This window comes from Neolamprologus multifasciatus, chromosome 14 (assembly GCF_963576455.1).
Source record: "Neolamprologus multifasciatus chromosome 14, fNeoMul1.2, whole genome shotgun sequence".
Lineage (NCBI taxonomy): Eukaryota > Metazoa > Chordata > Actinopteri > Cichliformes > Cichlidae > Neolamprologus > Neolamprologus multifasciatus.
Window position 1 is genome coordinate 37860340 of NC_140452.1, and position 143480 is coordinate 38003819.

The 143480-nt window shown below is 41.8% G+C and overlaps 6 protein-coding genes, 4 long non-coding RNA genes and 2 pseudogenes across 23 annotated transcripts in view; 7 read left to right on the forward strand and 5 right to left on the reverse strand.

The window, feature by feature from the left end:
* Positions 1 to 19359, reverse strand: part of bcas3 (BCAS3 microtubule associated cell migration factor) — a 367208-nt gene extending 347849 nt beyond the window's left edge. For 7 of the 9 annotated variants that reach the window (XR_014868693.1, XR_014868695.1, XR_014868694.1 and 4 more), the window contains exons 1-7: positions 19231 to 19358; positions 15374 to 15466; positions 14432 to 14486; positions 14047 to 14122; positions 13753 to 13859; positions 5163 to 5244; positions 1397 to 1469 (exon numbers count right to left, since the gene is read on the reverse strand). Coding sequence is in view for 6 of the 9 variants with exons in the window: in XM_085130747.1 (XP_084986873.1) it covers positions 1397 to 1469; positions 5163 to 5244; positions 13753 to 13859; positions 14047 to 14122; positions 14432 to 14486; positions 15374 to 15466; positions 19231 to 19346 (602 nt within the window). In the remaining 3 variants the exon portion in view is untranslated. Of the gene's footprint in view, positions 1 to 1396; positions 1470 to 5162; positions 5245 to 13752; positions 13860 to 14046; positions 14123 to 14431; positions 14487 to 15373; positions 15467 to 17281; positions 19181 to 19230 lie in introns of those variants that run through there. The other 2 variants (XM_085130745.1, XM_085130748.1) reach the window with 2 other exon arrangements.
* A 6209-nt stretch (positions 19360 to 25568) lies between these two features.
* On the forward strand, positions 25569 to 27598 carry LOC146504607 (uncharacterized). Its single transcript, XM_085130821.1, has 2 exons — positions 25569 to 25800; positions 26981 to 27598. The coding sequence occupies exons 1-2, from the start codon at positions 25725 to 25727 to the stop codon at positions 27589 to 27591; spliced, it is 687 nt and encodes a 228-aa protein (XP_084986947.1). The 5' UTR covers positions 25569 to 25724; the 3' UTR covers positions 27592 to 27598.
* Positions 27599 to 28149: 551 nt separating this feature from the next.
* On the forward strand, positions 28150 to 35077 carry LOC146504608 (PHD finger protein 12-like; annotated as a pseudogene). Its single transcript, XR_014868717.1, has 6 exons — positions 28150 to 28730; positions 30152 to 30524; positions 30639 to 30734; positions 32429 to 32511; positions 32605 to 32743; positions 33871 to 35077. The product of XR_014868717.1 is annotated as a PHD finger protein 12-like (transcript).
* A 478-nt stretch (positions 35078 to 35555) lies between these two features.
* LOC146504609 (uncharacterized) lies at positions 35556 to 39251 on the reverse strand. 2 transcript variants are annotated; one of them, XR_014868719.1, is made up of 5 exons: positions 38918 to 39251; positions 38164 to 38248; positions 37384 to 37542; positions 36943 to 37028; positions 35556 to 36568 (listed from the first exon to the last, which is right to left on the reverse strand). It is a non-coding gene; the product is annotated as an uncharacterized LOC146504609 (long non-coding RNA). The 2 variants fall into 2 exon arrangements; XR_014868718.1 differs by lacking the exon at positions 38918 to 39251 and having other exon boundaries at positions 38164 to 38342.
* A 9734-nt stretch (positions 39252 to 48985) lies between these two features.
* LOC146504610 (uncharacterized) lies at positions 48986 to 52015 on the forward strand. The gene is made up of 2 exons (XM_085131324.1): positions 48986 to 49248; positions 50428 to 52015. The coding sequence occupies exons 1-2, from the start codon at positions 49173 to 49175 to the stop codon at positions 51036 to 51038; spliced, it is 687 nt and encodes a 228-aa protein (XP_084987450.1). The 5' UTR covers positions 48986 to 49172; the 3' UTR covers positions 51039 to 52015.
* A 14-nt stretch (positions 52016 to 52029) lies between these two features.
* LOC146504611 (PHD finger protein 12-like) lies at positions 52030 to 58985 on the forward strand. Of its 2 annotated transcripts, XM_085131322.1 has the most exons (6): positions 52030 to 52177; positions 54070 to 54441; positions 54556 to 54651; positions 56346 to 56428; positions 56522 to 56660; positions 57788 to 58985. In XM_085131322.1, the coding sequence occupies exons 2-6, from the start codon at positions 54294 to 54296 to the stop codon at positions 58258 to 58260; spliced, it is 939 nt and encodes a 312-aa protein (XP_084987448.1). In that variant the 5' UTR covers positions 52030 to 52177; positions 54070 to 54293; the 3' UTR covers positions 58261 to 58985. The 2 variants fall into 2 exon arrangements, with proteins under 2 accessions (XP_084987448.1, XP_084987449.1); XM_085131323.1 differs by lacking the exons at positions 52030 to 52177; positions 54070 to 54441; positions 54556 to 54651 and adding an exon at positions 54747 to 55483.
* A 269-nt stretch (positions 58986 to 59254) lies between these two features.
* On the reverse strand, positions 59255 to 63159 carry LOC146504612 (uncharacterized). The gene is made up of 5 exons (XR_014868833.1): positions 62823 to 63159; positions 62071 to 62155; positions 61291 to 61449; positions 60850 to 60935; positions 59255 to 60475 (listed from the first exon to the last, which is right to left on the reverse strand). It is a non-coding gene; the product is annotated as an uncharacterized LOC146504612 (long non-coding RNA).
* Positions 63160 to 72742: 9583 nt separating this feature from the next.
* On the forward strand, positions 72743 to 75149 carry LOC146504613 (uncharacterized). Its single transcript, XM_085130863.1, has 2 exons — positions 72743 to 72994; positions 74126 to 75149. The coding sequence occupies exons 1-2, from the start codon at positions 72919 to 72921 to the stop codon at positions 74734 to 74736; spliced, it is 687 nt and encodes a 228-aa protein (XP_084986989.1). The 5' UTR covers positions 72743 to 72918; the 3' UTR covers positions 74737 to 75149.
* On the forward strand, positions 74787 to 81897 carry LOC146504614 (PHD finger protein 12-like; annotated as a pseudogene). The gene is made up of 8 exons (XR_014868761.1): positions 74787 to 75068; positions 75144 to 75875; positions 77298 to 77410; positions 77532 to 77670; positions 77785 to 77880; positions 79575 to 79657; positions 79751 to 79889; positions 81015 to 81897. The product of XR_014868761.1 is annotated as a PHD finger protein 12-like (transcript).
* Positions 81898 to 82693: 796 nt separating this feature from the next.
* LOC146504615 (uncharacterized) lies at positions 82694 to 86389 on the reverse strand. Its single transcript, XR_014868730.1, has 5 exons — positions 86056 to 86389; positions 85304 to 85388; positions 84524 to 84682; positions 84088 to 84173; positions 82694 to 83713 (listed from the first exon to the last, which is right to left on the reverse strand). It is a non-coding gene; the product is annotated as an uncharacterized LOC146504615 (long non-coding RNA).
* A 2774-nt stretch (positions 86390 to 89163) lies between these two features.
* LOC146504616 (PHD finger protein 12-like) lies at positions 89164 to 92423 on the forward strand. The gene is made up of 4 exons (XM_085130865.1): positions 89164 to 89397; positions 89511 to 89606; positions 91293 to 91375; positions 91469 to 92423. The coding sequence occupies exons 1-4, from the start codon at positions 89280 to 89282 to the stop codon at positions 91724 to 91726; spliced, it is 555 nt and encodes a 184-aa protein (XP_084986991.1). The 5' UTR covers positions 89164 to 89279; the 3' UTR covers positions 91727 to 92423.
* Positions 92424 to 95417: 2994 nt separating this feature from the next.
* LOC146504617 (uncharacterized) lies at positions 95418 to 97897 on the reverse strand. Of its 2 annotated transcripts, XR_014877916.1 has the most exons (5): positions 97796 to 97897; positions 97044 to 97128; positions 96265 to 96423; positions 95822 to 95907; positions 95418 to 95448 (listed from the first exon to the last, which is right to left on the reverse strand). It is a non-coding gene; the product is annotated as an uncharacterized LOC146504617 (long non-coding RNA). The 2 variants fall into 2 exon arrangements; XR_014877915.1 differs by lacking the exon at positions 95418 to 95448 and having other exon boundaries at positions 95725 to 95907.
* Between the last annotated feature and the right edge of the window lie 45583 nt (positions 97898 to 143480).

Below are 143480 nucleotides of genomic sequence, written 5' to 3' on the forward strand. Positions count from 1 at the left end.
TGTGCCTGGCTGGAAATCCACAAGTACAGCGCTTTAGCACACATGCTTTTTCCCTTCTCTGGTTTTCCTTTAATTTGCAAATCTTGTAATCTAAGCCTAGAGCTGACTGAACCGACTTCTAAACCAGCACTGCTCTAGCAGCCAAGAGTCCAATCTGTTTTCCATTTAAGTGTCAGGACGGCATCCTTTTTGGTGGTTAACAAAAGCTGTTATTTCAAAATGATTATATGCTAAAAATTGTGCGAGGACCTTAGTAAGTTTATGAACAGGCCCGATGGAAAGTACAGCGCCGCACCCGGAAGCTTTTTTCCTTCTCGTCTTTGACCAAAGTGTTATTTACCGAGCACTTCTGCAGAGGGAAGGACCAGGCTGCGCCATTCAGCCAGAGGTCAGGGTTTCTGCTTTTCAACACAGTACATGTTTTCAGCATTAGTGTTGAACGACGCCTGGGTGATCTGCCAAACCGTCAAAACGCTGCCTGTCTCAGTGTCAGTGAGGACATAGGAAAAGCAGAAGCAATGGCAATGGCGTCAGAGAGACAGTGGCGGCAGTTCCTGGAAAACATCAAGAAGGTGGTCTCCATCAAGACCCAGCTGAAGACAGACTTCCTTATTTCATTTCCTGGGGAGGATATATTGAGTTAAATTTTGTGTTGCTCTGGAAGAGCAGCATAAGTAAGTGGAAGAGGGGGGGGAAGAAGGGAGGGCACGAACTGGGTATAGAGAAGGGAGTGCAACATGCCTCGGGGTCTGTCACTTTTGAAGTAAGTTTTCTTGCACTAAACAAAGACGTGACATTCCCAGGCCTAACCCTAACAATCCCAGGCTTCTGCACATCTGCTCCATCACCCTTCTCCCAGCCTGTGGGGCATTCAGGTACCGCTCGCATTCCAGCCACACTGCCACTAATAGTCACTAAGCCCACATGGGTGGCTCACCTCAAGTTGCATGTGAAGGGTTCGTAACAAAATGTTGGGTGTCCTTTGATGCCTCTTATTTTTAAAAATGACTTTCAGATGGAGCATTTGTTGTCCTTCATAACGTCACCGAAAGTAAAACACTATTGGCAGGTTTTAAAGAAAGGACGGCTAAATCCCACGAGACACAGGCTGCTTTAGTTTCTCACTTTCCAGTAAGTGCACTTTTTTTTAGAAAGTAGATGCCTGTCTTTACTAAGCAAAGACAGAGCTTAACGGGCATCTAGTCTTTAAGTTTAAGACGACATCATTTTTTGCCCCTCCACTAGTTAAGCTGTCAGCACAACATTATAGCAGAAAGATGTGAATCTATAATTCATCACTTATAAACAGAGGGGAAGCAAAGTCACTATTCTGCATTGCAGTTTATGGGTGACCGACAGGAAGTGATGTCAGTCTTATAACGAAGCCTGAACTCACCCAGAGGACCCCGTGCTCTTGCAGACCCCAAGGAGGGGCCTCTTGTCAGCAAAACTGTCCAGCTTTACAGGACCTGAGGAGGAAGAGGAGTCAGAGGAAGAGCCAGATGAGAAACAGCAGAATCTGCACACAACAAAGAGAGACATTCTTTACAAACATGTGAGGGCTCGAGCACTCCCCACCCTCATACAGCAGGCAGGCTATTACCATGGCAGGAAACGTGCTGATTACATTACTATGGTTGCCCCATAATCCAATTATGGTTGCAAAATATTTTTTGATAAATGGAGATTTTTTTTCTCCCATCCAAAACATGGAATCACTTAATTTAAAGACTTTGTTTGCTAGTTCCTACTGATTTTCTACTGTAAATTTCAGCTAAAAGAATAAATGAAGCTTGATGTAAAATTATTTAAAAAAAAAAAAAAGCCCAAACATTTTTGTTCCTCCAAAAAAAGTTAACAAAACTCAAAAATGATGGAGAAATCTTATTGAAAATGCAAGTCCAGTGGGCATGTGAAAAATGAAGAGAAATCCTGCTGCATTAAGTATTTCTGATCCCATATTTTCCCTAATTGTCTCATTTTTGAAGTTTGGCAAAGGATAAGGGGACCGAGTGGATGGGGGTGCTTAGACTGAAGAAGATGTTACCCTTTAGAGGACTGTAATTTGAGGGTTGACAGTAATCAGCCCAAGTTCCTGTGGTATGGCATGAGAGCAAATGTGCCTTCCGTACCAGCCTTTAACACTACCAACAGGATCCTTCTCTCCTTTCATGTTTCTGTCATCAGTCGAGATATTGAGCCGGAACATAAATATGCTCCTTGGAGACTTGGTGAATGGCACATTTAACCAAAAAAAATAAAAAATTCTGGGAAGATGCATAGAGCAACTTTAATTTGATTACTATTGCAATGAATAGTAACAGAAACAAGTAAGTGTATGTTTAAATAATACTACGACATCGCCCGAAACATCAGGCTACATATTAAACTGCATGGAATTTCCTCTAGCATGAAGACCAGAGAGCGTTCACAAAGTATCTCCTCAATGCTCATTTGTTATCAGACAGAGAAGTCATTGCTTCATTTTCCAAAACAACAAAAGATCAGAGCTCGTAAACGAGATGTGGATAAACGCGTTTACTTCCTTTGGAAAACCAGCTTTTCCTTCTCTATTCCAGGAAGGAGGAACCTTGCCTTATTATAATCAACACCTATTTTCAGGGCTTTACGAGTCCACCCACCCACAGCCTCATATCCCAGACAATTGGCCTTTTAATGGCTCGCCACAGTGCAACACTGTTTGCACCCTAACAGATTACAATCAGTGTCCTTCCCTGCAGTGGTACAATTCATATTTATTTTCTGCTGAGAGAATTACTCCCCTCATGTGTCGGGGCTATCTGCTGCTTCTTATTACTGTGGTTTGCTTTTATCCACTTCCAGCACTCCTCAAAAGCTGCCATTGTGTGTTGTTGAAATCTGCCAAAAGACTGCAACATAGACGGCGAACACAAAGACGATTTTCTCACCAAAAAAAAAAAGCCACAAACCATCTTTCACAGAACCGATCGACACCTGCAGGGATTAAATTTAAACGTCACGCCTGTAAAGAGTCTCATCAGTGGAACAAGTCGACCATTTGCGCCATGACTTTGAGAATATGTCCACCTTCCAGTGGAACCAGTGCCACATTTGTTTGTCATTACTGGGACTATTTCACTTACATTACAAATGAAATGAAATGCTTTAACGTTGTTTGTATTTCAGTTCATATAAAACAGCATTAGGTAAGCAGATCAAACGTGCATTCACAGAACATCATGGGAAATGTTTCCTTCCAAAAAGAAATGAATCTGAAAGTTCAATATACTGATTCACAAAGATTCTCATTTTCCTCCTGCATTGTAATTTTCATTTGGACCACGCTACATTACTCATAAAAGCAAATTGTGAGTAATGTAAATTACAAAATGCTGCTTTTGAAAGCCTCTATTACACTTTCCAAATCTGCGAGTTAACTTTAGGGTGAGTGATGGAAATCTCCCTATCAGATAGTAAGAGAGGGGGGGTCTATGCAGGAGGCTCCGCGTGCCAGTCTGTTTGTCCTTGAGGAATTTACACTACAACGCACTAATTATGCATGTGCATGCATCCAGGTGGTGGATATGGAAGCATTTCACACGTCACTTGGTGAAGCTACAGAGTGTTAGCTTCAGATGCCAGACTGCAGTTTCTATGTGGTTTCCTTGCTGTACTTAAAGTTCATCTCAGGTTGAAGCAGCCACTGTGGTCTGTGTGATCTCAGCTTTTACATTAAGCACTATGAGCTTTCTATTGTTGCCCTGCAACAAACTGGCAACCTGTTCAGGGCGCACCACGCCTGTGGCCCCATATCCAGCTCAAGACTCTGAATTGGATTAGTGGACGAAAATGTTTTTGTTTTTTTTTTTAAAATAATATTCACTCATTTTTCTGAAGGTATCCAAAAATCATCATTAATAATGAACAATGATTCTTTTGCAATGTTTGCTAAAAGAAGATTTTCTCTGGCATCATTTTGTAGCAATCATCCATGTCAGATTATAATACTGACGCAAATACAAAACTCACATTTGATCAAAATGCACTTGGGATACCCTTTGTTTGGCTAAACTCTTCATGACAAAAGGACACCAATGCCTGCATTACTAGTAATATGGACTACTGACTGAGAGCGGGCTAACAGTAATCGTAGATTTACGACAACATTAGGATGAGGAACCAAGGAGCACTCTTTAATTTTAATGATATAGCACCACTTAAAATGCCCACAACCCAAAACTGCATTACAATAGGCCATCCGAAATTTAATTTTAAGTGTTGACCTTGGATGCTGAAATCAAGTTAACCAGAGTTTTTTTTTCCAGGACAGACATTTCTGAATTATGCTGAAAAGACACTTCAGAAGACTTGCAAAGGAAAAATGTTTAAATGAACTTCCTCCACATCCCTGTGTGGTTTCAGAAGAGACATTTACTGTTAAAACAAATCTCAGACAGCATCTGAAGGTGGCACAACACGAGCTGAGGTTTTATCCAGTACAAGGTGTAAAAGTTTGTGTTTCACAGTTGAATGCAGCTTCTTCTGAAACAGATATGTAGATGTGGAACTTTAATACCACTGATACCATAAAAAAAGCTACATAATGATCAGCAGCATTAAAATCACTGATGGATGCAAAACATTGACCATCTCATCATTTCAATCATGCAGTGTGTTTATGAAACCTAAGGTCCTGATATCAATGCAGATGTTACTTTTGATGCACACAGCTTAACACTGTTGTAGCCTTTGAAAGCAAAGACGCTCCATGACAGTAGCAGCCTCCTCTACCAGCCAATGTGGGCTGCACACTGCAAAACACCATAAATAGACTGTGCACAGAATACCAATCCCACAGCACATTACCCAAAAGATCCTGCCAACAAGCTAAAACCTTATAAAAATAACTAAAGGAACCCATCTCTACCCTTATAGCAGAGATGTGAAAAATACTGACACCTACTGTGTTTGTTTTTCTGTGTTTCCTCAGCAGAAATGTTTCTCAGCAGCACCGATAAAAGAACTGACAACAAATGTTGTCAACTTCACCTGCCAATGGTTTTAATGCTGTATAATCATGTCATTACTACTGTATAATTACTCAAGCAAGAATATGCAATATGTGCTTAACTGCAGGTAGGTGCATATCATATTCAAGTAAAGGTACTGAAAATACTCACTGTTATGAGGAGCTGGCAGAATGCGAGCAGCTCGCACTGGACCATGTCGCACCGAGAAAAGCTCTTGAGCTTCTCCTGCCAGCTGAAAAAAAAACATATATTAGACTTGAAAGTAACAGAAGTTCACAAATCAGCACAATAAAAGAGGTATTTTTACTCAGTAGTACAGACCAGGATTAAAAAATCCAAAATAAAACATATTTAGGTATTAGGCCGTTCGGCCACGTAGGGAACTGTTTCAAAACACACGTTTCTTTTAAAGCGTACAATTTCTTGTCATTTTTTTTTTTAAACCAATGATCTGATCTGTTCACACTAAGAAAAACAACACGTTTTCTCGCCGTGTAAAACTACTTTTCATAGAAAATGGCAGTGTGAGGTAGGGAGGGAGGATGGGGAACATCCACATGGTGGTCTGGTTGTTAAGCTCCAGCCAAACCACGAAGTAAAATCCACCAAGCACAAAATAAAAGTCCCAGTGGCATCACAACACAAATGAGCTGACTCCACTTACAGAGCCAACAACAAACAGTTTTTGGATTTATGCTGTAAATTATGTTTCCATCATTTCATTTTTCATCCACTACTTCAGGTACTGGCTTTCTTAATTAACCACCCCATGACTTCTTTGTTGCCAAGATTTTACACACTATATTAAAAAAAATTAAATAAAAATTTAAAAAATAAATAAATCTGAATTTTCAGCTACTATATCATCTTTGGAGGGAACTGTGCATTTTGCATTAGGGGCAATGGGAACAATGGGGACGATGGGTTCAATGCAAAGTTCTGTATTTTATGTTAATTATGGCAAATGATTCTTTTTTCACTTACGTGTGCAACTCTTATCACATTTTTAACGAATCTGTCCACACTGAAAAATTTAATGGTCAAAACTGTAATTTGGTTTTAATCTAATGATGGCAGTGTCATTAGTGCAGCAACACCAGTAACCACAAAACAGGCTTCAGTCCGACTTTGAGAAGGTGGACAGTGGGAAGGATGAATAAAATATTTCACTCTACCACGAGTCATGCTCACAAATTAATAAAACACCCTTAAATGTGTGTAAATGACTGCAGTAATTCAATTTTCCCATTACAAATATGCAGTGTATTGTAGTTTTTCCTTAATAAAGTCCAGGCTAATATTTTCATTTAATTTGTTTCACGTGCATTTTATTTCTTTTAGTTGCATAAATATTTGATGATATCTTAGGTAATTTCCCACCCAGAAATATGAACCACGTGGAGTGAAATAGCAGACTTAATTTAATAAATTAAAAGGTAAACAAAACATTTGGAAATGCCAGTTTTAGTTTCAAGTCTAAATTTTCAGCAGGTTTATCAGCAGCTTCCCAGGCGTGGATTAAGCCTAGTCCTACTCTAAAAGAAAAATTCAATGAATATGAATAGAAGTTATGGTCTAGAAGTCAGCTTAATTCATGTCTGGGGAGACTGAGCCTAAGAGAGTTGTTGGGGAGACTCCCAACCTCAGTATTTGAAAATCCCTGCCCAGGTGTGTGACTGAGTTTCATTAGAAACTCAGTCGCATGTTGTGCCAATAAAATACCAAAATTGTAAATGCATAAAATTTACACCAATGCATTAAAAAATAAAAAAAATAAAAACCCTAAGACTCTGACATCATCCATTTATAAAAGGTTTTTTAATACTCAACGTTAGAGAGTCAGTCCAGCTTATATAGTGCAGCCAATTATTTACTGAAAAAACACACCACAATACATAAAAAATGAGTAGAGAAATAAAAACGACATTACCAGCAGCTGTTTGTTTATATGTTTGACTGTTGTACAGTTGATGTGTAAGGGGAGAGAGCATGTCTGTCTCTCACTGCCGTCATCATCTGCCTTCACTGAATAAACATGTTCATTCTACCACATTTGCACAGACTTGAAATTACATTTACAGATAAACAGTAAGAATAATAGAGTTGAACTTAGAGTCGATTTTTAAGTTTGCTGCATTTCTGGTCTTTATTACAGAGCAAATTTAACCACAGTGAAAAGCACTTTAATGTGTGTGTGTGTGTGTGTGTGTGTCCAGCTGGGTTTAGTCTTCATCCATTTATATGTGATGCCAGTATATTAGTTCCTGGCAGTGTCTGGTGTATGTAATGGCACATTGTTCTAAGCATACAATGCCCTACTTTTCTTTCTCTTTTATGCATTAAATTACAGTGAAGCCTGCATTATCACTTTACTAGTGCTTTAATCTGTTTGTTTTAAGTCTTTAAACCCATCTGAGGGGATGATCGCTCTTTTGCGCAATTAGTAGCCTTTTCAAAGTGGCGGATTTGGAGCTGTGTTTTTATTCAAAGTGCTTGAGGCCCAGCTGCGGTAGATTAACACTGAAGACACAGGCAGGTTATACAAGCACTGATAGCAGGAATAAAAGGAGGTTGGCAGCAGGGTACGATTCCTATGCAGGCAAATGGTCCTGCAAGCGGGAATAATGGAATTTGCTGGATTAAAATGAGAAGAGAGGATGGCTGGAGGTTAATGCGGCAGGTTATTGCGCATTACCCCACTGCTCATCCTCGCCTTACATGGCTCTATATGACATCCACTGCCTTCAACAACATACCCAATATTACATTAGTGGCCGGCGTATGCAATATGCCAAATTGCTTTTTCAAACTTTTCCTGCATATAGTTATTCATTATATTCATTTCATTTGTGGCACATAATGTTTTTGTGGAATCACAGTGTCTGCTCTTCTGTTTTAATCTCTCAAATGTAATGCCTTAAGCTGTGAACAGATATCTGGGCCATATTCACGAGTGGATACTCGCACAAATACAGCGCTGGACATATTGGGGGTTTGGAGCGAGGAGGTGCCTGACAGTAGCAGGTGCTTGCTCTCCCATAACACACACCACTGAAGTGATAAACGCACAGATTGGTGAACTGCTTATGAAAAAAAATTGAAATGTGCCACTCTGTTTTCTCTTCATAATGTAAGGACCAGATCTGAACCCTCAGTCATCTGCCTATCGACACCAACGACGCTGAGTAAGGATCACCAGTTTGGAGAGCACATCTGTGCAACTCCAAAAATACTTTCCAACATAGTAGAATATAAAGCACCTTTAGGAATGCTGTTGAAAATTTAAAAGTTTACATTAAGTGCTGGTCATTAAAATGTGTGCATCCTTAAACCCTAATGAATATGCTGAGTGTCTTTCCTTCTCAGGAAAATTCAGCAAAACCATATTTAAGCATTTGAAATATAGCATTATTCAGATTTATTATAAGCAATGGTCTTCCTCTTCACTGATTTAGCACCATATTGCTGCATATTGTAGCACAATACCATAATAATAGAAGAGAACTACATATAAGAGACCTCACAGAAGAAAGGTAGATGGATTGAATGCAGGTTCATAACTTCACACCGTGTCAGCTCGGCTGACGGTCGTGTGTAGGTTCAAACAAGATGACATGAGGCTGGAATAAAATCTATCCATCAACTGGTGGGCTGCAATAGACGTAGGCTGCCGGGGATTCCCATGATGCATTGAGTTTTTCCTTTCCAGTCACCTTTCTCACTCACTATGTATTAACAGACCTCTCTGCATTGAATCATATCTGTTATTAACCTCTGTCTCTCTTCCACAGCATGTCTTTATCCTGTCTTCCTTCTCTCACCCCAACCAATCACAGCAGATGGCCCCGCCCCTCCCTGAGCCTGGTTCTGCCGGAGGTTTCTTCCTGTTAAAAGGGAGTTTTTCCTTCCCACTGTCGCCAAAGTGCTGCTCATAGGGGGTCATATGATTGTTGGGTTTTTCTCTGTATCTATGAAGCGCCTTGAGGCGACTTTTGTTGTGATTTGGCGCTATATAAATAAAATTGAATTGAATTGAATTGAATTATTGGTTACACACCAACACAAACCAAAAACCAACCACTCTAAACTGGCTTCCTTTTATACTTTACCCATTCAGGTGAGCATCGGGAATTACCCAAGTCTTAGCAAACCAAACGAGAAAACAAACGTCCACATAAGCAAATATCAAACACAATACAACACACGGAAGACATATTTCTATTCATACAAAGTCCTATAAATAATTCAATAACATATACACGTCAATCAATTATATATCAATTAGAAACACCTTAACCAAAACTCCCCCCACCTGGCCCATTGGTTTACTCCAGGAGCTCATAAGCAGGTGACTGAGCTGCTTTTACTCTTTCACATCTTGCAAAGGAAGCAACCAGGAAAAGGTGCCTACAGCTAAGACACTTACTAACACACAAATACATGTGCAAGGAATTTAGGTTTACCAAAGCAAACGATAAATTGTGAACAGCTCCAACTCAGGTTGTTTTTCGTGACACTGGTCGGATGGCCAGTCCCCCTCTGTCCCTTCACTGTCCACAAACAGTCACTTAAACACTAACTGAAACGTCAAACCTGATAAAGAATCACCAAACTATACATATATTTATTTTTTATGTTGGTTTTAAAATACAAATCCTCAAGCAAATAAAAATACAGGTAAGGGTAATGGAACTCCTGGTCTCCATTACACACCACTTTTCCATTCGGAAGTCCTTGTGAATATTTCTGTATGTATGCTCGGTATGCTTTTAACATTTTCAGCTGTCAAAACTGATTTAAAATCGGGGTGGCTGTGCTCCAGATGGTGAGTGGGTGATCTCTAGTTGGAAGGTCAGTGGATTGCAACTGAACTTTAAGTTAAATAAATAAATAAAATTTTATTTATATAGCACCTTTCAAGATAAAATCACAAAGTGCTTTACAGAGGCAGAAAACAGACATTAAAATCTAAAACAAAACAAAATCGACCAAAAGCGAGTTTAAACAGATAGGTTTCTAACTGCTTTTTAAAAGACATGACTGAGTCCACAGATGTCAAACTCAAAGGGAGTGAGTTCCAGAGTCTGGGAGCCGTTGCATTTGATGCATGCATAGGGGTGTGAGGGTGTGTGTTTAAATGCGCTTAAGTATAGTTAAAAGCACTGCATGAACGTCTGTGTGATTGGGTGAATGAGACTTGTGGAGGAAAGCACTTTGCTTCAGTGCTCATGTGCAACAATCTGAGAGTCCCACCACGATGTGCTATGTATTTTAAAATAAAGTTGTTGGGTTTGTTTACTGTAGATTTACATATTATATAGTCACTGGGGGGGGGGGGGGAGACAGTTTAAAACAGGCCAATATTATCGGTTGCTTATCTATCAGTGTCAGCATTTACAATGCCTATAAAGGGAGAGATGAGTGCTGATGTTGCATAGTTTGTAAACTCTGCGACTTCCCTCGTGTGTGGAACACCACAAACACAATCATCAAAGCAGAGATAATTGAACAAATAAATAACTACACATAACAAATGTTTAGTTATTTATGAAATTAGTTCATGGTTTGAGTTTGTGGAGGGAAAAAAAATAAGCACACCTATATCAGACCCTAGAGTTTTCAAATGAAGATTAAAACTTGAATTTTAGTGTTAGAAATAAATGCTATTTTAGTAGGCTCTAATAAACAGGATTAGCGGACAATGATTAGCCTTGGGAAGGCACATAAATTCAAACTGATTAAACATAAATAACCCTGCACAGCTATGGCAGATTAAACAGATTGTATTAGCTCTCTCCTTCTGTGTAACTTGCATATCAGTGTCTGGATTACAAAAACTCCCCATGTCCATCCATGGATTAATATTTCTGAATTATAAAGGAGAGGTAAGATGGCTCCAACTCCTCGACACATCGACTCACACTCAGGCATTTTACTTTAGCATTTCATCAACACAATCGCAGACAATTAGTCTATGACAGTCTGCCTCTTATCACGCAGTGCTCGGTGACACCTCTCCAGTGAGAGGTGACGGTAATCTACATCACCTGAACACCTCTGTCAGTATCCATACAACCAGTCAGAGTCCCCGCCTCGTGAGTCTGTGAAAGCATGTGTGTAAATGTGTGTTCGTACTCTGGTGAGCCATTACAGAGGGTGTTGGCTTAGCAACTGTCACAAACACTTCACGGCCACTCAAAAGCCAGAGAGCAAGGCACCTTAGGTGCTTACTTAAAAAGCCTGTGAAAAAAACATAACCCATAAACATCCTGGAAACTCTGAAAACTTAAAAGGAAAACAATAGAAAAGGAAAGTGTGTAATAACAGGCCGGCCTTTGCTGCAGAATCGGTGTCAGTTGCAACAGAAAGGCGGAGAAGGCTATTTTACCGGGTGTGTGTAGCATTGCTAAAACAGCTGTAATCCTTTCCTCCACAATGCAACAGAAAGTCTGCTCACAACACGAGATTCGCCACATCATTCTGGTCAACGTGTGGGATCATGAATAAAGTAAGAGTGTGTCTTTTTAGCCGTGGCCTGTGGATGTTTATAAAGAGACTGATTAAGGACTTCGGTGTGTTTAGATCTCACAGGATGTATGTGAAGTTTGCATATTTCTGTGACAGCCTCCACATGAAAGGCGATACTCGGCGAGCGAAGCCTTCGCAGTGTTGTGGATAATTTGTTAAGTTACAAAGCTGACAAAATCTTCTAATGATTTTCCAAGTCGGACTTTGAAGAAGTCCTTTTTTATAAAGACTAAATTACTTGCCCACTCTGCTGGGTGAGGGCTCTACGAGGTTTAACACTGTCCAAGTTACAAAAACATATTTGAAGACAGGAACTACTTTTTCACCAACATTATGTAAAAAGAAATACGAGCCAAACAGAACACTTTTGCCTTAAACAACATTTTACTTTGACTCGTTTTTCCACAGATAATTATTACAGAGCCGTCCTACAGATAACAGAGGTCACATTAATCCATATCTTGTCAGTAGTATGTCATAACATGGCAGCCTATCAATAGGTCTCCACCTTGTGGCTACATTCAACATAACATTGCAGTGTGGCACAATACATTTATAAATTATCCTGGACACACAATAGAACCAACTACATTTTTCTTAAAACATCATTAATTAATATACTCATTAATTTTTAAATCATAATATTAATAATATTATTTGATAATTGTTAAGATGGTTAAAGTCATATTATTATGATTAGTACTTGCTTAATATTGCAATTATGTATCCTTCATTAACTGAACTGCACAATCACAATTTCCTCACTAGTCTTATATCATTTTTATATCATCTAGCTATGAAAGTAAATTTTGTTGCTTTAAAAAACACATAGGTTTGTACAGTCTTGATACATATCGTGATAATGTGATTACATGAATTTTGATGGACATGTAGGAGAGTTTCAGCAGTAGCTAACAGCTGTAATGGACTGATTCCCACACCGTTAAAAAGACTTGAGCCTGAAAGAAGGCACGGGTCAGTGCCAGGCTTTTTAAACCTGTGGTAAACACAGGCACTGAAAGAACAACATTAAAAGGAGCATTAGGTGTTGAATCTCTTTTGTACTGCAAAGAGAATTCTTGAAGTGGCCACACTTGCCCGTGAAGATGTGGGTCAATCACTGCCACTGCTGTGTGAGTTTCTACTCGTTTTTTCATTTTCTCCGTAGCCTTTACTCACAAAAAGGTGGACATGCCTAACGTCGTACTCAGACATGATACGAGCTGTAAGAAGTGCTGCTATCTGTATCAAAGAACCCATAACATGGTCAACATCGCCGGCTAGTGGACACGGACCTACACTGCAACACATTCTTGACTTTAAAGCATGAAGTGATGATTAGGTTAGATCCAGGTTAGCCACAGGGATTCATAAGAACATATTTAGTTGTTTAACTTTATTTTAGTAAGCTTCATTTGCAATATTACTTCTTAATATCTTCAAACCTACTTGAGTGATTTTATTTCATTCTTGCTTCTTGTGTGCATTTCAAAGTATGTGACTATAGTTGTGTACAGTTTCATTATTTTTTCAACCATAAAGATATAAAATATTCAAAACATTTTCTTGAGAATTTCAATTAGCAAGATAACTAATAACTAATTACTAGATAACTGCTAGCAAACACTGTGGGAAAAAAAGAAACGTTTTCCAACACAGCTATCATGACAGCACATTACAGTAGAATAAATGGACACCATTGGTACTTACATTTTAACAAGCTAGCATTTCATTCAATGAATTGCCAGCAAGTATTTTGGCTATAGCAAGTTACAAATTAATATACATTTTTTAGTCAGGTCCTGTCAGGTCCAAGAGGAGCAAATGTTCGTAGCCAACATTTGAGTTCTGAGCCCAGTAAGTGCACAGTTTATTTCCTCCAACTGCACAAGCTTAACAAATGCTGACTGCTGACATAGTAAAAGCTGTGTTTATTTTAATCTTTCAGATTGGCAATATTGGTTGATGACACTCTCAAAAAAGGAGTATCACTAATGAGTCACAGAAAATCACACAGACATATTTATAGATGAGTTATCGACACTTTGTAATTTGAAAAGCTTCACTTTCTTTAGAAAGGTTTAAAAAAAACTTGCTCACCAGTGAACTAACTGATGCTTACACTGAAAACAAACTGAAGTGATCACAGCTATGAAAATTTAAGGCAGAAAAGGATCAAGTAAAAAAAAAGGACCAATTAGATGCAACTTACAGATACGCTCCAGATCTGCATACCATCAGTATAGCCAATCATGAGGCAGAGTGGAGGGTCAGTAGTGCCACTGTGCATCTCCATAAACTCTGGGTTGCGTGCAGTGTCTTTGCAAACAGAAAATGTGCAATGAGCAATAGTAAATAACAGTAAAGTTAAAACTTGTAACACTGTTACAATACATTGTTGGAAAGGCATAATGTATTATAGACTTTTTAAAGTTTTAAATTAGTAGATCAGTGTATACACAGAGGATGACTACAGCTTTTCAATATTTGAGTCATGAGTTCATACCATTAATGTCAGCTTTCTCAAATCGAACCCAAATGATTTTCTCTTTCTCATCAGTGGGTGGAGCCCCAGTATATGCCTGTAGAAAGAAAGAAGGCAAAACAGACGCAGCAAAAACATGAACAACACTGAGGAATAATACTAAAGGATGCAAGACCTATCTGCAACACTGTATTTGCGTTTGCATTTCCAACCAGGCCCTCCCTGTTGCCTTTCCGGTTTCTAATCAATGTACATCGAGTATCAATAAAACTGATAAAATTAGGGACAGGCTGTGAAAATATTTAGCATTTGTTTTCAGTGTGGTTTTTCAATGTTGTATGCTAATTGCTAATAATGTTGTTGTCTATTCAGTAAAAAAAATGAATTAAAAAGAGAGGAAAGATACCTGAGGTACTACATCCTGCAGAAAGGTCACAACACTCTCCATGTAAGACTGCTCCCTGTAAAACAAAAAGCTCATAACAAATGTGCAGAATGCATTGGAATTACACCCTAACATTAATGCATAGGGTTTTACATGAGCAAAGCAAAAGTTAGTATCAAATGGATGCACAGTCAAGAATAGCCCCTCATTTCTTTACATTTTGCTTTCAAAGAGCTGGACTTTTTTGTAATTTTTGAAGTGTTCTTGAGCAGTAGTTCGCCCGTCTTTCAGTGTTTTTCCAAAGAGCTTTGAGCTGAAAACATGATCTCAGCATCATGTGGAGTGTGTCCTTCAAAAAATGGAAAAGGCTGAAGTATGCCAGATTACACAAAAACTGGACCAAAAACCAACAGCAACACAGATGTGTTAGTTAAATCAACTACTGAGTGAATAATCCAAATTTTAAATTCTTGATATGTTAAAGGCAAAGAACTGTGTATCACAGTCATCTGTAAAACACAATGGAGGCTCTTCCATAGTTTGGAACTGCATTTGACCAGTGGTGTAGCAAATCTTGTCTGGACCTCAAAATAATTGAAGTAATGTTGGATCATCAACAAAAGGAGTGAGTGAACAAACAAGAGCTTTGGAATATCCTTAAATAAAAGTGCTCATACCAAATATTGACTATCAAGCTTGTGAGAATTGTACAAAGTTTGTTTGCACCATGTTTGCACATGTTTCAATAAATAGCTGCATCCATTTTAATAGCAAAATATCAAGTAATGAGGGGTGGCTTAAGATTTTGTACACTACTGTGTAAAAACACTTAAAGGAGGCTCAATTCATGAGATCACATGAATCATCGAACATCCAATTTCATCAAGTACACTATTTCTTATCCTTGGTATTTAGAAATACAGTGCATGTGTTTCCTCATAGATGACAAATATGTGTCCTTACGTAGCAGCTTGCGCTCGCACCAAAACCCCTCCAGCACAACGACTCGGTCTGCGCGGAGAGTCCGAGGCCATTTTGTCCTTTTGCTTTGATATTCTGAAAAAGATAAAAAGAGACATTTAGCAAGCTGGACTAACTTGACCTGACAAACAAACTGAATGTTGAATGTATACACTGACATGAAATAAGCAGTTACAATGTCAGAAAAGAGGAAGTAGATTTAGGTTTTTAATCTAGATGGTAAAGTCCAGCAGAATGTTGATTGTAGAATATTGATTCCTAAATAAATATCCAAGGTTAGTTTTTTGCTTCTTTGCTTAGTTCAAAAAGCATTTTCAAATTACAAAGATCAGAACAACAAAGTCTAGTAACAACAACAATGAAACCATAGCCAAAAGGCACTGGGCTTATTTATCCTACCAAAACAATAAAAAGACAGTGAATCATGCCAATGTAATTTTAAATGTCTACAATATTTGGGTGAACAGTAGACTGATGGCTGCGACAGCCAATTGAAATTTCCCCAACCAGAAATGAGTGTTTTCTAAAACTATACTTTATTAGGATCAAAAACATCAACAGTGTTTTTCCTGTTTCCTGTTGTGTTTGGTTTGGAACTGAGCACAGCATTTTGTTGTATTATTTATGCATTACATTTCATGCAGGTGTTATAAATAGTTTAAAAGTTGATGATCATTGCACCACTCATTCAGTACCAAACCATTTTATTTTCAAGATTAAAGCTTTTTAATTATGATCATTATTTTTATACATGCGACACATTATGGTGGAGGGAAATTACATGGCTTAAACTATAAACATTCTTGTTGTTAGGCAACAACACCAACCAAGCTATTTTTCTGCTAAATTCAAACTTGAATTGTCATGGGCTGTAGCTCAGGTGGCAGAGCAGGTCAGCCACTAATCAGAAGGTCGGTGGTTCGATCCCAGGCTGCCTCCTGGCTGCATGCCAAATATCCTTGGGCAAGATACTAACTATAGGCAAACTATAGGCACCAGTAGGCAAACGATACTGTTTGCCTACTGGTGGTGGTCAGAGGGCCCGGTGGCACCAGTGTCCGGCAGCCTGCCTGGGGCGCCAGGGCAGCTGTGGCTACAATGTAGCTGCCATCACCAGTGGGTGAATGACTGAATGTAGTGTAAAGCGCTTTGGGGTCCTTAGTGACTGAGTAAAGCGCTATACAAATGCAGGCCAGGCCATATAGACAAGAACCACTTTTTACTGTCAGCTTATGATTCAAGGAGATAAAGGCATACCACACCCTCCAATATCTTTTCAAAGCAGTATTGACTGCAGAGAACCCCTATTGAGGAACAAATGACACTGCAAGAGTTTCTAAGACCACCCGGGCTAATGTAGACATGCATCCCTGGGACTTAACACAGAGAGGAAGTAGTATATGAATTGATATAGTAAGTATACCAGCTCATATACTACAACAAGTTAATGGTAAACTAGTACCTGGACATAGAGCGGGTAAAATAAGTATTGAACCCGTCACCAATTTCAAAGGTGCTATTGACATGAAATTCTTACAAGATGTTGTTAACAACCCATCCAAGCCATACATGCAAAGAAATCAAACTATAGTTGTTCATAAATTAGTGTGATAATGTGAAAACACATCGTTTTTCAAGTTTTGAACACATGAAAAAAGGGAGGTGCAGCTGTTTTTAAGCATACATCACTGGCACGATTCATACAACTGAAGTAAGGATGAATGGAAAAATGTGCCAAGACATTCTTGATTAAATTCTGCAGCCATTTACCAGGATGATAAAGATAAAATAAGGGTGAAAGTTTAAGAAAGACAAGGATCCCAAACACACAGTCAAGGAAACTCTCAAATGGTTTCAGACAAAGAAATAAAGCTGCTAGAATGCCCAGACCTGAATCTGAATCCAAATCTATGGAAAGAAGCTGAGAGTTCATAGACGGGGCCCAAGGAACCTTTGGAATGTCTGTATGGAAGAATGAGCCAAAATCACACTTGAGCAATGCAAGTTTCTCCAGACAGGAGGTGTCTTGAAACTGTCATCACCAACAAAGGCTAAGGCTGTCACCTTCTAGGTAAGGTGTTCCACATGTCCTACCAGGAGGTAGGGCTGTGCAATATGAGGAGAATCTAATATCGCAATATTTTTTGGCTACATCACCATACGCTATATATCGCAATATGTTTAAATAACCTCAGAAAACAAATGTTATTTGTGAGCATATAGTGCCTAAAATCGCACTGGTTTACTACTCAAATCGACCGTTCCATGTATATTACAAAAAATCTGAATGAATAGAAATGTTTTATTTTAGCCATTTTTTTTTAACCATCAGTTGCACAAAGAGGTTTCTCGCAAACAACAATACTGTCACAGTATGTCTCTCTGTGGTCAAGACTAGAAATTAAAAGGGTGCTCTTTTGTGCTTCCAACATATAAAAAATTGATGACCTCAAACTTTTTTCTTTTTTTTTTGGTGTGTGGAGAGACGCTGACATGCGGAGTTTAAAACAGTCTTAATTTTGCAGTGGAATAAATTCCTGGTACTGCTACGTTTAGTGGCAATAGTTTTATGGCATGTTTTGCAAAATTACCGCATTTTGTTCACACAGAAAACTAAAACAGGCTTCAGCTTATAACAATAAAAAACAAATTCTTTCAAAAGGGTAGTTGGAAAATTGAGCACTGAAAGCAGAAATTCAGTGCGACTAAAGTAAATACACCAAGCATCACAGACGTATTAGTTAAAAAATCTGTAATCAGTGAATCTAAGATAAAAACACCTATAAAATAAATGGGGTTGTTGCAAAATCTGAGCTTCTGGGAGAGCACAGACAGTAAGATCTGACAGTAAACTTACAGAACAGAAGTATGAAGGTTTTAAGGTGTTGTCTTATACCTTGTACACTTTGGCAAAAGGTATAACATGGTCTTTATAAGACAGCTAACATTTATAGATCCTACCATGAATTCTCATGGATAGTCCAAATCAGATGGTAAAACAATAGGACACACACTCTTATTCCACAGAATTATATTCTGTGATTATATAATTCCAGCTGTGGAATTATATTTCAAAGCTAACCTCTGAGCACCAACAGGATCTGAGGAGCTGGACATGGGGCCAATGGATACAGCTGCCACCATGAATTTGAACCAGAGAGCCGGGGGCAGCTATATGCCACGATAATACTGAAGCAGCTGTTTGCTATGCCCCTCTTAAGACAAATACATTCTAGGTCTGACAATTTATTTAGACTGCAAGCTATGTATACTACACATGGTAATACCAGTGCCTCGACACTAACAAAAACTGGCTTGGCGAAATGAAGCATCCCAATAAACTAATGACACAGGGTCTTTATGCATTTAGCCACTTAGTAAACCACATTCAGTTATCCTTGTTTTGTCTTTTGGAAGCATTCCCAAGCAACTACCGGGGCTAATAAGACCACTCGAAAACCGTTATAATCACACAGGGCAAAAGCTTGTGTGGCGGTAGAGACAAAGCTACATACAGTAAACAACATGCCTGAGAAGCTTGACATTCCTAGCCTCCGTTACATACACGAAACTCTTATTCTGCGAGCTAGTACCACTAGCAGCTAGCAGACCCATTCGGGTGACAATTGTAACAGCTGTCAAGGGAACACAACACAGCCATTGGCTAACGCGAAAGTTATCTCACTAGATAACATACGGCTAACATAGCTAGCTAGCATTAGCTGATAAAAGTCCCTTATAGTGTTAGAAGAATAGAGTTAAAACCCAACAGCTGGAGATACATTTGTCATGTTTCAATAAAGCATTATGTTTTATAGCTAGCAGCTATAGTTACGAACCGAGGAGCTGAACGCTGACAGTCTCCTTGTGTATACACTTCGTGGTGCTCTGAAGCTCTCTGCAAAAAACAGTCAAAACACAAACAGACTAGATTTGCGGAACTGTGTTGTGTCATTGAAAGCCAATCAGATCACGGATACGTTCTCGTCAAACCAATCAAACAACAGCAAAGGCGGACACAACGATTACGTCGAATTACAAATAAAGCTTTTACAACTTAATAGTCATTGTTAACCTCCAAGTGTCTTTAATTTACATCATAATAAGAGACTTGAAGTGTCTGTAGTTAAGCAACCCTTAGGACTAGTGATAGTCTAGTGAAAAGTAATGCTTCGTGAAACACTAAATAATTTGAAGCAGTTGTGCACGAATTGTATTGAGGTTTCAGAAACAAGCTTTGCACAATTTTAAACAAAGCTACAAATTAGACCAGACTATCAGTGATTATGATCAACACGCTTAGAGAAATCCCCGTTTGTTTATTGTGATAACAACATAGGTTTTGTGGCTTTAATTGTTACTTACTTTGTTATATCATGTCAATATGGAGATGTGATTTTATTTTTTATTGTTATATTTAATATACTTGTAAAAAAAATAATCTTTTTTTCCAAAGGTATGTGGTCCTGACATGCACAAATGATACATATGTATCATTTTGTAGAAATCTGATGGTGGACAGCTAACTGAATCTAAAGTATTTAAAATGCCCTCTGCCTTAAACAATATTGATCCATACAACACTGATGGGAAACATTTTCAGCCAAATATTTATTATTGAGTTTGATCATTTATGTACAACTTGCCAATAATTTCATTGTGTTTTATTTTGTTAATATTAATAAATTATTATTATTATTATTATTATTATTATTATTATTATTATTATTATTATTAACAGGACGAATAATAATATTAGGAAGAACATTTATTATATTTTTTAATAAATGGTTTGAAAAAGAATCCTTCCCTCTCACAATTAGCAACTAACAGTACATCACTGTTATATACAGTGGCTTGCAAAAGTATTGGGCCCCCTTGAACTTTCCAACATTTTGTCACATTACAGCCACAAACATGAATCAATTTTATTGGAATTCCAGGTGAAAGACCAACACAAAGTGGTGCACACGTGAGAAGTGGAACGAAAACCATACATGATTCCAAACATTTTTTACAAATAAATAACTGCAAAGTGGGGTGTGCGTAATTATTCAGCCCCCTGAGTCAATACTTTGTAGAAACACCTTTTGCTGCAATTCCAGCTGGCAGTCTTTTGGGGTCTGTCTCTACCAGCTTTGCACATCTACAGACTGAAATCTTTGCCCATTCTTCTTTGCAAAACAGCTCCAGCTCAGTCAGATTAGATGGACAGCGTTTGTGAACAGCAGTTTTCAGATCTTGCCACAGATTCTCGATTGGATTTAGACACCAGACAGGTCAGGGATAAAGTTATTGAGAAATTTAAAGCAGGCTTAGGCTACAAAAAGATTTTCCAAAGATTTCAGCTCAGTGGCAAGTTTTTAGCAGTAAGCCCAAAGGACGAGGTCTGGTTGCAGAGTAGTTGTTACGATCTCTGTGGAAAAGATTAGCCTCTGATCCAAGTCCACTCGCATCTGCCAATCCCTGGCGACCTTCAGCGGGCCCAGGTCCAGGGCGGAAGGGCTTGTCCTCGGCTTGTCCCCCTCCGGGACAAATGCTGATGAAAACTGACACTTCTCTTGGTTCACAAAAGGTTGAGCGTCAATGGATTTTCTCTTGCACTCAGCTTTCTCGGCTAGACACCTGAGGACCTGATTGTGTCTCTATGTGTATCTGCCCTGAGTAAGGCTAGTCCTACAACCAACCAAGATGTGCTGGAGTGTTGCTGGGACTGTACACAGTGTGCGTGGACTTCCCCTGTGCAGAAGGCGACTACAAATGTTGTGCATACTAAATAAACAGAAAAAAAGATCCCTGTTGTCTTTGCTTAATGACTGGTTTCAGTCTTGACAATCCACATTGCACCTTTCAACATGTTTGTGGGCAGGTTTGAATGCTCCAGGTGTAAGTGGAGCCCCTCAGCCTCTACTGCAGATGTGTCACAAGTTAATCTAGTAGTGGGTTATGGCACTTGGCCACAGGTGGCAGTAGTGGACTGAACTCCATTTGAGACTGCTCCAGCTGCTATGTGATAGTCAGTAGATCTGCTACAAATTGAAGATCATGTGCAAGTTTTGAAAATTAAATTAGCTTGAAAACAAGCAAACAAAAAAAATTCTAACTCATTTCAACAATAAAAAAACAAAAACAAACCAACTGACACACTTGAGTCTCCCACTTTCTTAAATCCACTCACTCTCTCGACTCAATCACACTGGCTCTGTTTATTACTAATCACTGTGTAACTGCTGCAGATGCTGCTGCAAGTGTTTGTTAAATTAACCATACTTAGACTGTATATAAGGTGGTGTGGGAAGCCAGACCGGGCGCCCCCCTTCCGGCTCTTCTCTCTCCTATCTTGTCCCCTTTTGTCTTACTTCTCTCCATCACCTTTTCTATCCCTTTGAAGAAGTTAGGCTTCGTAATTGCTAAAGAGGTAAGTATTATTTTTTCTCAGTTGCAGTGAACATATAGAAAGAAAATGTAGGAAACTAAACAGAAGAAAGAAGAAGAGAAACATTTTAACATAAACCGGTGACACACTCCAGGGCCTGATCAACCCTGGCAGGGCCTCCTTGGATGAGGGTGTCTAGTGATAACGGCTGAAACACTTGATGAACCCAAGGTCCACTACTAATGATGTGTCACAAATTTAAAATGGTAATCTAGATCGATCTCTAATCCTTAAACCTAACCAAGGAAGGAAAATGGCAGATTAGCCTGGGTAAAAGACCGAAAGTTGAGCCTCACAATGGTGCGTGCTGCTGACAAAGTTTCTGGGCTGCCTTTCCTCATAACAGCCATCACTCAAGAGTCTCTCCATCTAAAGCAATGCATTATCAGGGACTGTAATATTTAGTCCTTTAACTGAATCAACTCTCTCCAGCCATGTTGATGAATTACCTATTGGCTAAAATGATCATTTCCAGAGAAAAGCTAACAGGATGTGACGTTACAACACTAGTGAAATATTCATGTGTCATATATTTGTTCAAGACCTATTTCTTTGTTATGGAAAAAAGTTATTAAGATCATGATGAACAACGGGAGTGCTGATTTCTATAACTTTATGTATATAACTTGGCATTTCCCACTGATGCAGGCCAAAAATAAACACATAATATCATTTCATTAGGTTCACAGGTTTGTTTGCAAGATGCACAAACAGACAACATTGAAAGTTACAAATACACTGTGCATGAAACAGGAATTCAAACGTGGTGCAGATCTGTGTCACAAGTTAACCTGGCTGTAGACTATGGCACTTGGCCACAGGTGGCGCTAGTTGACTCGACTCCATTTGAGTGCACACAAAGAAAACTGCACGCTTTAGTTGTGAACAGCATGTGACTTGTCCAGTGAGAGGATGCCAAAGTGTGTTCTCTGTAAAATCATCATTTACCTCCCATATGTGTAGAAAACACAAACGTTTAGAAAACGTGATTTGTGGTTCAAACAAAGATACTCAGAGAGTCCAACCACAAGTGCCACCATACAGTAAGGTATCAGATACAGAAGACCCTGGTATGGATGGGTCTAATTTCAGTATGTTTTACATTAAAGCACAGGGGCAGCATCTTCTGCCAACATCTACCATTCAAACCGTTGTTGAAGAAATACGAAATATACATGAATTGGGACAGATGTATAGATTGAATAGACTAAGCTGATGAACAGAATCAATTTTTTGGGATTTACTTACCTGGATCATTGAGCATGCATCAAGGTGATACTCTTGGCTTGTTTAGTTTCATGTTCTGTTGCTTCCACACTAATACACTGACTAACACAACCATATAGGTTCAGCCAGTAAGACATTCAAACCCTTGTTATTAAAGGTTTTCATTAGTTTTTGTTGCTGTTGTTGATTTTTTTTAAATTCTCAGGTTCCTCCTGCTTTGCTTCTGAGACATTCATGTTGAGCATTGACAAGAAGATTGTCAACAACCGTATCACAACCTCTGCCATCTGCCTACCTTTAAGGTGTCGCAGATAAATACAACAAAATAAAACTAGTACCGGTAACGAAAAAAAGAAGATTTATTCATAACACACGTGAAAAGACCCAGGAAAACCGAGTTAACGATCAAAACGATAACAAAATAACGCTGAAAACCGATAAAAACCCTGAAAACTATACATTTCACACCTGAGCCTCAACTCTCACGGCCTGGTACCAAACGACTCACGGACCGGTACCGGCCCGGGGGTTGGGGACCGCTGACTTAGGCTACGTCCACACGTACACGGGTATTTTTGAAAACGGAGATTTTCCGTTTTCGTTTTAAAAAATAATCCCGTCCACACGTAAAGGCAGAAATGAAGGAAAACGCTGCTAGGAACATGACAAAGCAACAGGTGGCGCTATATTCCTAACCGTGTAGAAATGTTGGCCAATCAGAAGTCTAGAAGCCTCGGTGGGAAATAGTAAACAAAGCTGGGGCATAGAAGCAGAACCGAGTCGTATGTGTGGAGGGACAGTAACTGTGTGTGTATATGTAAGCATTTAAACACTGCAGAGAGAACAATTAACAGTAACAGTATTGTAGAAATTCATTTCACCGAAACAATAACGTGGCGCGCACTGTGACGTCAAAAAAGCGCACATCTTTGACGCTGCGTTTTCTCCTTTTTCTCATCCACACGTAAATGCAAAAACGGAGTTTTAGAAAATATCCACCCTGGCTGGAGTTTTTAAAAATCTCAGTTTTCAGTGACCGAAAACGCCGTTTACGTGTGGACGAAAGGTGCAAACGCATAGAAAAATCTGCTTGGTATCAAAAATACCCGGGTACATAGCCTTAGGCTACGTCCACATGTACCCGGGTATTTTTGAAAACGCAGATTTTTCTATGTGTTTGCGCCTTTCGTCCACACGTAAATGGCGTTTTCGGTCACTAAAAACTGAGATTTTTAAAAACTCCTGCCAGGGTGGATATTTTCAAAAACTCAGTTAAACGGAGAAAACGCAAGCTGTGTCCCAAAACGTCGGCTGCATCCTTCAGAGGACCCGGCCTTCGTGATCTACCTGGGCGACATGTATATATTGGGGGAAAAAAGGTACATGTGTGGTGAGGCAGTTAGATAATATAATTGTTCAAAGCAAGACAAGAAAGTATGTTCAATGTTAAAGAAAAAAAAAGACATTCAAACTTTAGTCTTAAAAAATTTAATCTAAGGAAAAGGGGGATGTCATGTACTGATATGTCTTAATGTGATGACTTTTGAACCGGATGTGGTGGTCTGAAGGAGGCCCCGTTATGTGGCTAGTTGTCAGATCGACAGCATTCAATAAAGCAAGAGAAAGACCGTGCTTTATGTCCTGATTTAATTCAGTGTGCTCTGCCTAATTCAGTAATAAGGTGGGCACACAACAGTTACTACTACTTTTACATGCATTACCATGTGGACCTACGATTAACACTGAAGCTCCTTCAACGGTAAAATTTATTTTATTATGGATTTATTTTTGTGCTTACGGAGATAAATTTCCAATAAAAATGTTAAATATGCAGCAGCTTATTGAGCTTAAATACTAACCTTCATAGGCTATTGTAAAAGCTCAAGGGATTGCTATTTATTCAAGTTTCAAATTCACGTTTGTAAAATAGTTTAAAGTCAGAGTCCCCAAAAATTGCGCATAAATCACTGTACACAAGAGTTTGTAACAAATTTCAGGTGAATTTCACTCTGCACAGCTACAACGGGGAAAAGGGGAAACCTTTTTATCAAAGGCACAGTTAAATAAAGTGACATATTTCACAGTACAACGACTTTATTATACATGTTTCGTTTGTTTATATATCCATCTTTTATTCTTTCATTTGAATATTTTTATTTATTTTTTCCGAATAAATGTGATTTCTTTTCTTTAAATATTTTTTTTAAACGGAGGAACTAACTCAGTTCATTTTAACAAAGGAAATAAGCAGACTTAATTAACGTGATGAATTTTCTTTATGGCTTTCAGATACTTGTTGTTTATAAAGAGACGAATTAATGATCAAAAAAAAAAAATTAAATATTACAATAATTCAATAATTAAAATACTTGTGATTAGAAACTGCGAAACTAAATAAGAATTATTATTTTTAAAAATCTGATAACTATACGAAACTTATTCTGAATAAATAAAGCATAAATGTTTATCACTCCGCGTCGCCTGCGTGACCCGGGAGTCAAGGTGATGAGGATGACGTGTAGCGCGGCAGGTATAAAAGCAGAAGCCAACATTCGAATTTGGTTTTCACATGAGAGTGCGAGCAGGAGGTTTGTTTAATAGCGCTGTGAAAACCTGTTTGTTTCCAAAGTTTTAAAGCTGTGAGGAAACGAGGATTCAAACACCCCAAAAATGAGCTCCGGTGGAGTACGGCGTGAGCGGTACCTGCTCTCCATTGGTGTCACCCGTATTCTCGATGAGCGCTATGGTAAAGCTTAGTAAGCTAATAAGTATAATAGAATATTTAAGCAAACAAAGACACCTTAGACTGGCCTTTTATTACTTTAAAGTGAGGAAGATTTCATGAGTGTGAACATTTCAGGTGAAATATGTCAAACTTTAGAAACTTTTAGTTTTGGGCAATTTTGGTTTGAAAAATGCTAAAAAACACTCCATTTAATGCACGCGCCATGGAAACGACGTCAGTCATTAGAACCTGCGGGAGGCTGACGTCAGTGCGGTCATCCTGGAGTCCTGTTTTTGTATGTGGAGGGTTTGAGTTTACATGTTTTAGCAACTGGCCCTGAATTAGACGATAAAGTTAATAAATTCCGAATCTGTATAGAAGCATGATGGAGCTGCGAGAGTTCACAGAGGCACTCGTTGCGTTTATAAAGCTGGGAAATTTTGAGGGAGGTTAGGGAGTCCTCGGAGATGTGGCCAAAATTTGATCTTGCACGCATTATGTGCAAAATCAGTTATGGCTACTGATGCTGAATCAAGTATATCATATTTATGTGCAGCATTGTGTATGCCGTGTCTGTACAGGTGTCCAGATGTATGTTATGTGCTCGGTGAGAAATTGAAACTGTGTGCATGCAATAAGCAGGTTGGAGGTTTCTCACCTGACTTTAGCTGTTTTATTTTCAACAGACTGATGCTTAAATAAAATAAGAATAAGTGCTGAACATGAATTCATTATTAAACATCACTGAAACTCTATGCAGCCTTACTGACAATGTGTCCATAATTCACAAATATTATGGACGACATTCATTTATCATGAAATGTTGTTCACAGTCACCAAGAACACACAAAGTTATTCTTTACTATGAGCTGTACATTTTTAATTTACATGCAGCTAAAATGTGAATTTTGCAAATGAATTCTATCATCAGGACATTTTTACTGTGTGAACATGCTAACAAGCAGAGTTTGGTGCTGTGATCTTTGGTTTAAAACATGAAATTTAGTCATTTACAGTGCAAAACCATTTTTCTCACCTTCTACCAATCTTAAGACTTTCATAAAGAGTGAGTTCTGCTGCGTGCCTCTCATTGTCTGTGTGTAGAAATAGCATATGATGATATAAAGTTTTGACATTTAAATCCGTAATTTGTCTGATTATGTCACGATTAACACAGATGATCTTTTTTGTTTTCTCGTAGCTGAGCTGGTGAGTCCTGTCAGCGTACGCCAGATGTTCATCTCTAACCTGAGGAACCGTCCTTTGAGCCCCAGCCATGTGGACTCTATGAAAGATCTGGTCCTCTCGTTAAACCATAACCTGGTTACGGGGACGAAGGCGTTTCCTTATATTGCCTTCAGGGGATTCTTTAACAAACTGCTGCTGACGACACCTTTCACCCATGTGCCAGAGAGTCAGTTGGAGAACACCACTCCATCTCCTCCTACCAACTCACCAGCTGGTTTAATGGTGCTGCCTGCAGGGTCCCACCTCCATTCACGGTTCCTCACACCTCTGCTTCCAGAGAAGGCAGATCTTTCTGCCCTGAAGGCAGATCAGAGGAACTGCGTCTGCACCCTGGATGTCGACGGCGACACCATCACCAGAGTCATTTCCACTGTGTATTGCACAGAGGAAAGGGAAATGACTAATCGATGGAGAGTTACGGACTACACCTCTGACGGCAGAGTAATCATGTCGGTGCTCTGCCAGTTTCTGAAGAGGTTTACACAGGGTGCAAAGAGGAAGCCTGCAGAGGAGGAGAGCAGCAGCAGGAGCCCCACTCCACCAAGGAAACGTCTCCGGCTGTGATCAGTAATGAAGCCTTTCCTGGACATGTGGAATATGGATGTTACATATGGATGTTTCCTCGTGCTTTGGAGAAATCCTCCTCCAAGCGCTCCACTTCTCCATCCGTGGAGCTGCAGCTCAACGCTGGCCGGCTGCAGCTTGACGGTCTTCCATCGGGGGCCGGAGCTGCAGGCCCTGGTCTACGAGTGGCCCAGGTACGACTATTGGACCGCAGAACCAGCAGCAGGCCAAGCAGCCGACCTGGGACTCCAAATTCCAACACTTCATCCACCCCAACCCCCTCAGAGGAGCAGAACGATGGAGAGGAGGAGGCAGCAGAGCCTGAGGATGAAGTTCAGGGTGCAGAGCTTCTACAGTTTCTGCTCCGACCCTGCGACTCCTCAAGAGACTCTTTCAGCTCCTAATAGCAGCTGCTATGGAGAGAAACTCCACTCAGTTTCAGCTGGATTCAGGATGTCATCGCTCTCCAGTGCAGTATCATGCGACACCTATCCATCAAACAGAAGGCCTCACCAACAGAGTGGCACTTTGAGAAGCAAATACATAATCAAGTGGAACATCAGAGGACATGAAAACTCAGGCCTCATTAGAAAGGACTTCTTCCCCTGACCCCTGCTCTAAAGCTTGCAGTACACCCAGTGACTCCCAGGGGGCCTCTCTTTCCAAGGACAGCCCATCAGGGCTAGCTCTTTGCAAATGCACCGCGACACCATGTCAGAACTGTAGGAAACCTAATGGACCTCTGGAATTGGTTCAGCCTCCCAGAGCCAATGGACCTGTAGACTGTAACAGTGCCTCAGATTCCTGCAGGCAGGCTGAGCTACAGAACAGACTGAAGCCTGGGAAAACGCCATCAGCTTCTGCCTCTGGACTGGTGAACCACATAGGAACAGAAACGGTTAAGAAGGAACCCGAGAGCACTGTAAATGCATGTGCCCAACAGAACTGCCCCACTGCCCCCACGATATTGCCCCACAGTGGCCAACAGAACCACAGGAGCCAGACAGAGCCCCAGGAGGAGTGTGTGAGCACCGATGAAAAGCCCTCCTTCTCAATCACCAGCAGTTCCTTCACAGATTCGCCATCTAGAGGCAGCCAGGAGCACGACACAGTAAAGTCTGGATCAGCACCTACTCCAGGTACACATCATCAGAAATGTCAAAGCTGCAGTCTTAATGTATCACTTTATACAGCTAATAATAAGAATAATTTATTTTAATAATACTTTAAAGTGTAAGAGATAATGTACAGTAGCTATAGTGATTACGAGGGCCCCACCCTGGAGCCAGGCCTGGGGAGGAGCTCAAGGGAGTCTAACCAGAGACTGTGTTTTAGCCCATGCAGTCTGGCTGTGTACAGGCTAAAGAGATGACATAGGCCCACCCCCCATGTGCTCACCACTTGGAGGTGTTGTGGAGGTTTTGTTTTGGTATTGAGAATTGCATAATTCTATTGTATTAGTACTGACTAGTAAATTTCTGGGATGGTGACAGATGACCGAAGTGTGAATCCATTGTCACTGCTATGGTACCAATAGTATTACAGTGCAATATTAGTGACACAGCACGAGTTAAATCTAAGCACAAAAACAGCCTTTAGTGTTTTCTCTGGAAATGTTAAGTACAAGTAAAAACATAACACTGTAGTTTAACAGTAATTAAAGTAAATTAAACTTGTAAGTCTAAAGTCATCATACAGGCTTGTTGTTTCCACCTATAGTACTAGCCAGGGCTGCAACTATTCATCGAGTAATTTGATTACAAGAAATACTCGTGCTGTTTCATTTAATGCATGACTCTTTAGTCACGTAGAGCTTGTTAACTTAACACTGATGTCAGATCAGTTTCTTTCACCAGCAGATGCAAAATGATCAGAGTGGATGGTGTTTGGTCAGTGAATTATTTATTTAGTTTACTAAGAGTAAGACAAAAAACAGCATTTTTATTTGCTGCTCAGGTGGGAAGCTGACTTGGTATCTGACGTCTCTTTACGTTTACTTGCCACAGACTGGACAGAGCAGTGTCAGGTGACAACATGCATGTTAGTATGTCTCAAAGGGGACAGTAAATCATGGGCGGACTATTGACAGATTTTACAAACCAAAATAACTGACACGGGCAAGACCGTATCGATCAGAGGTTCTGAGTTTTGATTCATTTTCAATGTGATAGGAGAGAGGTCCAGATAGACGACTGGCATTAACTGGGAAAAAAGTGGACATTGGTGTGGTCAGAAATTACTTCTGATGACAGTGCTTCTGTCAGTTCGCTGTAACTCTTCATGCAGTAGACACACCAGTAAGATGTCTGTTGATTTTTATTGGGATCCTTGACTCCCAAAAAACCAAACACACTCATGATAGTTAAAGGAGATGAAATAATGTTGCAACAAGTCCTCGTGACTCTTTGAAGTGTGTTAAATGAAGTCTTTTTGTAGAATTTTTGCAAGTGTATCAGTTTGTGCATCAACCAGTTGGACTTTTTAGACACTGGAGCACTTACACAGCTGGGCCGTCATATTCAATGTCAGTTTGTCTCTTTTTTCCTCTCCTGTCCCTCAGACATAAAGGCTGCTCCTGCACTGACGGACTCACTGCTGCCCAACACACTGCCCTCCATCACCAACCTGTCCAGCTGCATGAAGGATGGAAAAGAGGAGGATGGGGGTGAGTTTGTCACTCTGTGGCCACATGTGACAGTTTAAGAGCCTTCGTATTGCTGTGTTCTGCTATGAAGCACACGAAGATGTAATTAGCTTTTGGCGGTTGTGTGTTTGTGTTTGTGCATGGATCGAGCTGGACAAACTGGATACAGAGATGATCAAGCTCTTGGCCCATCAGAGGATCCAGCAACTCTTTGCTCCCAAAGTGCCCAGCACTCAACCTCCCCCCACCACCAGCACTACCCCAAAAACCTCAGCACCCCACCCAAACAGTAAGACACCTTTGCACTACAGTTTAGTCTGTTTACTTGTCAAGAAGTCGGTTTTTCTGCTGTTTGATTGCTGTTTTGTTCTAATTATTAAAACCTACACTCTCCTCCTTCCAGGTCAGAAAAAGGTGCAAGCCAGAGCGGTCTTTTACCCTCTGACAGGAAGAGGAGCAGCTGTCAGCATGTGCTATAGGACGTTACACATAGGATCAGGTAGGACATTCAGTCGCTGTGACTTTGACCCTGCTGCATTCTGTGCCCTGACCCTGAGCCACTCTTAGGTTTCACCTTTGATGGGGAAAGTTTCACGTACTGACGTACTTTTGAAAAATCATACCAGTTCACCAAACTCCAGTCAATCATGTTTGATTTAGGTTATATTCTTGCCTTGTGACTAAAGTTTAGTAAGACAGAAGTAGAACATAGGTAGGGCCCCATCATACCTGCTGTGTGGTGCCTGGCAAATGTCACCGTACAGCAAAGTTGATGTTACATGTTGTAAGCTGTCATCTCTGCTGGTCATGCACTTCTCAATTTTTATAATCTGGTGTGTTGTTGCATTGCTGCTGCAGCTGGGTTACAGTCTGTTTTTAATGGCATCCTAACATCATATCAGTACAGAAGTTTAGAGATTCACAGGTTTCACAGAGGGAGATGTTGAAACTTTGAAACTTGGCTTTAAAATTCCTCGGCTTCCAACTTTGACTTCTTCTCCTTCTATACCAGCGCTGATTTGGAGGACGGGCAACACCTATTGTTCAGAAGAATACTGCAGCACGTACATGCACCGTAACAGCTAGCATGAATGGATATAGCTGTGTGATGGTATTACTGGTGACACGCAAAGCTGCCAACACAGCAGGTGTACCAGGGCCCCTGGTTTGGTGGCTTTGCTCTGAGCTAATCACTCCTACAGATATAAAACTGGGAAGTGATGCAGAAGCAGTGTGTGGAAAAACTAACAACACCCCATCATTCATCAGCTTGCAGAACAACCAGACAGATTTGCTGATGTGCTTTGAGTCATTGCACTGCCTGATCCTAGGTGACTTTTTTTGGACTTTAACTCCTGGGAATATTTTGCAGCTGTCTTGCATGTTTTCCACTTGAATAGTGAATAATCTTTCTCATGCTAGAATTATGAGCGTGTTTGGGACTGGCTTCATGCAACTTCAGATACTGACATGCAGCACTCATTTATTCTTTAAGACATCTTTCCTCTTTGGCATCATGTCGACACACACCAGAATGCTTCTGAGTTCATAGAGGTGGTCACTCGTGCTCATAATCAGTTAATCAGTTGTGTTTGATTAGCAGTATGTACCTGCTACTTGTCATCTTTATTTCTATGGAAGCAACAAGGGTTTGCTTAGTGTTTCATACACTAATTCTGCATTTTGGCTTCTTTTTTGTCAAATACATGACAGTAATGTCATATTTTATAGTTCATCTGAGGTTATATATCAAGATTTAATTTCAAGACCTGCTAAAAACAAGATGATTTTTATTTTGTCCTAATATGTAAACCTTGACAGAAGGTATCCTTTTAACCATGACTGTACTTGTGCACGACAGGCAGCAGTACACGACAGAGTATAATACTGAGCCTGTACTAGCTCCCAATCTCTGCATCATTAGTCAGGTTGAGTGATAGTTGATACCGTCATCTTTAAATCGGAGTATTTTAAGCAAGTTGTCTGTGAAAGTGAGTTCTTAGACCTGTGAGGGTCACAACAGGACCATGTGGAATAAAAACTATTGGACAAAAACACAATATGTCACATTGGAGTGCAGGTCATTAAAATACATTTTGACACATCAATATTGCAGAAACAAAATCCATGTTGCAAATCTGTATTCTTTGTGTTGTGGGAAAGGGTGTTTAAGTCTTTAACTGTTTCTCTAAGGTGCTGACATGGACGTGTGCCTTACAAACTACGGTCACTGCAACTACGTATCGGGGAAACATGCCTGTATTTTCTATGATGAGGTGAGGCCTTTAAACTACATCACTCTGCAGAGCACTCCTGTGGTTGTTAGTGACCAAGATGTAAATTGTGTGTGTGTGTTTGTCGTCCTTCAGAATACCAAGCATTATGAGCTTCTGAACTACAGCGAGCATGGCACCACAGTGGATAATGTCCTGTACTCATGCGATTTCTCTGAGAAGACCTCACCATGTCCACCCGGTGGCCTGGTAGCCAAAGTCCAAGGAATCATTCGTAAGTACATCTCCGTCATCTGTTTGGATTGGCTTGAAGGAACCCAGGTCTGTGTGCCCAGTTTGATTTGGACTGCTGATGAGGTCGTCACTCATGGATTTTGTATAAACCTTTTATGAATATCCATCCATCTTCTTCCACTTAGCCACTCATCTGTATGTGTTCTGGTTAAAATGGTTAAAATTTTAATTGTGAAGAAATCATAACATCATTGCTTCTGTAACTTAAAGGAATACTTTAATTTATACTCTAATACTGAAAAGAATCATTTTTAGTTTGGCTAGAATTTCAGGAAGTGTAGCCCCCCATGTGCTTAATGTCAGTGTCCTGTTTGTTACACTGACACTGCTCCTGCAGTATTGGTCAGCTTTTAGTGTTCTTCATCCAAATTGTGGTCAAGGTCACATTTGTCATTCTTAATGGGTACATGTAATTAGTTTGTGTAGAGAACCGGTTCTCCGTCTGTTGTAGGTTCTGGTTAGAGTGCCAGCTTGAAGTGCAGGGAAAAAACAAACCATGAGTTTGGTGTTGGAGTTCATCTCCATCCATAATGGCGATCTAGCCAGCGAGCCTGCTGGTAGAGAAAACACCAAATGGGAAAGAACGGGCTGGCTTATTATTATCAGTTGCAATTTCAAAGTAAAAGTAAGGATGTAGTAAACGTACAGTACAGTGGTAAACTTGGTGCATGTGGCATTGTAGCAATGAGAAAGGTAAATAAATAAAGTGCTAAAATGAGCAGTCAGATATACTTGTTCTGTGGCAGACCACGTTATGTAAAATCTGAATGTTGCTGTATCACATAAAGCTTCCAGTCTTAATCTGTTATTAAAGATCATTTGGACAGATGTTTAATTAGTAAAGAGCTGCAGTGTGAAACAGCATTAAATCAAATTTCTCTGAAACTGTTTATAGATGATGAGTGTAAAACATGTTTGCCAGAGTTCAGCTTTCCACATCATTTTAGTCTCATTTTCAAAACAAAGTGTTCATTTTTTATTTTGTGGATAAAATGTAATCAGTGAAATCTTTTCATGGTTGCATTGTCTCCACATTAATGGAGTTTACTGTGACACTAGTCTGTACAGACGTCTTTCTCAGACCTGCTGCATTTCTTCTTTGCGTAGGTCGCAGTAAGAAACGGGAAGAGGACGAGGGAGCCAACTCCATGGTGGGGTTGTTGCCAGTAGGAGGAGTGATGAGTAGCCAATGTCAGGGTGGTGCTGAGCCGTCTTGTAGCTGCAAAGCGAGTAGCTCCAGTCTAATTGGAGGCAGCGGGGCGGGCTGGGAGGGCACGGCCCTGCTCCACCATGGCAGCTACATCAAACTGGGCTGCCTCCAATTTGTCTTTAGCATCACTGAGTTTGCCAGTAAGCAGCCCAAAGAGGAGCAGGCCACTACACCTGCTGCCAGTTGCACAAGCACCAACACCAGCAGCAGCAGTGTCATCAGCACCACCCTCACCACCACCGCTAACACCTCCACACCACCACCACCCAGCGCTGCCACAACAAGCGGCTTTTCCAACCAGGATGAGGCTGACTCTGAGACTGTACCTCCCCACCAAGTGCCCGTACTGCGTTCTAACTCTGTTCCATAATCCGCACAGGAAGCCCCGCCCTCCCTCTTATTTTGCACCTTCTGTGTCACGATGAAGGGAAAGCTGCACAGCTGGTTGGTCAACAGGGAAAAGTTGTCTTTTTTTTTAATGGTTTATATCTTTGCATGAACTTGAAGTATTATTGACAATCTCTTTTTTCTTTTTTCTTTTAAATGACTGACGTAACCGTTAGGACCGTTAGGACTTTGAGCAAACATTACTTCTTTGCGCTCAATCTTTGTTTTTGCCAGTATATTAGTTATGTATGGTGTAACCTTTTTGTCAGTCAGCCCATTTAGCACAAACATTTTTTGTTTTTTTTCCTTTGTAGTATTGAATTCCATACATTCTAATTTCTTTTGCTGCTTTTGCACCACAGGTAGCTATATATGTATGAAAACATACATGCTTATACACTATAACATGTATATATAATGTAAATACATTTTAATTCAGTGCCTCTCAATTGGAGAAACATTGGATTTCATGTAGATTTGCCATTTTTTGGTTTTTAACTGTACAGCTCATTGAATTTGTGATACTGTGTAGAGTACCAGACGTTTTGTGATAAAACTTGTTCTTAGTCTGTACTTTCCGCTGTAGTCCATCTGTAAATATTGTATAGTTTTAGCACTCATTTTAACATCTTGTGCTGCTGTGTATATAAGCGCTCTTTGTCTGTACCTGCTTGTCTGTTCAAACCTGTAAATACAGAAAGATTTTCTAAGAACAAACTCAGTGTTTATGCCTGTTATTTTCAGCCTTGTTTTCACTTTCTGAGACAGCAAGTTCAGTACTGACAGGGGTGGATCTACAGGGGTGGCATTGGGTGGGCATGTGCTACACCCTAGTTGTTTGCATATGACATGTTGTTTACTAAAATAAGTTAGCATTAACACTTTGAGCCTAGCTGCAATTAACGTTGAATATAAATTCTAAAAAATGAAGAAATTGCATAGCGTTACCCTCCCGCCCCTATTAGAAAATGGTTCAGCCCTGCTTTATTTCTTGTTGTCGGCAGCAACCAATGCCTACACTGTAAAAAAGAAAAAGTTGAGAAAATTTAAAATTTCAAGGCAACATGATGCAAGAGATTTTTGAGTTTTCTCAACTTTTGCAACTGTTGTTGACTTAACTAAGATTTACAAGTTCTGCCAACTTGGTTCTTCTTGTTCACCTAATTAGGATAATCCTGGAAGTCTAACGAAAGAAATTCTGGTTTCAATGCCATGTTTTTCTGCCTTCACCAAACAAGGATATTCTTGTTGAGTAATCATACAATTCTTACTCCAGTGAGTTGAAAATGTACCTATATAAACAAAGGAAAATGTATGCTGTGATTATACTTGAAAGAACACTCAATAAATAGATATAGAATAAAACAAAGCACAATTCAATTTTATCTAAAAGCTTATTTATTTTGTTCAACAGCACTTTCAGTACATTTCAGAATGTCATGGGCAGTAGGGTGAATTTCTGTTAAAAAAAAGAAAGAAAGAAAAAGAAATAACAAACAAACAAAAACGTGTTGCCAGTTTCTTTTGGGTGCTTTGAGCACCCCAGCAGAGACGTTAAAATTCCAGTCCAGAACCAAAAAAGAAAAGTGTCCAGCAACTTAATAATTCACGCACACACACCCTGTCCGTCTTGTAAAAGCTGAACATAACTATTGCACCTTAAATAGTAATTCCACAAACGATTGCCTATGTACCCAGATATTGACATTTTACATGGGCTTACTATGATGAACTATGGAAGTTAAAAGTTATTAGAAATGTTACCATCAATGAAGAGGAAACTAACAGGTAAAACACCAGTTCTATGCTTCATGTGAAGTGGAAAACACTGTAACAAATCTTTTAAAATACTACAAGACAAATTTTCACCATATATTCTCAACAATACAGATTCATCTGACTAAAACTTACATTTCGAATAATGATTTATCCACGTCACCTTCATATTGTCCGACCAGGTCAAAATAAGATGGCCTCAATTGCTTTAAAGGTGTAACTCATCTGCTTTGGATAATCAATGTTGAGGGCATACAGAAGGCCAAAGAGGTGTGCCAAGGCAGTAGAGAGATCTGGAATGTTATGTAGCACGATGTCCCCTTCCAACACAACTGCATGTTCTCGCACAGACGTATCGGTATCGTCATCTTGTAGGATGGTGAGGATGGCAACTGATACACCGTTCAACACTGGTTACAAAATGTCAGTGTCCTGAAGAAAAGTAAAATATGACTTATTGAAAGCTAAGAAAAACTAAAGACTTTAGATAAGATTTTAACTTTAACCTCTATACCATGCTGGTCATTTGACTCATAGAGGTTTTAAGAACAAAAAGCTTATTTTCCTTTAATTAATGCCACCTTGTGAGTTTTGTACAAAATTATTTTCTGCTATGGAACACCCACTAACAATGCCCAGCTGCTGCTCAGCAGAAAAAAAGGAGTGAGAGTTATGACAACTGCAATCCCCACTATAAAATTATCTGGACTGCACTGAGGAAGTGTACATTTCCATTTTGGATTAACTCATCCTTTAAAAACATCTCATAGCAATTATTTTTACTTGCATTACTTTTTTGTACTTACTAAGCACTTCAGGAAAACCTCTGTTGCATCCTCTCTGAGGAAAATGGGCAGGCCTCTCAGTGCCGGTGGGACACAATGTCGGATGCCTAAAAAGTATTCAGTGGAAAACAAGAATTTCAATTAGTGTAGTAACATGGTGTACTATACACAATGCAAAATCAGAACTCTCATAGTAATGAAAATAAAGCACAGGTCAGACCCAGCAACACGCAAAACTTACAAAAAAACCCCAACAACAACATCATGTTAACAATTTTACTTTCTATTTACAAATTAAATAGAAATACTGCCAAATAAGAACAAAGCAATGACTGATGACATTAATTTTTACTGACATGTCCACTGATGTGTTTTGTTTGAAGCCAACATCTTTTTCAATTTCTGTTAAGAGAAAAGTATTCTCTCTTCTAAACATGTCAGATAAAGAAGCACTTCACTCACCTGTTCATCAAGTTTATCCAGGAGGTCTTCCATCTCCTCACAAAGAGCTCCCTTCTTAGGCCGGTACAGTTTCAGCAGGCCAGGCACAAATTTGCCAAGGGATGCATTGAAGGTCCCCAGGAGGTCTTTGCTTGTGATCCGATGAAATTTTTCAGATATCTAAACAAGACATTCACCAAAATATTGTCATTTATTCAGCACAGAAAATTCCTGGGTAGCGGTCTTGGACAGTCTGCACCATGTTATATGCCTGACTGTGTTATCAACAGCAAAACCTACTTCAAAAATCTCTCATGAAGACATATTTTGCACAGGAATAGAAATACCCTCCACAAAAACCAGTATCAATATGCAAATACATATTATGTTCTAAGTTGCACCAAAATCTGTGACCAATCAGATTCTGTGACCTGCCTTAGTATTCTTTCCCTAACCATCTCAGTCTATAGAAGTCCTATTTCTAGCACTAAAAGAAAACAAAAAAAACCATGCTAAGTCAAAATTATGAGATTGCCTTTCTGTTTCACAATTTTGATTTAGCATGGAGACTCTTTTCTTGAAAGAAATTTCTTTACACATTTTCTGTGTAAAGAAAAGTTCAGGGTAAGGATTTCAATGTAACACTGGCAAGGGTCTTGACTGGAATAGTAGCACAATATAATAAAGTTGGCCAATGCAATGCCCCAGCAAATACTGTACTACTTCAATATAGTCAATCTAGTATAAATCATGCCCAATTTGAATAATAATTAAATTATAAATAAATTAGGACAGTCTTACCTCCACAGAGTAAAACAGCCCAGGTCATCTCTCCTGGACACACACACTGGACACCATAGGCTGACACTCCACGACCTCTCTCCGCCTGAGAGAAAATGTTTGCAATAATGAAACATTTCAATATAATGTAGAAAAAAAACAAGTTACGGATCGGACTCCCTGATCCTTACTGCGCATGTGCAAAGTCGGACGGTACGGATCGCGTCTACCCGTGGAATTGTACATAAAATCAATACTCCACCAACAAAAAGGCTCTCAAAACAATACAATACTTTCCACAGCTTTGAAGGATGGGTCAGGTGTATCCTTCTTGGCCCACCCTATGCCAGAATTCATAGCGCAGCCCAGCCGATTCTAGTTTCCAACAATGGCGGCAGCCACTTAGTTTTAATATTACTCTTATTACCCTTTTCGGCTCACAAAGTAAACTTTTAAGATATTTTCAGGCGAGAATGTAGCTGTGTAAATTTCAAATATCTGCTCAGTTTAATAAGACAACACATATTTGCAAAAATGCTTCTACGTTTTCGGAGACGTCTGTTACCACCGGCTTTGATAGCTAGCTGGCTGGCATATCATTTTCACCCCCGGTCCTTCGCTAGCTTAAACATGATATATAAGTCACTTAGATAACTTAAATATGTTATTGTTTGGATTTTTTTCAGTGTTTTACTCATTCCACCCTCCTGGGTCCTGAGGAGGATGCAGCCTAGGCGCTTGTAGAAAATCCTAATAATAGATCTGGTTAGCTTACCTGCTAGGGCAAATAGTCAGCTTGTCCTGTCCGAAAAATGGTTAAAAAATACAGTCCAACTTCAGACCAGGTAAAATCCGTAATGGTCGAAAAATGGTAATTTCCATCCAACTTTGGCCACGTTTCTTCAAATTTTCTTAGCAGGTTTTCAGTCCAGAACACATTGACAAACCACTATCACACAGCTCAGGTCTTCTCAGGCTCGTTTGGTCCAGTTCAAACTTGGCACAGACCACGTGTGCCAGTCATCTACGGGGTTTCCCACAGGTTCCCAACTTGACTCAAAAAATCTACTCAAAAGTTGATAATCTTTGTTATGCTCTCTAGAAAATCTTAGTTACAATGGAAGAAATTTGTGGGGCAGACGAGCTTTTTTAGGTTGTAAATGGAAAGTTTTATTTCTAAGTCAGTTTAATTTGAAAACTTTAATTAAATCAACAATTACTAGTTATCGTTTTTACAGTGTATGATTGGGCAGAGCACATTTGGAATCAAGAGTTTATCAATGAGGTCGACGCAGACCTGGTCATCATACTGTTCATTCAGAATGCTGGTGGGCTCGGCGTGTTTCAGGACAAAAAAAGAAAAGTAAAAATGGACAAAGTGATGACGTGCTCCATGAAAAGCAGACCGTGGGTTGGAACAGAAATAAACAGAGATGTGTTTTGTTTTCACTTCTGTACCTCATGGTTGTTTAATTCAAAAATACAAGAAGCAGCAACAGATGCAAATACAGTTATTAAGGTGTCACACATTAGGCCTTTCACAAAGTTGGTGCATTAACTGTTTAGAAATGACAGCCATTTTCAGAGGCTCGAAAATAACTGGACACCCTGATATGATTTTAAATAAAATGATAATTTTTACATCTTTGATGAAAATCTTTGGCAGTCGGTGACTGACTGAGGTGTAGATGCTCGGTCGGACCTTTACTGCAGCAACTGTCCGTTTGTTTGTTGGTCTCTCTGCCTTCAGTTTTGTCTTTGGTACAGTTATGTGCAAAGTAATAGCAGTGTGTTCCATGTTCTTAATAGCATTTATTTCCATATATACAAAGGCACTGGGAGCCGTGCATATTTAATCGAAAAATAAAAAATAGACAATTTTTTCATATTTTTTTCTTTACTGAAAATGAAGAAAAAGAATATTAGGGTGTTCACAAAATCAGCAGAATCTGCATTTTCATTTACAAACGGGAATATTTACAGTATAAACTGAAAATGAAATGTGGATTTTGCTTTTCTTTTAACCTGTTAAACCCCAAAGAGTTTTCTGAGCTTCCTGCTCGATAATGAAATGCCCAAAATTAATTCAGTATTTCTCTGCAATTACAAACTCTGTGTATACAATCTTGGTATACACAGAGTTTCAAAAATAAAGCTAATGTGACGCACTAATGTGTGATCCCATCAGAAGTAGTACTTGTTAAAAAAAAAAAGAGAGAGATTTGTCACCGAAGTGAACTATGTGTAAGAGGTAGTTGCACCCCCCCGGCCATTGCTCAGTGAGACAGAATAGCGAGGTCATAGGTCCTCCTCTCCAATTGACCCTGTGCACGAGAAAATGCTAACTTCCTGGTTTGAGACCGTATGTGGGGTTGTACATTTCCGGTAGCTTTACTTTGCGGTCAATCGCTACTGCGAAGATATTCTCCAAAATCATGTCCAAAACTCGAAAACGGAAAGATGGCGTTAAGTTACAAAGAGCAGAAGGTGGGAACACTCACCACTGTTGTGTCACAAAAAATCTAATGATCAATTTTGACGTTTAAAAGAGTTTAAATCGATCAGTTGTTTACATCACTCAACACAAGCAGAACTGCAGCAGAAGACACATCGTCCACATTCAGAAGCACATCTCTGTATAGTGACTGGTCTTATGATTTAAACAGGCAAATGTTCAGCATTCAAACTACAGGTGAAGAATAGTCAAACCAGATGTTTCCCGTTATGTCGAGATCAGCTCGTCAAGTACACACCTACACAGCATGTTAACAAACCGTGAAAAAAGCCACACAAAAAATGAATGATTGCTGGTAAGGGTTTCTATACATTAGTATTTACAAAGGGTATGTTGTGACTTACCTTCAAAATTACAGCGGTCCCTCGCTAATAACGCGGTTCACCTTTCACCTCGCTGTTTCGCAGATTTTTTAGTGCAAGTTTGCATGCTTATTTTTACTTCACATTGTGTCCTGCGTCCTGATCGCTGCAGATGATCTCCTCCGTGACGTCTCTCCTGTACAGTACAGAATCGCTGCATCGATAGCTAGCAGTGTGACTCTGAAGTGCAGTACTGTATGTCCACGATGTCCACGAAACGTTTTGCAACGTCAAAAAATAAAATTGGCAACTTGATTTCACCTATCGCTGGTTATTTTTAGAACATAACACCCGCGATAAACGAGGGACAGCTGAGAAATATAACATTTGAATCCATTTTCTGTTTTGCCCTGAGGCGCGGAGAAAAAATATTGGCAAGTCGATGAACATCATTTACAGATATATTGGGTAAATGCCCGAGACATCTATAGAAATGTAAATCGCTGCTTGATTCATTCACTTGCTTAACTTGTTTTGGACCGTAAACAAGGCGCAAATAGGACACCGGAAACAAAGCTCCCCACAGGAGTTTCCGCACCGGAAGTAGCATATGCTAACGTGCACATAGTCAATATGGCAGAAGCGAGGCAAAGAGAAACTTCACCAGTCTAGGGCCTAGTGATGGGATTTCCGGCTCTTTTTAGAGATCCGGCTCTTTCGGTTCGGCTCACTAAAAAGAGCCGGCTCTTTCGGCTCCGTACCGACTCTTCAGGTTGTTTTGTTGCTTTAATTATTTAATCATTAACAATAATATAGAATTATGCAGAAAAGGAATTACTAATGTAAAAAAAGTGGTTTTATTTATATATGTTTATATATGGCCCCTAGAGACAAATCACGTACAAACTAAAGCACGTACAAACTCCAAAACACATTTCTAGTGTTAACTGAACTTCCAAAACAGAGCTACCCAGATCACTTAAATTACACAATTGAAAACATGTGTGTATTGTTTGTGTATTTATAGACAAGCACTCATATTTATTCAAATAATTAAAAAAAAATCATTTACCTGTTACTACCACACACCAAATCTGGTTGTTGATACTTCCTGGCTTGTGTAGCCACTAGGTAACAAAAGCTCAACACTGCGCCCAGCATCCTGGAGCACTTCTGTTGTCTTTTGTACGTGATTCTGAGTTTGTACGTGCGTCTGAGTTTTTACGCGTTTTGGAGTTTGTACGTGTGTTGGAGTTTGTACGTGCTTTGTCTCTAAGGGCCACCGTAAATATACTTTTATTTATTCACTCCACATAAAATGTAATAAATAAATAATAAAATACAAAAAACAACTATTTACATTTTAAACTTTTAACTATTTAAATTTTCAGCTTTTTCCTTTTAAACAAATTTAACGTGAAACAACACAAAACACTGCAAACCACAACACAATTAAATATAAATTAAAATATTAAAACAAAAAGAAGATGCACATTCTCTGTCATATGGGCCTGCATGTTTTCTGAATCCTTTATCATCTGCAACTGAAAATAGTGGATGATTACTATACCTTTCTAATGTGACGTTGTTGTCCCTCGCTCTCTTTCTCTCTGGCTCTGTTCCTGTGCTACTGCAAGTGTAATTAACGCCCCTCCCCCCTCTGCCCAGCGCAAAGTACAGGCCGCGCGTGCGGAGTTTAGCGGAAAAAAGGGCGAGAGAGAGGGTGAGAGAAAGAAAAAAAAAACCTCACGGCTCCCAATAAGGAGCCGGCTCGCATCGTTCACTTCAAAGAGTCGGCTCTAAGAGCCATTTCGTTCGCGAACGACCCATCACTACTAGGGCCGGTTGCTGCGGAGGGACCAGCTGAGACCGGGACAACATCTGAGTCCCACCTTGACACAGAGACTGAATCATGTGACAACACAAAAGTGCACCAAGCTAAACTCCAGAGACAGAAATCCAAGAAGAGCAAAAATGAGCCACTAAAAACCGCTGTAAGCAACAGAGAGCCAATAGTAAGACTAATAGGAAAAAAAGCATCGAGTTAACTGACTATGGGAAAGTGCCAAAGATTTATGCAGTTAATGGGGAATCTCTTCCATTTGATTGGTGGGTAATATTAACTGTAAAATTACCAGGCAATGAAGACCCAGAGCTTTCCATGAACGTGCCGTTTCTAATTAGCTCAGTGCCCTTAGACACACCACTCATAGGGTTCAATGTGGTGGAAGTGTTAATCCAGAGAAGCCCAGCACAGGCTGCTTCTAACTTAGCTAAACTACTTGGTAGTTACTTCGTGAAACACTAAATAATTTGAAGCAGTTGTGCACGAATTGTATTGAGGTTTCAGAAACAAGCTTTGCACAATTTTAAACAAAGCTACAAATTAGACCAGATTATCAGTGATTATGATCAACACGCTTAGAGAAATCCCCGTTTGTTTATTGTGATAACAACATAGGTTTTGTGGCTTTAATTGTTACTTACTTTGTTATATCATGTCAATATGGAGATGTGATTTTATTTATTACTGTTATATTTAATATATTTGTAAGTAAAAAGTATATTATATTTTTTAATAAATGGTTTGAAAAAGAATCCTTCCCTCTCACAATTAGCAACTAACAGTACATCACTGTTATATACAGTGGCTTGCAAAAGCATTGGGCCCCCTTGAACTTTCCCACATTTTGTCACATTACAGCCACAAACATGAATCAATTTTATTGGAATTCCACGTGAAAGACCAACACAAAGTGGTGCACACGTGAGAAGTGGGACGAAAACCATACATGATTCCAAACATTTTTTACAAATAAATAACTGCAAAGTGGGGTGTGCGTAATTATTCAGCCCCCTGAGTCAATACTTTGTAGAAACACCTTTTGCTGCAATTCCAGCTGGCAGTCTTTTGGGGTCTGTCTCTACCAGCTTTGCACATCTACAGACTGAAATCTTTGCCCATTCTTCTTTGCAAAACAGCTCCAGCTCAGTCAGATTAGATGGACAGCGTTTGTGAACAGCAGTTTTCAGATCTTGCCACAGATTCTCGATCGGATTTAGACACCAGACAGGTCAGGGATAAAGTTATTGAGAAATTTAAAGCAGGCTTAGGCTACAAAAAGATTTCCCAAAGATTTCAGCTCAGTGGCAAGTTTTTAGCAGTAAGCCCAAAGGACGAGGTCTGGTTGCAGAGTAGTTGTTACGATCTCTGTGGAAAAGATTAGCCTCTGATCCAAGTCCACTCGCATCTGCCAATCCCTGGCGACCTTCAGCGGGCCCAGGTCCAGGGCGGAAGGGCTTGTCCTCGGCTTGTCCCCCTCCGGGACAAATGCTGATGAAAACTGACACTTCTCTTGGTTCACAAAAGGTTGAGCGTCAATGGATTTTCTCTTGCACTCAGCTTTCTCGGCTAGACACCTGAGGACCTGATTGTGTCTCTATGTGTATCTGCCCTGAGTAAGGCTAGTCCTACAACCAACCAAGATGTGCTGGAGTGTTGCTGGGACTGTACACAGTGTGCGTGGACTTCCCCTGTGCAGAAGGCGACTACAAATGTTGTGCATACTAAATAAACAGAAAAAAAGATCCCTGTTGTCTTTGCTTAATGACTGGTTTCAGTCTTGACAATCCACATTGCACCTTTCAACATGTTTGTGGGCAGGTTTGAATGCTCCAGGTGTAAGTGGAGCCCCTCAGCCTCTACTGCAGATGTGTCACAAGTTAATCTAGTAGTGGGTTATGGCACTTGGCCACAGGTGGCAGTAGTGGACTGAACTCCATTTGAGACTGCTCCAGCTGCTATGTGATAGTCAGTAGATCTGCTACAAATTGAAGATCATGTGCAAGTTTTGAAAATTAAATTAGCTTTAAAACAAACAAACAAAAAAAAATTCTAACTCATCTCAACAATAAAAAAACAAAAACAAACCAACTGACACACTTGAGTCTCCCACTTTCTTAAATCCACTCACTCTCTCGACTCAATCACACTGGCTCTGTTTATTACTAATCACTGTGTAACTGCTGCAGATGCTGCTGCAAGTGTTTGTTAAATTAACCATACTTAAACAGACTGTATATAAGGTGGTGTGGGAAGCCAGACCGGGTGCCCCCCTTCCGGCTCTTCTCTCTCCTATCTTGTCCCCTTTTGTCTTACTTCTCTCCATCACCTTTTCTATCCCTTTGAAGAAGTTAGGCTTCGTAAATGCTAAAGAGGTACGTATTATTTTTTCTCAGTTGCAGTGAACATATAGAAAGAAAATGTAGGAAACTAAACAGAAGAAAGAAGAAGAGAAAAATTTTAACATAAACCGGTGACACACTCCAGGGCCTGATCAACCCTGGCAGGGCCTCCTTGGATGAGGGTGTCTAGTGATAACGGCCGAAACACCTGATGAACCCAAGGTCCACTACTAATGATGTGTCACAAATTTAAAATGGTAATCTAGATCGATCTCTAATCCCGAAGGAAAATGGCAGATTAGCCTGGGTAAAAGACCGAAAGTTGAGGCTCACAATGGTGCGTGCTGCTGACAAAGTTTCTGGGCTGCCTTTCCTCATAACAGCCATCACTCAAGAGTCTCTCCATCTGAAGCAATGCATTATCAGGGACTGTAATATTTAGTCCTTTAACTGAATCAACTCTCTCCAGCCATGTTGATGAATTACCTATTGGCTAAAATGATCATTTCCAGAGAAAAGCTAACAGGATGTGACGTTACAACACTAGTGAAATATTCATGTGTCATATATTTGTTCAAGACCTATTTCTTTGTTATGGAAAAAAGTTATTAAGATCATGATGAACAACGGGAGTGCTGATTTCTATAACTTTATGTATATAACTTGGCATTTCCCACTGATGCAGGCCAAAAATAAACACATAATATCATTTCATTAGGTTCACAGGTTTGTTTGCAAGATGAACAAACAGACAACATTGAAAGTTACAAATACACTGTGCATGAAACAGGAATTCAAACGTGGTGCAGATCTGTGTCACAAGTTAACCTGGCTGTAGACTATGGCACTTGGCCACAGGTGGCGCTAGTTGACTCGACTCCATTTGAGTGCACACAAAGAAAACTGCACGCTTTAGTTGTGAACAGCATGTGACTTGTCCAGTGAGAGGATGCCAAAGTGTGTTCTCTGTAAAACCATCATTTACCTCCCATATGTGTAGAAAACACAAACGTTTAGAAAACGTGATTTGTGGTTCAAACAAAGATACTCAGAGAGTCCAACCACAAGTGCCACCATACAGTAAGGTATCAGATACAGAAGACCCTGGTATGGATGGGTCTAATTTCAGTATGTTTTACATTAAAGCACAGGGGCAGCATCTTCTGCCAACATCTACCATTCAAACCGTTGTTGAAGAAATACGAAATATACATGAATTGGGACAGATGTATAGATTGAATAGACTAAGCTGATGAACAGAATCAATTTTTTGGGATTTACTTACCTGGATCATTGAGCATGCATCAAGGTGATACTCTTGGCTTGTTTAGTTTCATGTTCTGTTGCTTCCACACTAATACACTGACTAACACAACCATATAGGTTCAGCCAGTAAGACATTCAAAGCCTTGTTATTAAAGGTTTTCATTAGTTTTTGTTGTTGATTTTTTTTAATTCTCAGGTTCCTCCTGCTTTGCTGCTGAGACATTCATGTTGAGCATTGACAAGAAGATTGTCAACAACCGTATCACAACCTCTGCCATCTGCCTACCTTTAAGGTGTCGCAGATAAATACAACAAAATAAAAGTAGTACTGGTACCGAAAAAAAGATTTATTCATAACACACGTGAAAAGACCCAGGAAAACCGAGTTAACGATCAAAACGATAACAAAATAACGCTGAAAACCGATAAAAACCCTGAAAACCATACATTTCACACCTGAGCCTCAACTCTCGCGGCCCGGTACCAAACGACTCACGGACCGGTACCGGCCTGGGGGTTGGGGACATTGAAATTTTCTAAATCTACTCTAATCTCTGCTTCCTCGTTATTAGCCCTGTGATAAAGCTGCAGTTGTTATCTAAAGAAACACTAAAAAGTGCCGCTGCTGTAGCAGCTGTGTGAGGTTGTGGCTATGTCCACACGTACACGGGTATTTTTGAAAACGGAGATTTTCCGTTTTCGTTTTAAAAAATAATCCCGTCCACACGTAAAGGCAGAAATGAAGGAAAACGCTGCTAGGAACATGCCAAAGCAACAGGTGGCGCTATATTCCTAACCGTGTAGAAATGTTGGCCAATCAGAAGTCTAGAAGCCTCGGTGGGAAATAGTAAACAAAGCTGGGGCATAGAAGCAGAACCGAGTCGTATGTGTGGAGGGACAGTAACTGTGTGTGTATATGTAAGCATTTAAACACTGCAGAGAGAACAATTAACAGTAACAGTATTGTAGAAATTCATTTCACGAAACAATAAGGTGGCGCGCACTGTGACGTCAAAAAAGCGCACATCTTTGACGCTGCGTTTTCTCCGTTTTTCTCATCCACACATAAATGCAAAAACGGAGTTTTAGAAAATATCCACCCTGGCTGGAGTTTTTAAAAATCTCAGTTTTCAGTGACCGAAAACGCCGTTTACGTGTGGACGAAAGGCGCAAACACATAGAAAAATCTGCTTGGTATCAAAAATACCCGGGTACATAGCCTTAGGCTACGTCCACATGTACCCGGGTATTTTTGAAAACGCAGATTTTTCTATGTGTTTGCGCCTTTCGTCCACACGTAAATGGCGTTTTCGGTCACTAAAAACTGAGATTTTTAAAAACTCCTGCCAGGGTGGATATTTTCAAAAACTCAGTTAAACGGAGAAAATGCAAGCTGTGTCCCAAAACGTCGGCTGCATCCTTCAGAGGACCCGGCCTTCGTGATCTACGTGGGCGACATGTATATATTGGGGGAAAAAAAGGTACATGTGTGGTGAGGCAGTTAGATAATATAATTGTTCAAAGCAAGACAAGAAAGTATGTTCAATGTTAAAGAAAAAAAAAGACATTCAAACTTTAGTCTTAAAAAATTTAATCTAAGGAAAAGGGGGATGTCATGTACTGATATGTCTTAATGTGATGACTTTTGAACCGGATGTGGTGGTCCGAAAGAGGCCGTTATGTGGCTAGTTGTCAGATCGACAGCATTCAATAAAGCAAGAGAAAGACCGTGCTTTATGTCCTGATTTAATTCACCGTGCTCTGCCTAATTCAGTAATAAGGTGGGCACACAACAGTTACTACTACTTTTACATGCATTACCATGTGGACCTACGATTAACACTGAAGCTCCTTCAACGGTAAAATTTGTTTTATTATGGATTTATTTATGTGCTTACGGAGATAAATTTCCAATAAAAATGTTATAAATGCAGCAGCTTATTGAGCTTAAATACTAACCTTCATAGGCTATTGTAAAAGCTCAAGGGATCGCTATTTATTCAAGTTTCAAATTCACGTTTGTAAAATAGTTTAAAGTCAGAGTCCTCAAAAATTGCGCATAAATCACTGTACACAAGAGTTTGTAACAAATTTCAGGTGAATTTCACTCTGCACAGCTACAACGGGGAAAAGGGGAAACCTTTTTATCAAAGGCACAGTTAAATAAAGTGACATATTTCACAGTACAACAACTTTATTATACACGTTTCGTTTGTTTATATATTCATTTTTTATTCTTTCATTTGAATATTTTTATTTATTTTTTCCAAATAAATGTGATTTCTTTTCTTTAAATATTTTTTTTAAACGGAGGAACTAACTCAGTTCATTTTAACAAAGGAAATAAGCAGACTTAATTAACGTGATGAATTTTCTTTATGGCTTTCAGTTACTTGTTTATAAAGAGACGAATTAATGATCAAAAACATTACATATTACAATAATTCAATAATCAAAATACTTATGATTAGAAACTGCGAAACTAAATAAGAATTATTATTTTTAAAAATCTGATAATTATAGGAAACTTATTCTGAATAAATAAAGCATAAATGTTTATCACTCCGCGTCGCCTGCGTGACCCGGGAGTCAAGGTGATGAGGATGACGTGTAGCGCGGCAGGTATAAAAGCAGAAGCCAACATTCGAATTTGGTTTTCACATGAGAGTGCGAGCAGGAGGTTTGTTTAATAGCGCTGTGAAAACCTGTTTGTTTCCAAAGTTTTAAAGCTGTGAAGAAACGAGGATTCAAACACCCCAAAAATGAGCTCCGGTGGAGTACGGCGTGAGCGGTACCTGCTCTCCGTTGGTGTTACCCGTATTCTCGATGAGCGCTATGGTAAAGCTTAGTAAGCTAATAAGTATAATAGAATATTTAAGCAAACAAAGACACCTTAGACTGGCCTTTTATTACTTTAAAGTGAGGAAGATTTCATGAGTGTGAACATTTCAGGTGAAATATGTCAAACTTTAGAAACTTTTAGTTTTGGGCAATTTTGGTTTGAAAAATGCTAAAAAACACTCCATTTAATGCACGCGCCATGGAAACGACGTCAGTCATTAGAACCTGCGGGAGGCTGACGTCAGTGCGGTCATCCTGGAGTCCTGTTTTTGTATGTGGAGGGTTTGAGTTTGCATGTTTTAGCAACTTGCCCTGAATTAGACGATAAAGTTAATAAATTCCGAATCTGTATAGAAGCATGATGGAGCTGCGAGAGTTCACAGAGGCACTCGTTGCGTTTATAAAGCTGGGAAATTTTGAGGGAGGTTAGGGAGTCCTCGGAGATGTGGCCAAAATTTGATCTTGCACGCATTATGTGCAAAATCAGTTATGGCTACTGATGCTGAATCAAGTATATCATATTTATGTGCAGCATTGTGTATGCCGTGTCTGTACAGGTGTCCAGATGTATGTTATGTGCTCGGTGAGAAATTGAAACTGTGTGCATGCAATAAGCAGGTTGGAGGTTTCTCACCTGACTTTAGCTGTTTTATTTTCAACAGACTGATGCTTAAATAAAATAAGAATAAGTGCTGAACATGAATTCATTATTAAACATCACTGAAACTCTATGCAGCCTTACTGACAATGTGTCCATAATTCACAAATATTATGGACGACATTCATTTATCATGAAATGTTGTTCACAGTCACCAAGATCACACAAAGTTATTCTTTACTATGAGCTGTACATTTTTAATTTACATGCAGCTAAAATGTGAATTTTGCAAATGAATTCTATCATCAGGACATTTTTACTGTGTGAACATGCTAACAAGCAGAGTTTGGTGCTGTGATCTTTGGTTTGAAACATGAAATTTAGTCATTTACAGTGCAAAACCATTTTTCTCACCTTCTACCAATCTTAAGACTTTCATAAAGAGTGAGTTCTGCTGCGTGCCTCTCATTGTCTGTGTGTAGAAATAGCATATGATGATATAAAGTTTTGACATTTAAATCCGCAATTTGTCTGATTATGTCACGATTAACACAGATGATCTTTTTGTTTTCTCGTAGCTGAGCTGGTGAGTCCTGTCAGCGTACGCCAGATGTTCATCTCTAACCTGAGGAACCGTCCTTTGAGCCCCAGCCATGTGGACTCTATGAAAGATCTGGTCCTCTCGTTAAACCATAACCTGGTTACGGGGACGAAGGCGTTTCCTTATATTGCCTTCAGGGGATTCTTTAACAAACTGCAGCTGACGACACCTTTCACCCATGTGCCAGAGAGTCAGTTGGAGAACAGCACTCCATCTCCTCCTACCAACTCACCAGCTGGTTTAATGGTGCTGCCTGCAGGGTCCCACCTCCATTCACGGATCCTCACACCTCTGCTTCCAGAGAAGGCAGATCTTTCTGTCCTGAAGGCAGATCAGAGGAACTGCATCTGCACCCTGGATGTCGACGGCGACACCATCACCAGAGTCATTTCCACTGTGTATTGCACAGAGGAAAGGGAAATGACTAATCGATGGAGAGTTACGGACTACACCTCTGACGGCAGAGTAATCATGTCGGTGCTCTGCCAGTTTCTGAAGAGGTTTACACAGGGTGCAAAGAGGAAGCCTGCAGAGGAGGAGAGCAGCAGCAGGAGCCCCACTCCACCAAGGAAACGTCTCCGGCTGTGATCAGTAATGAAGCCTTTCCTGGACATGTGGAATATGGATGTTACATATGGATGTTTCCTCGTGCTTTGGAGAAATCCTCCTCCAAGCGCTCCGCTTCTCCATCCGTGGAGCTGCAGCTCAACGCTGGCCGGCTGCAGCTTGACGGTCTTCCATCGGGGGCCGGAGCTGCAGGCCCTGGTCTACGAGTGGCCCAGGTACGACTATTGGACCGCAGAACCAGCAGCAGGCCAAGCAGCCGACCTGGGACTCCAAATTCCAACACTTCATCCACCCCAACCCCCTCAGAGGAGCAGAACGATGGAGAGGAGGAGGCAGCAGAGCCTGAGGATGAAGTTCAGGGTGCAGAGCTTCTACAGTTTCTGCTCCGACCCTGCGACTCCTCAAGAGACTCTTTCAGCTCCTAATAGCAGCTGCTATGGAGAGAAACTCCACTCAGTTTCAGCTGGATTCAGGATGTCATCGCTCTCCAGTGCAGTATCATGCGACACCTATCCATCAAACAGAAGGCCTCATCAACAGAGTGGCACTTTGAGAAGCAAATACATAATCAAGTGGAACATCAGAGGACATGAAAACTCAGGCCTCATTAGAAAGGACTTCTTCCCCTGACCCCTGCTCTAAAGCTTGCAGTACACCCAGTGACTCCCAGGGGGCCTCTCTTTCCAAGGACAGCCCATCAGGGCTAGCTCTTTGCAAATGCACCGCGACACCATGTCAGAACTGTAGGAAACCTAATGGACCTCTGGAATTGGTTCAGCCTCCCAGAGCCAATGGACCTGTAGACTGTAACAGTGCCTCAGATTCCTGCAGGCAGGCTGAGCTACAGAACAGACTGAAGCCTGGGAAAACGCCATCAGCTTCTGCCTCTGGACTGGTGAACCACATAGGAACAGAAACGGTTAAGAAGGAACCCGAGAGCACTGTAAATGCATATGCCCAACAGAACTGCCCCACTGCCCCCACGATATGGCCCCACAGTGGCCAACAGAACCACAGGAGCCAGACAGAGCCCCAGGAGGAGTGTGTGAGCACCGGTGAAAAGCCCTCCTTCTCAATCACCAGCAGTTCCTTGACAGATGCGCCATCTAGAGGCAGCCAGGAGCACGACACAGTAAAGTCTGGATCAGCACCTACTCCAGGTACACATCATCAGAAATGTCAAAGCTGCAGTCTTAATGTATCACTTTATACAGCTAATAATAAGAATATTAATAATAATCATGATGATAATAATAATAATAATAATGATGATGATAATAATAATAATAATAATGATGATGATAATAATAATAATGATAATGATAATGATGATGATAATAATAATCATGATAATAATAATGATGATGATGATAATAATAATAATAATAATGATGATGATAATAATAATGATGATGATGATAATAATAATAATGATAATGATAATAATAATAATGATAATGATAATGATGATGATAATAATAATCATGATAATAATAATGATAATGATAATAATAATAATAATAATAATGATAATGATGATAATAATAATAATGATGATAATAATAATAATAATGATAATAATAATAATGATAATAATAATGATGATGATAATAATAATAATCATGATAATAATAATAATAATAATAATAATTTATTCTAATAATACTTTAAAGTATAAGAGATAATGTACAGTAGCTATAGTGATTACGAGGGCCCCACCCTGGAGCCAGGCCTGGGGAGGAGCTCAAGGGAGTCTAACCAGAGACTGTGTTTTAGCCCATGCAGTCTGGCTGTGTACAGGCTAAAGAGATGACATAGGCCCACCCCCCATGTGCTCACCACTTGGAGGAGGTGTTGTGGGGGTTTTGTGCAGTGTGTGTGTCGGTTGGCAGCCTTTGTGTACATGGGATGATAATTTGTTTTGCTATTGAGAATTGCATAATTCTGTTGTATTAGTACTGACTAGTAAATTTCTGGGATGGTGACAGATGACCGAAGTGTGAATCCATTGTCACTGCTATGGTACCAATAGTATTACAGTGCAATATTAGTGACACAGCATGAGTTAAATCTAAGAACAAAAACAGCCTTTAGTGTTTTCTCTGGAAATGTTAAGTACATGTAAAAACATAACACTGTAGTTTAACAGTAATTAAAGTAAACTAAACTTGTAATTCTAAAGTCAATACAGGCTTGTTGTTTCCACCTATAGTACTAGCCAGGGCTGCAACTATTCATTGAGTAATTTGATTACAAGAAATACTCGTGCTGTTTCATTTAATGCATGACTCTTTAGTCACGTAGAGCTTGTTAACTTAACACTGATGTCAGATCAGTTTCTTTCACCAGCAGATGCAAAATGATCAGAGTGGATGGTGTTTGGTCAGTGAATTATTTATTTAGTTTACTAAGAGTAAGACAAAAAACAGCATTTTTATTTGCTGCTCAGGTGGGAAGCTGACTTGGTATCTGACGTCTCTTTACGTTTACTTGCCACAGACTGGACAGAGCAGTGTCAGGTGACAACATGCATGTTAGTATGTCTCAAAGGGGACAGTAAATCATGGGCGGACTATTGACAGATGTTACAAACCAAAATCACTGACACGGGCACGACCGTATCGATCAGAGGTTCTGAGTTTTGATTCATTTTCAATGTGATAGGAGAGAGGTCCAGATAGACGACTGGCATTAACTGGGAAAAAGTGGACATTGGTGTGGTCAGAAATTACTTCTGATAACAGTGCTTCTGTCAGTTTGCTGTAACTCTTCATGCAGTAGACACACCAGTAAGATGTCTGTTGATTTTTATTGGGATCCTTGACTCCCAAAAAACCAAACACACTCATGATAGTTAAAGGAGATGAAATAATGTTGCAACAAGTCCTCGTGACTCTTTGAAGTGTGTTAAATGAAGTCTTTTTGTAGAATTTTTGCAAGTGTATCAGTTTGTGCATCAACCAGTTGGACTTTTTAGACACTGGAGCACTTACACAGCTGGGCCGTCATATTCAATGTCAGTTTGTCTCTTTTTTCCTCTCCTGTCCCTCAGACATAAAGGCTGCTCCTGCACTGACGGACTCACTGCTGCCCAACACACTGTCCTCCATCACCAACCTGTCCAGCTGCATGAAGGATGGAAAAGAGGAGGATGGGGGTGAGTTTGTCACTCTGTGGCCACATGTGACAGTTTAAGAGCCTTCGTATTGCTGTGTTCTGCTATGAAGCACACGAAGATGTAATTAGCTTTTGGCGGTTGTGTGTTTGTGTTTGTGCATGGATCGAGCTGGACAAACTGGATACAGAGATGATCAAGCTCTTGGCCCATCAGAGGATCCAGCAACTCTTTGCTCCCAAGTGCCCAGCACTCAACCTCCCCCCACCACCAGCACTACCCCAAAAACCTCAGCACCCCACCCAAACAGTAAGACACCTTTGCACTACAGTTTAGTCTGTTTACTTGTCAAGAAGTCGGTTTTTCTGCTGTTTGATTGCTGTTTTGTTCTAATTATTAAAACCTACACTCTCCTCCTTCCAGGTCAGAAAAAGGTGCAAGCCAGAGCGGTCTTTTACCCCCTGACAGGAAGAGGAGCAGCTGTCAGCATGTGCTATAGGACGTTACACATAGGATCAGGTAGGACATTCAGTCGCTGTGACTTTGACCCTGCTGCATTCTGTGCCCTGACCCTGAGCCACTCTTAGGTTTCACCTTTGATGGGGAAAGTTTCACGAACTGACGTACTTTTTAAAAATCATACCAGTTCACCAAACTCCAGTCAATCATGTTTGATTTAGGTTATATTCTTGCCTTATGACTAAAGTTTAGTAAGACAGAAGTAGAACATAGGTAGGACCCCATCATACCTGCTGTGTGGTGCCTGGCAAATGTCACCATACAGCAAAGTTGATGTTACATGTTGTAAGCTGTCGTCTCTGCTGGTCATGCACTTCTCCATTTTTATAATCTGGTGTGTTGCTGCATTGCTGCTGCAGCTGGGTTACAGTCTGTTTTTAATGGCATCCTAACATCATATCAGTACAGAAGTTTAGAGGTTCACAGGTTTCACAGAGGGAGATGTTGAAACTTTGAAACTTGGCTTTAAAATTCCTCGGCTTCCAACTTTGACTTCTTCTCCTTCTATACCAGCGCTGATTTGGAGGACGGGCAACACCTATTGTTCAGAAGAATACTGCAGCACGTACATGCACCGTAACAGCTAGCATGAATGGATATAGCTGTGTGATGGTATTACTGGTGACACGCAAAGCTGCCAACACAGCAGGTGTACCAGGGCCCCTGGTTTGGTGGCTTTGCTCTGAGCTAATCACTCCTACAGATATAAAACTGGGAAGTGATGCAGAAGCAGTGTGTGGAAAAACTAACAACACCCCATCATTCATCAGCTTGCAGAACCACCAGACAGATTTGCTGATGTGCTTTGAGTCATTGCACTGCCTGATCCTAGGTGACTTTTTTTGGACTTTAACTCCTGGGAATAATTTGCAGCTGTCTTGCACGTTTTCCACTTGAATAGTGAATAATCTTTCTCCTGGTAGAATTATGAGCGTGTTTGGAACTGGCTTCATGCAACTTCAGATACTGACATGCAGCACTCATTTATTCTTTAAGACATCTTTCCTCTTTGGCATCATGTCGACACACACCAGAATGCTTCTGAGTTTATAGAGGTGGTCACTCGTGCTCATAATCAGTTAATCAGTTGTGTTTGATTAGCAGTATGTACCTGCTACTTGTCATCTTTATTTCTATGGAAGCAACAAGGGTTTGCTTAGTGTTTCATACACTAATTCTGCATTTTGGCTTCTTTTTTGTCAAATACATGACAGTAATGTCATATTTTATAGTTCATCTGAGGTTACATATCAAGATTTAATTTCAAGACCTGCTAAAAACAAGATGATTTTTATTTTGTCCTAATATGTAAACCTTGACAGAAGGTGTCCTTTTAACCATGACTGTACTTGTGCACGACAGGCAGCAGTACACGACAGAGTATAATACTGAGCCTGTACTAGCTCCCAATCTCTGCATCATTAGTCAGGTTGAGTGATAGTTGATACCGTCATCTTTAAATCGGAGTATTTTAAGCAAGTTGTCTGTGAAAGTGAGTTCTTAGACCTGTGAGGGTCACAACAGGACCATGTGGAATAAAAACTACTGAACAAAAACACAATATGTCACATTGGAGTGCAGGTCATTAAAATACATTTTGACACATCAATATTGCAGAAACAAAATCCATGTTGCAAATCTGTATTCTTTGTGTTGTGGGAAAGGGTGTTTAAGTCTTTAACTGTTTCTCTAAGGTGCTGACATGGATGTGTGCCTTACAAACTACGGTCACTGCAACTACGTATCGGGGAAACATGCCTGTATTTTCTATGATGAGGTGAGGCCTTTAAACTACATCACTCTGCAGAGCACTCCTGTGGTTGTTAGTGACCAAGATGTAAATTGTGTGTGTGTGTTTGTCGTCCTTCAGAATACCAAGCATTATGAGCTTCTGAACTACAGCGAGCATGGCACCACAGTGGATAATGTCCTGTACTCATGCGATTTCTCTGAGAAGACCTCACCATGTCCACCCGGTGGCCTGGTAGCCAAAGTCCAAGGAATCATTCGTAAGTACATCTCCGTCATCTGTTTGGATTGGCTTGAAGGAACCTAGGTCTGTGTGCCCAGTTTGATTTGGACTGCTGATGAGGTCGTCACTCATGGATTTTGTATAAACCTTTTATGAATATCCATCCATCTTCTTCCACTTAGCCACTCATCTGTATGTGTTCTGGTTAAAATGGTTAAAATCTTAATTGTGAAGAAATCATAACATCATTGCTTCTGTAAATTTAAGGAATACTTTAATTTATACTCTAATACTGAAAAGAATCATTTTTAGTTTGGCTAGAATTTCAGGAAGTGTAGCCCCCCATGTGCTTAATGTCAGTGTCCTGTTTGTTACACTGACACTGCTCCTGCAGTATTGGTCAGCTTTTAGTGTTCTTCATCCAAATTGTGGTCAAGGTCACATTTGTCATTCTTAATGGGTACATGTAATTAGTTTGTGTAGAGAACCGGTTCTCCGTCTGTTGTAGGTTCTGGTTAGAGTGCCAGCTTGAAGTGCAGGGAAAAAACAAACCATGAGTTTGGTGTTGGAGTTCATCTCCATCCATAATGGCGATCTAGCCAGCGAGCCTGCTGGTAGAGAAAACACCAAATGGGAAAGAACGGGCTGGCTTATTATTATCAGTTGCAATTTCAAAGTAAAAGTAAGGATGTAGTAAACGTACAGTACAGTGGTAAACTTGGTGCATGTGGCATTGTAGCAATGAGAAAGGTAAATAAATAAAGTGCTAAAATGAGCAGTCAGATATACTTGTTCTGTGGCAGACCACGTTATGTAAAATCTGAATGTTGCTGTATCACATAAAGCTTCCAGTCTTAATCTGTTATTAAAGATCATTTGGACAGATGTTTAATTAGTAAAGAGCTGCAGTGTGAAACAGCATTAAATCAAATTTCTCTGAAACTGTTTATAGATGATGAGTGTAAAACATGTTTGCCAGAGTTCAGCTTTCCACATCATTTTAGTCTCATTTTCAAAACAAAGTGTTCATTTTTTATTTTGTGGATAAAATGTAATCAGTGAAATCTTTTCATGGTTGCATTGTCTCCACATTAATGGAGTTTACTGTGACACTAGTCTGTACAGACGTCTTTCTCAGACCTGCTGCATTTCTTCTTTGCGTAGGTCGCAGTAAGAAACGGGAAGAGGACGAGGGAGCCAACTCCATGGTGGGGTTGTTGCCAGTAGGAGGAGTGATGAGTAGCCAATGTCAGGGTGGTGCTGAGCCGTCTTGTAGCTGCAAAGCGAGTAGCTCCAGTCTAATTGGAGGCAGCGGGGCGGGCTGGGAGGGCACGGCCCTGCTCCACCATGGCAGCTACATCAAACTGGGCTGCCTCCAATTTGTCTTTAGCATCACTGAGTTTGCCAGTAAGCAGCCCAAAGAGGAGCAGGCCACTACACCTGCTGCCAGTTGCACAAGCACCAACACCAGCAGCAGCAGTGTCATCAGCACCACCCTCACCACCACCGCTAACACCTCCACACCACCACCACCCAGCGCTGCCACAACAAGCGGCTTTTCCAACCAGGATGAGGCTGACTCTGAGACTGTACCTCCCCACCAAGTGCCCGTACTGCGTTCTAACTCTGTTCCATAATCCGCACAGGAAGCCCCGCCCTCCCTCTTATTTTGCACCTTCTGTGTCACGATGAAGGGAAAGCTGCACAGCTGGTTGGTCAACAGGGAAAAGTTGTCTTTTTTTTTAATGGTTTATATCTTTGCATGAACTTGAAGTATTATTGACAATCTCTTTTTTCCTTTTTCTTTTAAATGACTGACGTAACCGTTAGGACTTTGAGCAAACATTACTTCTTTGCGCTCAATCTTTGTTTTTGCCAGTATATTAGTTATGTATGGTGTAACCTTTTTGTCAGTCAGCCCATTTAGCACAAACATTTTTTGTTTTTTTTCCTTTGTAGTATTGAATTCCATACATTCTAATTTCTTTTGCTGCTTTTGCACCACAGGTAGCTATATATGTATGAAAACATACATGCTTATACACTATAACATGTATATATAATGTAAATACATTTTAATTCAGTGCCTCTCAATTGGAGAAACATTGGATTTCATGTAGATTTGCCATTTTTTGGTTTTTAACTGTACAGCTCATTGAATTTGTGATACTGTGTAGAGTACCAGACGTTTTGTGATAAAACTTGTTCTTAGTCTGTACTTTCCGCTGTAGTCCATCTGTAAATATTGTATAGTTTTAGCACTCATTTTAACATCTTGTGCTGCTGTGTATATAAGCGCTCTTTGTCTGTACCTGCTTGTCTGTTCAAACCTGTAAATACAGAAAGATTTTCTAAGAACAAACTCAGTGTTTATGCCTGTTATTTTCAGCCTTGTTTTCACTTTCTGAGACAGCAAGTTCAGTACTGACAGGGGTGGATCTACAGGGGTGGCATTGGGTGGGCATGTGCTACACCCTAGTTGTTTGCATATGACATGTTGTTTACTAAAATAAGTTAGCATTAACACTTTGAGCCTAGCTGCAATTAACGTTGAATATAAATTCTAAAAAATGAAGAAATCGCATAGCGTTACCCTCCCGCCCCTATTAGAAAATGGTTCAGCCCTGCTTTATTTCTTGTTGTCGGCAGCAACCAATGCCTACACTGTAAAAAAGAAAAAGTTGAGAAAATTTAAAATTTCAAGGCAACATGATGCAAGAGATTTTTGAGTTTTCTCAACTTTTGCAACTGTTGTTGACTTAACTAAGATTTACAAGTTCTGCCAACTTGGTTCTTCTTGTTCACCTAATTAGGATAATCCTGGAAGTCTAACGAAGAAATTCTGGTTTCAATGCCATGTTTTTCTGCCTTCACCAAACAAGGATATTCTTGTTGAGTAATCATACAATTCTTACTCCAGTGAGTTGAAAATGTACCTATATAAACAAAGGAAAATGTATGCTGTGATTATACTTGAAAGAACACTCAATAAATAGATATAGAATAAAACAAAGCACAATTCAATTTTATCTAAAAGCTTATTTATTTTGTTCAACAGCACTTTCAGTACATTTCAGAATGTCATGGGCAGTAGGGTGAATTTCTGTTAAAAAAAAGAAAGAAAGAAAAAGAAATAACAAACAAACAAAAACGTGTTGCCAGTTTCTTTTGGGTGCTTTGAGCACCCCAGCAGAGACGTTAAAATTCCAGTCCAGAACCAAAAAAGAAAAGTGTCCAGCAACTTAATAATTCACGCACACACACCCTGTCCGTCTTGTAAAAGCTGAACATAACTATTGCACCTTAAATAGTAATTCCACAAACGATTGCCTATGTACCCAGATATTGACATTTTACATGGGCTTACTATGATGAACTATGGAAGTTAAAAGTTATTAGAAATGTTACCATCAATGAAGAGGAAACTAACAGGTAAAACACCAGTTCTATGCTTCATGTGAAGTGGAAAACACTGTAACAAATCTTTTAAAATACTACAAGACAAATTTTCACCATATATTCTCAACAATACAGATTCATCTGACTAAAACTTACATTTCGAATAATGATTTATCCACGTCACCTTCATATTGTCCGACCAGGTCAAAATAAGATGGCCTCAATTGCTTTAAAGGTGTAACTCATCTGCTTTGGATAATCAATGTTGAGGGCATACAGAAGGCCAAAGAGGTGTGCCAAGGCAGTAGAGAGATCTGGAATGTTATGTAGCACGATGTCCCCTTCCAACACAACTGCATGTTCTCGCACAGACGTATCGGTATCGTCATCTTGTAGGATGGTGAGGATGGCAACTGATACACCGTTCAACACTGGTTACAAAATGTCAGTGTCCTGAAGAAAAGTAAAATATGACTTATTGAAAGCTAAGAAAAACTAAAGACTTTAGATAAGATTTTAACTTTAACCTCTATACCATGCTGGTCATTTGACTCATAGAGGTTTTAAGAACAAAAAGCTTATTTTCCTTTAATTAATGCCACCTTGTGAGTTTTGTACAAAATTATTTTCTGCTATGGAACACCCACTAACAATGCCCAGCTGCTGCTCAGCAGAAAAAAAGGAGTGAGAGTTATGACAACTGCAATCCCCACTATAAAATTATCTGGACTGCACTGAGGAAGTGTACATTTCCATTTTGGATTAACTCATCCTTTAAAAACATCTCATAGCAATTATTTTTACTTGCATTACTTTTTTGTACTTACTAAGCACTTCAGGAAAACCTCTGTTGCATCCTCTCTGAGGAAAATGGGCAGGCCTCTCAGTGCCGGTGGGACACAATGTCGGATGCCTAAAAAGTATTCAGTGGAAAACAAGAATTTCAATTAGTGTAGTAACATGGTGTACTATACACAATGCAAAATCAGAACTCTCATAGTAATGAAAATAAAGCACAGGTCAGACCCAGCAACACGCAAAACTTACAAAAAAACCCCAACAACAACATCATGTTAACAATTTTACTTTCTATTTACAAATTAAATAGAAATACTGCCAAATAAGAACAAAGCAATGACTGATGACATTAATTTTTACTGACATGTCCACTGATGTGTTTTGTTTGAAGCCAACATCTTTTTCAATTTCTGTTAAGAGAAAAGTATTCTCTCTTCTAAACATGTCAGATAAAGAAGCACTTCACTCACCTGTTCATCAAGTTTATCCAGGAGGTCTTCCATCTCCTCACAAAGAGCTCCCTTCTTAGGCCGGTACAGTTTCAGCAGGCCAGGCACAAATTTGCCAAGGGATGCATTGAAGGTCCCCAGGAGGTCTTTGCTTGTGATCCGATGAAATTTTTCAGATATCTAAACAAGACATTCACCAAAATATTGTCATTTATTCAGCACAGAAAATTCCTGGGTAGCGGTCTTGGACAGTCTGCACCATGTTATATGCCTGACTGTGTTATCAACAGCAAAACCTACTTCAAAAATCTCTCATGAAGACGTATTTTGCACAGGAATAGAAATACCCTCCACAAAAACCAGTATCAATATGCAAATACATATTATGTTCTAAGTTGCACCAAAATCTGTGACCAATCAGATTCTGTGACCTGCCTTAGTATTCTTTCCCTAACCATCTCAGTCTATAGAAGTCCTATTTCTAGCACTAAAAGAAAACAAAAAAAAACATGCTAAGTCAAAATTATGAGATTGCCTTTCTGTTTCACAATTTTGATTTAGCATGGAGACTCTTTTCTTGAAAGAAATTTCTTTACACATTTTCTGTGTAAAGAAAAGTTCAGGGTAAGGATTTCAATGTAACACTGGCAAGGGTCTTGACTGGAATAGTAGCACAATATAATAAAGTTGGCCAATGCATTGCCCCAGCAAATACTGTACTACTTCAATATAGTCAATCTAGTATAAATCATGCCCAATTTGAATAATAATTAAATTATAAATAAATTAGGACAGTCTTACCTCCACAGAGTAAAACAGCCCAGGTCATCTCTCCTGGACACACACACTGGACACCATAGGCTGACACTCCACGACCTCTCTCCGCCTGAGAAAATGTTTGCAATAATGAAACATTTCAATATAATGTAGAAAAAAAACAAGTTACGGATCGGACTCCCTGATCCTTACTGCGCATGTGCAAAGTCGGACGGTACAGATCGCGTCTACCCGTGGAATTGTACATAAAATCAATACTCCACCAACAAAAAGGCTCTCAAAACAATACAATACTTTCCACAGCTTTGAAGGATGGGTCAGGTGTATCCTTCTTGGCCCACCCTATGCCAGAATTCATAGCGCAGCCCAGCCGATTCTAGTTTCCAACAATGGCGGCAGCCACTTAGTTTTAATATTACTCTTATTACCCTTTTCGGCTCACAAAGTAAACTTTTAAGATATTTTCAGGCGAGAATGTAGCTGTGTAAATTTCAAATATCTGCTCAGTTTAATAAGACAACACATATTTGCAAAAATGCTTCTACGTTTTCGGAGACGTCTGTTACCACCGGCTTTGATAGCTAGCTGGCTGGCATATCATTTTCACCCCCGGTCCTTCGCTAGCTTAAACATGATATATAAGTCACTTAGATAACTTAAATATGTTATTGTTTGGCTTTTTTTCAGTGTTTTACTCATTCCACCCTCCTGGGTCCTGAGGAGGATGCAGCCTAGGCGCTTGTAGAAAATCCTAATAATAGATCTGGTTAGCTTACCTGCTAGGGCAAATAGTCGGCAGCTTGTCCTGTCCGAAAAATGGTCAAAAAATACAGTCCAACTTCAGACCAGGTAAAATCCGTAATGGTCGAAAAATGGTAATTTCCATCCAACTTTGGCCACGTTTCTTCAAATTTTCTTAGCAGGTTTTCAGTCCAGAACACATTGACAAACCACTATCACACAGCTCAGGTCTTCTCAGGCTCGTTTGGTCCAGTTCAAACTTGGCACAGACCACGTGTGCCAGTCATCTACGGGGTTTCCCACAGGTTCCCAACTTGACTCAAAAAATCTACTCAAAAGTTGATAATCTTTGTTATGCTCTCTAGAAAATCTTAGTTACAATGGAAGAAATTTGTGGGGCAGACGAGCTTTTTTAGGTTGTAAATGGAAAGTTTTATTTCTAAGTCAGTTTAATTTGAAAACTTTAATTAAATCAACAATTACTAGTTATCGTTTTTACAGTGTATGATTGGGCAGAGCACATTTGGAATCAAGAGTTTATCAATGAGGTCGACGCAGACCTGGTCATCATACTGTTCATTCAGAATGCTGGTGGGCTCGGCGTGTTTCAGGACAAAAAAAGAAAAGTAAAAATGGACAAAGTGATGACGTGCTCCATGAAAAGCAGACCGTGGGTTGGAACAGAAATAAACAGAGATGTGTTTTGTTTTCACTTCTGTACCTCATGGTTGTTTAATTCAAAAATACAAGAAGCAGCAACAGATGCAAATACAGTTATTAAGGTGTCACACATTAGGCCTTTCACAAAGTTGGTGCATTAACTGTTTAGAAATGACAGCCATTTTCAGAGGCTCGAAAATAACTGGACACCCTGATATGATTTTAAATAAAATGATAATTTTTACATCTTTGATGAAAATCTTTGGCAGTCGGTGACTGACTGAGGTGTAGATGCTCGGTCGGACCTTTACTGCAGCAACTGTCCGTTTGTTTGTTGGTCTCTCTGCCTTCAGTTTTGTCTTTGGTACAGTTATGTGCAAAGTAATAGCAGTGTGTTCCATGTTCTTAATAGCATTTATTTCCATATATACAAAGGCACTGGGAGCCGTGCATATTTAATCGAAAAATAAAAAATAGACAATTTTTTCATATTTTTTTCTTTACTGAAAATGAAGAAAAAGAATATTAGGGTGTTCACAAAATCAGCAGAATCTGCATTTTCATTTACAAACGGGAATATTTACAGTATAAACTGAAAATGAAATGTGGATTTTGCTTTTCTTTTAACCTGTTAAACCCCAAAGAGTTTTCTGAGCTTCCTGCTCGATAATGAAATGCCCAAAATTAATTCAGTATTTCTCTGCAATTACAAACTCTGTGTATACAATCTTGGTATACACAGAGTTTCAAAAATAAAGCTAATGTGACGCACTAATGTGTGATCCCATCAGAAGTAGTACTTGTTAAAAAAAAAAAGAGAGAGATTTGTCACCGAAGTGAACTATGTGTAAGAGGTAGTTGCACCCCCCCGGCCATTGCTCAGTGAGACAGAATAGCGAGGTCATAGGTCCTCCTCTCCAATTGACCCTGTGCACGAGAAAATGCTAACTTCCTGGTTTGAGACCGTATGTGGGGTTGTACATTTCCGGTAGCTTTACTTTGCGGTCAATCGCTACTGCGAAGATATTCTCCAAAATCATGTCCAAAACTCGAAAACGGAAAGATGGCGTTAAGTTACAAAGAGCAGAAGGTGGGAACACTCACCGCTGTTGTGTCATAAAAATCTAATGATCAATTTTGACGTTTAAAGAGTTTAAATCGATCAGTTGTTTACATCACTCAACACAAGCAGAACTGCAGCAGAAGACACATCGTCCACATTCAGAAGCACATCTGTGTATAGTGACTGGTCTTATGATTTAAACAGGCAAATGTTCAGCATTCAAACTACACGTGAAGAATAGTCAAACCAGATGTTTCCCGTTATGTCGAGATCAGCTCGTCAAGTACACACCTACACAGCATGTTAACAAACCGTGAAAAAAGCCACACAAAAAATGAATGATTGCTGGTAAGGGTTTCTATACATTAGTATTTACAAAGGGTATGTTGTGACTTACCTTCAAAATTACAGCGGTCCCTCGCTAATAACGCGGTTCACCTTTCACCTCGCTGTTTCGCAGATTTTTTAGTGCAAGTTTGCATGCTTATTTTTACTTCACATTGTGTCCTGCGTCCTGATCGCTGCAGATGATCTCCTCCGTGACGTCTCTCCTGTACAGTACAGAATCGCTGCATCGATAGCTAGCAGTGTGACTCTGAAGTGCAGTACTGTATGTCCACGATGTCCACGAAACGTTTTGCAACGTCAAAAAATAAAATTGGCAACTTGATTTCACCTATCGCTGGTTATTTTTAGAACATAACACCCGCGATAAACGAGGGACAGCTGAGAAATATAACATTTGAATCCATTTTCTGTTTTGCCCTGAGGCGCGGAGAAAAAATATTGGCAAGTCGATGAACATCATTTACAGATATATTGGGTAAATGCCCGAGACATCTATAGAAATGTAAATCGCTGCTTGATTCATTCACTTGCTTAACTTGTTTTGGACCGTAAACAAGGCGCAAATAGGACACCGGAAACAAAGCTCCCCACAGGAGTTTCCGCACCGGAAGTAGCATATGCTAACGTGCACATAGTCAATATGGCAGAAGCGAGGCAAAGAGAAACTTCACCAGTCTAGGGCCTAGTGATGGGATTTCCGGCTCTTTTTAGAGATCCGGCTCTTTCGGTTCGGCTCACTAAAAAGAGCCGGCTCTTTCGGCTCCGAACCGACTCTTCAGGTTGTTTTGTTGCTTTAATTATTTAATCATTAACAATAATATAGAATTATGCAGAAAAGGAATTACTAATGTAAAAAAAGTGGTTTTATTTATATATGTTTATATATGGCCCCTAGAGACAAATCACGTACAAACTAAAGCACGTACAAACTCCAAAACACATTTCTAGTGTTAACTGAACTTCCAAAACAGAGCTACCCAGATCACTTAAATTACACAATTGAAAACATGTGTGTATTGTTTGTGTATTTATAGACAAGCACTCATATTTATTCAAATAATTAAAAAAAAATCATTTACCTGTTACTACCACACACCAAATCTGGTTGTTGATACTTCCTGGCTTGTGTAGCCACTAGGTAACAAAAGCTCAACACTGCGCCCAGCATCCTGGAGCACTTCTGTTGTCTTTTGTACGTGATTCTGAGTTTGTACGTGCGTCTGAGTTTTTACGCGTTTTGGAGTTTGTACGTGTGTTGGAGTTTGTACGTGCTTTGTCTCTAAGGGCCACCGTAAATATACTTTTATTTATTCACTCCACATAAAATGTAATAAATAAATAATAAAATACAAAAAACAACTATTTACATTTTAAACTTTTAACTATTTAAATTTTCAGCTTTTTCCTTTTAAACAAATTTAACGTGAAACAACACAAAACACTGCAAACCACAACACAATTAAATATAAATTAAAATATTAAAACAAAAAGAAGATGCACATTCTCTGTCATATGGGCCTGCATGTTTTCTGAATCCTTTATCATCTGCAACTGAAAATAGTGGATGATTACTATACCTTTCTAATGTGACGTTGTTGTCCCTCGCTCTCTTTCTCTCTGGCTCTGTTCCTGTGCTACTGCAAGTGTAATTAACGCCCCTCCCCCCTCTGCCCAGCGCAAAGTACAGGCCGCGCGTGCGGAGTTTAGCGGAAAAAAGGGCGAGAGAGAGGGTGAGAGAAAGAAAAAAAAAACCTCACGGCTCCCAATAAGGAGCCGGCTCGCATCGTTCACTTCAAAGAGTCGGCTCTAAGAGCCATTTCGTTCGCGAACGACCCATCACTACTAGGGCCGGTTGCTGCGGAGGGACCAGCTGAGACCGGGACAACATCTGAGTCCCACCTTGACACAGAGACTGAATCATGTGACAACACAAAAGTGCACCAAGCTAAACTCCAGAGACAGAAATCCAAGAAGAGCAAAAATGAGCCACTAAAAACCGCTGTAAGCAACAGAGAGCCAATAGTAAGACTAATAGGAAAAAAAGCATAGAGTTAACTGACTATGGGAAAGTGCCAAAGATTTATGCAGTTAATGGGGAATCTCTTCCATTTGATTGGTGGGTAATATTAACTGTAAAATTACCAGGCAATGAAGACCCAGAGCTTTCCATGAACGTGCCGTTTCTAATTAGCTCAGTGCCCTTAGACACACCACTCATAGGGTTCAATGTGGTGGAAGTGTTAATCCAGAGAAGCCCAGCACAGGCTGCTTCTAACTTAGCTAAACTACTTGGTAGTTACTTCGTGAAACACTAAATAATTTGAAGCAGTTGTGCACGAATTGTATTGAGGTTTCAGAAACAAGCTTTGCACAATTTTAAACAAAGCTACAAATTAGACCAGATTATCAGTGATTATGATCAACATGCTTAGAGAAATCCCCGTTTGTTTATTGTGATAACAACATAGGTTTTGTGGCTTTAATTGTTACTTACTTTGTTATATCATGTCAATATGGAGATGTGATTTTATTTATTACTGTTATATTTAATATATTTGTAAGTAAAAAGTATATTATATTTTTTAATAAATGGTTTGAAAAAAGAATCCTTCCCTCTCACAATTAGCAACTAACAGTACATCACTGTTATATACAGTGGCTTGCAAAAGCATTGGGCCCCCTTGAACTTTCCCACATTTTGTCACATTACAGCCACAAACATGAATCAATTTTATTGGAATTCCACGTGAAAGACCAACACAAAGTGGTGCACACGTGAGAAGTGGGACGAAAACCATACATGATTCCAAACATTTTTTACAAATAAATAACTGCAAAGTGGGGTGTGCGTAATTATTCAGCCCCCTGAGTCAATACTTTGTAGAAACACCTTTTGCTGCAATTCCAGCTGGCAGTCTTTTGGGGTCTGTCTCTACCAGCTTTGCACATCTACAGACTGAAATCTTTGCCCATTCTTCTTTGCAAAACAGCTCCAGCTCAGTCAGATTAGATGGACAGCGTTTGTGAACAGCAGTTTTCAGATCTTGCCACAGATTCTCGATTGGATTTAGACACCAGACAGGTCAGGGATAAAGTTATTGAGAAATTTAAAGCAGGCTTAGGCTACAAAAAGATTTCCCAAAGATTTCAGCTCAGTGGCAAGTTTTTAGCAGTAAGCCCAAAGGACGAGGTCTGGTTGCAGAGTAGTTGTTACGATCTCTGTGGAAAAGATTAGCCTCTGATCCAAGTCCACTCGCATCTGCCAATCCCTGGCGACCTTCAGCGGGCCCAGGTCCAGGGCGGAAGGGCTTGTCCTCGGCTTGTCCCCCTCCGGGACAAATGCTGATGAAAACTGACACTTCTCTTGGTTCACAAAAGGTTGAGCGTCAATGGATTTTCTCTTGCACTCAGCTTTCTCGGCTAGACACCTGAGGACCTGATTGTGTCTCTATGTGTATCTGCCCTGAGTAAGGCTGGTCCTACAACCAACCAAGATGTGCTAGAGTGTTGCTGGGACTGTACACAGTGTGCGTGGACTTCCCCTGTGCAGAAGGCGACTACAAATGTTGTGCATACTAAATAAACAGAAAAAAAGATCCCTGTTGTCTTTGCTTAATGACTGGTTTCAGTCTTGACAATCCACATTGCACCTTTCAACATGTTTGTGGGCAGGTTTGAATGCTCCAGGTGTAAGTGGAGCCCCTCAGCCTCTACTGCAGATGTGTCACAAGTTAATCTAGTAGTGGGTTATGGCACTTGGCCACAGGTGGCAGTAGTGGACTGAACTCCATTTGAGACTGCTCCAGCTGCTATGTGATAGTCAGTAGATCTGCTACAAATTGAAGATCATGTGCAAGTTTTGAAAATCAAATTAGCTTTAAAACAAACAAACAAAAAAAAATTCTAACTCATCTCAACAATAAAAAAACAAAAACAAACCAACTGACACACTTGAGTCACCCACTTTCTTAAATCCACTCACTCTCTCGACTCAATCACACTGGCTCTGTTTATTACTAATCACTGTGTAACTGCTGCAGATGCTGCTGCAAGTGTTTGTTAAATTAACCATACTTAAACAGACTGTATATAAGGTGGTGTGGGAAGCCAGACCGGGCGTCCCCCTTCCGGCTCTTCTCTCTCCTATCTTGTCCCCTTTTGTCTTACTTCTCTCCATCACCTTTTCTATCCCTTTGAAGAAGTTAGGCTTCGTAAATGCTAAAGAGGTAAGTATTATTTTTTCTCAGTTGCAGTGAACATATAGAAAGAAAATGTAGGAAACTAAACAGAAGAAAGAAGAAGAGAAACATTTTAACATAAACCGGTGACACACTCCAGGGCCTGATCAACCCTGGCAGGGCCTCCTTGGATGAGGGTGTCTAGTGATAACGGCCGAAACACTTGATGAACCCAAGGTCCACTACTAATGATGTGTCACAAATTTAAAATGGTAATCTAGATCGATCTCTAATCCCGAAGGAAAATGGCAGATTAGCCTGGGTAAAAGACCGAAAGTTGAGGCTCACAATGGTGTGTGCTGCTGACAAAGTTTCTGGGCTGCCTTTCCTCATAACAGCCATCACTCAAGAGTCTCTCCATCTAAAGCAATGCATTATCAGGGACTGTAATATTTAGTCCTTTAACTGAATCAACTCTCTCCAGCCATGTTGATGAATTACCTATTGGCTAAAATGATCATTTCCAGAGAAAAACTAACAGGATGTGACGTTACAACACTAGTGAAATATTCATGTGTCATATATTTGTTCAAGACCTATTTCTTTGTTATGGAAAAAAGTTATTAAGATCATGATGAACAACGGGAGTGCTGATTTCTATATCTTTATGTATATAACTTGGCATTTCCCACTGATGCAGGCCAAAAATAAACACATAATATCATTTCATTAGGTTCAAAGGTTTATTTGCAAGATGCACAAACAGACAACATTGAAAGTTACAAATACACTGTGCATGAAACAGGAATTCAAACGTGGTGCAGATCTGTGTCACAAGTTAACCTGGCTGTAGACTATGGCACTTGGCCACAGGTGGCGCTAGTTGACTCGACTCCATTTGAGTGCACACAAAGAAAACTGCATGCTTTAGTTGTGAACAGCATGTGACTTGTCCAGTGAGAGGATGCCAAAGTGTGTTCTCTGTAAAACCATCATTTACCTCCCATATGTGTAGAAAACACAAACGTTTAGAAAACGTGATTTGTGGTTAAAACAAAGATACTCAGAGAGTCCAACCACAAGTGCCACCATACAGTAAGGTATCAGATACAGAAGACCCTGGTATGGATGGGTCTAATTTCAGTATGTTTTACATTAAAGCACAGGGGCAGCATCTTCTGCCAACATCTACCATTCAAACCGTTGTTGAAGAAATACGAAATATACATGAATTGGGACAGATGTATAGATTGAATAGACTAAGCTGATGAACAGAATCAACTTTTTGGGATTTACTTACCTGGATCATTGAGCATGCATCAAGGTGATACTCTTGGCTTGTTTAGTTTCATATTCTGTTGCTTCCACACTAATACACTGACTAACACAACCATATAGGTTCAACCAGTAAGACATTCAAACCCTTGTTATTAAAGGTTTTCATTAGTTTTTGTTGCTGTTGTTGATTTTTTTTAAATTCTCAGGTTCCTCCTGCTTTGCTTCTGAGACATTCATGTTGAGCATTGACAAGAAGATTGTCAACAACCGTATCACAACCTCTGCAATCTGCCTACCTTTAAGGTGTCGCAGATAAATACAACAAAATAAAACTAGTACCGGTACCGAAAAAAAGAAGATTTATTCATAACACACGTGAAAAGACCCAGGAAAACCGAGTAAACGATCAAAACGATAACAAAATAACGCTGAAAACCGATAAAAACCCTGAAAACCATACATTTCACACCTGAGCCTCTACTCTCGCGGCCCGGTACCAAACGACTCACGGACCGGTACCGGCCCGGGGGTTGGGGACCGCTGACTTAGGCTACGTCCACACGTACACGGGAATTTTTGAAAACGGAGATTTTCCTTTTTCATTTTAAAAAATAATCCCGTCCACACGTAAAGGCAGAAATGAAGGAAAACGCTGCTAGGAACATGCCAAAGCAGCAGGTGGCGCTATATTCCTAACCGTGTAGAAATGTTGGCCAATCAGAAGTCTAGAAGCCTCGGTGGGAAAAAGTAAACAAAGCTGGGGCATCGAGTCATATGTGTGGAGGGACAGTAACTGTGTGTGTATATGTAAGCATTTAAACACTGCAGAGAGCACAATTAACAGTAACAGTAACACATCTTTGACGCTGCGTTTTCTGCGTTTTCTCCATTTTTCTCATCCACACATAAATGCAAAAACGGAGTTTTAGAAAATATCCACCCTGGCCGGAGTTTTTAGAAATCTACGTTTTCAGTGACCGAAAACGCCGTTTACGTGTGGACGAAAGGCGCAAACACATAGAAAAATCTGCTTGGTATCAAAAATACCCGGGTACATAGCCTTAGGCTACGTCCACATGTACCCGGGTATTTTTGAAAACGCAGATTTTTCTATGCGTTTGCGCCTTTCGTCCACACGTAAATGGCGTTTTCGGTCACTAAAAACTGAGATTTTTAAAAACTCCTGCCAGGGTGGATATTTTCAAAAACTCAGTTAAACGGAGAAAACGCAAGCTGTGTCCCAAAACGTCGGCTGCATCCTTCAGAGGACCCGGCCTTCGTGATCTACGTGGGCGACATGTATATATTGGGAAAAAAAAGGTACATGTGTGATGAGGCAGTTAGATAATATAATTGTTCAAAGCAAGACAAGAAAGTATGTTCAATGTTAAAGAAAAAAAAAAGACATTCAAACTTTAGTCTTAAAAAATTTAATCTAAGGAAAAGGGGGATGTCATGTACTGATATGTCTTAATGTGATGACTTTTGAACCGGATGTGGTGGTCCAAGGAGGCCCCGTTATGTGGCTAGTTGTCAGATCGACAGCATTCAATAAAGCAAGAGAAAGACCGTGCTTTATGTCCTGATTTAATTCAGTGTGCTCTGCCTAATTCAGTAATAAGGTGGGTACACAACAGTTACTACTACTTTTACATGCATTACCATGTGGACCTACGATCAACACTGAAGTTCCTTCAACGGTAAAATTTATTTTATTATGGATTTATTTTTGTGCTTACGGAGATAAATTTCCAATAAAAATGTTAAATATGCAGCAGCTTATTGAGCTTAAATACTAACCTTCATAGGCTATTGTAAAAGCTCAAGGGATCGCTATTTATTCAAGTTTCAAATTCGCGTTGGTAAAATAGTTTAAAGTCAGAGTCCTCAAAAATTGCGCATAAATCACTGTACACAAGAGTTTGTAACAAATTTCAGGTGAATTTCACTCTGCACAGCTACAACGGGGAAAAGGGGAAACCTTTTTATCAAAGGCACCGTTAAATAAAGTGACATATTTCACAGTACAACGACTTTATTATACACGTTTCGTTTGTTTATATATTCATTTTTTATTCTTTCATTTGAATATTTTTATTTATTTTTTTCCAAATAAATGTGATTTCTTTTCTTTAAATATTTTTTTTTAAACGAACTAACTCAGTTAATTTTAACAAAGGAAATAAGCAGACTTAATTAACGTGATGAATTTTCTTTATGGCTTTCAGTTACTTGTTGTTTATAAAGAGACGAATTAATGATCAAAAACATTAAATATTACAATAATTCAATAATCAAAATACTTATGATTAGAAAGTGCGAAACTAAATAAGAATTATTATTTTTAAAAATCTGATAATTATAGGAAACTTATTCTGAATAAATAAAGCATAAATGTTTATCACTCCGCGTCGCCTGCGTGACCCGGGAGTCAAGGTGATGAGGATGACGTGTAGCGCGGCAGGTATAAAAGCAGAAGCCAACATTCGAATTTGGTTTTCACATGAGAGTGCGAGCAGGAGGTTTGTTTAATAGCGCTGTGAAAACCTGTTTGTTTCCAAAGTTTTAAAGCTGTGAAGAAACGAGGATTCAAACACCCCAAAAATGAGCTCCGGTGGAGTACGGCGTGAGCGGTACCTGCTCTCCGTTGGTGTCACCCGTATTCTCGATGAGCACTATGGTAAAGCTTAGTAAGCTAATAAGTATAATAGAATATTTAAGCAAACAAAGACACCTTAGACTGGCCTTTTATTACTTTAAAGTGAGGAAGATTTCATGAGTGTGAACATTTCAGGTGAAATATGTCAAACTTTAGAAACTTTTAGTTTTGGGCAATTTTGGTTTGAAAAATGCTAAAAAACACTCCATTTAATGCACGCGCCATGGAAACGACGTCAGTCATTAGAACCTGCGGGAGGCTGACGTCAGTGCGGTCATCCTGGAGTCCTGTTTTTGTATGTGGAGGGTTTGAGTTTGCATGTTTTAGCAACTGGCCCTGAATTAGACGATAAAGTTAATAAATTCCGAATCTGTATAGAAGCATGATGGAGCTGCGAGAGTTCACAGAGGCACTCGTTGCGTTTATAAAGCTGGGAAATTTTGAGGGAGGTTAGGGAGTCCTCGGAGATGTGGCCAAAATTTGATCTTGCACGCATTATGTGCAAAATCAGTTATGGCTACTGATGCTGAATCAAGTATATCATATTTATGTGCAGCATTGTGTCTGTACAGGTGTCCAGATGTATGTTATGTGCTCGGTGAGAAATTGAAACTGTGTGCATGCAATAAGCAGGTTGGAGGTTTCTCACCTGACTTTAGCTGTTTTATTTTCAACAGACTGATGCTTAAATAAAATAAGAATAAGTGCTGAACATGAATTCATTATTAAACATCACTGAAACTCTATGCAGCCTTACTGACAATGTGTCCATAATTCACAAATATTATGGACGACATTCATTTATCATGAAATGTTGTTCACAGTCACCAAGAACACACAAAGTTATTCTTTACTATGAGCTGTACATTTTTAATTTACATGCAGCTAAAATGTGAATTTTGGACATTTTTACTGTGTGAACATGCTAACAAGCAGAGTTTGGTGCTGTGATCTTAGGTTTAAAACATGAAATTTAGTCATTTACAGTGCAAAACCATTTTTAAGGCTTTCATAAAGAGTGAGTTCTGCTGCGGGCCTCTCATTGTCTGTGTGTAGAAATAGCATATGATGATATAAAGTTTTGACATTTAAATCTGTAATTTGTCTGATTATGTCACGATTAACACAGATGATCTTTTTGTTTTCTCGTAGCTGAGCTGGTGAGTCCTGTCAGCGTACGCCAGATGTTCATCTCTAACCTGAGGAACCGTCCTTTGAGCCCCAGCCATGTGGACTCTATGAAAGATCTGGTCCTCTCGTTAAACCATAACCTGGTTACGGGGACGAAGGCGTTTCCTTATATTGCCTTCAGGGGATTCTTTAACAAACTGCAGCTGACGACACCTTTCACCCATGTGCCAGAGAGTCAGTTGGAGAACACCACTCCATCTCCTCCTACCAACTCACCAGCTGGTTTAATGGTGCTGCCTGCAGGGTCCCACCTCCATTCACGGTTCCTCACACCTCTGCTTCCAGAGAAGGCAGATCTTTCTGTCCTGAAGGCAGATCAGAGGAACTGCGTCTGCACCCTGGATGTCGACGGCGACATCATCACCAGAGTCATTTCCACTGTGTATTGCACAGAGGAAAGGGAAATGACTAATCGATGGAGAGTTACGGACTACACCTCTGACGGCAGAGTAATCATGTCGGTGCTCTGCCAGTTTCTGAAGAGGTTTACACAGGGTGCAAAGAGGAAGCCTGCAGAGGAGGAGAGCAGCAGCAGGAGCCCCACTCCACCAAGGAAACGTCTCCGGCTGTGATCAGTAATGAAGCCTTTCCTGGACATGTGGAATATGGATGTTACATATGGATGTTTCCTCGTGCTTTGGAGAAATCCTCCTCCAAGCGCTCTGCTTCTCCATCCGTGGAGCTGCAGCTCAACGCTGGCCGGCTGCAGCTTGACGGTCTTCCATCGGGGGCCGGAGCTGCAAGCCCTGGTCTACGAGTGGCCCAGGTGCGACTATTGGACCGCAGAACCAGCAGCAGGCCAAGCAGCCGACCTGGGACTCCAAATTCCAACACTTCATCCACCCCAACCCCCTCAGAGGAGCAGAACGATGGAGAGGAGGAGGCAGCAGAGCCTGAGGATGAAGTTCAGGGTGCAGAGCTTCTACAGTTTCTGCTCCGACCCTGCGACTCCTCAAGAGACTCTTTCAGCTCCTAATAGCAGCTGCTATGGAGAGAAACCCCACTCAGTTTCAGCTGGATTCAGGATGTCATCGCTCTCCAGTGCAGTATCATGCAACACCTATCCATCAAACAGAAGGCCTCATCAACAGAGTGGCACTTTGAGAAGCAAATACATAATCAAGTGGAACATCAGAGGACATGAAAACTCAGGCCTCATTAGAAAGGACTTCTTCCCCTGACCCCTGCTCTAAAGCTTGCAGTACACCCAGTGACTCCCAGGGGGCCTCTCTTTCCAAGGACAGCCCATCAGGGCTAGCTCTTTGCAAATGCACCGCGACACCATGTCAGAACTGTAGGAAACCTAATGGACCTCTGGAATTGGTTCAGCCTCCCAGAGCCAATGGACCTGTAGACTGTAACAGTGCCTCAGATTCCTGCAGGCAGGCTGAGCTACAGAACAGACTGAAGCCTGGGAAAACGCCATCAGCTTCTGCCTCTGGACTGGTGAACCACATAGGAACAGAAACGGTTAAGAAGGAACCCGAGAGCACTGTAAATGCATGTGCCCAACAGAACTGCCCCACTGCCCCCACGATATGGCCCCACAGTGGCCAACAGAACCACAGGAGCCAGACAGAGCCCCAGGAGGAGTGTGTGAGCACCGATGAAAAGCCCTCCTTCTCAATCACCAGCAGTTCCTTCACAGATTCGCCATCTAGAGGCAGCCAGGAGCACGACACAGTAAAGTCTGGATCAGCACCTACTCCAGGTACACATCATCAGAAATGTCAAAGCTGCAGTCTTAATGTATCACTTTATACAGCTAATAATAAGAATAATTTATTTTAATAATACTTTAAAGTGTAAGAGATAATGTACAGTAGCTATAGTGATTACGAGGGCCCCACCCTGGAGCCAGGCCTGGGGAGGAGCTCAAGGGAGTCTAACCAGAGACTGTGTTTTAGCCCATGCAGTCTGGCTGTGTACAGGCTAAAGAGATGACATAGGCCCACCCCCCATGTGCTCACCACTTGGGGGAGGTGTTGTGGAGGTTTTGTTTTGGTATTGAGAATTGCATGTTTCTGTTGTATTAGTACTGACTAGTAAATTTCTGGGATGGTGACAGATGACCGAAGTGTGAATCCATTGTCACTGCTATGGTACCAATAGTATTACAGTGCAATATTAGTGACACAGCACGAGTTAAATCTAAGCACAAAAACAGCCTTTAGTGTTTTCTCTGGAAATGTTAAGTACAAGTAAAAACATAACACTGTAGTTTAACAGTAATTAAAGTAAATTAAACTTGTAATTCTAAAGTCAATACAGGCTTGTTGTTTCCACCTATAGTACTAGCCAGGGCTGCAACTATTCATTGAGTAATTTGGTTACAAGAAATACTCGTGCTGTTTCATTTAATGCATGACTCTTTAGTCACGTAGAGCTTGTTAACTTAACACTGATGTCAGATCAGTTTCTTTCACCAGCAGATGCAAAATGATCAGAGTGGATGGTGTTTGGTCAGTGAATTATTTATTTAGTTTACTAAGAGTAAGACAAAAAACAGCATTTTTATTTGCTGCTCAGGTGGGAAGCTGACTTGGTATCTGACGTCTCTTTACGTTTACTTGCCACAGACTGGACAGAGCAGTGTCAGGTGACAACATGCATGTTAGTATGTCTCAAAGGGGACAGTAAATCATGGGCGGACTATTGACAGATGTTACAAACCAAAATCACTGACACGGGCAAGACCGTATCGATCAGAGGTTCTGAGTTTTGATTCATTTTCAATGTGATAGGAGAGAGGTCCAGATAGACGACTGGCATTAACTGGGAAAAAAGTGGACATTGGTGTGGTCAGAAATTAGTTCTGATAACAGTGCTTCTGTCAGTTCGCTGTAACTCTTCATGCAGTAGACACACCAGTAAGATGTCTGTTGATTTTTATTGGGATCCTTGACTCCCAAAAAACCAAACACACTCATGATAGTTAAAGGAGATGAAATAATGTTGCAACAAGTCCTCGTGACTCTTTGAAGTGTGTTAAATGAAGTCTTTTTGTAGAATTTTTGCAAGTGTATCAGTTTGTGCATCAACCAGTTGGACTTTTTAGACACTGGAGCACTTACACAGCTGGGCCGTCATATTCAATGTCAGTTTGTCTCTTTTTTCCTCTCCTGTCCCTCAGACATAAAGGCTGCTCCTGCACTGACGGACTCACTGCTGCCCAACACACTGCCCTCCATCACCAACCTGTCCAGCTGCATGAAGGATGGAAAAGAGGAGGATGGGGGTGAGTTTGTCACTCTGTGGCCACATGTGACAGTTTAAGAGCCTTCGTATTGCTGTGTTCTGCTATGAAGCACACGAAGATGTAATTAGCTTTTGGCGGTTGTGTGTTTGTGTTTGTGCATGGATCGAGCTGGACAAACTGGATACAGAGATGATCAAGCTCTTGGCCCATCAGAGGATCCAGCAGCTCTTTGCTCCCAAGGTGCCCAGCACTCAACCTCCCCCCACCACCAGCACTACCCCAAAAACCTCAGCACCCCACCCAAACAGTAAGACACCTTTGCACTACAATTTAGTCTGTTTACTTGTCAAGAAGTCAGTTTTTCTGCTGTTTGATTGCTGTTTTGTTCTAATTATTAAAACCTACACTCTCCTCCTTCCAGGTCAGAAAAAGGTGCAAGCCAGAGCGGTCTTTTACCCTCTGACAGGAAGAGGAGCAGCTGTCAGCATGTGCTATAGGACGTTACACATAGGATCAGGTAGGACATTCAGTCGCTGTGACTTTGACCCTGCTGCATTCTGTGCCCTGGCCCTGAGCCACTCTTAGGTTTCACCTTTGATGGGGAAAGGTTCACGTACTGACGTACTTTTAAAAAATCATACCAGTTCACCAAACTCCAGTCAATCATGTTTGATTTAGGTTATATTCTTGCCTTGTGACTAAAGTAAGACAGAAGTAGAACATAGGTAGGGCCCCATCATACCTGCTGTGTGGTGCCTGGCAAATGTCACCGTACAGCAAAGTTGATGTTACATGTTGTAAGCTGTCATCTCTGCTGGTCATGCACTTCTCCATTTTTATAATCTGGTGTGTTGTTGCATTGCTGCTGCAGCTGGGTTACAGTCTGTTTTTAATGGCATCCTAACATCATATCAGTACAGAAGTTTAGAGGTTCACAGGTTTCACAGAGGGAGATGTTGAAACTTTGAAACTTGGCAAAAACTTTAAAATTCCTCAGCTTCCAACTTTGACTTCTTCTCCTTCTATACCAGCGCTGATTTGGAGGACGGGCAACACCTATTGTTCAGAAGAATACTGCAGCACGTACATGTACCGTAACAGCTAGCATGAATGGATATAGCTGTGTGATGGTATTACTGGTGACACGCAAAGCTGCCAACACAGCAGGTGTACCAGGGCCCCTGGTTTGGTGGCTTTGCTCTGAGCTAATCACTCCTACAGATATAAAACTGGGAAGTGAAGCAAAAGCAGTGTGTGGAAAAACTAACAACACCCCATCATTCATCAGCTTGCAGAACCACCAGATAGATTTGCTGATGTGCTTGGAGTCATTGCACTGCCTGATCCTAGGTGACTTTTTTGGACTTTAACTCCTGGGAATATTTTGCAGCTGTCTTGCATGTTTTCCACTTGAATAGTGAATAATCTTTCTCCTGGTAGAATTATGAGCGTGTTTGGGACTGGCTTCATGCAACTTCAGATACTGACATGCAGCACTCATTTATTCTTTAAGACATCTTTCCTCTTTGGCATCATGTCGACACACACCAGAATGCTTCTGAGTTCATAGAGGTGGTCACTCGTGCTCATAATCAGTTAATCAGTTGTGTTTGATTAGCAGTATGTACCTGCTACTTGTCATCTTTATTTCTATGGAAGCAACAAGGGTTTGCTTAGTGTTTCATACACTAATTCTGCATTTTGGCTTCTTTTTTGTCAAATATGTGACAGTAATGTCATATTTTATAGTTCATCTGAGGTTACATATCAAGATTTAATTTCAAGACCTGCTAAAAACAAGATGATTTTTATTTTGTCCTAATATGTAAACCTTGACAGAAGGTGTCCTTTTAACCATGACTGTACTTCTGTACGACAGGCAGCAGTACACGACAGAGTATAATACTGAGCCTGTACTAGCTCCCAATCTCTGCATCATTACTCAGGTTGAGTGATAGTTGATACCGTCATCTTTAAATCGGAGTATTTTAAGCAAGTTGTCTGTGAAAGTGAGTTCTTAGACCTGTGAGGGTCACAACAGGACCATGTGGAATAAAAACTACTGAACAAAAACACAATATGTCACATTGGAGTGCAGGTCATTAAAATACATTTTGACACATCAATATTGCAGAAACAAAATCCATGTTGCAAATCTGTATTCTTTGTGTTGTGGGAAAGGGTGTTTAAGTCTTTAACTGTTTCTCTAAGGTGCTGACATGGACGTGTGCCTTACAAACTACGGTCACTGCAACTACGTATCGGGGAAACATGCCTGTATTTTCTATGATGAGGTGAGGCCTTTAAACTACATCACTCTGCAGAGCACTCCTGTGGTTGTTAGTGACCAAGATGTAAATTGTGTGTGTGTGTTTGTCGTCCTTCAGAATACCAAGCATTATGAGCTTCTGAACTACAGCGAGCATGGCACCACAGTGGATAATGTCCTGTACTCATGCGATTTCTCTGAGAAGACCTCACCATGTCCACCCGGTGGCCTGGTAGCCAAAGTCCAAGGAATCATTCGTAAGTACATCTCCGTCATCTGTTTGGATTGGCTTGAAGGAACCCAGGTCTGTGTGCCCAGTTTGATTTGGACTGCTGATGAGGTCGTCACTCATAGATTTTGTATAAACCTTTTATGAATATCCATCCATCTTCTTCCACTTAGCCACTCATCTGTATGTGTTCTGGTTAAAATGGTTAAAATCTTAATTGTGAAGAAATCATAACATCATTGCTTTTGTAAATTTAAGGAATACTTTAATTTATACTCTAATACTGAAAGAATCATTTTTAGTTTGGCTAGAATTTCAGGAAGTGTAGCCCCCCATGTGCTTAATGTCAGTGTCCTGTTTGTTACACTGACACTGCTCCTGCAGTATTGGTCAACTTTTAGTGTTCTTCATCCAAATTGTGGTCAAGGTCACATTTGTCATTCTTAATGGGTACATGTAATTAGTTTGTGTAGAGAACCGGTTCTCCGTCTGTTGTAGGTTCTGGTTAGAGTGCCAGCTTGAAGTGCAAGGAAAAAACAAACCATGAGTTTGGTGTTGGAGTTCATTTCCATCCATAATGGCGATCTAGCCAGCGAGCCTGCTGGTAGAGAAAACACCAAATGGGAAAGAACGGGCTGGCTTATTATTATCAGTTGCAATTTCAAAGTAAAAGTAAGGATGTAGTAAACGTACAGTACAGTGGTAAACTTGGTGCATGTGGCATTGTAGCAATGAGAAAGGTAAATAAATAAAGTGCTAAAATGAGCAGTCAGATATACTTGTTCTGTGGCAGACCACGTTATGTAAAATCTGAATGTTGCTGTATCACATAAAGCTTTCCAGTCTTAATCTGTTATTAAAGATCATTTGGACAGATGTTTAATTAGTAAAGAGCTGCAGTGTGAACAGCATTAAATCAAATTTCTCTGAAACTGTTTATAGATGATGAGTGTAAAACATGTTTGCCAGAGTTCAGCTTTCCACATCATTTTAGTCTCATTTTCAAAACAAAGTGTTCATTTTTATTTTGTGGATAAAATGTAATCAGTGAAATCTTTTCATGGTTGCATTGTCTCCACATTAATGGAGTTTACTGTGACACTAGTCTGTACAGACGTCTTTCTCAGACCTGCTGCATTTCTTCTTTGCGTAGGTCGCAGTAAGAAACGGGAAGAGGACGAGGGAGCCAACTCCATGGTGGGGTTGTTGCCAGTAGGAAGGAGTGATGAGTAGCCAATGTCAGGGTGGTGCTGAGCCGTCCTTGTAGCTGCAAAGCGAGTAGCTCCAGTCTAATTGGAGGCAGCGGGGCGGGCTGGGAGGGCACGGCCCTGCTCCACCATGGCAGCTACATCAAACTGGGCTGCCTCCAATTTGTCTTTAGCATCACTGAGTTTGCCAGTAAGCAGCCCAAAGAGGAGCAGGCCACTACACCTGCTGCCAGTTGCACAAGCACCAACACCAGCAGCAGCAGTGTCATCAGCACCACCCTCACCACCACCGCTAACACCTCCACACCACCACCACCCAGCGCTGCCACAACAAGCGGCTTTTCCAACCAGGATGAGGCTGACTCTGAGACTGTACCTCCCCAACAAGTGCCCGTACTGCGTTCTAACTCTGTTCCATAATCCGCACAGGAAGCCCCGCCCTCCCTCTTATTTTGCACCTTCTGTGTCACGATGAAGGGAAAGCTGCACAGCTGGTTGGTCAACAGGGAAAAGTTGTCTTTTTTTTTAATGGTTTATATCTTTGCATGAACTTGAAGTATTATTGAAAATCTCTTTTTTCCTTTTTTCTTTTAAATGACTGACGTAACCGTTAGGACCGTTAGGACTTTGAGCAAACATTACTTCTTTGCGCTCAATCTTTGTTTTTGCCAGTATATTAGTTATGTATGGTGTAACCTTTTTGTCAGTCAGCCCATTTAGCACAAACATTTTTTGTTTTTTTTCCTTTGTAGTATTGAATTCCATACATTCTAATTTCTTTTGCTGCTTTTGCACCACAGGTAGCTATATATGTATGAAAAACATACATGCTTATACACTATAACATGTATATATAATGTAAATACATTTTAATTCAGTGCCTCTCGATTGGAGAAACATTGGATTTCATGTAGATTTGCCATTTTTTGGTTTTTAACTGTACAGCTCATTGAAATTTGTGATACTGTGTAGAGTACCAGACGTTTTGTGATAAACTTGTTCTTAGTCTGTACTTTCCGCTGTAGTCCATCTGTAAATATTGTATAGTTTTAGCACTCATTTTAACATCTTGTGCTGCTGTGTATATAAGCGCTCTTTGTCTGTACCTGCTTGTCTGTTCAAACCTGTAAATACAGAAAGATTTTCTAAGAACAAACTCAGTGTTTATGCCTGTTATTTTCAGCCTTGTTTTCACTTTCTGAGACAGCAAGTTCAGTACTGACAGGGTTGATCTACAGGGTGGCATTGGGTGGGCATGTGCTACACCCTAGTTGTTTGCATATGACATGTTGTTTACTAAAATAAGTAGCATTAACACTTTGAGCCTAGCTGCAATTACGTTGAATATAAATTCTAAAAAATGAAGAAATTGCATAGCGTTACCCTCCCGCCCCTATTAGAAAATGGTTCAGCCCTGCTTTATTTCTTGTTGTCGGCAAGCAACCAATGCCTACACTGTAAAAAAAGAAAAAGTTGAGAAAATTTAAAATTTTCAAGGCAACATGATGCAAGAGATTTTTGAGTTTTCTCAACTTTTGCAACTGTTGTTGACTTAACTAAGATTTACAAGTTCTGCCAACTTGGTTCTTCTTGTTCACCTAATTAGGATAATCCTGAAGTCTAACGAAGAAATTCTGGTTTCAATGCCATGTTTTTCTGCCTTCACCAAACAAGGATATTCTTGTTGAGTAATCATACAATTCTTACTCCAGTGAGTTGAAAATGTACCTATATAAACAAAGGAAAATGTATGCTGTGATTATACTTGAAAGAACACTCAATAAATAGATATAGAATAAAACAAAGCACAATTCAATTTTATCTAAAAGCTTATTTATTTTGTTCAACAGCACTTTCAGTACATTTCAGAATGTCATGGGCAGTAGGGTGAATTTCTGTTAAAAAAAAGAAAGAAAGAAAAAGAAATAACAAACAAACAAAAACGTGTTGCCAGTTTCTTTTGGGTGCTTTTGAGCACCCCAGCAGAGACGTTAAAATTCCAGTCCAGAACCAAAAAAGAAAAGTGTCCAGCAACTTAATAATTCACAGCACACACCCTGTCCGTCTTGTAAAAGCTGAACATAACTATTGCACCTTAAATAGTAATTCCACAAACGATTGCCTATGTACCCAGATATTGACATTTTACATGGGCTTACTATGATGAACTATGGAAGTTAAAAGTTATTAGAAATGTTACCATCAATGAAGAGGAAACTAACAGGTAAAACACCAGTTCTATGCTTCATGTGAAGTGGAAAACACTGTAACAAATCTTTTAAAATACTACAAGACAAATTTTCACCATATATTCTCAACAATACAGATTCATCTGACTAAAACTTACATTTCGAATAATGATTTATCCACGTCACCTTCATATTGTCCGACCAGGTCAAAATAAGATGGCCTCAATTGCTTTAAAGGTGTAACTCATCTGCTTTGGATAATCAATGTTGAGGGCATACAGAAGGCCAAAGAGGTGTGCCAAGGCAGTAGAGAGATCTGGAATGTTATGTAGCACGATGTCCCCTTCCAACACAACTGCATGTTCTCGCACAGACGTATCGGTATCGTCATCTTGTAGGATGGTGAGGATGGCAACTGATACACCGTTCAACACTGGTTACAAAATGTCAGTGTCCTGAAGAAAAGTAAAATATGACTTATTGAAAGCTAAGAAAAACTAAAGACTTTAGATAAGATTTTAACTTTAACCTCTATACCATGCTGGTCATTTGACTCATAGAGGTTTTAAGAACAAAAAGCTTATTTTCCTTTAATTAATGCCACCTTGTGAGTTTTGTACAAAATTATTTTCTGCTATGGAACACCCACTAACAATGCCCAGCTGCTGCTCAGCAGAAAAAAAGGAGTGAGAGTTATGACAACTGCAATCCCCACTATAAAATTATCTGGACTGCACTGAGGAAGTGTACATTTCCATTTTGGATTAACTCATCCTTTAAAAACATCTCATAGCAATTATTTTTACTTGCATTACTTTTTTGTACTTACTAAGCACTTCAGGAAAACCTCTGTTGCATCCTCTCTGAGGAAAATGGGCAGGCCTCTCAGTGCCGGTGGGACACAATGTCGGATGCCTAAAAAGTATTCAGTGGAAAACAAGAATTTCAATTAGTGTAGTAACATGGTGTACTATACACAATGCAAAATCAGAACTCTCATAGTAATGAAAATAAAGCACAGGTCAGACCCAGCACACGCAAAACTTACAAAAAACCCCAACAACACATCATGTTAACATTTTACTTTCTATTTACAAATTAAATAGAAATACTGCCAATAAGAACAAAGCAATGACTGATGACATTAATTTTTACTGACATGTCCACTGATGTGTTTTGTTTGAAGCCAACATCTTTTTCAATTTCTGTTAAGAGAAAAGTATTCTCTCTTCTAAACATGTCAGATAAAGAAGCACTTCACTCACCTGTTCATCAAGTTTATCCAGGAGGTCTTCCATCTCCTCACAAAGAGCTCCCTTCTTAGGCCGGTACAGTTTCAGCAGGCCAGGCACAAATTTGCCAAGGGATGCATTGAAGGTCCCCAGGAGGTCTTTGCTTGTGATCCGATGAAATTTTTCAGATATCTAAACAAGACATTCACCAAAATATTGTCATTTATTCAGCACAGAAAATTCCTGGGTAGCGGTCTTGGACAGTCTGCACCATGTTATATGCCTGACTGTGTTATCAACAGCAAAACCTACTTCAAAAATCTCTCATGAAGACATATTTTGCACAGGAATAGAAATACCCTCCACAAAAACCAGTATCAATATGCAAATACATATTATGTTCTAAGTTGCACCAAAATCTGTGACCAATCAGATTCTGTGACCTGCCTTAGTATTCTTTCCCTAACCATCTCAGTCTATAGAAGTCCTATTTCTAGCACTAAAAGAAAACAAAAAAAACCATGCTAAGTCAAAATTATGAGATTGCCTTTCTGTTTCACAATTTTGATTTAGCATGGAGACTCTTTTCTTGAAAGAAATTTCTTTACACATTTTCTGTGTAAAGAAAAGTTCAGGGTAAGGATTTCAATGTAACACTGGCAAGGGTCTTGACTGGAATAGTAGCACAATATAATAAAGTTGGCCAATGCAATGCCCCAGCAAATACTGTACTACTTCAATATAGTCAATCTAGTATAAATCATGCCCAATTTGAATAATAATTAAATTATAAATAAATTAGGACAGTCTTACCTCCACAGAGTAAAACAGCCCAGGTCATCTCTCCTGGACACACACACTGGACACCATAGGCTGACACTCCACGACCTCTCTCCGCCTGAGAAAATGTTTGCAATAATGAAACATTTCAATATAATGTAGAAAAAAAACAAGTTACGGATCGGACTCCCTGATCCTTACTGCGCATGTGCAAAGTCGGACGGTACAGATCGCGTCTACCCGTGGAATTGTACATAAAATCAATACTCCACCAACAAAAAGGCTCTCAAAACAATACAATACTTTCCACAGCTTTGAAGGATGGGTCAGGTGTATCCTTCTTGGCCCACCCTATGCCAGAATTCATAGCGCAGCCCAGCCGATTCTAGTTTCCAACAATGGCGGCAGCCACTTAGTTTTAATATTACTCTTATTACCCTTTTCGGCTCACAAAGTAAACTTTTAAGATATTTTCAGGCGAGAATGTAGCTGTGTAAATTTCAAATATCTGCTCAGTTTAATAAGACAACACATATTTGCAAAAATGCTTCTACGTTTTCGGAGACGTCTGTTACCACCGGCTTTGATAGCTAGCTGGCTGGCATATCATTTTCACCCCCGGTCCTTCGCTAGCTTAAACATGATATATAAGTCACTTAGATAACTTAAATATGTTATTGTTTGGATTTTTTTCAGTGTTTTACTCATTCCACCCTCCTGGGTCCTGAGGAGGATGCAGCCTAGGCGCTTGTAGAAAATCCTAATAATAGATCTGGTTAGCTTACCTGCTAGGGCAAATAGTCAGCTTGTCCTGTCCGAAAAATGGTTAAAAAATACAGTCCAACTTCAGACCAGGTAAAATCCGTAATGGTCGAAAAATGGTAATTTCCATCCAACTTTGGCCACGTTTCTTCAAATTTTCTTAGCAGGTTTTCAGTCCAGAACACATTGACAAACCACTATCACACAGCTCAGGTCTTCTCAGGCTCGTTTGGTCCAGTTCAAACTTGGCACAGACCACGTGTGCCAGTCATCTACGGGGTTTCCCACAGGTTCCCAACTTGACTCAAAAAATCTACTCAAAAGTTGATAATCTTTGTTATGCTCTCTAGAAAATCTTAGTTACAATGGAAGAAATTTGTGGGGCAGACGAGCTTTTTTAGGTTGTAAATGGAAAGTTTTATTTCTAAGTCAGTTTAATTTGAAAACTTTAATTAAATCAACAATTACTAGTTATCGTTTTTACAGTGTATGATTGGGCAGAGCACATTTGGAATCAAGAGTTTATCAATGAGGTCGACGCAGACCTGGTCATCATACTGTTCATTCAGAATGCTGGTGGGCTCGGCGTGTTTCAGGACAAAAAAAGAAAAGTAAAAATGGACAAAGTGATGACGTGCTCCATGAAAAGCAGACCGTGGGTTGGAACAGAAATAAACAGAGATGTGTTTTGTTTTCACTTCTGTACCTCATGGTTGTTTAATTCAAAAATACAAGAAGCAGCAACAGATGCAAATACAGTTATTAAGGTGTCACACATTAGGCCTTTCACAAAGTTGGTGCATTAACTGTTTAGAAATGACAGCCATTTTCAGAGGCTCGAAAATAACTGGACACCCTGATATGATTTTAAATAAAATGATAATTTTTACATCTTTGATGAAAATCTTTGGCAGTCGGTGACTGACTGAGGTGTAGATGCTCGGTCGGACCTTTACTGCAGCAACTGTCCGTTTGTTTGTTGGTCTCTCTGCCTTCAGTTTTGTCTTTGGTACAGTTATGTGCAAAGTAATAGCAGTGTGTTCCATGTTCTTAATAGCATTTATTTCCATATATACAAAGGCACTGGGAGCCGTGCATATTTAATCGAAAAATAAAAAATAGACAATTTTTTCATATTTTTTTCTTTACTGAAAATGAAGAAAAAGAATATTAGGGTGTTCACAAAATCAGCAGAATCTGCATTTTCATTTACAAACGGGAATATTTACAGTATAAACTGAAAATGAAATGTGGATTTTGCTTTTCTTTTAACCTGTTAAACCCCAAAGAGTTTTCTGAGCTTCCTGCTCGATAATGAAATGCCCAAAATTAATTCAGTATTTCTCTGCAATTACAAACTCTGTGTATACAATCTTGGTATACACAGAGTTTCAAAAATAAAGCTAATGTGACGCACTAATGTGTGATCCCATCAGAAGTAGCACTTGTTAAAAAAAAAAGAGAGAGATTTGTCACCGAAGTGAACTATGTGTAAGAGGTAGTTGCACCCCCCCGGCCATTGCTCAGTGAGACAGAATAGCGAGGTCATAGGTCCTCCTCTCCAATTGACCCTGTGCACGAGAAAATGCTAACTTCCTGGTTTGAGACCGTATGTGGGGTTGTACATTTCCGGTAGCTTTACTTTGCGGTCAATCGCTACTGCGAAGATATTCTCCAAAATCATGTCCAAAACTCGAAAACGGAAAGATGGCGTTAAGTTACAAAGAGCAGAAGGTGGGAACACTCACCACTGTTGTGTCACAAAAAATCTAATGATCAATTTTGACGTTTAAAAGAGTTTAAATCGATCAGTTGTTTACATCACTCAACACAAGCAGAACTGCAGCAGAAGACACATCGTCCACATTCAGAAGCACATCTCTGTATAGTGACTGGTCTTATGATTTAAACAGGCAAATGTTCAGCATTCAAACTACACGTGAAGAATAGTCAAACCAGATGTTTCCCGTTATGTCGAGATCAGCTCGTCAAGTACACACCTACACAGCATGTTAACAAACCGTGAAAAAAGCCACACAAAAAATGAATGATTGCTGGTAAGGGTTTCTATACATTAGTATTTACAAAGGGTATGTTGTGACTTACCTTCAAAATTACAGCGGTCCCTCGCTAATAACGCGGTTCACCTTTCACCTCGCTGTTTCGCAGATTTTTTAGTGCGTAATTTGATTACAAGAAATACTCGTGCTGTTTCATTTAATGCATGACTCTTTAGTCACGTAGAGCTTGTTAACTTAACACTGATGTCAGATCAGTTTCTTTCACCAGCAGATGCAAAATGATCAGAGTGGATGGTGTTTGGTCAGTGAATTATTTATTTAGTTTACTAAGAGTAAGACAAAAAACAGCATTTTTATTTGCTGCTCAGGTGGGAAGCTGACTTGGTATCTGACGTCTCTTTACGTTTACTTGCCACAGACTGGACAGAGCAGTGTCAGGTGACAACATGCATGTTAGTATGTCTCAAAGGGGACAGTAAATCATGGGCGGACTATTGACAGATGTTACAAACCAAAATCACTGACACGGGCAAGACCGTATCGATCAGAGGTTCTGAGTTTTGATTCATTTTCAATGTGATAGGAGAGAGGTCCAGATAGACGACTGGCATTAACTGGGAAAAAAGTGGACATTGGTGTGGTCAGAAATTACTTCTGATAACAGTGCTTCTGTCAGTTGCTGTAACTCTTCATGCAGTAGACACACCAGTAAGATGTCTGTTGATTTTTATTGGGATCCTTGACTCCCAAAAAACCAAACACACTCATGATAGTTAAAGGAGATGAAATAATGTTGCAACAAGTCCTCGTGACTCTTTGAAGTGTGTTAAATGAAGTCTTTTTGTAGAATTTTTGCAAGTGTATCAGTTTGTGCATCAACCAGTTGGACTTTTTAGACACTGGAGCACTTACACAGCTGGGCCGTCATATTCAATGTCAGTTTGTCTCTTTTTTCCTCTCCTGTCCCTCAGACATAAAGGCTGCTCCTGCACTGACGGACTCACTGCTGCCCAACACACTGTCCTCCATCACCAACCTGTCCAGCTGCATGAAGGATGGAAAAGAGGAGGATGGGGGTGAGTTTGTCACTCTGTGGCCACATGTGACAGTTTAAGAGCCTTCGTATTGCTGTGTTCTGCTATGAAGCACACGAAGATGTAATTAGCTTTTGGCGGTTGTGTGTTTGTGTTTGTGCATGGATCGAGCTGGACAAACTGGATACAGAGATGATCAAGCTCTTGGCCCATCAGAGGATCCAGCAGCTCTTTGCTCCCAAGGTGCCCAGCACTCAACCTCCCCCCACCACCAGCACTACCCCAAAAACCTCAGCACCCCACCCAAACAGTAAGACACCTTTGCACTACATTTAGTCTGTTTACTTGTCAAGAAGTCAGTTTTTCTGCTGTTTGATTGCTGTTTTGTTCTAATTATTAAAACCTACACTCTCCTCCTTCCAGGTCAGAAAAAGGTGCAAGCCAGAGCGGTCTTTTACCCTCTGACAGGAAGAGGAGCAGCTGTCAGCATGTGCTATAGGACGTTACACATAGGATCAGGTAGGACATTCAGTCGCTGTGACTTTGACCCTGCTGCATTCTGTGCCCTGCCCTGAGCCACTCTTAGGTTTCACCTTTGATGGGGAAAGGTTCACGTACTGACGTACTTTTAAAAAATCATACCAGTTCACCAAACTCCAGTTAATCATGTTTGATTTAGGTTATATTCTTGCCTTGTGACTAAAGTAAGACAGAAGTAGAACATAGGTAGGGCCCCATCATACCTGCTGTGTGGTGCCTGGCAAATGTCACCGTACAGCAAAGTTGATGTTACATGTTGTAAGCTGTCATCTCTGCTGGTCATGCACTTCTCCATTTTTATAATCTGGTGTGTTGTTGCATTGCTGCTGCAGCTGGGTTACAGTCTGTTTTTAATGGCATCCTAACATCATATCAGTACAGAAGTTTAGAGGTTCACAGGTTTCACAGAGGGAGATGTTGAAACTTTGAAACTTGGCTTTAAAATTCCTCGGCTTCCAACTTTGACTTCTTCTCCTTCTATACCAGCGCTGATTTGGAGGACGGGCAACACCTATTGTTCAGAAGAATACTGCAGCACGTACATGCACCGTAACAGCTAGCATGAATGGATATAGCTGTGTGATGGTATTACTGGTGACACGCAAAGCTGCCAACACAGCAGGTGTACCAGGGCCCCTGGTTTGGTGGCTTTGCTCTGAGCTAATCACTCCTACAGATACAAAACTGGGAAGTGATGCAGAAGCAGTGTGTGGAAAAACTAACAACACCCCATCATTCATCAGCTTGCAGAACACCAGACAGATTTGCTGATGTGCTTTGAGTCATTGCACTGCCTGATCCTAGGTGACTTTTTTTGGACTTTAACTCCTGGGAATATTTTGCAGCTGTCTTGCATGTTTTCCACTTGAATAGTGAATAATCTTTCTCCTGGTAGAATTATGAGCGTGTTTGGGACTGGCTTCATGCAACTTCAGATACTGACATGCAGCACTCATTTATTCTTTAAGACATCTTTCCTCTTTGGCATCATGTCGACACACACCAGAATGCTTCTGAGTTCATAGAGGTGGTCACTCGTGCTCATAATCAGTTAATCAGTTGTGTTTGATTAGCAGTATGTACCTGCTACTTGTCATCTTTATTTCTATGGAAGCAACAAGGGTTTGCTTAGTGTTTCATACACTAATTCTGCATTTTGGCTTCTTTTTTGTCAAATACATGACAGTAATGTCATATTTTATAGTTCATCTGAGGTTATATATCAAGATTTAATTTCAAGACCTGCTAAAAACAAGATGATTTTTATTTTGTCCTAATATGTAAACCTTGACAGAAGGTATCCTTTTAACCATGACTGTACTTCTGTACGACAGGCAGCAGTACACGACAGAGTATAATACTGAGCCTGTACTAGCTCCCAATCTCTGCATCATTAGTCAGGTTGAGTGATAGTTGATACCGTCATCTTTAAATCGGAGTATTTTAAGCAAGTTGTCTGTGAAAGTGAGTTCTTAGACCTGTGAGGGTCACAACAGGACCATGTGGAATAAAAACTACTGACAAAAACACAATATGTCACATTGGAGTGCAGGTCATTAAAATACATTTTGACACATCAATATTGCAGAAACAAAATCCATGTTGCAAATCTGTATTCTTTGTGTTGTGGGAAAGGGTGTTTAAGTCTTTAACTGTTTCTCTAAGGTGCTGACATGGATGTGTGCCTTACAAACTACGGTCACTGCAACTACGTATCGGGGAAACATGCCTGTATTTTCTATGATGAGGTGAGGCCTTTAAACTACATCACTCTGCAGAGCACTCCTGTGGTTGTTAGTGACCAAGATGTAAATTGTGTGTGTGTGTTTGTCGTCCTTCAGAATACCAAGCATTATGAGCTTCTGAACTACAGCGAGCATGGCACCACAGTGGATAATGTCCTGTACTCATGCGATTTCTCTGAGAAGACCTCACCATGTCCACCCGGTGGCCTGGTAGCCAAAGTCCAAGGAATCATTCGTAAGTACATCTCCGTCATCTGTTTGGATTGGCTTGAAGGAACCCAGGTCTGTGTGGCCAGTTTGATTTGGACTGCTGATGAGGTCGTCACTCATAGATTTTGTATGAACCTTTTATGAATATCCATCCATCTTCTTCCACTTAGCCACTCATCTGTATGTGTTCTGGTTAAAATGGTTAAAATCTTAATTGTGAAGAAATCATAACATCATTGCTTCTGTAAATTTAAGGAATACTTTAATTTATACTCTAATACTGAAAAGAATCATTTTTAGTTTGGCTAGAATTTCAGGAAGTGTAGCCCCCCATGTGCTTAATGTCAGTGTCCTGTTTGTTACACTGACACTGCTCCTGCAGTATTGGTCAGCTTTTAGTGTTCTTCATCCAAATTGTGGTCAAGGTCACATTTGTCATTCTTAATGGGTACATGTAATTAGTTTGTGTAGAGAACCGGTTCTCCGTCTGTTGTAGGTTCTGGTTAGAGTGCCAGCTTGAAAGTGCAGGGAAAAAACAAACCATGAGTTTGGTGTTGGAGTTCATCATCCATCCATAATGGCGATCTAGCCAGCGAGCCTGCTGGTAGAGAAAACACCAAATGGGAAAGAACGGGCTGGCTTATTATTATCAGTTGCAATTTCAAAGTAAAAGTAAGGATGTAGTAAACGTACAGTACAGTGGTAAACTTGGTGCATGTGGCATTGTAGCAATGAGAAAGGTAAATAAATAAAGTGCTAAAATGAGCAGTCAGATATACTTGTTCTGTGGCAGACCACGTTATGTAAAATCTGAATGTTGCTGTATCACATAAAGCTTCCAGTCTTAATCTGTTATTAAAAGATCATTTGGACAGATGTTTAATTAGTAAAGAGCTGCAGTGTGAAACAGCATTAAATCAAATTTCTCTGAAACTGTTTATAGATGATGAGTGTAAAACATGTTTGCCAGGAGTTCAGCTTTCCACATCATTTTAGTCTTCATTTTCAAAACAAAGTGTTCATTTTTTATTTTGTGGATAAAATGTAATCAGTGAAATCTTTTCATGGTTGCATTGTCTCCACATTAATGGAGTTTACTGTGACACTAGTCTGTACAGACGTCTTTCTCAGACCTGCTGCATTTCTTCTTTGCGTAGGTCGCAGTAAGAAACGGGGAAAGAGGACGAGGGAGCCAACTCCATGGTGGGGTTGTTGCCAGTAGGAGGAGTGATGAGTAGCCAATGTCAGGGTGGTGCTGAGCCGTCTTGTAGCTGCAAAGCGAGTAGCTCCAGTCTAATTGGAGGCAGCGGGGCGGGCTGGGAGGGCACGGCCCTGCTCCACCATGGCAGCTACATCAAACTGGGCTGCCTCCAATTTTGTCTTTAGCATCACTGAGTTTGCCAGTAAGCAGCCCAAAGAGGAGCAGGCCACTACACCTGCTGCCAGTTTGCACAAGCACCAACACCAGCAGCAGCAGTGTCATCAGCACCACCCTCACCACCACCGCTAACACCGTCCACACCACCACCACCCAGCGCTGTGCCACACAAGCGGCTTTTCCAACCAGGATGAGGCTGACTCTGAGACTGTACCTCCCCACCAAGTGCCCGTACTGCGTTCTAACTCTGTTCCATAATCCGCACAGGAAGCCCCGCCCTCCCTCTTATTTTGCACCTTCTGTGTCACGATGAAGGGAAAGCTGCACAGCTGGTTGGTCAACAGGGAAAAGTTGTCTTTTTTTTTTAATGGTTTATATCTTTGCATGAACTTGAAGTATTATTGACAATCTCTTTTTTTCTTTTTTCTTTTAAATGACTGACGTAACCGTTAGGACCGTTAGGACTTTGAGCAAACATTACTTCTTTGCGCTCAATCTTTGTTTTTGCCAGTATATTAGTTATGTATGGTGTAACCTTTTTGTCAGTCAGCCCATTTAGCACAAACATTTTTGTTTTTTTTCCTTTGTAGTATTGAATTCCATACATTCTAATTTCTTTTGCTGCTTTTGCACCACAGGTAGCTATATATTTATGAAAACATACATGCTTATACACTATAACATGTATATATAATGTAAATACATTTTAATTCAGTGCCTCTCGATTGGAGAAACATTGGATTTCATGTAGATTTGCCATTTTTTGGTTTTAAACTGTACAGCTCATTGAATTTGTGATACTGTGTAGGAGTACCAGACGTTTTGTGATAAACTTGTTCTTAGTCTGTACTTTCCGCTGTAGTCCATCTGTAAATATTGTATAGTTTTAGCACTCAGTTTAACATCTTGTGCTGCTGTGTATATAAGCGCTCTTTGTCTGTACCTGCTTGTCTGTTCAAACCTGTAAATACAGAAGATTTTCTAAGAACAAACTCAGTGTTTATGCCTGTTATTTTCAGCCTTGTTTTCACTTTCTGAGACAGCAAGTTCAGTACTGACAGGGGTGGATCTACAGGGGTGGCATTGGGTGGGCATGTGCCACCCCTAGTTGTTTGCTATGACATGTTGTTTACTAAAATAAGTTAGCATTAACACTTTGAGCCTAGCTGCAATTAACGTTGAATATAAATTCTAAAAAATGAAGAAATTGCATAGCGTTACCCTCCCGCCCCTATTAGAAAATGGTTCAGCCCTGCTTTATTTCTTGTTGTCGGCAGCAACCAATGCCTACACTGTAAAAAAAGAAAAAGTTGAGAAAATTTAAAATTTCAAGGCAACATGATGCAAGAGATTTTTGAGTTTTCTCAACTTTTGCAACTGTTGTTGACTTAACTAAGATTTACAAGTTCTGCCAACTTGGTTCTTCTTGTTCACCTAATTAGGATAATCCTGGAAGTCTAACGAAGAAATTCTGGTTTCAATGCCATGTTTTTCTGCCTTCACCAAACAAGGATATTCTTGTTGAGTAATCATACAATTCTTACTCCAGTGAGTTGAAAATGTACCTATATAAACAAAGGAAAATGTATGCTGTGGATTATACTTGAAAGAACACTCAATAAATAGATATAGAATAAAACAAAGCACAATTCAATTTTATCTAAAAGCTTATTTATTTTGTTCAACAGCACTTTCAGTACATTTCAGAATGTCATGGGCAGTAGGGTGAATTTCTGTTAAAAAAAAGAAAGAAAGAAAAAAGAAATAACAAACAAACAAAAACGTGTTGCCAGTTTCTTTTGGGTGCTTTGAGCACCCCAGCAGAGACGTTAAAATTCCAGTCCAGAACCAAAAAAGAAAAGTGTCCAGCAACTTAATAATTCACGCACACACAAACCCTGTCCGTCTTGTAAAAGCTGAACATAACTATTGCACCTTAAATAGTATTCCACAAACGATTGCCTATGTACCCAGATAGTGACATTTTACTGTGCTTACTATGATGAACTATGGAAGTTAAAAGTTATTAGAATGTTACCATCAAATGAAGAGGAAACTAACAGGTAAAACACCAGTTCTATGCTTCAGATGTGAATGTGGAAAACACTGTAACAAATCTTTTAAAATACTACAGACAAATTTTCACCATATATTCTCAACAATACAGATTCATCTGACTAAAGACTTACATTTCGATAATGATTTTCCACGGCAACCTTCATATTGTCCGACCAGGTCAAAATAAGATGGCCTCAATTGCTTTAAAGGTGTAACTCATCTGCTTTGGATAATCAATGTTGAGGGCATACAGAAGGCCAAAGAGGTGTGCCAAGGCAGTAGAGAGAGCTGGAATGTTATGTAGCACGATGTCCCCTTCCAACACAACTGCATGTTCTCGCACAGACGTATGCGGTATCATCATTCTTGTAGGATGGTGAGGATGGCAACTGATACACACGTTCAACACTGGTTACAAAATGTCAGTGTCCTGAAGAAAAGTAAAATATGACTTATTGAAAGCTAAGAAAAACTAAGACTTTAGATAAGATTTTAACTTTAACCTCTATACCATGCTGGTCATTTGACTCATAGAGGTTTTAAGAACAAAAAAGCTTATTTTCCTTTAATTAATGCCACCTTGTGAGTTTTGTACAAAATTATTTTCTGCTATGGAACACCCACTAACAATGCCCAGCTGCTGCTCAGCAGAAAAAAAGGAGTGAGAGTTATGACAACTGCAATCCCCACTATAAATTATCTGGACTGCACTGAGGAAGTGTACATTTCCATTTTGGATTAACTCATCCTTTAAAAACATCTCATAGCAATTATTTTTACTTGCATTACTTTTTTGTACTTACTAAGCACTTCAGGAAAACCTCTGTTGCATCCTCTCTGAGGAAAATGGGCAGGCCTCTCAGTGCCGGTGGGACACAATGTCGGATGCCTAAAAAGGTATTCAGTGGGAAAACAAGAATTTCAATTAGTGTAGTAACATGGTGTACTATACACAATGCAAAATCAGAACTCTCATAGTAATGAAATAAAGCACAGGTCAGACCCAGCAACACGCAAAACTTACAAAAAAACCCCAACAACAACATCATGTTAACAATTTTACTTTCTATTTACAAATTAAATAGAAATACTGCCAAATAAGAACAAAGCAATGACTGATGACATTAATTTTATACTGACATGTCCACTGATGTGTTTTGTTTGAAGCCAACATCTTTTTCAATTTCTGTTAAGAGAAAAGTATTCTCTCTTCTAAACATGTCAGATAAAGAAGCACTTCACTCACCTGTTCATCAAGTTTATCCAGGAGGTCTTCCATCTCCTCACAAAGAGCTCCCTTCTTAGGCCGGTACAGTTTCAGCAGGCCAGGCACAAATTTGCCAAGGGATGCATTGAAGGTCCCCAGGAGGTCTTTGCTTGTGATCCGATGAAATTTTTCAGATATCTAAACAAGACATTCACCAAAATATTGTCATTTATTCAGCACAGAAAATTCCTGGGTAGCGGTCTTGGACAGTCTGCACCATGTTATATGCCTGACTGTGTTATCAACAGCAAAACTTACTTCAAAAATCTCTCATGAAGACATATTTTGCACAGGAATAGAAATACCCTCACAAAAACCAGTATCAATATGCAAATACATATTATGTTCTAAGTTGCACCAAAATCTGTGACCAATCAGATTCTGTGACCTGCCTTAGTATTCTTTCCCTAACCATCTCAGTCTATAGAAGTCCTATTTCTAGCACTAAAAGAAAACAAAAAAAACCATGCTAAGTCAAAATTATGAGATTGCCTTTCTGTTTCACAATTTTGATTTAGCATGGAGACTCTTTTCTTGAAAGAAATTTCTTTACACATTTTCTGTGTAAAGAAAAGTTCAGGGTAAGGATTTCAATGTAACACTGGCAAGGGTCTTGACTGGAATAGTAGCACAATATAATAAAGTTGGCCAATGCAATGCCCCAGCAAATACTGTACTACTTCAATATAGTCAATCTAGTATAAATCATGCCCAATTTGAATAATAATTAAATTATAAATAAATTAGGACAGTCTTACCTCCACAGAGTAAAACAGCCCAGGTCATCTCTCCTGGACACACACACTGGACACCATAGGCTGACACTCCACGACCTCTCTCCGCCTGAGAAAATGTTTGCAATAATGAAACATTTCAATATAATGTAGAAAAAAAACAAGTTACGGATCGGACTCCCTGATCCTTACTGCGCATGTGCAAAGTCGGACGGTACAGATCGCGTCTACCCGTGGAATTGTACATAAAATCAATACTCCACCAACAAAAAGGCTCTCAAAACAATACAATACTTTCCACAGCTTTGAAGGATGGGTCAGGTGTATCCTTCTTGGCCCACCCTATGCCAGAATTCATAGCGCAGCCCAGCCGATTCTAGTTTCCAACAATGGCGGCAGCCACTTAGTTTTAATATTACTCTTATTACCCTTTTCGGCTCACAAAGTAAACTTTTAAGATATTTTCAGGCGAGAATGTAGCTGTGTAAATTTCAAATATCTGCTCAGTTTAATAAGACAACACATATTTGCAAAAATGCTTCTACGTTTTCGGAGACGTCTGTTACCACCGGCTTTGATAGCTAGCTGGCTGGCATATCATTTCACCCCCGGTCCTTCGCTAGCTTAAACATGATATATAAGTCACTTAGATAACTTAAATATGTTATTGTTTGGATTTTTTTCAGTGTTTTACTCATTCCACCCTCCTGGGTCCTGAGGAGGATGCAGCCTAGGCGCTTGTAGAAAATCCTAATAATAGATTCTGGTTAGCTTACCTGCTAGGGCAAATAGTCAGCTTGTCCTGTCCGAAAAATGGTTAAAAAATACAGTCCAACTTCAGACCAGGTAAAATCCGTAATGGTCGAAAAATGGTAATTTCCATCCAAACTTTGGCCACGTTTCTTCAAATTTTCTTAGCAGGTTTTCAGTCCAGAACACATTGACAAACCACTATCACACAGCTCAGGTCTTCTCAGGCTCGTTTGGTCCAGTTCAAACTTGGCACAGACCACGTGTGCCAGTCATCTACGGGGTTTTCCCACAGGTTCCCAACTTGACTCAAAAATCTACTCAAAAGTTGATAATCTTTGTTATGCTCTCTAGAAAATCTTAGTTACAATGGAAGAAATTTGTGGGGCAGACGAGCTTTTTTAGGTTGTAAATGGAAAGTTTTATTTCTAAGTCAGTTTAATTTGAAACTTTAATTAAATCAACAATTACTAGTTATCGTTTTTACAGTGTATGATTGGGCAGAGCACATTTGGAATCAAGAGTTTATCAATGAGGTCGACGCAGACCTGGTCATCATACTGTTCATTCAGAATGCTGGTGGGCTCGGCGTGTTTCAGGACAAAAAAAGAAAAGTAAAAATGGACAAAGTGATGACGTGCTCCATGAAAAGCAGACCGTGGGTTGGAACAGAAATAAACAGAGATGTGTTTTGTTTTCACTTCTGTACCTCATGGTTGTTTAATTCAAAAATACAAGAAGCAGCAACAGATGCAAATACAGTTATTAAGGTGTCACACATTAGGCCTTTCACAAAGTTGGTGCATTAACTGTTTAGAAATGACAGCCATTTTCAGAGGCTCGAAAATAACTGGACACCCTGATATGATTTTAAATAAAATGATAATTTTTACATCTTTGATGAAAATCTTTGGCAGTCGGTGACTGACTGAGGTGTAGATGCTCGGTCGGACCTTTACTGCAGCAACTGTCCGTTTGTTTGTTGGTCTCTCTGCCTTCAGTTTTGTCTTTGGTACAGTTATGTGCAAAGTAATAGCAGTGTGTTCCATGTTCTTAATAGCATTTATTTCCATATATACAAAGGCACTGGGAGCCGTGCATATTCAATCGAAAAATAAAAAAATAGACAATTTTTTCATATTTTTTTCTTTACTGAAAATGAAGAAAAGAATATTAGGGTGTTCACAAAATCAGCAGCATCTGCATTTTCATTTACAAACGGGAATATTTACAGTATAAACTGAAAATGAAATGTGGATTTTGCTTTTCTTTTAACCTGTTAAACCCCAAAGAGTTTTCTGAGCTTCCTGCTCGATAATGAAATGCCCAAAGTTAATTCAGTATTTCTCTGCAATTACAAACTCTGTGTATACAATCTTGGTATACACAGAGTTTCAAAAATAAAGCTAATGTGACGCACTAATGTGTGATCCCATCAGAAGTAGTACTTGTTAAAAAAAAAAAGAGAGAGATTTGTCACCGAAGTGAACTATGTGTAAGAGGTAGTTGCACCCCCCCGGCCATTGCTCAGTGAGACAGAATAGCGAGGTCATAGGTCCTCCTCTCCAATTGACCCTGTGCACGAGAAAATGCTAACTTCCTGGTTTGAGACCGTATGTGGGGTTGTACATTTCCGGTAGCTTTACTTTGCGGTCAATCGCTACTGCGAAGATATTCTCCAAAATCATGTCCAAAACTCGAAAACGGAAAGATGGCGTTAAGTTACAAAGAGCAGAAGGTGGGAACACTCACACTGTTGTGTCACAAAAAATCTAATGATCAATTTTGACGTTTAAAAGAGTTTAGATCGATCAGTTGTTTACATCACTCAACACAAGCAGAACTGCAGCAGAAGACACATCGTCCACATTCAGAAGCACATCTCTGTATAGTGACTGGTCTTATGATTTAAACAGGCAAATGTTCAGCATTCAAACTACAGGTGAACAATAGTCAAACCAGATGTTTCCCCGTTATGTCGAGATCAGCTCGTCAAGTACACACCTACACAGCATGTTAACAAACCGTGAAAAAAGTCACACAAAATGAATGAGTGCTGGTAAGGGTTTCTATACATTAGTATTTACGAAGGGTATGTTGTGACTTACCTTAAAAATTACAGCGGTCCCTCGCTAATAACGCGGTTCACCTTTCACCTCACTGTTTCGCAGATGTTTTAGTGCAAGTTTGCATGCTTTTTTTTACATCACATTGTGTCCTGCGTCCTGATCGCTGCTGACGATCTCCTCCGTGACGTCTCTCCTGTACAGTACAGAATCGCTGCATCGATCGCTAGCAGTGTGACTCTGAAGTGCAGTGCTGTATGTCCACAATGTCTGTAACCAATACGTCTACTCACAAAAGAATGAGTGAAGCAATATGGATAACAGCAGAGGACAATTTATTTAGGGTCTTATGGCAATTTACCATCGGTGTCCAACACTTTAAAGGATTGATGGACTGGAGCACATCTGTCCTTAACATACCCTCTTAAACATCAGCTTTACACTGATACATCAAAGGAAACTTAACAGACTTTAAGTGCAAATGTTTCAACCTGAACAACTTAAAACTTCTCTGGGATACAATGTAAACAAAGACAAGAAGAAGAAAAATATTTCCATCAATAGTCACTTCTCCTAACCAGGAGACAAGTGAATATATTATGTAAAGAGTCTTTTTTTCTCAGTCCTGGGGTTGTAACACCACAACCTCCTCAGTCCGTAATCAGAGTGTCTATTTGACAATAACCAAAATGTCTTTGGATAGTCTTTGTGAATGCAAAAAGAAAAAAATAAACAATGGTGTTAGCTGGCCAGCAAAATAAAGAGAGTGTATGGCACTGAGTGCGGGCGTGTGTGTGAGTACTTCGGTCCAAATAGATGAATGGATGGCAGCCGCCGGTCCTTTAATGGCACCAGCGAGACAGCACAGCAGTAAGGCAGCACAGCAGCGAAGCGTCTGGCAGGAGAACGAACAATAGTCTTTTTTTAAGGCTACTGCAGAAGAAGATATTCCCCGCTAGCCCACCCTAGTGTTGCCAACTTAGCGACTTTGTCGCTATATTTAGCGAGTTTTCAGACCCCCTTAGCGACTTTTTTTCTAAAAAGCGACTAGCGACAAATCTGGCGACTTTTTCTGGTATTATTGGAGACTTATTTATGACGACTTTTTGACGTGAAAACGCGTATCGCTCTTACGCTCAACAAGCAGCGGTGCTGCCTTGGGCACTTCACCCGTGCCAAAGCGCTCACAGGCGGAGGATAGTCCTCCCCCAGCTGCTATCAGGGCAGGAGATGTTCACACCTGTGCGTCCAAACGGCAAATGAATCGCGCATGAGCGAAGCCGCTGCTCCCACACTGACTGTAACGCAGTCAATTCTTCTTTTACTGTTAGGCTGTTTTGTGGATCACAAGGTTTAAAACTACTTATAAACAAACACTCTCACACACAAAGTAACTCCACCAGAGTGCCAATTTTTTTTCACTTTTGCCGGCCCAGGCCTGGATAAAGGAGCAGGGTTGGAATTGTGACATTAAAAAACAATAATTGCTAAAAGAAATTTAATTTGTAGTTCTAAATAAATTCTAACTGCATTTAGGACGGTTTTTTTTTTTACTCGCTTTATGTCTCTTCCACGATGTTATTTCTCTCTCCAACAGCGTAGGTCACAATTACATTAGCATGACCAATTATGCAAATTAGGTGATGACGTCATTTGGCGACTTCTAGGGACTTTTAGGACAACCAATAGCGATTTTCCTTACTGAGGAGTTGGCAACACTGGCCCACCCAAGCTTGCTCTCTGGCACAGCTAAAAGCCACGTGAGCAGTGTTGCCAACTTAGCGACTTTGTCGCTGTATTTAGCGAGTTTTCAGACCTCCTAGCGAGTTTTTTTCTAAAAAAAAAGTCGCTAAAAAAAGACGTGAAAGACATTACAAAAAACAATAATTGCTAAAAGAAATTTAATTTGTTTTTCTAAATAAATTGTAAATGCATTTAGGACGTTTTTTGCTCACTTTATGTCTCATCCACGATGTTATTTCTCTCTCCAGCAGCGTAGGTTACAATTACGTTAGCATGACCAATTATGCAAATCAGGTGATGACGTCATTTAGCGACTTCTAGGACAACCAATAGCGATTTTCCTTACTGAGAAGTTGGCAACACTGCACGTGAGCTCGTAACCCCACAGTGACATACGAACTTGGCTACCAACGTCCGCTTAGCATGGCGGCTAATTGTCGAGCTTGCTAGCTTATCCCCGATTAGCACCTTAATAACTGTTGTATGTTCACCAGTATGATAATGATGAAGCAGTAAACTCAGTTAACGTTGTTTTATTAACCAGCAGAGCAGCAGAGAACTTACATGCTTGGATTCAATAACGGAATGGCGCCTATACCACTCAAAACATACTGTAACGTTCACAAGAACCAGACGTTTGGATCTCAGTTTGTCCGTTTATTCGGTAACACAGGCAAACGGGCCGTTAACCCCGGGGAGAGTGCCCACGTACTGCACCTCACTTCAGCCCCGCACAGTCACACAACAACAAGGGACCCCCCTCCCCTTCCTGCACACATTAACTCCCTTTTTCCTGCAGCACAACCAAACATGTATCTTAAAGAAATAACAACAGTGTGCAGAGATAACCAACATGTCACTGTAAAATAACATTTAACCATCGTTACACTGCCCCCCCAGCAATAAGTTCCTCGTCCCCGAGGGAACAACACAGTCTCTGAGGCGGGGTGGTAACCTGCGTTCTCTCCTTGACCTCCTGAGCCCCTGGGGTGTACACGGAGCTTCGGGGCTTTGAGGTGAAGGGTCCAAGGGAGGGGAACGCAGCTCTGGCCGGGGGTCCCTCTGTGCAGGGTCCTGGGAGCTCTGTACACGTCCCTCAGGGAAGGAGGGGAGGGACTGCCCTCTATAGGGGGCCATCCGGTCTCTGTGCAGCGCCACTTTCCTCCCTCTAGGAGGCAACTGCACCCTGTAAACAACTTCCCCCACTCGCTCCAGGACGCTGCAGGGCCCCACCCAGCTGCAATCCAGTTTAGGACACCGTCCTTTCTTTCTCTTTGGGCTGTAGACCCACACCAGCTCCCCAGCACGGAAGTGCCTCCCCTTAGTGGTGATGTCATAATTCCTCTTTTGGCGCAGGCCTGCCTTCGCCAGCTGCTCCCGGGCGTAGGAATGTGCAGAATCCAGCCGGTCCTGCAGCTTCCTTGCGTAGTCCCGGCCTGGTGGTGCCACTGGCGCGTCCGGGGGCTTCCCAAAAGCCAACTCTGCAGGAGTTCTCAGCTCTCTCCCTAACATGAGCAGGGCAGGCGTACATTGGGTGGAGTCTTGCACTGCCGACCTGTAGGCCATGAGGATAAGGGGAAGATGGTAGTCCCAGTCCCGTTGGTGTTCTGAAGTAAGGATGGCTAGCTGCTGGGCCAGCGTCCTGTTAAACCTTTCCACCAGTCCATCGCTTTGGGGGTGAAGTGGGGTGGTGCGGGTCTTCTTAATCCCAAGGCGTTCACACATGGCAGCAAATACCTTGGACTCAAAGTTACGCCCCTGGTCACTGTGGAGGGTCTCTGCTGTTCCAAAGCGGCTGAACATCCCCTCCACTAATACATCAGCGACAGTCTCAGCCTCCTGATCTGGGATGGCATATGCTTCCGGCCACTTGGTAAAATAGTCCATGGCCACAAGGACAAAGCGGTTTCCTCTGTCTGTACGAGGAAATGGGCCCATGACGTCCACAGCTACTCGCTCCATTGGAGCTCCTGCTGGTTGCTGCTGAAGCTGGGCCCTGGACCGGTCCTGTGGCCCTTTGTGCGAGGAACATGCATCACAGCTGCGGCAAAAGTCCTCCACATCCCTCCGCTGCTGACCCCAGTAGTAGCCCTGGCGGAGGCGGCGGAGGGTCTTGGAGATCCCAAAGTGGCCGGAGCCAGTGCTCCCATGGCAGGCTTCCAGCACAGCTGACCTCAGCGACCTTGGCACCACAACCTGCCACCTCTCCTCCCCTGTGGCAGGATCCTTCCAGGCACGCTCCAACACCCCCTCCTTCAGCCTGAGAGCTGCAAACTTGGCCCACAGCCCCCTGGTACAGACGGAAAACCCAGTGACCTCATCCCAAAGGGGTTGCTTCTCCCTCTCCAGCCACTGCAGGACTGGCAGCAGGTCAGTGTCTTGTTCCTGCCGTGCCCTCCACTCCGCTGCATCCACCACCAGAAGAGCCCTGCAGGCGAGCTGTGTTGCTCCGTCTATTGTTGTGAGTTCCCGCTCTATCTCCTCTCGCTTCTCACAGTAACGGCAGCCAGCTGCAGCACATGGGCGGCGAGAGAGGGCGTCTGCGTTAGAATGGTGCGTCCCTGCTCTGTGCTCCACAGTGAAATTGAAGGCTTGGAGCTCCTCCAGCCAGCGAGCCACCTGTCCTTCTGGCTCCCTGAAAGACATCAGCCACTGGAGGGCGGCATGATCGGTTCTGATAACAAATGATGTGCCACACAGGTAGTACTTAAAGTGTCTCACCCCTGCCACCACGGCCAGCAGCTCTCGTCGTGTGACACAGTAGCGCCGCTCACTCCTGTTCAGGACCCGGCTGAAGTACGCCACCACCTTCTCACCTTCCGGCCCAACCTGCGACAACACAGCTCCCAGCCCCACATTACTTGCGTCAGTGTCCAGGACAAAAGGCAGGGTGGGGTCAGGGGGGGGCGAGGACTGGGGACTCTGTCAGCGATCTGCGGAGGGTGTTGAATGCCTGCTGACAGTCCTGGGTCCAGATGAAGTCACGGTCCTTCTGCAGCAGGCGGAAGAGTGGTGCGGCTATAGAGGAAAAGCCCTTCACAAACCTCCTGTAATAAGACGCCAGTCCTAGGAAGCTTTTGAGCTGTTTCTGGTCTGCTGGTGTGGGCCACTCAGTAATGGTGTGAATTTTTTCCTCCAAAGTGCTGATGCCCTCATGACCCAGCTTGTGGCCCAGAAACTCTACCTCTCTCCTCATGAAGTGGCACTTGTCGGGGTGCAGCTTCAGGCCTGCAGCCGCCACCCTCCCCAACACTTGTCTCAGGGCATCCAGGGCAGCATCAAAGGAGCTCCCGTGTACTAGAAGATCATCCAGGTAGACCAGACACCGTTGCCGTGGGACGCCAGCCAGCACACTGTCCATAAGCCTCTCGAAGGTAGCAGGAGCGTTGCAAAGACCAAAGCTCAGGACTTTGAACTGCCATAGTCCCCTGTTAGTGCAGAAGGCTGTCTTCGGTCTGGATTCAGGGGACAGTGGCACCTGCCAGTAGCCACTCCGCAGGTCCAGGGTGGAGAACCAGGAGGATCCGGCTACTAAATCGAGAGACTCATCAATCCTGGGAAGGGGGTAAGAGTCCTTTTTTGTCACTTTGTTGAGTGGTCTGTAGTCCACACAGAAACGCATCCTTGGGCTTTTTTTCTTAGGCACCATCACCACAGCGGAGGCCCACGGGCTATCAGATGGCTCTATGATGCCCGCCTTCATCATTTCACACAACTCTCTGTCAGCAGCCTCCTGATGAGCCAGGGGCAGGCGGCGGGGGCGCACTTTAATAGGCTGGGCATCCCCGGTCTCAATGACGTGCTCTACCAAATGTGTCAAGCCAACATCACTTTCTTTCAGGGCAAAAATGTCACTAAACTCTCTTAGTACCTGCCATAGACTCTCTTGCTGCTGTGGAGTCAGCCCCTCACAGTTCTTTGACCAGATGCTCCTCACTGCTGAGAGCGTCTCCTCCTCTCCCGCTTGCTGTTCTGCTGGCGGGTCTGCAGGGGTCTCCGAGGTGGAGGTGGACGCCGCGGCAGATGCTGGGCAGACCGGGGGAGGAATAAGCTGCACCTTCTTCCCATCAGGGAGTACGAGGAAGCCTTTGCCTAAGTCCAGTACACCACCAATGGCTCGCAAAAAATCCAGTCCAAGGATGCAGGCGTCCTGCACGTCAGCCACCCAGGCAGCGAAAGGAACACCGAGGTCCCCCACCTCAAACTGGAACACTCCCCTCCCTCTAATTGGGGCCAGATCACCGGTCACAGTCTTAAGTCGCACATTAGTTGGTTGCACAGCAGCTCCGGCTGGGACAACATCGGGTCGGACCAGCGTTGCATTGGACCCCGTGTCCAGAAGGGCCGTACAGGACACCCCCGCAATCATCACTGGAACATGGCAAAAGTCGCCAACCTGGGTCCAGCCCACAGCGATGACCGCACCGGGCGGAAATGGCGGTGGTGTGGGGATGTTGTTCTCCCTGGCCCGTGTACTCCCACCTACACGGGCCCGTGTGCGTTTCCCTGAACCGCTGCAAGCTTGGGGCACTGCCTGATGAGGTGTCCGACTTGTCCACATCCCCAGCAGCTCTGTGGTCGGCGGCGTGGGCCAGCCCGAGGGGAAGGCGACTGCAGAGAAGCCGTCTGAACCAAACTGCACAGGCCCGCTGGCATCTCCATCTGCTCCACAGGTGCTGACATAGCCCTCACCACATGTGTGTCATCAGCGCCCCCAGAGGATCCTGCAAGCATCTCCCTCTCCAAGGCTAGCTCCAGGGCTGCACTGAGTGTGGCCGGTCGAGCAAGCTGAGTTTGCACACGGAGCTCTTTAGGGCTCAGGGCCTGCAGGAACTGGTCCCGAGCTAACTCCGCCTGCACTGATGGTGGCATGCTGTCATACGCCCTCCGGCAAAGACACTCGACTTCATGGGCCAAAATGCGAAGGGGCTCTCCTGGCAATCTGCGTCTGTTGTGGAACTCCGACCTCAGCAGCACTGGTTGGTTATACTGCCCGAAGCGTCTCTGAAGTGCCCCAACCAGAGCATTATAATCTCCCCTTTGCTCCTCGGTCAGCAGCAGCAGGCATGCAGCTGCATCCTCACACAGGCACAAAGCCAATTGGAGAGCTTTATGTTCCTCAGACCAGCCAGCTGCAACAGCTAACAGCTCAAACTGTGCAATAAACACTTCCCATGGCGTCTTGCCGCTGAACTTAGGCGTTTTTATATTCGCCGCAGCTTGCTGGGCGCCGCCATGTTTGTTTACATCACGTGACGGCGCGCCAAGCGAGGTCGACTCCTTCCCGCTGGAATCGCGGCCGCTGTGCGAAAAGTTCCCGAGCCTAGTCAAACCTGGAGAAAATCCAGCTTCAGCAGACAGCCGCAGCGCCGTTTCCCTCACTCTATGGGCAGGCGAGCGCGGACGAACCTCCCTCTCCTCCGTCTCCTTCTTAATCTTGCCCGGGCAACATCCTCGTGTCTCGTGACGGTCAGCGTCGCCAGCAACAGGGTGTCGGGCGTTTTCGGGTTTTTTTTTTTTCTTTCTTCACTTCTGACACCAGTGTAACGTTCACAAGAACCAGACGTTTGGATCTCAGTTTGTCCGTTTATTCGGTAACACAGGCAAACGGGCCGTTAACCCCGGGGAGAGTGCCCACGTACTGCACCTCACTTCAGCCCCGCACAGTCACACAACAACAAGGGACCCCCCTCCCCTTCCTGCACACATTAACTCCCTTTTTCCTGCAGCACAACCAAACATGTATCTTAAAGAAATAACAACAGTGTGCAGAGATAACCAACATGTCACTGTAAAATAACATTTAACCATCGTTACAATACACACCCCTACACGGAGGTACGGCAAGCGGATTAGGACAAAATACCAAACTAACAGCAGGTTATCTACAATAACCATTACTACACATCACATCATAGCTAACACATGGAATAGTATAATATACATACGAAACAGATTTTTACCTGGCAGGAGAACGAACAATAGTCTTTTTTTAAGGCTACTGCAGAAGAGGTTATTCCCCGCTAGCTCACCCAAGCTTGCTCTCTGGCACAGCTACAAGCCACGTGAGCTCATAGCCCCTCCCGCTAGGATATACTACCACATTCGACTGTCGTAAAGCAGCCGCAAACCAATAGCAATAAAAAAAACTGAAAATCATTGAAGAACATTTTATAACTGAACACCCAATTGACTATGTGCACTATGTGATTTCACCTATCCCTGGTTATTTTTAGAACATATCACCTGCGATAAACGAGGGACAGCTGAGAAATATAACATTTGAATTTTCTCTTTTGCTCTGAGGCACGGGGTGAAAAATATCGATGAACATCATTTACAGATATATTGAGTAAATGCCCAAGACATCTACAGAAATGTAAATCGCCGCTTGACTCATTCATTTGCTTAACTTGTTTTGGACCGTAAACAAGGCGCGAATAGGACACCGGAAACAAAGCTCCCCACAGGAGTTTCTGCACCGGAAGTAGCATATGCTAACGTGCACATAGTCAATAGAAGTTTGCATCACTGTTCGGGTATCTGTAAGATGGCAGAAGCGAGGCAAAGAGAAACTTCACCAGTCGTCTCTGTTTCATTATTTCCCTGTTTTGCAGGAACATTTAATCTGTTTTACCGACCCAAACTCGGTTACACTAACACCTGTGTGTGAAAACATCAGATGTGTAAATGTTGCAGCAGACATTACTGTGTCAAAGTTACGGAGACTGGAACACAGAAAAAGTAAGTCGTTTTTTCTTCTCGCCTAATCTATTAATTAATTAATTAATTAATTTTAGTATATAACCCTTTTGAAAAATATGCTTCAGTTCACATTTTACTCCAGAAATTCAGTAAACACCATATAAACATCATCTGTGAAAAGATTTATGTTTCTAAAGTGAAACAGTGAAAAATTATAGCACTGTCAATACATAAATATTGCACAGAAATGTTGAATTTTGGCACAGATTGGCACCATGGCAATTTAATTTTTTAGGTATTAAAGAACAGAAATGATTTAATTTTATTAATAAGCCTAAAAATGCATGTTTTTGAATATTTTTGAAGAATTAACCACACATTCACATGGCAAGGGGCCTTTTCTGCCGTGCGCATGGAGCGTTTAATTGGCCTCTGGCCCTTTAAACTCTGAGGGGCTGTAACTTTGGTTTCTTTTGGCTAATTTGCATGATTGACACCTCTTTTTAATCGTTTGAGCCAATAGGATGACAGTAACGTTGCCATGTCTATTCAACCAATCAGAAGTTGCAAGGCCAAACTGTGTCCAGTCACATGTCTGTAGCTGAAATTGAGGTTGTTGATGGAAGTGGCTCTGATGCGCCTTGTTAGCCGTGGTAGCTGCTGATGATCATGAGGCTATCAGCTACGGGCAAAAATAACAGGAAATCGGGACAGTAAGCCAATTTCTGTCTTAGCGCATTTGCGCTGCATTTGCGTTTTAGTGCTCTTCTCAGTGAATTTTGGTCAGAGTGTGGTGAAACTTGCTGTTAGGAATTGGTGATAGCTCTGGAAGCTAATTAGCCTTTCTTTAGCCGGTTACATGAAGTCTGAATAATTTCTGGTTCGGTTTTGTTTGTTTATCGGACTTTTGGGCATTTACGTAACTGCTCTTTTAATCACGGCTTGTTTTCGTTGTGTTTGGAGGTTTTAAAAATGGTTTATACGAGATTTTAGCTGAGATTCAGAGGTTTCTGTGGATACATAAATGTTGGGACTTTTATTTCTGACCCCATGTTATAACCAATTAAACGTGATCTCCTCTCTTTTGCCCCTGGTACCAGGGGCGTGGGGCTTAGCACTGAACTAATATTAAGTTGTGTAACCATTATTACTGATCATTGTCTTACATCTGTGTGGCATGGAGTCAACTAACATTTAACACCTGCCTCCAAGATGACTAGACTACATTCCACAGATTCTGCATTCTTGGGTTTTGCATCAAGAACAGAATTTTTGAGGTCACTGGCATTGGTCGAACAGATGTGTGGTAGACTTGCTTTTCAGGAGCCGCTACCAACAAACCAGCAAATAAACAGCAAATATTTCAAAGACCCCAGGTGCATGCTGGGGCGGGCGGTCAATCCTTCAAGCTCGGGTCCTCTACCAGAGGCCTTGTTGCTTGAGGGTCCTGCGCAGTATCTTAGCTGTTCCTAGGACTGCGCTCTTCTGGACAGAGATCGCCGACGTTGTTCCCGGGATCTGCTGGAGCCACTTGCCTTGCTTGGGAGTCACTGCACCTAGTGCTCCGATTACCACTGGGACCACCGTTACCTTCACCCTCCACATCTCCTCGAGCTCTTCTCTGAGCCCTTGGTATTTCTCGAGCTTCTCGTGTTCCTTCTTCCTGATGTTGCTGTCATTCGGAATCGCTGCATCTGTCACTATGGCCGTCTTCTTCTGTTTGTCTACCACCACTATGCCCAGTTGGTTAGCCACCACCATTTTGTCCGTCTGTATCTGGAAGTCCCACAGGATCTTAGCTCGGTCATTCTCCACCACCCTCCTTTACACAGCCTGCACCTGGGGTCTTGCCTGGTGTGATAGACCTCAGCCTCTATGGATCTTGTGCTTAGTGCTTGTTCCTGTGCTGCCATGATTAGTGCCTCTGTGCTGTCTTTCAGTCCAGCTTTGTCGAGCCACTGGTAGGATTTCTGGATATGAGCCACCTCCACTATCTGCCGGTGGTATATACCATGCAGGGGCCTGTCCTTCCATGATGGTTCCTCGCCTTCCTCCACTTTCTTGGGTTTCTGCTGCTTGAGGTATTCACTGAGCACGCGGTCAGAGTACGCTGTCAGTTGAGGCCATCTTTTTTTTTTAAATATAATTATGTATTTATTTGATTTGATTTTCGTTTATTACAGACGGGACAGACATGACTGGGGGATAGGACAGGGAGAAAGAATGAAAGAAAGAGAAGGAGAGAAAGAAAAATAGAGGGGAGAAGAGATGGTGAGAAAGGGGGAAAGAACCCCCCCCCCCCCCAAAAAAAAAAAAAACCCCAAACAAACAAAACACCTGGATCACCTGTATGGAGATAAGAAAAAACAGAAGAGAAAACAAACAAGAAAGAGCAACATAATAAATACAACACCATCACAATAAACTAGCTAACAATAGATAACACTAGATACTAAATATTACATGTTATTGTGTGTATTTGAGGTAGCAGCCAAGAAAGATGTAGTGTGTGTCTGTGAACACCCGTGTGTACACCTGTGTGCACACCTGTGTTGATCGGCATGCTTGTATTCAAAAGGTTTCTCCATGTAATGATCTGCTAGGGAGTGTGGGGAGTCATAGCCCCGTCCCCCAGGGCATGAAGCAGGTATGGAGGAGACATCCAGAGGCCCCAGAATACGAGGACCCAAGGAGGACCAGCAGGGGGAGCAACCATGCCATGGTAAATGGTAAATGGCCTGCATTTGTATAGCGCTTTACTCAGTCCCTAAGGACTCCAAAGCGCTTTACACTACATTCAGTCATTCACCCATTCACACACACATTCACACACTGGCAATGGCAAGCTACATTGTAGCCACAGCCGCCCTGGGGTGCACTGACAGAGGCGAGGCTGCCGGACACTGGCGCCACCGGGCCCTCTGACCACCACCAGTAGGCAAACATGGGGTTAGTATCTTGCCCAAGGATATTTGGCATGCAGCCAGGAGGCAGCCTAGGATCGAACTACCGACCTTCTGATTAGTGGCTGACCTGCTCTGCCACCTGAGCTACAGCCTTGGGAAGAGCTGAGTAGAGCCCCAAATGAGAGGTTACCCAGCAGCCATGGAGCAGAGGCCAGAGGGGGTTGCAGTGACGTGCCCACGGGCTCTGCCGGCAGCCAGCTGTGCCAGAAAGGGCCGGGCCTCAGGCCCAGAGGCCTGAGGGCACCCCACCCCCCAGAAGGGGAGGTGCCAGGCCCCGCCAATCGGCCACCAGGAGTAAGCCGGTACATACATGAGTGCCCAGCCCCAGACACCAAGAACCACCAACACACCAACGTCTGAAGGCATCGGCCACTGGCAGGGAGTGTGGTGAGGGGAGATAGGTCTCCATACCTCGGAGAGCCTGAGATGTTCCCAGAGAGGTGGAGTCTAAGACCCAAGCTGACATATAGACACAGACGAACAGGCGCACGCAGACACAAACGTGCATTCCCACCCCCATATACACAACCAAATATTCAGCACTCACCCGACGTGTAGACAGACACAAATAGACACTGTACACACATTCACACTCCCCAAACATACTCTATATCCCAGGTCCGGGTACCCCCGCCCCAGAGGCGCAAACCGTACCCAGACCCAGGAGATGTAACGCTTCTCTCTGTGGTGGAGGAAAGCAGATCGCCTCCTTATCTGCAGTAGCAGGGAGGCCCCGCATCCCAGACCCCAATCCAACGGCCAGCACCCCCTCCCAGCCCCCCAGCCATGACGGTTAACAGAACGGGGGTGAATGAAGACCTCAAACCTCCCTCCACCCGCTCATATGTAGTGTTGCTGCGTGCTGTTCTGAAGTGCATTTAAAACACAGGAGGGCATGGTGCTTCCTGCCAGAGAGCAGCACGGCTCCTCCCGAAAACCCTCAGGTTCTATATGCATTTAAAATTGAGGGTAGGGCACCAGCACCAGAGGTGAGTTTGAATACACAGACCGTCCTCTGGATGCTGTATGACATGCCCACTCCCAAGGCCCTATATGTATGTGTTATGAGAGTATGATTAATACAGATGTCTATGTAGCTCCCGTCAGTCACCACGCGGACAAGTTCTTGTTTACAGATGATTTATTCAATGTTCGGCGACAAGATCACTCAGCGTCGTCATCATCATCATCATCATCGTGAGAACTACCCAAACAAAACAATTACAATAAGCAACATGTTTACAATAACGCTTATCACAGTAAATCCAAACAAACAAAGGCATAGACACATAAATGCCTTTTTATGGCACTTTCATTGAAACTCAAATTAACAGAGGCACCCTGAACACACCTCATTGCCTGCTGTAGCCAAACGGGAGAAAGTCCGTTCTTCGGGCGAGCCGCTACTCCTCTCAACAGTAAGTCCACAATTGGGTTTAATTTAACTCAACTTATGTGTTCTTTAAAACTTAAGTCCAGTTTAAAGCAGTAGGAAGATGAGGCAGAACTCACAGAGCTCCATGCTTCTCTGCTCTTGTGTCACCACAAACTCAGTCCGTGCTGCACGTTACTTCCGCTACCGCCAATTACAAAACAAAGTTCCACGATTAAAGGAAACTTACAAATATAAACACAAGGAAAAACATTGGAATACTTCACTGTTAGTTACAGTCTAGGTTGCGGAATAAAATTGAGACACAGGCGGCCGGAAGGGGACAGAGGGGGAGTGCCTCCCCTTCACCCTGGTGACACACCTGCACCCTGCGTGTGTGTGGGTGTGGTGAAGCGGGAAGAGGGAGGCCGCTGAGGAAGCAAGGAGGGTTTATCTTTCCAAAGGAATTTAGAAATATACGAGTCTAGAGATCTGAACCAATCTTGTGATGGCTTACTTGGAATAATTGAAAATAAATAGTTTATTTTTGGCAAGACCATCATTTTATAGCAGTTGAGGCCATCTTCGTGATGTATTTGTGGATGTTTCTTGTCTCACCCTGAACTGTGGTGCTGACACTCACCAGTCCCAAGCCTCCTTCTGTCACGAGTCAAGGAAAGGGTGGGGAGTAACAGAACTGAAAACACTCTAAACTGGGAAAACTAAAACTTAAACAACAAAACCTGACATGGATGAGGGTATCTTGCAGGGAGAACAACGCGGGGAGTAAACTGAACACACTGAGATCAGACACGGATCTTCAAAGTAAAACAGGAAACACACACACACGCAAGGACACAGACTCAGAGACGCGGGCTAACACAGAGACCTTACTACACAAAAGGGGATACACAGGCAAGGATGACACCAAACAGAGGGAACACAACTAAACCCATGGAAACCAAAACACAACAGTCATAATACATAAAACTATCAAAAGTAAAAGTACAAAAACCAAAAACACTGGGTCACTGACCCAGGACCATGACACCTTCCTTCCGCTTAGCATACAGCCTCAGGATGCTGGACTTGGGGTGAAACCCTCCATGCAAGGTCAGGAGTTTTCTTGTCTTGATGTCTGTGGCTTCTATCTCCTCCTTTGGTCAGCTTATTATCCCAGCAGGGTACCTGATCACGGGTAGGGCGTAGGTGTTGATAGCCTGGATGTTGTTCTTACTGTTCAGCTGACTCCTCAGGACTTGCCTGACCCTCTGCAGGTACTTGGTGGTTGCAGCTTTCCTAGCGGCCTCTTCATGGTTCCCATTTACCTCAAGTCCAAGTTCAAATTTTATTCGCCACATGCAGTGACAGGTTGCCCTGCAGTGGAATGAACCCGCCCCCTGACCTGTGGGATTCCCAGGTACTTGCAGCTGTCCTCTATGTCTGCAATGTTGCCTTGTGGTAGTTTGACCCCCTCAGTTCTGACTACATTCCCTCTCTTTGTTATCATCCGACTACACTTTTCCAGTCTGAACGACATTTCGATATCATTGCTGTATATTATATCCTGGTGGTGTGAATCAGTGAATCGATGTCTCGTTAACTCTTGGCATACAGCTTGATGTCATCCTTGTACAGGAGGTGGCTGACAACTGTTCCATTCCGTAGTCGGGATCCATAGCCAGTCTTGTCAATGATCTCACTGAGGGGGTTCAGGCCTATGCAGAATAGCAGTGGGGACAGAGCATCTCCTTGGTAGATCCCACACTTGATGGTGCCTTGGGCTATGGGCTTGAAGTTGGCCTGTAGTGCTGTTGCCACATCCCCATTGAGTTCCTGATGAAGGCTTTTAGGGTCCTGTTGATCTTGTATAGTTCTATGCATTCCAGGATCCAGGTGTGGGGAACTGAGTCATAGGCCTTCTTGTAATCAATCCAGGCAGTGCACAAGTTGGTCAGTCTGGTCTTGCAGTCTCGGCTGATTGTTCGGTCTACCAGTAGCTGGTGTTTTGCGCCCCGGGTATTCTTGCCCATCCCTTTCTGTGCCCCACTCATGTATTGACCTATGAGCCTGTTCATCTTAGCCGCTATGATGCCTGACAGGAGCTTCAACGTGGTGGTGAGGCAGGTTATTGGTTGGTAGTTGGAGGGGACCGGCCCCTTCTGGGGGTCCTTCAAGATCAGGACTGTCCAGCCTTTGGTTAGCCATTCCGGGTGTCTCTCGTCAACTAGCAGCTAGTTCATTTGTGCTGCCAGATGCTCCTGGAGTGCAGTCAGCTTCTTCAGCCAGTAGGCGTGAACCATTGGGGGGCCTGGTGCTGTCCAACTCTTCATACTGGAGACCCTTTCTTGGATGTCTGCTGTTAAAGGTTGCATCCTTCTCCCATATGCTCTTCCAGTATTGCTCTGTCTCCAACCTTGGTGGTGCTGTTCTCATATTGTTCCCCTGACACTGAGAGTACACCTGGGCTGGTTCTGTGGAGAGCAACTGGTTTATTCTCCTGCCTTCGATCTCTCTGGTGTACCTCTTTAAGCGGCTGGCCAAGGCTGTGAGTCATTGCTTGGCAGTTTCCAAGGCCTCAGGTATGGACAGCTTTCTGTACTTCTTAGGCACCTTCTTTGTCGCACCTTTCTGCAACTCCGATAGTTGGCTAGCCTCCCTTCGTACTACCTTGATCTCAGCCTCTAGCCACCTTCTCCATGGATGGTACTACCCCTTGTGGCTGTTCAATTTGTAGCCAAGCATCTCACTGATCACGTCTGCCGTATTGTAGATTAGCTTGTTAGTCTCAGTAATGGTGGCTGTAGGTAGGTATCGTTCGTAGTGCTGCATTAACATCATCTAGCAGACCTTCTGAGGGTACTTCCCGTAGTCTTGGTAACCGGCTATGTGGGATCCAGGTTTCAAGCTTGGTCATGATCCTATCTTTCATGTCAGTTCCTCTCGCACTCAACGATCCTTCTCCTATCCATCAATCTCTAGCTGTGACAGGGGTCCCTTCTTTCGAATGTTGGAACACTGAGCTGCTAGTTGTTTCGCTGTCATTGTGGATGTTGGGTATTGAAGAATCCATAGATCCCAACTCTTCATACTGGAGACCCTTTCTTGGATGTCTGCCACTATTGGGGAGGCTGCAGCTCCCCAACAATGCCCTATTTTCATCTTTTGCCCACCGATGCTTGTTCAACACCTGACACAGACCGGGTGACCGTGGCTCAGGGGGTTGGGAAGCGCATCTGTAACTGGAAAGTCGCCGGTTCGATCCCCGGGCTCTCTGTCCTGGTCGTTGTGTCCTTGGGCAAGACACTTTACCCTACTGCCTACTGGTGATGGCCAGAGGGGCCCGATATGGCAGCCTCGCTTCTGTCAGTCTGCCCCAGGGCAGCTGTGGCTACAACCTCACACACCTCCCACACACCTCCACCAGTGTGTGAATGCAAGAGTGAATGAATAGTGGCATTGTGAAGCGCTTTGGGTGCCTTGAAAAGCGCTATATAAATCCAATCCATTATTATTATTATTGATCCTCTGCTCCAAAGGCGTGTAGTCCATTAGTAACGCCGTTACTTGTAACACTGATATTCCCATCACTGCCAGCTATATATATATATATATATATATATATATATATATGTATATATATATATATATGTATATGTATATATATATATATATATATATATATATATATATATATATATATATATATATATATATATATATATATATATGTATGTATATATGTGTATATATATATATGTATGTAGCTATTATTGGAATCCCTGATGTCATCAGTGCCAGAGCCCAGCTTCCATCATGTTTCTGAATGTGTAGCCACTTTTATACGCTCCATGAAAACTGCTGCACACTATGCCCCTAATGATCTTCCACATAACAAAAAGGAGGTTGTCGTCTTATAGACAACTCATCGCTTCTCTTTCTGATTTATTTATTTATATAACCAATATTGCAAGAATTTGGAAAACAGTTATCCACATATAAATGGTAGCCTTTTCCAGTAAACCAAAGTACATTGGATCTATTGCTGATATATAACTGAGCCTCTTTTATAACAAAAGGGGTGCCAATGGTGTTCTGTCTGGGAGTGAGACCTTGGACTAGATCTCTGTGTCGTCTATAGGCAGTTACTTACTGGGGCTTTATCTCTTCCATCATCGTGGAAACAGATGTAGAAAACATAGAGTCACATCAAATTTTGACAGCATAAGACATTCTAGATTAAGTTGAAGAGTTTGAAATCTAAATGGTTTGCACAACACAACCTTAATACAAAAAACTTGGAAGAGCAGAATGTGTAAGGGCTGTGTGGCTGCAGTTCTGGTGGGGACAAAGGATCCCGAGGGTTCATCTTCTTGGCTATTTCAAGTTTGCAATAACCTTCCTGTCAGTTTGTCTTTTAGATTATGTGACCCATTGATAGAGTTGGGAAAAGGGTTGACTTAGCCTAGTGTATTTAAGGACCTTTCACTTTTACCTCTTACTTCTCTCTAACTGTCAATTCAATTCAATTCAATTTTATTTATATAGCGCCAAATCACAACAAAAGTCGCCTCAAGCCGCTTCATGATACAGAGAAAAACCCAACAATCATATGACCCCCTATGAGCAAGCACTTTGGCGACAGTGGGAAGGAAAAACTCCCTTTTAACAGGAAGAAACCCCCGGCAGAACCAGGCTCAGGGAGGGGCGGGGCCATCTGCTGCGACCGGTTGGGGTGAGAGAAGGAAGTCCTAATCCTCTATTCTAAACATCCTGCTATTTAATCCCGTGTTTCTTTTAGCAGTTGCAGACATGTCTGAGAGGACGTACGACATCTATAGGAGCTGCTTTAGGAGACTCTTGAATTTATGAATTGAATATTGAATTGTTTGTTAGTCAAACAGAAGTTTGTCAGTGATTGAAGTTCATTAGCACTGAAAACTGTTTAGGCCAATATTTGGCATAAAGTTGACTATATTGGGGTTCCTTAACAGCTAGACATAAGTCCATCCATTGGTTGACTAATTTTCTATGTTTGTTCATTTTTGTTCAAGACAGAGAGTAGTGATTGGATCTGATTTCAATGCACATGAACCTGAAAGGAGAAGAGTTGTTGGGTAGTAATGGTGTGAAGGAGAAATCCAGATGTTAGTGGTGTCATGGTCCTGGGTCGGTGACCCAGCGCTTTCAGTTTATTATCATTTTCTAGTTTATTATGAGGTTGTTGATTATTACTGTTTGAGTTCTATGTGTTATATTCGGTCTGCCTTTGAGTCTGCGTCTGTGTCTCTGTCTGTCTATCGTGTCACCCCGCCTGTTTGTGAAGCTGTCTGTTTAGTTCTGTGTCTTGTTTGGTTCCTCGTGTCTGAGTTTCCTGTTTTATTGTGAAGGTCTCTGTCTGATGTGAGTATGTTCAGTTTACATTTCCCCTGTCCCGTCAGCCCTGATTCCTCCCAGCTGTGTTGCCCTCCTGTGTGCCATTTCCTGATTACCTGGTGTGTGTATTTATAGTTGGTGTCTGCCTGTGTTTCTCGTCGCGTCGTCTGTGTTCATTTGTGTATCTGCTCCGCGTCTCTCTGCCCCTCGCTCCATGTCCTCCTTTTGTATTAGCTTTTCCAGTTTAGGTTTATGTTCAGTTCTGCCCACACCTTGGTTATTTGTGCACTGTAAATAAAACCCACTTGCACCTCCGCCACTGTCTGCTTTTGGATCCTCCTTCCTCACCTCTACACGACTGCCGCCCCAGCCGTGACAGTACGACGCGACCACAAGATGGATCCAGCAGCTTTGTCCGGGGAGAGCGACCTCACACGCGCCCTACGCCTGGTGGACTGGGTAACCCACACCTCCAATGCACGAGCGAAGGTTGTGGGGATAAATGCCATTGAGGCTATCCTGGCCGGAAATCCCTATCTCCACCAGGTCCGGGGATTTACTGACTTAATCGCTGATCTGCATAAAGCCCGGGAAGCGGTGCAAGCTTCGGAAGATCCTGCCCCGCAACAACGGACAACGACCGCCACAAAGCAGCCGTCTCAGATTCACCCACCGGAGGTTTCACGGCCCGACCCCCCAGGGGTTTTTCCCTGCCTGTCGGAGCCGTCAGCGGTGGGAAGGAAACATTCGCGCCACCGGCGCTTCACCCCACAGCCGGATTCAGGGACCCCTGTGCGACCAGCTGTGGTGAGTTTTAAGGACGCTGGTGCTTCTGGGACTGTGTTTTCTGGGGCTGTTCATGGGGAGAGTAGAGACAGTTCACGGCGCTTACCTACCTTCGTGGTAACTGACCTCTCACAAGTTGGCATTTTCAAAACATCCAAAACAGTAACTGACTGGGTTTCATCCACTCCACTACCAACTCCAGTCTCACCTCAAACAGTACATCAGCCTTTAGCCAGTTCATTAGCCCAGCCTGCATCTATTCCATTAGCCCGGTCACCCGCTCCCTCCATACTGGAGGCTGTGTCTGTGCCACCCATTTTGAATCCCGTTCCTAGCACCCATTTTAAGCGGAGAGACAAACCCAATAAAACCACTCTAGTTTCTCAGAAACTGGCTAATCTAGAGACTGTTATTCGCCCCAGGGCCTCCCCAGAGGCTGGGTTTCGGCCCCCAGCAGACTCTGGACCCCTGGAGGCTAAGAACCCAGCTGAGGACTGCACCCGGCTGTCGCTGCCTGAGCAGGGTCGGTGCTCCGCGCAGCTGCAGTCTGTTCTGTGCCCGCCAGAGGTCCCCGCACCTACTGGTTCTGTTCTGTGCCCGCCAGAGGCCTGTGTGCCTGCTGGTTCTGTTCTGTCTCTGCCAGAGGTCCCCGCACCTGCTGGTTCTGTTCTGTCTCTGCCGGAGGTCCCCGCACCTGCTGGTTCTGTTCTGCGCCCGCCAGAGGTCCCCGCACCTGCTGGTTCTGTTCTGCGCCCGCCAGAGGTCCCCGCACCTGCTGGTTCTGTTCCGTCTCTGCCAGAGGTCCCCGCACCTGCTGGTTCTGTTCCGTCTCTGCCAGAGGTCCCCGCACCTGCTGGTTCTGTTCTGTCCCTGCCAGAGGCCTGTGTGCCTGCTGGTTCTGTTCTGTGCCCGCCAGAGGTCTCCGCACCTGCTGGTTCTGTTCTGCGCCCGCCAGAGGTCCCCGCACCTGCTGGTTCTGTTCTGCGCCCGCCAGAGGTCTCCGCACCTGCTGGTTCTGTTCTGTCCCTGCCAGGGGTCCCCGCACCTGCTGGTTCTGTTCTGTCCCTGCCAGGGGTCCCCGCACCTGCTGGTTCTGTTCTGTCTCTGCCAGGGGTCCCCGCACCTGCTGGTTCTGTTCTGTCTCTGCCAGAGGTCCCCGCACCTGCTGGTTCTGTCCTGTGTGTGCCAGGGGCTCCAGTGCCCACTGGTTCTGAGACTGTTTTCGCTGGGGGGCCCGAGGAGCCCGTCCAGCCCCAAGACTCGTCAGCTGGAGGGCCCGAGGAGCCCGTCCAGCCCCAAGACTCGTCAGCTGGAGGTTCAGGAGAACCTAGCCAGCTTCCTGCTTCGCCAGCTGGAGGGCCCGAGGAGCCCGTCCGGCCTCCTGCTTCGCCAGCTGGGGGGCCCGAGGAGCCCGTCCGGCCTCCTGCTTCGCCAGCTGGGGGGCCCGAGGAGCCCGTCCGGCCTCCTGCTTCGCCAGCTGGGGGCCCGAGGAGCCCGTCCAGCCACCAGCTGCAGCCTCGGAGTCTCCACCACCATCATCCACGCCGTCGCCTGGTCCGGCTTCACCACCATCAACTTCGCCGTCGCCTGGTCCGGCTTCACCACCATCAACTTCGCCGTCGCCGGGTCCGGCTTCACCACCATCAACTTCGCCGTCGCCTGGTCCGGCTTCACCACCATCAACTTCGCCGTCGCCTGGTCCGGCTTCACCACCATCAACTTCGCCGTCGCCTGGTCCGGCCTCTGCCTCATCTGCTTCGTCTGGTCCTGGTCCAGCTCCGCCTTCGTCTGGTCCAGCTCCGTCTTCGTCTTCGTCTGGTCCTGGTCCAGCTCCGCCTTCGTCTGGTCCAGCTCCGCCTTCGTTTGGTCCAGCTCCAGCTTCGCCTTCGTCTGGTCCTGCCTCAGCTCTGCCTTCGCTTTTGTCTGGTCCGGTCTCAGCTCCACCCATGCCGTCGCCTGGTCCAGCTTCAGGGTCTCCACCCACGCCGTCGCCTGGTCCAGCGTCAGGGTCTCCACCCACGCCGTCGCCTGGTCCAGCGTCAGGGTCTCCACCCACGCCGTCGCCTGGTCCAGCGTCAGTGTCTCCACCCACGCCGTCGCCTGGTCCAGCGTCAGTGTCTCCACCCACGCCGTCGCCTGGTCCAGCCTCTGCCTCAGCTTCCGTCTCGTCTGGTCCAGCCTCTGCCTCAGCTTCCGTCTCGTCTGGTGCTGCGAAGGCCACGCAGCCTTCAGGTCCCCAACTGCCGCCTCAACACCGTCGGTCATCTGCCAGGCCGCATGTTGGGCATCTTCGTCACCGTGGCCGGCCTCCGGACTTGCTTTCACGCCGCCGTCACCGTCCGCACGGTCGGCAGCTTTGTCACCGTGGCCGGCCCCCGGACATGCATTCCCGCCGCCGTCGCCGTCCGCACGGTCGGCCCCCAGAACTGCTTCCTCGCCGCCGTCGCCATCCGCACGGTCGGCCCCCAGAACTGCTTCCTCGCCGCCGTCGCCGTCTGCGTGGCCGGCCTCCGGACCTGCCCCACTGCCACTGCCATTCGCATGGTCGGCCTCCGGAACTGAACTGTTTTGGCCTCCTGCGCTGTCGGCCCCCTACACTTGGCCATCTGGGACTTTTGGTCTCTGTCCCTCCGCCCTGGACCCCCTCCGCCCGCCCTGGTCGGGTTGTTTTCTGTTTTGTTTTGGTCGGTTTTTGTGTTTCTGCTGGGCTGTCTGGAGCCAGCCCTTGAGGGGGGGGTACTGTCATGGTCCTGGGTCGGTGACCCAGCGCTTTCAGTTTATTATCATTTTCTAGTTTATTATGAGGTTGTTGATTATTACTGTTTGAGTTCTATGTGTTATATTCGGTCTGCCTTTGAGTCTGCGTCTGTGTCTCTGTCTGTCTATCGTGTCACCCCGCCTGTTTGTGAAGCTGTCTGTTTAGTTCTGTGTCTTGTTTGGTTCCTCGTGTCTGAGTTTCCTGTTTTATTGTGAAGGTCTCTGTCTGATGTGAGTATGTTCAGTTTACATTTCCCCTGTCCCGTCAGCCCTGATTCCTCCCAGCTGTGTTGCCCTCCTGTGTGCCATTTCCTGATTACCTGGTGTGTGTATTTATAGTTGGTGTCTGCCTGTGTTCTCGTCGCGTCGTCTGTGTTCATTTGTGTATCTGCTCCGCGTCTCTCTGCCCCTCGCTCCATGTCCTCCTTTTGTATTAGCTTTTCCAGTTTAGGTTTATGTTCAGTTCTGCCCACACCTTGGTTATTTGTGCACTGTAAATAAAACCCACTTGCACCTCCGCCACTGTCTGCTTTTGGATCCTCCTTCCTCACCTCCACACGACTGCCGCCCCAGCCGTGACAGGTGGATTTTGCAAAAAGCATGGAAATGGCTGTGGTGAACATGTCAAGATATCAAAAGGTTTATTGCTGGTTTATTCTCCTTACTTTGCAAGTCTGGGCTTTGAAGGCTCTGAGGAGGGGAGGTTCATGGGAATTTCCAGATTATCCAAGATGTAATAGCAAACAAGAGAGAAGGCTAAACAGATGTCCAGTCCATGGACACAATTACCTCTAAACATTTAAACAGTTACACAAGGAAACAAATAAAAAAAGGTTTTTACTGAAGAGCTACCTAGTTTACCACTGTGGAGGGCAGGTTGCACAGGTTTAAGTAGCTCTCCCCCTGATTCCTTGCAGATGAGGCCCAGGTGAGATGCAGGAAGCTCCACCCCAAAGGGATGGACAGGAGACCAGCAGCCACAGGTGAAAAAAAACCTCAGACACTCCCACGGACCATGACACTTTGGGTCCAAGTCCTTGACAGTGGATTTGTAAGGCACTGTACCCCTCTTATTAAGGGGTACAGTATTGACACTAATTTTTAATTCAGGTCTTGTGTAATTTGGCAAACTTTCTTCCTATTTTCCTTACTTAGCAATGGCTGTTTGACAGTCACCCTCTCAAGTTTGACCATTTTATTGTGACCATTTGTGATGAGGCTTTGGTTGAGATATTTTCATGAAAATATTTTTTTTATTCTATTAAAATAACCATACCAGTTTGACTTATACTTACAATTTACTCAGATTCTGAGTATATGTATGTAATTATAGGCACATACCAAAAAACCTGTATGAACCTGTAAGTGGCTTTAAAAACATTGTTGTCTCTAGCATGATAATATCTTTGATATGAAGAATGTTGCACGTTCTTCACAAACAACTACGCTGTAGTTACACCACTTGACACAACATTATACCATTTATGTAATCTGGAGTATCTGGGTGCTTCACACTCTCAGCTACATTGCTTTATTAGCCCACCTGACAACTTACACCAGTTTAGTCTAGCCCATTGTTAATTATACACCGGCTACCGAACTACACACCTGAATGCAGCCAGGCTGATTTCATTCTGGCTACATTCCTGTTTCCTATCCTGTTTCCCAAATCGTTGCACTGGACTCATTACTCAACCTTGGCTCCCTCGCTTGCATACTCACTTTGCTTAAATTCACCTTGGTGTCCTTTTGCCAAAGCTGCCGCTGCAGAGCTGAAGAGCTGTGGAGAGAGGGCTTGAGTGGAGCGAGCTGCATGGTGTTACACTCAGTGTTGGGGAGTAATGGAATGCATGTACCAACGCTATGTATTTAAAATACAAAATATGAGTAACTGTATTCCGTTACAGTTACAGTTTAAAAAGGTGGTATTCAGAATACAGTTACTTTGTTGAAATCAAAGGAGTACACGGCGGTACTTCCCTGTTCCATATGTTAGGCTATGCCCTCTCTATTTTTAGTAATTCCACGCTGGTGGAAACCCAAACAAAACACGCATTAAGAGGCTCTAATGCCTGTGTCTCAATCTCGTGGCCCATGTCACCTCTAATGACATGAAGAGATATTTTTAAAAATTATTATGCAAAAAATTATTTAATATGAAGGCAATAGGCAGAGTGTTACAGGCATCGCCCTAAAGAATGTAGCATAATGGGCAGTGTAGTCCGTGCTGCAGGGAGAATCGCCTGCCATACCCGTTATGTGTCTGTGAGCGAGGGAGGGAGGAAAAGGAGAGTTGTCATCGAGCAAAAACGGGAGCTGGAAGCATGTAAATATAATAATAACCACTGCAGCCAAGAAGAGAGCCTGACGAGCCCAGTTGTAAGTAAGCTATTAAGACTCGACTGTACACCGTGTTCGTGTTTTCCTCTGAAACAATAAGTTCCGTTGGAGCAGCCTTTCAACGCCTCTCTCTGTCTCTCGCTAGCAAAGTTGACCCAGACAACAAAGTAAAGCTAGTTTTCAGCTACGAGCCCGACATGAACCCGACGTATTAGCCAGAGGTCCCTTTACTACGGTTTGGAGCTGCGGACCTGTTTTATATAAGCACGGAATAGTTTTCTATACGAGATCGCTGCAAAAATGGTGAGTACCTGAATCCAAAGTATTCAGAATACGTTACTCTCACTGAGTAACGTAACGGAATACGTTACAAAATACATTTTAGGGCATGTATTCTGCAATCTGTAGTGGAATACATTTGAAAAGTAACCCTCCCAATGATGTTGCCTCTCTCCTGACACGTTTCCTGTTCCTTGTTTGCCTTTGACAGGAACTGCTGCCAAACCTTCCCGTTTCCTCAGGTCAAGACTGTTTTTACAAGTTCTGTCATATCTGGGATAATTTTAATGGTTAAGTCAGTCACCTAATCTCAGAGTGTGCTTTTCAGTTTCTGAAGTCAGCAGGACCCACAAATAAGTCTGTGAAGACATCTAGGTTGGGGAGGCCAGTCCATCACTCATAGTCTCCTAGTGTGTATTTTTCTATCCAGGCCTCCCCAACCTAGATGTCGACATTATTGAAGCAGTGTGGGATCATCTTAACAGAGAATAGAATAAAAGGCAGCCAACATAAAAAAGAATGTTCTTCAAGAAGACTAGAGATCCAGAATACCCTGTTATATTTATCCATCCATTTGCTTCCGCTTATCCTTTTCAGGGTTGCGGGGGGCACTGGAGCCTATCCCAGCTGTCATAGGGCAAGAGGCAGGGTACACCCTGGACAGGTCGCCAGTCTGTCGCAGGGCCAACACATAGAGACAGACAACCATTCGCACTCACATTCACTCGCACATTCACACCTAGTGGCAATTTAGATTATCCAATTAACCTATCCCCACAAGCTGCATGTCTTTGGACGGTGGGAGGAAGCCGGAGTACCCGGAGGGAACCCACGCAAACACGGGGAGAACATGCAAACTCCACACAGAAAGACCCCGGCCTGATGGTGGAATTGAACTCAGGACCTTCTTGCTGTGCAGCAACAGTGCTAACCACCGTGCCACCGTGCTGCCTTGTTATATTTATTAACATCATTAAACACTAGTGACCTGGTTCCACTAGAAGGAAGCAGGAATTCCAAAACAGGTGTGCTTAAGAGAGTTTGGGCGGGTTTGAAGAATAAAGAAAATGCCAAATGTCAACTTTCAAGCTTGTTAAAATGGTGCAAACTCTGATTTTGCCTTATATACTGTTGTTCCTATCCAATCTTATCCATGCACTATATAAGGTGTAATCGGGATTAGCTAATGTTGAGCTAACAAAGTAAGTGAGATTAAACTGAAAGACAGAACTGGCTGACCTCAGTGAGAAAGGTGTTACCTTATATTACAAGGGTGGAAATGATAGGCATACTGTACATAACTGCAAAGCTGAGGGCAAAGAGAGGGAGCCTTTCAGGTCTGGCATCAGACTAAACTTAGGTGTAATATTTCTTTATAACCAGCATAAGCTAATTAGTGGATGATTTTCTGCTAAAACCATATTCATATGTGCAAGTTTGTTTTCCAAATGAGACATCAACACCAAATGCGTGGATGATGTTTTCAGTATGGAGGTAGAAACAGTAAAATGGCTTGTGTGTCAAATTTTATAGTAAAATATACATAAACAAGAATCCCAATGTTGTACTTGCTGCAGTTTAGCATATGTTGCTCATTGTGCATTCACTCTTGTGACTCTCGTCCTAGATACAATGTAGCATCTCAAAAGGGTTTCGTTCTCAAAACATGAGGTACACTACAAACAGCAAAGTCTACCATCACCTTTTATTCGACATAATGAATGAGTCAATTGAATCACTGACCAACATAAATACTCATCTTGGTTTACACACACAGATACACAAAGATAGAGTGAGAGGAAACCATTCAGCATGAGTTGTTGTGATGTAATTACTTTTCATTTGATGTGAAAAATTATTCAAAGTCAATGAGATGGAAAGTGTTCTGCAGTCTATCACAGGAACTGGCATTGTTTACTTCCCCTCCAGCTCATCATTTGCTCTATCTCGCAGTCACAATTATTCTCTCTGTCTTACTGTCACACACATTCCACTACAGTGTATCACATGCCTCATTTAACTAGACACCATGTGCGCATGCATGTGTGCAAACCCTTATGTTTCTGCTGCTGTATTGTGTTTTTTGTCTATTTGTTTTCATTGGGATGTCACTTGGTGTTGGGATGCATCTGTTAGAAGATAAATCTCCCTCGTGCTGAGCTGTACTAACAAACATCATTGTATTGCACATTCTTTTAAATCCTATTTAAACCTGGAATGAGGTTTTGATATGTGTTTGTGTGTGTGTGGACATCTTATTTGGATCAAGATAACTGTATGAAAATACATTTTACTTTAAATGCAGCATTGTGTCCTTTAATTTCAAATCATCGATAGGCTGGTTTGGATAAAAGCTGTGACCACATCCGTCCTGTTTTGTGCCTCTACACTACATCATGGGTAAAATTTGGTTGTTTGGCTGGGTGTAGTGAGGGACAAGTGAAGGCCCTGAAAACCCATTTCTTAACATTCATGTTAAATTTGACAAAGTCAAACAGTTTTTTTTTAGAATAATTAATTAAATCAGTGCAGTCCTGACACATGTGACATATGTCTAATAACCAGAATTTAATAGCATTTTAATTTACAATCTGACCTTTGTAGAATTTTTCGTTTGTGTTTCATTACCATATTATTCAGTATTGGACTTTTTCTTGTTGTGAAAGTACAAAAAAGAATAATTCGTGGTAACTTTATTTACTTTTTTCCACATCTAACACGCTCCAGTGGAGGTTACGGCCAGAGTTTCAGAATAAATTCACCTTTTTTTCTGACAATATGCTGTAAGAGCACTACAGATTCTCAGGTGAGGGGATGCGTCTCGTATAGGCAAAAAACAAAGCCTTGCCATAGCTCACACTGTCAGAATTGTATTACCACAGGGAGTTTACATGCATTCAGTTGGTGATGCAAAACCATATATGGCTGACTAGTCTGCATTTGCACTGCTGGTATTAATTGTACACATACAATACATATTCATTTTGATTGCATTATTACAGATTTCCTCTTTATTTTAAATTTATCAAGTTTAAAGGATCTCATGTATAGTGTGAATCTGTAATGTTAAACAAGGAGAAAACAACAACAATAGCAAAAAAACATCACACAAAATGCCGTTTAGATTTTTGCTTGTTGAAGAATTATTTTATTGTAGAGTCTACCCTTGAGGTGACTGCTGTTGTGATTTGGCACTGTATAAATAATACTGAAATGAACTGAATAGTCCACGTCCAGATATTAGCCAGATGTAAATGAAAGGTTAAGTAAAGATAACCCAACCCATCTTAACTCTAAAGTCCTTTGCAAAGGAAAAGAGACACAATTACGAAAGCAGAATGCTTTGCTCTGGTTGCATGCACCGAAGCTAGATGTAATAAATATATGTTTCTATTCGTTAAAGTTAATTGAAGTGGCACTTTGACTTCTACTGTATAAGGAATGGAACGGCACTAGTACAATAGTGCTTTTTTTAGTTTTACAGGCCATCGGAGTGCTTTTATACAACAAGCTGTTTATTTTACCTTTACTGACACCTACGACGATTTGAAATCATCGTTAACCTAACGTGTATATCTTTGGACTGTGTGGCATAGCTGGAGTACCCAGTGAAACCCACACATGTACAGGGAGAACATGCCACAAACATTAAAGTTCCAGTCAGCTAGAATATTTCAACTAAATCTCATTTGCCGTGAGCTGCTAATCATTGCACCACCTAACTAACTCCTAACTAACTAATGGCAAATCTAGTCTGTTTTGAGTATTTTTCTATTTGAATTTTTCCCTGTCAAATTAAAGTACTAGTTACATCTTTCATCATTAAAACATTTGCACACTATTGATATAACCAGTGCAGTGTGATGCAGAAAACTTGTAGGCCCACGTGACACTGCTGAAGCACAGCACGCAAAATATCTAATTATGGTTTTCATGAGAACAAGACTGTTGAATGTGGAGACGACACATGAAAACAGCGCTGTGGCTGCACTCTCCTTCACAGAAATACTTTCTTACACATTTCCTGTCAGATCTGCAGTGTTAGCTGATGTCCACCTGATGGCAGTGTGACTCCAACTCTGGGACTTCAGCCGAATCCTCTGTCTTTGTTCTGCTCCCAATTTCTCATCTTCTGTTGTCCCCACCACCCCTCACTCCCCCACCCCATTTACAACGTGTATGAGAGGAAAGAAAAAGAGAGAAAAAAAATGTATCCCCAGGTCAAAATAAATAGCCTTTCACAGTTAATTTAATTGACTATTTTGTACAAAATCGAGGTAATTCCGCCTCGGCTGCAATAGCAAACAAGAATAGCACTGCCTTGGCAATCAGTTACCACGCAAACATAGAGAAAAGCTTTAATCTGCTTTTATCACAGAGGAGCCACGGCTGAAGTTTGTTAGACACTGTGAGGCACCTGTTTTCTTAATTGTTGTAACATCTCTGCAGCAAAAAAACGCCACACTCTCAGTGGAGCAAAGGTTAAAGAAAAACATGTAAAATAGCATTCAGGAGTTAGAGAGCAACGCAGGGTAAAGGCCAAAAGGACAATAAAAACTCAGTTTGCATGCACAGGTCAAGAAAGCTTCAGCTCCCTCATCTAGTGCTCTTCTGTTTCCATAACTATGAATTAATACTGTAAAACCTCAGGGGGAAATGGTTAAAGGAGAAGAAATGATTGTCTGTTAAATTTCCTGTAGTTCTTTTATGTTTTGTTGCATTTTTGGGCAAAATTGTGAAATCACCTCTTTGTGTAATTTTAGAGGTTCAGAGTTCATGTCACTGTCCAGAAGTGCTCCATCTCCTCCTCTCTAACTTCTTAATCATCTTTCTCTCCTACCGGCTGGGTGTGTGTGTTTGTATGTGTGTGTCCCTCAGTGTCTGCCTGTGAAACAGAGAGCATGTCCGTTGGAGGTGTTGCTGTTCTCGCCTGTCCTGCTACCTCCAGCTGCGCGTCTACCGCCCCCCGCAGGCTGGCCACGGTTACCCCACGCTGACCTGTTTAATTGTCTGCCTGTCCCAGGGCCCACCAGTGAGCGAATGTGCATGTTCCCACTGCGTCGAGGAGGACACGTGCACATATGCACGCTCACAAGCTAGACACAAGAAGTGAGTGCGTTACGATATGGAGAAAACCACAGCGTCTCAATCAGATACTGTCAAGCACGCTATAAGTGTGTGTCCCATTAAAATGTGGTTATATCAAAGAGCCTCTCTCAAGTCTGCCTATTGTTTTAAGGCTGCTGAAACAAGTGCACACATCCCACCCGCAGATTTACAAACTTCACACCAGCAACTAGAGAAACAACCATCACACAGAGTGTTAAGTCTGCACTCGCTTCTTCTAAATCATTTTGTTTTAGTAATAGACATGCTGCATCTTGATTTGCCACTACATACAAATTAGTTTCTATCTTTAATCATGCACGTGCTATCAAATTTCTTTTTTAGTTATTTATCTGCATGTTTAGAAGATGACCAGTGAAACATTGTGCCAACATCATTTCAATGCACATGCCATAAAATCCCTTTACACATTAACAAGAACTGGTTGTACAAAAGAAATTAGCTTGAGATGATCTTGCCTGGTTGGATTGATCGCAAATGTTACCAGACTGAGATCCCTGAGCTCCATGCCGTCTTTGAATGTTTTTCTGGTGAGTTCATACATTTCTAATCTTATTTAATACGACACGATGCTTATTTTGTGACGTTTGTTTGTCATTACTGTCTGAAAAGACAATAAAAACTATGGTTGTGGGTGGGCCTACCTTATGACTGAAAAGTTATCTACCATGTGAGCATGAAGCGCAGCACTTTGCTCATGGTTTCAAATATTAAACGTCAAAAACTGATGTGTGACATTACAAAGGCTGTGTTCATACTTTAAAGTTTTTTTTTTTTGTATTACGAGTTTATTATTTTGGTTAAGTAAATATAGCAACAACTTGCAGACAAAAATGACAACACTAACCATCCTGTGACAGAAGGTTTGGTTCTCACAGAGCTCTGATCTTAATACCATTGAGTAAGTCTTGGATTTTAAAAGACAACGCAGAAGAAATCAACAGCCTATTAGATACCTGCCACTATGGACCAGACTCTTGGGATAAACAGGTGAACGTAAAAATGGACCTTTATTTGAGTTTGAACCCAAAATGCATGGGATCAGAAATCTAACAGAAAGTAACAAGAATCTTTGTCGTCCTGTTGTCCAAAAAACATGAACATAGAAGAGAAGAGAGCAATGCTCTGACAAAGGACAGACTGGATTTATAAACACACTCAAAAAGCCATCTCTAGACCCAGCAGTCTTAGCTAATTATAGGCCAATCTCCAACCTTCCTTTCATATCAAAATCCTTGAAAGAGTAGTTGTCAAACAGCTAACAGATCATCTGCAGAGGAATGGTTTATTTGAAGAGTTTCAGTCAGGTTTCAGAGTTCATCACAGCACAGAAACAGCTTTAGTGAAGGTTACAAATGATCTTCTTATGGCCTCTGACAGTGGACTCATCTCTGTGCTTGTCCTTCTTGACCTTAGTGCAGCATTCGATACTGTTGACCATAATATTCTATTAGAGCGATTAGAACATGCTGTAGGTATTACAGGGTATTGCACTGCAGTGGTTTGTATCATATCTATCTAATAGACTCCAATTTGTGCATGTAAATGGAGAGTCCTCTTCACACACTGAGGTTAATTATGGAGTTCCACAGGTTCGGTGCTAGGACCAATTCTGTTTACATTATACATGCTTCCCCTAGGCAGCATCATTAGAAGACATAGGCATACATTTTCACTGCTATGCAGATGACACCCAGCTCTATCTGTCCATGAAGCCAGATAACACACACCAATTAGTTAAACTGCAGGAATGTCTTAAAGACATAAAGACTTGGATGGCCGCTAACTTTCCTGCTTCTTAACTCAGATAAAACTGAGGTCATTGTACTCGGCGCTGAAAAGCTTAGAAATATGGTATCTAACCAGATCTTACTCTGGATGGCATTACCTTGGCCTCCAGTAACACTGTGAGTAAACCTTGGAGTCATTTTTGACCAGGATATGTCCTTCAACGCACATATTAAACAAATATGTAAGACTGCGTTCTTCCATTTGCGCAACATCTCTAAAATTAGAAATATCCTGTCTCAGAGTGACGCTGAAAAACTAGTTCATGCATTTATTACTTCCAGGCTGGACGACTGCAATTCATTATTATCAGGATGTCCAAAAAACTCACTGAAAAGCCTTCAGTTAATCCAAAAATGCTGCAGCAAGAGTACTGACAGGGACTAGAAGGAGAGAGCATATTTCTCCTGTTTTGGCTTCCCTTCATTGGCTTCCTGTTAAATCCAGAATTGAATTCAAAATGCTGCTCCTCACATACAAGGTCTTAAATAATCAGGCCCCATCTTATCTTAATGACCTTGTAGTACCATATCACCCTATTAGAGCACTTCGCTCCCGCTCTGCAGGCCTACTTGTTGTTCCTAGAGTATTTAAAAGTAGAATGGGAGGGAGAGCCTTCAGTTTTCAGGCCCCTCTTCTGTGGAACCAGCTTCCAGTTTGGATTCAGGAGACAGACACTATCTCTACTTTTAAGATTAGGCTTAAAACCTTCCTTTTTGCTAAAGCATATAGTTAGGGCTGGACCAGGTGACCCTGAATCCTCCCTTAGTTATGCTGCAATAGACGTAGGCTGCCGGGGGATTCCCATGATGCATTGAGTTTTTTCCTTTCCAGTCACCTTTCTCACTCACTATGTATTAACAGACCTCTCTGTATTGAATCGTATCTGTTATTAATCTCTGTCTCTCTTCCACAGCATGTCTTTATCCTGTCTTCCTTCTCTCACCCCAACCGGTCGCAGCAGATGGCCGCCCCTCCCTGAGCCTGGTTCTGCCGGAGGTTTCTTCCTGTTAAAAGGGAGTTTTTCCTTCCCACTGTCGCCAAAGTGCTTGCTCATAGGGGGTCATATGATTGTTGGGCTTTTCTCTGTATCTATGAAGCGCCTTGAGGCGACATTTGTTGTGATTTGGCGCTATATAAATAAAATTGAATTGAATTGAATTGAATTGAACGTGTTCTTTTGCTGTACCTCCAACCTACCAGCCGAGTGCCACCATCCCTCGGAGATTCCTGCAGTTTGTCTCGGGAAAACGAGGAGCTTGATGGAACCTCTGCACCTTCAATATTTCCTCTAAGTTGTTAAGATCAAGACTCTGTGACATTTCTTCTTTTTATAGTTGGAGTCAAAATCCTCATTTTTATGCCAGATTTACAGTTCATGCATTTGAATAGTGTTAAAGCCTAAAATAAGGGATGTCTGTAGCTGACTGCTCTCTGTTAGGAATAACCTTTGCTAATTGCAGTCTCTGAAGTGGATCTCCTGACGGTGTTTGTACTGCTTCTTCCTTTTGGAGTATTTTTAATTGAATAATTGCACAACAGCAAATTTTTGCCCACTTCTTGGTGAGTGAAAATGTATTTTTGTTAGTATGTTACTTACCACTAATCACCACATATCTGTGTCTGTGTATTTCACCTGTACAGTTTATCCTTGCGTCTTGCTAACCAAAAATCAAAATTAAACATGGCGGCAGAGTACAGAACCCAAAGATGACTGTTTTTTATTTACAGTCTATGATATTAACAGTACCTCAGTATTCACTGGTCAGCCATCTTTTGTCAAGATGTGATCATATATAGAAGTGACGATATCCAGATGTAGTCGATGTGGTCATTCCCATCCCACGGTGTCCTTCCGCAGTTATACTTGCAGTAACATGTTAATTCCACTAAATCAAGGAGAAAGTTTTTTACTCTTTTGGTTGGACAAGAGACAAATCTTCTGTTATACTTTTATTAAAAAAAACGAATAAAAATAGTTTTAAATGCCACAGCAAATCACAAGGAGAAATATAGTATAGATTAATATGAAATCCATACTTTGTGTCATGGTGGAGGAGTGGATACTTTCCAGCGTGTCTGTGAAGTGGGAGCTGCGAGGGATTTCATATTGTGCTCTCAGTTGCGGATCATAGATGCTCAGCCACCCCAGGGCAACATGGGGCATCAGGATGAACTACAGGCCAAGGGAGGGAGGCTGATGTGTTTCTTAACTGTGTGTGTATATATCTATATATGTATGTGTGTCTGTGTATGTGGAGGCTATTAGTGGGAGGTGTGTGACTTGGGGGGTGGTAGCGGTTGCGGTAGGGTGGATACTGAGAGATGGTGTGTGTGTGTGTGTGTGTTTGCACTTCCATGCCAGCCCCCAGGCCGGCCCCATAGTAATTACACACTCCAGTGGCTGGACTGGGAGGGAAATTGAAGGCCTGGGCAGGAGGCCCCAGCTGCCTCACTCTCCCTCACCATCAGCCTGCTGCTGATTGAGCTTGCCTAACACACACACACACTCACAAATGTACACATGCACACGCACACACACTTTGGAAACAGCCATGCCTGCACATGCACACTTGTGCTCTATTTCACTTTTGCATACACAAACACTGTCTCACTCTCTCTTTCACCAATCCTCAGAGGAAACTCGGCTTTGTGTTGCGGTAATGAGATTCTCACACACCCGGCCCTATTTACCAGCCCAGGCCAGTAAAGGGTGGGACTGAGTGAGTGAGGGGTTGGTTTTCGTGTGTGTGCGTGCAGGCGCACAGTGTGTGTGATTGAAGGTTGTAGTGTGAGCTCATCCAGCAGCTCGTTTTCTTGATGATGACATTCTCAGATTCAAAAAATGTTCCTTCTCTTCCATCATCCAGACTGAGGAGGTTCAGGTGGTGTGGTTAAAAAAAAAGAGGATGGGACATGATTTTCTGAAATACATTTTTAAAGAGAAGAAGAGAAAAAGAACAGCAACATGGCTTTCTGGAATTACCCTACTATGTTTTTCTTTGGAGAGATGTGTCCATATCCATCATGTGTCAGTTAAAAGGCTCTGGCCTGCACCCAAGCTCTGTCATTCCTGATCAAGATAGTTAGGTATGGCGGAGGGGAAGGGTTGAGGTGAATTCAGGTTGTTTGTTTCACAGCCAAATTGGCATTTGTAACCCATCCATCTCTATCTTTGTCTGTCACACTTACACTTGTGCCAGCTTTCTCCACTACAATCTCAAATCAGTTACTTTTTATACATTTCTGGTAATGTTTCTATGTTTGTTTCAGATTATTTTTTTTATAATTAAATGTCTTTTTCATATTTATTTTGACTAAACATGGTCATTATACTTTTACACTGTATTCGTGAATGCCATCTCAAAATGTCATCACCTTTTTCAGTTTTGCTCTCTAATGCACCTGGATGTAATTAAATACATGCAAATGCGTGTGATGCCAATGACTGGCTGGTTCATCCAGACTGTCCACACTAAACTTTGGTTTGAAAACGCATCAGTTTCTTTGCGTTTTGACCTTCTGTCCACACTGAGACGCCGTTTTTGGTCAAGGAAAGCGCTGCGTTTTAAAAACGCTCTCCAAAGCAGATACGTTTGAAAACGCCATTTTTGCGTTACAGTGTGGACAGCGAACCCGGAGCCTTTTGAAAATGATGACGGATTTTAATCATATGATGCAGTCATGTGACCACTCAAACTAAGATAGCTAACTAAGATCAGTTTTGACAGCCCTATTAAAGATTAATATCACTTTGTACATGCTCCAGATAGCTTTTCTTTAGATTCTTTAACTCTCACTCGCTTTTGCAAGTTTGTACTGTTGTGTTACTCGCAGCAACAACTCCACCTCATTGTTAGTCCATTTAAAAAACTCGGTGCTTTTCCTCGATTTGCTGCGATGTTTCAAAGAGCTGGAAAGTAAATAAATGACGCAGAAATGACGCAGGTCGAATGGTCTTGAGTTTCACGCATGCGCAGTGCAGCAACGTAAGTGTTTTCAGTCGTTTCAGTGTGGATGAACAACTGAAAATGATAGTGTGGACGCGGAGCGTTTTTAGACAAAAGTGCCGTTTTCAAGTTTATCCGGGTTAGTGTAGACGTAGACCAGCCCCAAACAGAACAATTAGAAACAAACCAATGAAAAAAAAGAGAATAAGATGAAGTAAGATAATGTTGTGAGTAGGGATGGGTACCGGTATCCGGTGCCATGATGGCACCGGTTCTGTCATAAACGGTAGTAACCAGACCGAAAAGCAGCGCACATTTCGGTGCTTTATTTCGGTGCTTTTTTTTTCCTGAGATGTCATACACCTTGAATTCTAGCCAATCATTTTACGTTTCCGTAAAATAGTAGGCGGGTCCAGGTACGTACGTTCTTTTAGAGCAGAGCTACAGATTAAAAATGGCCAAGGTGAAGCGGTCAAAGTCTGCTGTACTTCACAGCAAAAGATGCAAAACTCAGCAGCTGCAACAAGTGCTTTAAGCTGATACTGTGATACTGTCAAAGGAGGTAACACCTCAAATCTGATGAAACACCTGGCGACGCATAGCGTTTTTTTAAAAGACGAAAAATACGCCGTATTTGATAGCTTGCTGCGAGACCTCACACCGAGCACATCTACTGCGGGTGTGGTGCCTGTTATCGGACCCGGAGTTAGCAACATCCCCCAAAAACCCGAAGAGGAGAGTCCTGGCCCCTAGCCCTGCCAGTGTAGCAGAAATGATGAGGATGAATGATGCAGCAGCAGCCGTTCTTCTCTGCGTGAGTAGCTTAATGTTGTTCGTGTGTAATTTACGTTGAGTAGGCTAACCACGTATACATTAATGCATGTAAGGTGAAACTAGCAAACACCATCATAGCTACATGAGGCTGTCTTCTTGTTTGATGGCAGATACTCCCTTCACACTGGCCAAAAAGGCTAAAATGACCAAAGAAAAAGTGGAAAACAGTTAAACATGAGAGGTTTTTGGACAAAGTTTGTGTTTTCCATTCTTTAAGCACCGGTTTGAGCACCGTTTAAGCACCGGCACCATTTCAAAAGTACCGGTTTGGCACCGGTATCGGATAAAACCTAAATGATACCCATCCCTAGTTGTGAGTGCAACAACATTAATTTAATTGATCTGTATAGTAAATAATTGTGTTGGCTTGATTGAACTGATTATACAGCATTGCATATGTGCACTTCTTAATTTGAATACATGTGAGAAACAGAAAGAAATAAAGTTCATAAAAGAACAATGTAAATGTGTTTGCATGTGTAAGTTGTATTAAGCTACTTAGGGATAAGAAAGTCTGATAGTTTGTCAGTCAGGGTGATGACTATACATGATGCGTCCAGCTTTACAAGAAGGGCTTCGTTTTTGGTTAAATGGTGATTTATAGAGAAGATTTCTGGTATCAGTAGCTGCGCCTCTGTTTAAAATCATCTGACAATTTCACTTTCATGTCGAGCACAGCTACTCTACTGCAGATCCCAAACAGTAAGACACTGTTGCATCTTTTTAAGTTGCACTAAACATATAAATGTTATGTCACAATGTCAGTTTTGAAGCTGCTCATCTTCACACAAGTGAAAGACATTTCTTGTGTTACGTGTCTGCAGGCTGAATGCTTTCTTTCCCTCTTCTTTTGTTTGCCATTTCCTCAGGTACTGGTGTCGATTTGGGGATCTCCAGCTAATCAGAGGAAGGAGGCTTTGATTGGACAAACCAGGAGTGCACACCTCGATAAGGAGACTCACCTGTGGCTGGGTGCGGCTCTCTTCCCTTAGAATTGTTTGGCACATATGTAAAGCGCCTCTGGTGTCTTTCTTTTGTTTGAAGGTTGTGGTGAGAGTAAAGAGGACTAGGTAAGTCTGGGGACCCCATACACTTCCTCACGTAGAGTCCTTTCTGTTAGAAACACTAGGGTAAGTAGGTTGGTGCCACCCATGTAATTATGAGCTTGTTTTGAGTTGAGGGTTTTTCCTTTTCTTGATTTTCTAGGATAAGAACTCAGAACTCAAGTTTTGGTTTTGTCTTTTTGGTGTTTTTTTTTTTTTGGCACAACCTAACTGTCCCGTTCTCCCCCGCATGTATGAATTTGGGTTACTGTTTTTGTGAGAAAGCTGCCATTAAACTTGTTTTTGTTATTACACTTGTACCGAGTTTCTGGAGTTGTTGTGTTACCCCCTCCTGCCCTCGAGGAGGCGTAACATCTGGGTTCTTGACAAGATTTCTTGTCTGTTGTTAGATTTTAGCTTGGTAGTCTGTTGCATACCTGTGTTCATCAATAAATTACATCAATAAAAGCAGTCAAGTATTGATTAGTAAAAATGGATATAAACAATGTAAAGATAGGATGTGAACACACGAGGATCCACACCGGATGCATCTTGTTTTTTCCTTGTTGGTTGTAGGGCTTTCAGTGCCCCATCAGTCTTCTCGACACTGCCCCTTGAACCCGTTGCACCTCCAGCCAAAGACCACACCCCCAATGCACGCCTGAGGGGCCCCATCTGGCCGAAATCAGCCACAACCATGTGCCTATGGACCACGTTAAACTTAAAGGGCTGCAAAGCCAGATACCACTGGGTGCATTGGCATCTTTCATGCGGTGGAGCCAGTACAGCGGGGCGTGGTCTAAGCAGAGGGTGAATGAGGTTTTTTTTTCACCTGCACAAATGGCACCGCTCCCTCCACTGGACCAGATCTGGGGCACCCTTGTGGGTGAGGTCGGTTAAGTGGCACGTCAGGTCCACGAACCCAATCACGAAAATACCCGGCCAGCCACAGGAACCGCCTCACCTCCCTTTTGGACTTGGGACACGGGCAGGATGCAATGGCGCCCGTTTTCTCCACCTGTGGACGCACCTGCCTGCCTCCCAAGTGGTACCCAAAATACTGTACCTTCCTCTATCCAACTGCACACTTTTTCAGGTTGACCGTGAGCCCCGCCTGCCTCAGGGACTTCAGAACCGCAGCCATCCACTGCACATGCTCTGCCCTGGTGTCACTGTAGATGATAACATCATCCAGGTAGGCAGCAGCGTGTGCACGCAGCACCCAGATCACGAGGCACTGGAAAGTGGCAGGGGCTCCAAACAAGCCGTGCGGCTAGGCAAGGGAGGGAACACATCTGCAAAATGCTTTGCAATGCAGATGGCTTTCACAATGGAGGGAGGTGGGAATAGTGGAATTTGGCACCTATGGCCCCAACTCATCTCTTTCCTTAACCAGGCTCACCAGAGAAGCGGTTTCAGCCTCTCTCCATGCTTTAAGGAGGTTGAGGTGATATATCTGTATAGCTCCTCCCCTGTCCAACCGTACCACTACATGGTCAACATCACCTACCCGCCGTGTGCCCACAAAGGGTCCTTGCCACAGACTGTAGAGGCCTGGGGCACCTCCACCTCAAACAACAGAGGGTCTTACCAGCAATCCCAGTTGTCTTCATCCTTGTGAATTAACTTACAAATCATTGACTGATTCAGCTGCTCCACCAACCCGATAGTCTAAGGTGGTACACACTGGTCCGAACAGATTTAACACCCAATACTTCATACATTTCCTTTAGTGTGCGAGACATGAACAATGTGCCCTGATACCCTGATAGGTGTGTTTCTCCTCTGTGCAAGTGTCATGACTCACTTGATAAAGCCTATCATTTAACAATATGAAGGTCCGCGTGGCTTCAGGGCGCCACAAGTGACCATCATTCTCTATCACTTGGTCAAAGGATGGGCGTAAGGTGTCATCACAAGACTGCTTCAGTGGAAAATCTTCCATGGGGCAAATCACCGGAGGCAGCAAGACCTCCCTTGAAGGCCTGGAGCCAGTCTAGCTGAGCTTTGTGTGCCGCTACCTGCTTCTGATGCATTGCAGCAAATCTCCACCAGCATTTGCGTCAGCAGGTACAGCGGCTGCGCATGCGGCGCGAGCTGCGTGGGCTACAGTCCTGACATGACCACTTAGGGTTTTGGCACCAATGCAAACAGACGAGGACCCACACCGGATTCAGACTGTTTTTCTCATTTATTGTAGTGCATACAGTGCTTTCCCCTGCACCGGACCCAAAAACTACACTCCTGCCACATAGGACACAAACAAAGCCATCATTGCCACCATCATGCCTACATACGCACGCTGTATGCTAGCAGCTAAGAAATAGCCTGTGAAGACAATGATGCAATTAGCCATTAAAGAGCAATATATTTAAGTTATATATACAAATTCAGATTAATGTTAAGTGTCCTCTGTGTCTGCTGGGTGTGTAAAGAACTCTTTCTTTGCACATTATCCATAAATCTTAATAAGTCTATAACATACCACTGTTTATCAAAGCCTCCTTTATGCAAGGTTTAAGTAAGAAAATAAAGAAAATAAGCCTGTGGTTAGATTTAATGATATAGTGTACAAGCATAAGGTATATAAAAATATATCTTATACAGAAACTACGTATGCTGCATGTTCGCTGGTCTCGCCCCACAACAGAGCCTGTCACTTCTACTGAGTACATGGCTGTGATAAAGTCACTTCATTGCCTTCCTCCTTCTGTATTCCTTCTGCTGGCTATTTACATGCGATGGGGTGGGGGGGTACTGAGTGGGGAGTAAAGAGGGTGTGCAGTGTGGACGAGGCAGATTGTGTTTGTGTGTCAGAGGCCGTGGTGTTAGCGGAGGAGGAGAGGGAGGCTGTCTCTTTGAGGATTCGGCCCGCTCGCTTCGCCTCGTCTCGCCTGCCTGGCTCTTTGAAGCTGTTCGATGACCGCACAGGGCAACATCACCACAGGTGGTGGTGGGGTGGGGGGATCTGTTGGTGTTGTTGTTGGTGGTGGGGAGGTATGGAAGCCTGTCATTTGTATACAGCTGTTTCTTTCATCTTGTCCGGCTCCCCTCCTCCTCCCCCTGCTCGTCTGTCTCTTCCTCTACTCTATCCTCTTGTATTCCTCTGTTGCTGTTGCTTTGCTCCATTTCTAAGACCCCTTCAAGCTCTTTAAAGGAGTCATGTGTTGGAGCTGGGCACACAGGCCGGCAGCCAGGCGAGCCGAAGCAGGTTGCAAGAAGCGGAAATAATCGCGAAAGGCATCAATACAATGGCTATCATTAAGATCAAATGAAAGAGTTGGTATGAAGTTGGATCTATTTCTTGAGCGCTGGCTATCTCATTCTGATTTTCTCTGTATCACACTGTGAATATCTTCTGCTTCTTATTGTCGATTCATAGCAGCAAACAGAAAGATTTGTTGCATCTGTTCTGCTGCTGGAGTCTCTAGTATGGTCAGTAAACCATGTGACAATTATTGTCTTAATAATGCGGATATATTTACCAGCAATGAGTAGCAATGAAATGCTGTACATTTGTGTGGTGTGATGCACTTTTTATTTTTGTGGATAGTCGTTTATATAATTACTCACACAATCATTTACATATACGATCACACTCGGACACCAAGTGGAATTCTATCAACCAATTGGAGAATATTAACAATACTTGGTATACTAAGTTGTGACAAAAGTCAGTTGGACCAAAACACTGTGATGAAATAAAACCGTGTGTGTAGGTCATTATTTATTTATTTTTTCCATCTACACACCTCTGTTCCATTCTGGTAATATTAAACCGCTGGTTAATCTTTGTAGTTCAGTTCTTTCTTTTATAAGTTGGGAATTCAAGGTTCAAGGTTCTTTATTTGTCACATGCATAGTTATACAAGTATAACACACAGTGAAATGTAAATAGCTGTTCCCAAACCACGATGAGGATGCTCTCCACAGCGCCTGTATAGAAAATCCTGAGGATCTTTGGAGAGACCCTGAACTTCCTCAGTTGTCGTAGGTGATACAGGCGCTGCCTAACCTTTTTGGTCTGGACCTGAATGTGGGCAGACCATGTCAGGTCTGAGGAGATGTGGACACCAAGATACTGGAAGTACTGCACCCTCTCCACTAGAGCTCCATTGATGATAATGGGCTTGTAGTCTCTGTGCTGACTCCTTCTGAAGTCCACTACCAGCTCCTTGGTCTTGCCGACGTTCAGCTGGAGGTGGTTGTCTTGGCACCATGATGCCAGATTCTTCACTTCGTCCATGTAGGCCACCTCATCGTTGTTGGAGATGGCGCCCAACACCACTGTGTCGTCAGCAAACAATGGTGTTGGAGCCGTGGGTGGCCACACAGTCTGAAGTGTAGAGGGAGTAGAGCAGTGGCGAGACGACACATCCCTGTGGTGCTCCTGTGTTGATGGTGATGCTGTCGGAGACACATCTACCCACCACCACCACCTGAGTTCTCCCAGTGAGGAAGTCCAACACCCATGCACACAGACGGCTGTTAAGTCCCAGTTCCCTGAGATTTGTGAACAGTCTGCAGGGCACTATTGTGTTAAATGCTAAACTGTAATCAACAAACAGCATTCTCACATAGTTACCCTGTTTCTTGTCCACGTGGCTTTCAATACATTCTTAGATTGTTACATAATTATATTGTATAATTTTGAATATAATGTCATATATAACTTCCATCCTTCCATTCAAAATCTTGCAGTTATCCATTTCAGGATTTTGGTTGGGCTGGAGTCTATTATATGACGAGAAATTGGGGACACACTGGATGGTTACCAATCTATCAGGGTGTACCCTGCCTCCTGCCCTATGGCATGGCCAAAAAGTAATACACCAAGAAGCAGGTATACCATCGCCTTGACATCCTCCGTTGATGTGTAGTTTGTGTCACATACAAAATGACGTCATGGGACTTTCAGTTGGGTTGCTGTAACAACCCCACACACATTAGGTAGTACTCAAGTGTAATGGAAACAACAAAGAGTAAGTAAGACATTAGTTCACTATGGGTGCTTTTATAATCATTCAGTTTTCAATATATAAGGAATATAAATTCAATTCAGTTTTATTTAAACAGAACCCAATCACAACCAGTTGCCTTAAGGTGCTTTTTATATTGTGAGGTAGACCCTACAATAATACAATATGACAGAGACAACATTTACATTGCAAATATTTTATCAGGTCTGGAAAAAAAATCAGTCACCATATTTCTGATTATGAACAATAATAAAGCCATAACTTGTGTATCTGCAAATATACACATTCTGTATTTTTCATATGAAAGAAACTAAACTGTGGTGGGGCTTGCTAATTTCTTGTTTTTGATTTATGTATGTATTGTTTTGTTTTGCTTTACTTTTGTTTCATATGTTGTTTGTTTAATTTAAGGCTAAAAAAAAATTAAATGAATGAGAGGTAAAACTTGAGGGGGTAGGGACAAATAAGTAAATACTTCTGCCTACTCCTTTTCAAACAAATAATGGAACGACATTTTGTAATGATTGTGAAGGCTCATGTTTGAAATGTTTGAAATAAAAATGAACTGAACTGAACTGAAGCTCTCAGGCTTTCAGCAAGTTTCCCCACATTGGAAATACTCAAGTATTCGGTCACATTGGGGATCTTGGAGACGATGTGAATATCACAGAGAGGACAAGGCAGAAATGATTTTGAGACTCTAAAACGGAACTAAATGTATTTTAAACTGTGTTTTAAACACTTAACAAAGGAAATCTGTTCACAGATTGAGATTCAGTCATTAAACTATTATAGTGCAGGATCAGACAACATTTTAACGTCTTAAATTCAGCATTACCACTAACTTAGTCATGGTGGGTTTACTGGATCCACCCATGTGTTAAACTATAGCTTAACCTTCACTATTTACATTTGAGCAGTAAAACATCTCTGCTGTGGTTTTAAGACAAACATCGTCTGTTGAAACTGACAAATTACAAATGGTTAACCTGGGGAACATTAAAAGCTTTTTCTTGTATATCTCATTAAGCGTTTGCAAGCAATGGCAAACATAATGACATTTTCCATAATAAAACAGTGATGTTGTTACACATCTCATCAGTACGTTAAATGTTTACTGAGTAGATTTTCCAAAAATAAACTGCAAAGAAAAAATGTTTAATTGAATTAAAAAAAATGTAAATTTGGTATTTAGCTTCATTTAATTATAAAAGATATATATGTTAAATGTTCACTATATTCATTTTTTATGTATTAATAACATTTATTTACCCCTCCATATTACATATAAAATGTGATACTACTACAGCTGCTATTGCTAATAATAATAATAATAATAATAATAATAACAATAATGATGCACCTGCCTTAAAAAAGATTCTAATGCATGTTCAAATGCGAATATACTGCTCACCAGTAACTACTGACCACTGCTTTGACTCTGATTAAAATCACTTATAGGCTTAATGTTTCACCTGGAGTATAACATGTGTTTACACTCAGCTCAGAGTGTGAGAGAAAAAGAACAACACTTGGTGAATTTTTCCAAAAAAGACAAAGACGATGGTAACTAATATTATCTTTGTTCTGATAAATGTCA

What these genes read in the sequence shown, in the direction of transcription:
- LOC146504607 (XM_085130821.1), top strand. Translation starts at nt 25,725, where the DNA reads ATGAGCTCCGGTGGAGTACGGCGTGAGCGGTACCTGCTCTCCATTGGT. An exon ending in TATTCTCGATGAGCGCTATG is followed by an intron (nt 25,801 to 26,980) that starts GTAAAGCTTAGT and finishes GTTTTCTCGTAG; the next exon opens with CTGAGCTGGTGAGTCCTGTC.
- LOC146504610 (XM_085131324.1), top strand. Translation starts at nt 49,173, where the DNA reads ATGAGCTCCGGTGGAGTACGGCGTGAGCGGTACCTGCTCTCCGTTGGT. An exon ending in TATTCTCGATGAGCGCTATG is followed by an intron (nt 49,249 to 50,427) that starts GTAAAGCTTAGT and finishes GTTTTCTCGTAG; the next exon opens with CTGAGCTGGTGAGTCCTGTC.
- LOC146504611 (XM_085131322.1), top strand. Translation starts at nt 54,294, where the DNA reads ATGGATCGAGCTGGACAAACTGGATACAGAGATGATCAAGCTCTTGGC. An exon ending in CTCAGCACCCCACCCAAACA is followed by an intron (nt 54,442 to 54,555) that starts GTAAGACACCTT and finishes TCCTCCTTCCAG; the next exon opens with GTCAGAAAAAGGTGCAAGCC. An exon ending in GACGTTACACATAGGATCAG is followed by an intron (nt 54,652 to 56,345) that starts GTAGGACATTCA and finishes TGTTTCTCTAAG; the next exon opens with GTGCTGACATGGATGTGTGC.
- LOC146504613 (XM_085130863.1), top strand. Translation starts at nt 72,919, where the DNA reads ATGAGCTCCGGTGGAGTACGGCGTGAGCGGTACCTGCTCTCCGTTGGT. An exon ending in TATTCTCGATGAGCACTATG is followed by an intron (nt 72,995 to 74,125) that starts GTAAAGCTTAGT and finishes GTTTTCTCGTAG; the next exon opens with CTGAGCTGGTGAGTCCTGTC.
- LOC146504616 (XM_085130865.1), top strand. Translation starts at nt 89,280, where the DNA reads ATGATCAAGCTCTTGGCCCATCAGAGGATCCAGCAGCTCTTTGCTCCC. An exon ending in CTCAGCACCCCACCCAAACA is followed by an intron (nt 89,398 to 89,510) that starts GTAAGACACCTT and finishes TCCTCCTTCCAG; the next exon opens with GTCAGAAAAAGGTGCAAGCC. An exon ending in CCTGTATTTTCTATGATGAG is followed by an intron (nt 91,376 to 91,468) that starts GTGAGGCCTTTA and finishes GTCGTCCTTCAG; the next exon opens with AATACCAAGCATTATGAGCT.